Below are 120,301 nucleotides of genomic sequence, written 5' to 3'. Positions count from 1 at the left end.
CCACACCCATACAAAAATAGATGTGGATAGTAGAATCCACATTGACAGAAACAAGTGCCTGTGCATGGGAGGTTGATGAAAAAACCTTAGGTCAGTATTTGTTATTAATTCGGTATTAGTTTTAATTTTATTCTGTACTCTTACATGTCTTAGTACTTGTGTTTCATACAATTGTACCAATTATTGATACATTTTCTTAATTTTATGGGGACAACAAACTATCGCTTAGAAAGCAAAATGAATTTGGTGTAGGTATAGTCTAACTCAAGAGAGCATTTCTCTTTGTTTTTGATGTTTACTATAAATAGTTTTCTAAAAGGCAATTACATGTATAAAAGTGGTTGCCAATCAAGAGATATTTATTAAAGAGTTTGAAAAATTATTCATGATTCCTTGTACGTCATGTATATGTATATCATATATATATATATATAAACATATTAAATATTATTTTACACTTGCTTATACCCCAGGGTATGAATAACTCATGACAAGACGGTTTCATATGAAATAGAATTTAAAAATTAAATCCTCCCACCCACCCCATTTTTTCAAAAAAATTGGATAAAAATCTACTAATTAATTTTAATTGACCTTATGGTGATTTTTATAATGACTTGTAGACTGCTATATGAAAGTGCAGTCAAATGCTTCAGTGTTATAGCGGACTGCAATTTAATAAAATTGAAATTGCGAATTATTAAACTATTAAAATTTTGTATATATAGGTATCCCTCAATGATTTATACATGTAGTATGGACAGATTGAGAAGAAATGGTATTCATCCTCAATTTCTTGTCTGAAACATGATAAGCAAATGCGTTTATTTCTTTCAATGTTGGTATAACGGCCTCTTTCAATTGCTAGGGAATGGGCACTTAGTTTAAATTAATTACTGAATACTGATCGATCAGTTTTGAGTTTACATATATCAATATATGGGGCCTTTTTCTAATTCTTTTAGTATGACAAAAGAAATTTAATTTTTCCCATTTATTGATAAATCAATTCCTAATTTGATAAGCCTGGTCATAGATTCTTTGTTGGATAGTATTTATGTGATATTATAAATTTATAGTATCAAAAGTGAGATGACCAAAACCTAATTTATTTAACCAGTCTTTTACAATGTTAACCCTTTTACTTGTTTTCTCTACATTATTATATAGTTCACAGTGTGGTTTAGAAATTTTATAGCTGAAAGCGGAATTTGAAAGTACAAAAGGGGTTCTGTTTGTCTCAGCTAAACAGGCTACACTTGCTGTTTTATAAAAAAGTGGTATGATTGCCATTGAGACATCCATCCACAAAAGACCAATATGACACAAACATTAACAAATATAGGTTACAGTACGACCTTCAACAATGAGTAAAGCCCATACTGCATAGTCAGCTATAAAAGTCCCTGATAAGACATTGTAAAACAATTCAAGCGAGAAAACTATTAGCCTTATTTATGTAAAAGAAATGAAAGAAAAACAAATATGTAACACATAAACAAACGACAACCACTGAATTACAGGCTCTTGACTTGGGACAGGCACATTCATACTCCTAAGATTTCTTTAAATAAATCTAATATGTAAATGTTAAATGGATCTAAATCTTTGAACACTAATGGCTTACACCCCAAACTTCACTCCCATAAAGAGTTATTGGGAACAACTATTGATTCAGGATATGCCTGGTTTCTATGAAGTTAAACTTGTTAAAATATTAAAAGAAAGCTGTGAAAATGGCAAAATTTGATTTAACAGATAGGGACTTTTTATTGGTGGTATGACACCTATAATGTGAATAAATTCTACAAATGTTCTACAGAAAGATAAAAGATCAATCTTCTTAAAACATTGGTTCGAACCCCCCCCCCCCCCCCCTGTAATATTTTGGAAAATAAAAATGGGCCATTATTTGGTATGTAAAGTAGAGGAATCTATGGTATCTCGGCCTATAACATAATCAGCCACCCAAAATCTTTAAGATCCAAATATAATTTTATCTAAATTACACAGCTTTTTTACATTCTTTGCTCATTATGTTAATAAATGTGTACATCAATGTTTTTTTCCAATAATAGGGCTATTAAAGATAAATTGTTCGAAAACCTTGAAAAAAGTGGACATTTGAGGATGAAATGAAACTCATCCTAAAAGCATTTGTAATAAAGAATAACATATTATATTATTTTTTTTAAATTTTGAATTACAATATATATATATATATGTCATGTATGTTTAATTAATGTATAATTAGTCATGTTACTTAACTTACATCATTAAGTTGAGTACAAACCTTTTTTAACCATGTTACATACATATTCCCTATGATATATATATTCAAGGGGCAGCTTGGTGTCTAAATATTTGACTTAATAGAATTTTCCTTTCAAACTTCTGTAAATTTGCTTACACTTTTTAATCTAAAATGTTGGGGTCACAGACAATTAAAATAATTCCAATAAAATAATACAATGAAATTATTTTTTATATTAAACACAGGTTGAATGGTGAAACTATGTTGTCTTATTTTAAATAACCTTTACAAATGATACAATTGGTTTAAATTCAAAATCGGAATTGCTTTCATCAATTATAAACAAGTTTATGAAATACAAAATGAAACTAGGATTCAATGGCCTTATTTTTCTAAAGAAATAAAAATTTATATCCCCCTTGATTTTGTAATGGATTTTTTTTAATTAAGAAAGAAACTCATTAATTTTTTGTTCAAGTTTTGTCAATAATTTAAATGTTTTCCATGTTGTTTGGATGGTTCATTCCCTCTATTCCCACTTTTTATAAATCTGGTAAGAAAAGGTAAAATTTCATGTGGGAATAGGAGGAAAACTTGTGCAAACAAAGGATTAAACTGTACAAACAAAGGATTAAACTGTACAAACATTTTTTAATCAAGTGTTAATTGATCAGTGTGTTTTTTATTAGAAGAAGTTATTTTTCTGTATGAATTCTGTTTTTTTTTTAAATAAAATAAATATGAAAGAAATTAAAACAAATATAATTAAATTATTTTATTACTTTTACAACACAAATTCAACAAATTCAAGCATGCATAATATAACACAGATTATACAACAGCACTAAATCAAATCACACATTGTAGCACAAACATTAGACAGTCTATTAAAGTGTATCAATCTATTCCACGTGAAGAAGGTGGGAGACTGCATCACCAAACTCTACTGTTGTGACTTCCTGGTTGCGATGTCTAACCTTAAGTTCGTCTAATCTATTGTTGATTTCAACATACTTCTTTTTGGGGGCCACTCTCTTCCCACCGGCTGCATACTGGTCAGGGCATTGAAGGCTTCCTCATGTTTCAGAAGTTTAATTAGGTGAAAGATATTTGGATGTGAACATGTGACATGTTCTTCAGCTTGCTGTGCCTTCCCTCTAGATGATTTGTTGTTCTTGGTCCTTGTGTTAAGTAGTGGTTCCAAAGGTGACTAGTTCTTCATCGTAGATGATTGGAATTGGTGTCAGCTCATTTGTGCAACGAACTTTCATTCTCTGGAGGACATCGTCTACTTTCAGCTGCATGGGGTCAGACCCATGGTTGTGATTTGCTGAGATTTTGGTTGGTATGGTGTTCAAAGTATTGATGGTGGCAAGACAGTTTGAAGTTGAACACTTCCAGTAAGTTCTTATGCCCCTTTTGTTCTTTGCCTTGAATCTTAAACCAACTGTGTACAAGGTTTTGGTTCCCGAGTCTGTTTGTAACAAACTTTACTTGTAGTTGTGCATTAGCCATTGTAACTGAATAATGACTTGACTGGATAAGGACCACAATTTATATCAATTTTTAATGCTTTGAAGTAAAGTTTACAGTTTTCACCCATTATTTTATACCTTAAAGTTTGATTAATGGTCCAAGTAATCATATTTTTAGAGTATGTTTTATTCCACATCTGAATATTATACTTGGTTATAATATTATTTATATCACGATTTATTAGTACAGTAGACAATTTTTTAAGGTAACATATTCAAAAAATTTAAAATAAATCTAACTCCAATCTATCTATCATAATTTTTCTTTATTTTTAAGTATTTCTTTGATGAAAAAAGAAACATATTACAAATAAACAAGGTATTATACCTGAACAGTGTACCAAATATGTTATGCTTTGAAAAAAATACAGGTGAAATTCTAATTAACCTTGATTGTTATAAAAACAAATTATTTATCAAAACATCTATTGTTATTTGCAAGTGGGAATAGAAGGAATAGTATTTTTAAAAAGTGGGAATAGGAGGAAGACACCGTTTGGATGTTCTCCTTAATTAGTGAAGGTATAGCAGGATTTGAAGCATAAATCTGTAAATTTATTATTTTTTGTAAAGTTCTAATTTACCTTACTTGCAATCTTTACTCTTTTAGATAATTGTCATTTAATTTTTAATGTTTGAAAATAAATAAGGAATCTTAAATCTGAATAATTTAGCAAAAAACTTTTTTACCAGTCAGAGGTTTAACCTGTAAATATTTACACACACGAGATAATTTTTATTGCATGTTATTTGTAAATTAATCATCAAAGAAAATTACATACCTGTAAGAACTGATACGCTGATGTCTTTGGTTTAAAATAGTCCTCTTTCTGGAAGTTAGCTTGAAGACTGTCAGTCTGTGTACCTATGGAAACTTTGTCTTGATGGCATGAACAAGCTTTACCGGTCAAAAGAAACTTAGAACAACATTTACAGTTCAATGTACACCTTACAGTTGGTTGGTTTGGCACATGGTTAGGTAGTTGATTCTGAGGATTCTGTTGAAATGTAGTGTGGTATGACTGTTGATGGTTATAGTTGTTCATATACGGATAAGATGTTGGAAGGTTATTGCTAGCGTTGTAATCCATACTTGCACAGAGAATGATTATATATAAATCAAAGAATTAACATGCTACTATAAATAGCAAAGAGAATTTTAGTTGTTTTAATATTTCATTAATTTTAATTGGTTAATTTCATACAGCCATCAATTGATTGGACAGTGAAATACAAGATTTGTGTCAAAAGTAGAGAAGGTTAGTAAGAACCTGTATGAATGGCTTCTTCTGACACTTATCTCCTATCTTACAATACACAATTTAGTATGGTATGGTTTCAAAAAAATGACATCAGATGGGCATGTATAATGACAATAAACTTTTAATTACCTGTGTGTGAAAACACAAAAATAAAATGCAATATTTGTTTTGATAACAAAATAAAATTATCATTCCTGTTTTTTAACATGGCATTCAAATTAATTAATATGCATTAACTTTTATTGATCCTTTAATAAGGATCTTCACCCCCAATAAAAATCAAGGAAATCCTTATTTAACCATAGCCAAAATTAATTTTCACAACACTGTACACATACCTGTAACTTTGAATTTAGATAACCTTGAATTTCTCTAGTTATCATTTTGATAAAGTCTTCCTCAATGTGTCTATTTTAGTGAGAATTTTAATAAAAGTCTTATCCAGTGTGTATGGAGTATATTTATATCTTTATACAACTATGTTATATATATATATAAGTAAGCATAGAAACCTCATAGTTGGCTTGCTTAAGACTTACTGAAAATATTGACAATTCTGTGTTTAGGGGGTCTAAAATTCAGTTTGGAAGCTTCAAATTACTTCTTACCATAAAGATTCAACACCCATTTTAACATGTAATTTCAGTAAATGGACAGAAAGGACAGGATAAAAAGTCTCAAATTTGAAAGGACAAAAAGTAACAAATAAATTTTTGACACTTAGTAGTTTAAATATAATTAGGAATATTTTCATTTTATTATACATTTACATTTTTAAGTAAAGGAAAATGCTCAAAAACCTTAATAAATGAAAATGAATAAAATTTTAATTATGCAAAGGATATATTTTTGGCAAATAAAGCCATTTAAGTAACAAGTCACTTTGAAATATTGTTTTCACAACAATTATTTGATCATTATTGATATTTAATAAATAAATGTAATTACGAAATTGCTTTTTACATGTCTATTATTAGAAATACAAAAAATATTTTTTCAAATTAATTATTTTTTGTTTCAAGAAAAATAATCTCAAAACTGAATTGTGACTTTTTGTCCTGTGACTTTCTGTCCTACATTCATATCTTCATCATGTTCATCCCTCTTCTTAATATAGCATGCATTATATCAAGAAATGAATTGGGGAAGGTGTATAAAAAAGGGTTATATATACTGTTTACATTAGGAACTATATTCGCAGACAACGAAAACCAAAGGACGATAGTTCTGTGTCCTTGGACCTAATACGACAGAAACAAATCTGAATAAAACTTTGATTGACCTAAGCTTAGGAAATTATGAGATAGTTGGCCAAGTTTCATGGCCTTTGGACATGTATTATAGAAACTTGGGTCATTTTAGTATTGACATTTGGATGCTAAGTTTTTAGGTTTAAATCAAATTGGTCTTTAGAAATAAAAATTAAAAAAAAAAATCTATTTAAATGCTCTTGAATATTATAGGGTTATTGCATGAATATTGGGGAATATTGTCCCGAGTAGAATCTTATATTGCACGAGCTTGCGAGTGCAATATATGTTCTATGAGGGACAATATTCCCCAATATTCATGCAATAACCCTTTTATTGTATAGCAATATAATATTTAAAAGTAAAAATTTGTTTAAACTTAATTTTGACGTTGATGACGTCATGAATTTTTGAAGATTTATTGCACTAGTGCAATACTGGAATTTATTGCACGCTAACTTTTGGTTACTTTCTGTGGGAAATATTATATTGCTATACAATAATATATTATATTGCATTAAAGCATTGGAACATTATTTTTTTTATGAGATTTATTATAACTATTTCAAAGTTAAATTTATATGAGCCTATGCCTGAAAAAAAGATTTTCAAATTAAAAGGGAATCCTCACATAAACATGATTTATTTCAACCAATTGAAGTTTTTGATGTTTTTAAACCATAACTTATTCTTTTTTATTAATTAAAGGTACTTTGAGAGAAAATTACAAAAAGCATAACACATGAGGATAATATAAATATGGTCTTAAGTCATGTAATAATGAGAATTATATAAAGGTGATTTAAACGGTATCCCATATATTTCAATATATAAATGCGCACAGAAGCTATAAGAATTGAAAATTAGTAACTTTTTGGTCATTTATATGCTGACGTGTCATGATACAAGAAGTCTAATTGCAAAAGGACTCTGGTATTCAACTTTTTTGTAGACAGTATATATATATATTCTGATGACCAGTTTTTTTTCACTTTTCAAAGGAAAATATGCATGTAGTTTTAGTCTCAATTATTAATTGGCATATATTTGGACCATTTACTATCTTTAACATGCTTGAGAAGAAAGTAATGGTTTCATATGAATGAATAAGGTGTACTAATCATTGTAAAGTGTATTTTTTACAGATTTAGGTGGTGTTAAGACGTACCGTATTTAACCTATTCATTTTTAAGTCTATTAATTAACATGATTAAAGTCCTTGGATATCTTATTGAAAGAAATGAAAAATGTCATACAACGAAATCAATGAAAACTGATGGCCTAATTTATTTACATAAAACTGGAGGAAAAACAAATTTAGCAAGTGTAAACTTTGCAGGCTGAAGGTATGAGTAAATATATTTTCCAGTAAATAAAGGAAAATACTGATTGAAATTGAGTGGATTATTTTGAGTGGATATTACTTTAAAACCTTTCTCTATAACTGTTTAATTAAATTTTTTTTAAATTGAAATAATGAAAGAGTTTGATTAAGTCATTTTAAGTGTTCTTATTTCTATTTTCATTGTAAACAGTGATAATCACAATGATTTATTTTTACAAAAAAATACAAATGTTTTGCCTGTCACAAGGAAACTCATCAGGTTGGTTTTGCACTGAATATAGCATTGCATTTTGCACTGGTTTTGATATTTTCCTTTATTGTACAGATGTTCAAAATGGGTTCAGTTAAGGTCAAGGTGGTTGCACTTTGTGTATGTAAGAACTGATTAGGTAAAGGTTAATTTATATTACATTATATATTTTTATTTAAATCATAATAAATTAAGGTTCTTCATTCATTCAATTTCCAGCATGAATATAATTTTTGTTTCTCAGTTAATAAACATGTTTTTTTATTGTTCAGGTGGGTCTCCAATTATCACTTTTATTACTTTCAACGGTTCATTCCCTCTATTCCCACTTTTTATAAATCTGGTAAGAAAAGGTAAAATTTCATGTGGGAATAGAAGGAAAACTTGTGCAAACAAAGGATTATACTGTACAAACATGTTTTAATCAACTGTTAATTGACCAGTGTTTTTTTTTTTATTAGAACAGGTAATAAGTTATTTTTGCAGATTCAAAGATTCAGATTCAATAGTTTATTAAAGTCTCACCACATACAACATGATTAAAACAAGATACAATTATAAAATTAATTATACAGCAAATATAGTTAAAACAATTAAATATATGTATGTGCCATTCTTAAAAGAATTATGAGAGACTATTAAAATACATATACTACTTATTCATTTTATAAAATACTACAAATATAGTATTTAATGATATAAAATACTGTTTCTCCTTGTTAAAATGTTATTGCAGGTTTTGGCAACAATATTACAAATATTGTTATTTTTAAACATATATATAAATTTTTCTTCATCAGACAAGTTTAAAAACATATCATTATGACACAATATATCAATAAAAAGAGCATGTCTTAGATCTAAGTACATGTTTTTCATCCTCTAAAATTCTTTCATCACTGACCATTTAAAAACTTTATAATTAATTCTATTATTGTCCATTTTTGTACATTTGGACCAGTGTCTAAAAATATTTGTCCACTGTTTAACACATGGTGGATTCCAGCATAAATAAGATTATACTTGGTTATAATATCATTTATATCATGATTTATTAGTAAAGCAGACAATTTTTTAAAGTTACAAATTCAAAAATTTAAAAATAAATCTGGGGCCTGTTTCACGAAGCTATCCTAAGACATGTCATAAGATATATCTTAGGACATATCTTATGATCCTCTTATGACTATCCTAGGACATATCTCAGACCTCGTCTCGAAGCTGTCTTAGGATGGTCTTACCATAAACTACTGTATTTACAGTTAACGTATTAATTGATATAATTAGATAATTTGCAAAATTTATATAAAAAAATGTAATATGTATAAAAATTAACTATTATAAATAATTCACCAATATATATGAACAAAATTCGGGAGGGGGGGAGATTAATTATGACATTTTTTTTGTACAAGTGTGTTGAATTCATTTTCCACTGTATCGGTTCAAAAGGTAAAAGGATAAAATCGTGCATTCTTGATATCTATACATTGAATTTTCATTGTTGACAAATCATGACAATCCGTCAATCTATAAAGATTAATTGATAAGCAGGAAAAGGAGGATAGATAATTATATAATATCAAGATAAGTTGCAAAATTAATATAAAAAATGAGTGTAGTTTATAAAAAAAAACTTATGATTATCCTAAGACCATCATAAGACACCTCTTGTGTAGTCCTAGCTTTTTGACCAACTTTAAGAGATGTCCTAATTTAGGACCACGTTGTGAAACCCACTTAGGACTAAGATATGTCATAAGACCATCCTAAGACATGTCTTAGTCCAAAGACAGCTTCGTGAAACTGGGCCCTGACTCCAATCTATTTATCATAATTTTTCTTTATCTGAAGTACATGCAAATTCAAAAGTTTAAAAATAAATCTAACTCCAATCTATTTATCATAATTTTTCTCTATTTTTAAGTATTTCTTTGATGAAAAAAGAAACATATTACAAATAAACCAGGTATTATACCTAAACAGTGTACCAAATATGTTATGCTTTAAAAAAAAAATACAGGTAAATCTTAGGTGAAATTCTAATTAACCCTGATTGTTATAAAAACAAATTATTTATCAAAACATCTATTGTTATTTGCAAGTGGGAATAGAAGGAATAGTATTTTTAAAAAGTGGGAATAGGAGGAAGACACCCTTTCAACCCATGCCCTGTCATCGTTTATTGGGGGGCTGTTGTTTATTAAGAAATTAACTTTTTACACAATGCCAGGTGTTAGGACTTTAAGGACTTCATTTACCTGTAGTTTATTTACCTGAAATAATATTGCATATAATTTTATAATCTTTATTCAAAAATGTTTTAAAAATTAAATTGTTAATTCTTATTAATCTAAAATATAGACTTATTTGGACTTAAATATTAGGTAAAAGTGTTGAAAATTAATCAAAACCAGATTTTTCAGTTCAAACTGATGTCAGAATGCCCTTTTTAAAATATCTATATATATATAGATAATATTTTCAAATCAACATGGATTTTTATTATCCTGTTCAATAATATACTGTTCTTTCAAATTGTAAAAACTATTTGTTATATCAAGTGGTATTTTGCTGTCAAATTTCATGTTATAATTAATAGATTATTCTCTTTAACTTCTTTTAATCATTGACATTTGTGGAGCCTAATCAACTTTTGTTGAAAAAGAGAGACATAACAACCCTACATTCCATTGTTGACAGCTGTATCCATAAAAATTCACTCTGTGGTTAAAAGATTTGAAATTTAAATTAATTTATCAAACTACTCTGGATTTGTACCAAACATGGTCAGAAGGTTGTTTATGATCTTAAGATTATTATCCATAAGTAAATTTCTCCAGTCATGCTTCAATGATTCCCTAAATAATCAACCAATTTATTTCCCACAAAAAGGGGGGGGGGCGGCCCCCCAAGGCCCCCTCTCGATCAGCCTTTGCATACAGGTCTCATGTGGACAGTTGTCTTATTGGCAAAAATACCATGTCTCCTTTTTTATACATAGTCACCTTTAATTATTTTACTTAATTATTCAATTCAACCAGAGACATATAATAATTGTATTATATGTCTCTGATTCAACTTAAATTTTTATTCAACATTACAACTTATATACAGCTAAGAATTAATTTATACAGCTGTAGGGGTTAAATGGGCCATTGCATTTACAAAATCCAATTTTGCAATTTCCCCCCAAAAATAGATTATGACAATGCTGATTAAAAAACTTAACTAATGAACACATTACAAAGCCTTTTTAAGTTATTGTCAGAAGTGTTAAAAATCCCCTTTTTTTTTATGAATAAAGCCCCATAAATCCAAAACTTAAAATCTGAAATTACAAAAAAAGTGAAAGGGAGCTTTCAATTATAGATATAAACAATTCACCAAAGTTTCATGGACATTGGTGAAAGCCTTTTTGAGTTATTGTCCGAAGTGTTGAAAATCACCCCTTTTTTATGAATAAAGCCCCATAAATCCAAAACTTAAAATCTGAAATTAAAAAAAAAACGAACGGGAGCTTACGCCAATAGATATAAACAATTCACTTAAGTTTTATGGATATAGGTGAAGGTGTTTTTGAGTTATTGCCCGAAGTGTGGACGACAGACGGACGGACGGATGGACATACAGACCGACGGACAACGGTATACCATAATACATCCCGTCCCAGGCGTATAATAAAAACAGTCTAAAAATGACAAAAATTGTGAGAGTAAACAATTTGATTAACGATCATAAGTTAACACAGAAATGTAAAGTATAAAATCCCTAGATACCGTAAGGGACGACATCAAGAGTTCAATGAAGGATAAAAAACTTAATTCACATAGTTTTTTCACTGACCTTCTATCCCCCTCTTAACTTATTTTGGGGAAAAATTGATTAACCCATATGGTTATCATGGTTATATATGTAAAAATCAACGTCGGATAACCAAATCTTGTAGCAGTTCAACCCCCCACCCCCAAACTATTTGAAATAAGTTTTTTATCTTACATTGATCTTTTGATGTCGTCCCTAAGAATCCATTGTTTTATCAGTCATGAATTAGAACAGTAGTCAGCAAAATTATTTATTCTTGATAGTGTTATTGATTTGGGAAAAAATCTCAAAAAATCAATTTTAGTAACAATTTCAATTTATATTTCAGTGAGGTTGTGCCGTCACCAGCAGGCATATTTTACTCTATCATGTCATCAGACAGCAAGAGACATTGTTGCATGTGCAACACCTGCAATGGGAAATTTGTGAACATAAAGACCTTTCGTTTACACTGCAAGAATGCACATGATGAACATATAAACAATTTGGCAGATGTGCAGAACTTCTCTGATGTAGACCACCTTTACAATTTGCAGAAAAGCCAGGAGAAAGATGTTTATCAGACACCACTTTTTGATGGATCTTCAAGAACAATATTTGACGCAATAGCAGAACATATGCTAATTTTTTCAACGAACAATGGCATGTCAAAAGCAGCTCTTACAGAGTGTTTACAGCATGAGAAACATATCCTTCCACAGCCTAACCTTCTTCCAGCAACCTATAAAGAAGCACTTAATATCATCAAGCCACTTCTGATGCCAATTATACAGTACAAATGCTGCATTAATGACTGTAAATGCTTCCCAATAAATGATGATGTCCGCAATTGCTCAGTGTGTAACGAACTGCTACATTACAAAGACAGTAATAGGTGTAGGAAAACTTACAACTACATGCCTGTTGTTCCTAGGATCAACCGCTGGTACGGTACAAAAAATCTTGCAAAACTTATACATGCAGATAAGGTGAAAATAAATGGCCAACTTAGTGACTATACTGATGGTAAAATATTCATAGATCAGATGAAACATGGTATTTTTAAAGATTCTGATGTATCTAGCTGTGTACCACTAGCTTTGTTCACAGATGGAGTTAATCCAAATAAAAACACTGCAGCCTTAAAATCGATGTGGCCTATCATTCTTACTTGGATAACTCTTCCACAGGATATCCGCTATGTCTTAGGTCCAATGATGTTATTGGGAATCGTACCAGGTCATGGACGTAAAGAACCAAAATCTCTTGACCCCTACATATCGATTCTAGTTGATGAACTACTTGTGAACATGGAATCAAAGATGTATGACTCCCATAAAGAGGCACCTGTAACTGTGAAGATAGCTTTGCTGCAGTACTTATGCGACATCCCTGCTTTTTCCAAGCTGCTGCATTTATCAGGCCAAGCTGCATTGAGATCCTGTGTGTTTTGTAAAGAAGATGGTGTCCGAAGCAACACACTGAACAAGACTTTACATGTATGTAATAGGCAATTTTTACCAGCAGATTCACCACTACGACTTGATAGTAAATCATTTGCCATAAAGAGTGCAATAAACAGTACCAGACCTGAGTCTTTCACTAATGAGGAAGAAATGGCAGCAAGACGGGAGTTTGACCAAAAACCAAACAAAAATCAAAAGACAAATTTTCAAAAGCAAACTGGTGTAAAGGGTATCCATCCACTTACTTCACTACCATATTTTGATAGACTTAAACAGATGCAGACTGATGGCATGCACACTATCTCTGATGTCATCAGCAACATCCTAGACTTGATAAGTGGCAAGACAGACACCATTAAAGTTCGTAACTGTGAGAAACAATACCAACGATTTGAAGAGACATGGCCAAATATGAAGAGAAAGGCACCAGATGCACCTTGTGCCAAACCATCAAAGCAGCGCAAGAAAACTCAACTGCCAAAACCCAAATCTACTCCCACTAGTCTTGAAGAGGCACCTACAATACCAGAGGCACCTACAATACCAGAGGCACCATGGTCACTTTCCAAATTAAAAATTAAGGTTGCAGACAAAAGAGCTGGTTCAATAGAATACCCAAAAGGTTTTGACTACACTCCAGCTGATCACTTCACCCGACAATGGACTCTGAGAACCATGCATGGAAAGCAACAAGTAAGTAATTTCTTAAATTGTTATGTTTTAGAGGCATGTAACCTGTGGGATATTTTCAGGGTTTTTAAATTTTTGAAGCAAATTCATAAATACTTTATACTCTTTCGTCCCTCTTTTATAATAATATTTTTAAAATATTTGTAATAATTTTTTTTTCAAAATCACCATCACCAAAATCATTAAAATTCAAATCAAATATTGGTCCAAGATTACATAATTTTATGCCAGAATCACAGGTGAAGAGTTATCAATCTGAAAATTATTTTGAGTTTATCCAAATATTGCCATTGAAGCTAGACAAATCCTGGTGTTTTTCAATATATTCATTGATATTTGAAAAGTCGGTTTTTTTTAATCTCTCAAACATGTTAAATTTTTTTTTGTTGAAATTTCTTGATCATATTAGAATTGTGTAACGTACCTTTGTAGTAAATTTACCCTTTTTGTTGTTAAAATCTGAGAATCTGGCTTCTTAGAAATTTAAAGTCAAAGTGAGCTAGGATATATATATGTATTTTGAGATAAGATCCTTTACATATATATATCTAATTGTTTATAAATGGACCTGTATTGAGTCCATGATAATCTCTGCAACCTCATGTTTATTAGTTTAAGATAAAAAAAAAAAAAAAAAAAAAAAAAAACACCAGTGTTAATTATTTTCAAATCAATATATTGATTCAAAGCTCCATAGTTATTTGATTAACAAAATTTTTTTTTTTTATTATCTATTATATAAGTAGATACTGTCAATTAATTTGGTTAAAGATATGTAATAAGTTTCTGAAAAGTAAAAAAAAAGATTTGACATAAGTTTAACTAAGAGAACCATTCACACTTACATATCATCAGAACTTTGATCAGGAACAATTTAAAAAACTATAACAATGAGCCATAATAATTACATGGGGCAAGTTAGAAAGGTTTTTACAAATAAATCAAATGAATCATGGTAAGGATGGGTTTGTAGAGTAGAACATTAATAAATAGAATTTGAATATCAATGCATTCTGAATTTTTAAATTCTGTTTTAGTTTGTGACCTACAATGTAGCTGCCTGGTGTTTGAGAGGACTACTTGGACATCAACAGGAACAAACCCTTTTCCAACTGTTTACTGTTCTTAGTCGACTGGTTAAACCAACCTTCATGAAAGATGAAATACCATCATTGATAGCAGACACTCATCTTGCTGTGGCATTGCTTGAAAGGGATTTTCCACTCACTTTACAGGTAAAATAGGGTTACAGATCTGTACTTTAAAATATATAAAAAAAGATGTGGTATGATTGCCAATGAGACAACTCTCCACAAGAGACCAAATGACACAGAAATTTACAACTAAGGCCTTCAGCAATAAGCAAAACCCATACCGCATAGTCAGCTATAAAAGGACACTACAGTGTAAATGACAAATTCAGTTGAGAAAACTAATGGTCTAATTTATGTACAAAATATGAATAGAATAAATTTGTAACACATCAACAAACAACAACCATTAAATTACAGGCTGCTGACTTGAGAAGGTACATACATACAGAATGTGGCAGGGTGAAACAGTGGGACAGTAGTGTTACAGTACAACATATTAAATAACTATAAAAATCTGTTTGAAATGGCTTAACTCATCAGATGGATACCATATGGGTACAAATTGAAATATACATCTAACAAATAAACACAGATTAGATGTGGCTGGGTACATATACATTTACATATATAATAATAATGACTTGGCAACCAACGAGGACAGCCAATTTTATTGAAAATAGAACATGGTGGGAAAAATGAAAAGTATCTTTGTGATGAAGATGGCCTTTGGTGGGCGGATTTAACAGAGTTGTTTAGCTTTAGATATTATATTATTTTTGCTTATAATATGATTTATACCAAACATCTGAAACCTGTTACCGCAGAAAGTGTTTTTATTTATAAATTTGTGACATAAAATAACTTCTTATAGCTGACTATGTGGTATATGGGCTTTGCTCATTGTGGAAGGCTGTACATTTACCTATAATTGTTAATGTCTGTGTCATTTTCGTCTTTTGTAGATAGTTGTCTCATTGGCAATCATACCACATAAATCCTTTTTTTTATATATATTTTATGGGTTTGTTTATTAAACAAAATGATTTATCATGTTTATATGAAAATTATGTTCACAAAATGTATTGAAGTGGCCAGATAAGAATGGTGACCTTTGCTGATTAGGGCCTTATTGTAGGACTTCTAGTGTATGAGTCATATGATGTAATAAATGCAGGATCCCCCTTTTAATTAATTCAATTTAGTATAATTAACTCGTTCGCAGTTCCTGTTCTCTCTATAATTGCAGTAAAAATCAACATGTGTGTTTTGTAATATGCATTGACCTCTTTGGCATATGAAAACTTTACTTCTGGTGATACTAATTAGTTTCCAAATAACTTGAAAGATTGGAATAAATGTCAGCCTAACAGGTTCTAACTTTATTTTAAGAATCACTTTACACTTACAACAAATAATAATTATAATGTGTAGAAATTGTTTCTTGATTTGCAGAACTTGACCACCCACTTACTTCATCACATTCCTGAAGGCTATAATGATTTTGGGCCATTGTACGACAGATGGTTGTATCCATTAGAAAGAGCCAATAGTTGGATTACAAGACAGATCGTGCAACATGGTCATGAGGAGTCAACAGTTATGCAAACATATCGTGTAAGTTTTAAATTTATTTTTGTCAACAAGTGCTAAAAAACAATTTGATCATTAAAAAATTGCGGTATAAGGATAAAAAAAAAAAAAATTATCGGCACAATATTTTGTCTTATAATAGGAATATAAATTTTCTGTTTTCTTATCATCTAAAATCATTGAAAATTGTCTTTGATAAAACTTTATATTCACTGCAGCAAGAATCACAAGAGGTTCCGCGTCCATGTTACTAAATATTTGATCAAGATAGTTGAATTATAAAGGAGTAGGTCCGGTAAGGACTCATTTTGGCCTCAAATTTCAGTTTCATCTGACAAAAGATTTTGACCACTTTTTAAACATTTAAGGTGGTATTGGGAGTCTAAAATAGAAATGATAGAATTTGTTCATACTTTGCCAAAACGTAGTATCTATTGATATATGTTGAAAAATATAATAAAAATGATAGGTCACCGCGCATTTTCTCAAGCTACAGGATGTGACAAAATGACACATTTTGTATGGATTATACAGGAAAAAACACCATTTTGTGATTAAAAAGTAAACAAAATGATAGAATTGTTAAAAAAGGAAAAGATAGCTTTCAGACAATGCTCGGAGAATATCAAAGGAAAAGATAGGGTCACTGTACGTTTTTTTCAGCTAAGATACAAAATAGGAAAATTCCATGTAGAATCCTTTAGAAAATGCATTGTTTCAGAGCTATACCTCCCCTTAAAATGCCAATTTAAAAAAAAAACAAAAAAACAAACAATATTAATCAACATTTTCAAAAATGTTAATATTTATAAGTTATATTCTTATAAATTGGTTTTTTAATGAAAATTCATATTAAATATCTGCATTCCTGCATCAAATTTTGCTAATTTGTTAGAAAATCTGGACCTTTGGTTCTCTGTTTTTAACAATCCAAGATGGAGGAAGACACCCATACTACCTTAAGTGTCTATTTCACTTGATTCAATTAGTAAATGTGAAATATTTTTACTGATTTAGTAATTAAAATTGATCCGATTCAAGCTCAAATATGCAAAATTTCTCAAATATGCCAAAAAAGGTCACTTTTCAGATTGTTTTTGTCGAAATTGAAAGTGGCCGCATCCGTGTTCATCCACAACCTCTATATATGTTATGTATTATCATAAAATACAACTTACATTTCAATATTAGGGATGAACATGAATGCGGCCACTTTCGCTTTAAAAGGGAAACCGTCAAAAATTTAACTAAAATGATAGAATTTTGAAGTTTTCAGTAATTTAGCATGACTTAATGGTGCCACAACATGATATATGTCAATTGTATTGTCAAAAACAGCCAATTTTTATGTAGCAGAAGCATTCAACTGTCCAATAAATAACTTAAATAGATATAGGAAGATGTGGTGTGAGTGCCAATGAGACACCTCTCCATACAAATAACAATTTAAAAAGTAAACCATTATAGGTTAAAGTACGGCCTTCAACACGGAGCCTTAGCTCACACCGAACAACAAGCTATAAAGGGCCCCAAAATTACTAGTGTAAAACCATTCAAACGGGAAAACCAACGGTCTAATCTATATAAACAAAACGAGAAACGAGAAACACGTATATATTACATAAACAAACGACAACTACTGTACATCAGATTCCTGACTTAGGACAGGTGCAAACATTTGCAGCGGGATTAAACGTTTTAATGGATCCAAACCTTCTCCCTTTTTCTGAAACAATAGCATAACATCACAACAAAGAAAAACATACGATAAAATATCAATTGGCAGACTTAACTCAATCAAAAAACAGTTTACATTTTAACAATTTTGTAAAACTGTTATATTTTGGGGCCAAAAAGGGGTCTTACTGGACCTACTCCTTTTTAAGCCCAAGCCTAGGTGGGACCTTTAAAATTCATACTTTTAACTATTGAGATTTGATAAATTTGATAATCCACAAGTAACTATGTAGAAATCTGTTTCTTTATATGAAAAAAATAATTTTCATTAACACCTGTTTGTATATTTTGATTCATTCATGTAGGTCAATCCTGTTTGGTATGCAGTTGCCTTAGCATTGACACATTCTCATTTCCATTTTCCACTGCCCCCTCAGTCAAGGTTTATTGACTTTGAAAATTTGACTAAGTTAACATGTATTTGATTGGGATTAGGTCAGTTCAATGGGAACCATTAGTTGTAGGCCAATGTAAATTGGTATTCAATTGCATAAGCATTTGTACATCTAATTTCCATTGAGAATATTTGTCCATGCCCCCTCAGTCATTGTCTAACAACTTGTAAACTCTTGCTAAGTTTAAATTTATAAGTTTCTGATTAGATCAGTGTAGAGGAACTACTTATGTGAAGTCAATGATAATTAGTAAGCAATCATTTCAATGGAGATTATATTTGCCCCTCCCCACCCTTTTTCCCACCTCTTCATGGTTCATGGACTTAGTTAACAAGTTTATGTTTGTTGAAAGGGACAACAGTTTATAAAAAGTCAATGGTATTTGGTATGCAGTTGTATTCGCATTGGCACATCTCATTTACATGGAGATTCTTAAGCGATGTACCTCAGTCATAGTTCGTCGACTTTGAATATTTGCTATTTTAGTTTCGACATTTGCATAATGGTAATCAAAATTAAAACAAGAGGCTGTCACAACGACAGCAAACCGGATTTATTAACATTTATTTGTGTCCTGGCAATATCACAAGAACCATTACTGATGAATGTGAAAGTTAAAATCGTCAATATCAAATTTGACCTCCATTTTGTCATCAGTATCAACATATTAAAATTTGAAAAGCTTAGATTGAATGGTTAATGAGTAAATGCAACAACGTGAATGGAAACGCCATTTTACGATCTTTCAAGAACCATAACTCCTGAACGGTAAAAGTCAAAATCGTCATTATTGAACTTGACCTCTATTTTGTCATCAGTAACATTATATAAAAATTTCAAAAGCTTTGGTTGAATGGTTCCTGAGAAAATGCACGGACACGACTCGAAACACCATTTTTCAATCTTTCAAGAACCATAACTCCTGAACGGTAACAATCAAAATCGCCATTATTGAACTTGACCTTCATTTAGTTGTCAGTAACAACATATTAAAATTTTAAAAGCTTTGGTTGAACGGTTCATGAGTTAATGCACGGACACGACTGGAAACTCCATTTTTCAATCTTTCAAGAACCATAACTCCTGAACGGTAAAAGTCAAAATCGCCATTATTGAACTTGACCTTCATTTAGTTGTCAGTAACAACATATTAAAATTTTAAAAGCTTTGGTTGAACGGTTCATGAGTTAATGCACGAACACGACTGGAAACTCCATTTTTCAATCTTTCAAGAACCATAACTCCTGAACGGTAAAAGTCAAAATCGCCATTATTGAACTTGACCTTCATTTAGTTGTCAGTAACAACATATTAAAATTTTAAAAGCTTCGGTTGAACGGTTCATGAGTTAATGCACGGACAACATTTGATTCCCGCCCGCCCGCCCGCCCGACCGACCGACCGCCCGCCCGACCGCCCGCCCGACCGCCCGCCCGCCGTACATCCCCAAATCAATAACCGACATTTTTGTCACAAAAATCCGGTTAAAAAGGCGAGACATATCTCATTGATAATAGTTTATTTAAAGATGTCCTGCATTTTATTATTAATTTTCTTTTTCTTTCAGATTTATGATTGGAGTGTGTTTAATTTATTAAGCGGTACAGTTAAACAAGAAACAACTGATAGGCAGACATCACTTCGACGAATTGTCAAGAAGATATGCAATTCAGAAGAAGACTTGCTAAAAACCAACAAACATTCAAGTAAGACAATGCTTCCAACTGATCACATCAAAATAATCAAGGAAAAGTATTGCAAAATATTCAGCAATTCTGACATTGAAATGTGCGACATTGATCCAGTTGTAGAATCAATACAAACAACAACAAGATACGACAAAACCAAAAGAAAGGACATTTTCTTTGCCACAGAGTCCCATCAAATTTCAGCAAGATCATGTGATTTTATAATTCATACAAGAGATCCTTCAAAGGTTTTTGGCAAAATAAAAAAATTGTACAGACATTCATTTAGGAACAATGTGTACACCTGGGTACTGCTGGATCGTTTTCCATTAGCAGAACAATGTGGACTATTTTGGTTTTCTGAAAACAAGACTTTAATGACAAATCTTTGCCTGTTGAGTGACATAAGCGATCCACTTGTTTCTGCTGTCGAAGAGGACAATCGTTGGTTTTTGAATGTATGATTAAATTAGTGATAACATCTATCGTACATAAGGATCACCACACATAAGAATTTTAGGATGTGCCTGTGCCTAATATGCAGGATACCTTTGTGTTTTTAAAACTTCCTAAATAAAATAAATAAATTTTTCATGGACTGTATAAAGTGTGCACTTGCTTTCACAGTCATGACAGTGTAGGATATCTGTAGTTTAAAATTTTCCTAAATTAATGAATAATTTTGATGGGAACAACTTTAAATTGATATAAGCCTCTTGATGTATACATTAACAGTTTAAAATTTATTCAGATACAACACTTTATTTTTTAAGGGGAAATTGCATGAATCTCTATGTATGAAATAAGACCATTTGTTTTTCTGAGAGCTGTTTAATAATAATAACAAATATCTTTGTTATGCCTTATTGATATTGATTATTAATAAAAGAATAGCGTGTATTTCTATTTAAATGCATGACTTAGCAGAAGTTGAAGTGAATTAATTTATTTAATAAAATTCCATTTTGAAATTAATAGAATTTGAAGAATTTGTGGAAACTATTCATATCCTGGATTTGCTTTGTGCTGTATTTTAACTGTTTTAAATTTTAACACAAATTTTGTTTAGTTTAAAGAGTAAATGTGTGTATATCTGTTTTATTATCTGTTTTATTATATATATAGTTTTAAGTTTTGTGTTATATATATTATATCACTATTTATAATATTGAGTTTGTGCTGGAAATAAATTATTTGATCTATGTATATACATCTCTTATTTTACACATCTAGAAATTAAATTGAAAAAAAAGACGTCTTTGTTGAATTACATCAATAACTCGTCATCTTATTATCACCAAGTTCGTCTTGAACATTCATTTAAAATGATATCAGCATCTGCAATATTTGGCAGTTTATATGTCATTTCAAAAAGAAAAAAAATCTAACACACACATGTGGAGCAGGATCTGCTTTAACAGTTCACCTGAGATCACCCCCTGTTTTTGGTGGGGTTAATGTTGCTTATAAAAAAGAAGATGTGGTATGATTGCCAATGAGACAACTATCCATAAAAGGCCAAAATGACACAGACATTAACAACTATAGGTCACTGTACGGCCTTCAACAATGAGCAGAGCCCATACCGCATAATTAGTTATAACAGGCCCCTATAAGACAATGTAAAACTATTCAAACGAGAAAACTATTGGCCTTACTTATGTTACACAAACACAAACAACAACCACTGATTATGCAGGCTAGCACTTAGTCTTTAGTTTTCATGTTATGTTTTCTGTATCATTCTTTGTCTGTTTGTCATTTTATTTTTAGCCATGGTGTTGTCAGTTTATTTTTAATCTATGTGTTTGACTATTTCTCTGGTATCTTTCGTCCCTCTTTTAAACAAGGATTTATAACTTCTACAACAATTATAATCAACAGAAGGAATAAAAATATATAATTTAATCACTGCATGATTTCATGGGTCAGGAATTTTATAACGGTCGATTACTGACATGTGTTATCAAACAAAATCTTTTTTTATCTGGATATATCAAATTACTCAAAACCTAACATAGTGTTTTCATCCAAAAATTAAGATATGGTATTTTTTTTTAAACCTGTTGTATGATGATTAGTTTTTATACCCACAACTATTTTGCATCACTTTGTATTGCAGTATTTTTTAAGATATCTTTGGTGGTGTTTGGATACACCCATTTATCTTTTGTCAAAGTTCATTTAGGTAACAAATTCAAATTATCATTCAAATAATTTTGAAATTAAGTCTTAATCACTTACATTTCAATATTCCAAGACATGAATGTAATTACATGTAGATTTATTTTGTTAAATTATTGTTGCAATGATAGCCAGGGGAAGTAACTCTTATTCAAATCTGTTACTACACAAAGTAGATTTCTTCTAATATTTTTTTTGGTTGGAAAATTTGGTCGAGACAAGTCGAGAATAGGTTAAGACCAGTCGAGACTTGGTCGATACCAGTCGAGACTTGGTCGATACCAGTCGAGACTCAATTTAAAGGTCGAGACTGATTAAGCATTAGTCGAGACTGGTCGAGCATTGGTCGAGACAGGTCGAGCATTGGTCGAGACAGGTCGAGCATTGGTCGAGACTGGTCGAGCACTGTCGAGACAAGTCGAGACTGGTTGAGAAAAGGTCGAGACCAATTCAGATTTTTCAAGTAAAGTCGAGACTGAAGTCGAGTACAAATCAGTACAGTTAAGTACTGTCGAGACCAGGTCGAGCCAGGTCGAGTAAAATGTGTGCTCGATTTTACTGGTCGAGCACAAAAACTGGTCAATTCAGACTCTGAGGAGTTTGTAGTGTTCCCTTATATGAATTTTTACCGTATATGGTAGCTCACTCTATTTGTCTCATACATGCTCACTATTACAAGTCACCGAGTCGGATTTAGGGGGGGGTGGCCTTTTTCAGAAAAAAAATATTGGTTGGTTCTATAGGGAATCACTGAAGCGTGACGGAATCGCCCCCCCCCCCCCCCCGCCCTTAGGTAGTCAGTGGGCCCCCTCTTGATCCGCCACTGAGTCAAGTACTATTATAGTAGTACACCGGTGTCTTCATAATTCATGTACAACACATGGGTATATGTATTACTTGAGTGTGAAACATGCAACAATATTCCACCAAAGCAGGCCAGGAAACAATCCATCAACAAGGAAGTAAGTTAATCCTTGAACTTCAAAGGGGGTTTGGTTTTCTTGTTTGAGCGCGAACATTTATTGTCCGCCTCCATCAATCAATTTTTTCTTTCTTTCAAAACTTAACACTATAAGGTTTTAGAAGATTAGAATTCATAATATTTAGACGATATTTTTTTAATGAATCTTACCCCTCACTCTTTTTCACAATTTGAAGTTAAATTTTCGTTCCCTTATGTAAATAACTAGCACAAAGACTTTCATTATATATTATATTTTTTTTTTATTCATTTGAAGACTTCCATCGCACTGTTAAAACCAATATTCAGTGGCCGATCCAAAATTTTACATTAGGAGGGGGTGGGCGCTGACTGAGCTTAGGAGAGCTCGCTCCAGTCCTGCTTCAGTGAATCCCGTATGTTTAAGCTAACAAATTTTACCGACTAAAGCCCCAGCTCGAATCTGCCTATATGCTTGAGAACGTTGTTCTTGTACATACTTACCTCCATGTCATTGTCTCAAGTCTACAGTCTCGAGATCTGCACCGAACACTTACAATCGGCCAAGCCGTTGATAAGACGGTGCTTAAAAGAGCAGGGGCTTGGGTTAAAATTGTACTTACTAGACAGTATTTGATAATCTGTTACAGTTTTGTGCAAGAGGTAATTCTTTGTTTTTTTTTAATAATAACACAGAATTATATGATGTTATGGAAAATATCGAGTTTGCTTGATATTGACAAATCAAAAACTCAAGTCACATGGTAATGTTTGGGATGCTTAAACCTTTGACATATTCTGTAAGTTGAAAAATGAATATACTAAAGACCTTTTTGGGATGTTAACATTTACGGTTGACTGGCATATTTTATGTAGAATGTACAACCTGATTCATTTAAAAAAAATGATGATTCTAAAAAATAACGAAAATTAAGCATATATATGCTCTTTTAACTGTTCTTGAACAGGGCTCCAATTTTAAAAAAAGAGTTCAGATGATCAAGTTCTTTGAAGAAGGAAAAAGGGAAACCAATGGCACTGCTATATCATCTCAGAAATTATATAAATTATTACCATCAGTATTACAAGGCTATGAAGGATGCATTTAAATCTCTTCTGTTATGGATACGTTTGACAAATTCTGTATATAAAAAAAAACAAGTTCCTTTTTGTGGCATAACTTTATTCATATAGATTATTTCTCCTACATATCTTTATATATTGCTTTCTTTAGTTCAAATTGGAATCTCAGATAAGCATCTGGTACTTTAAAACCTCTCCTCTCTGTTCCATGTCTCTAGTCGACATGTGTACTTCAGAATAATTCCTGGCTGTCAGATGTATAGCAGAACTTTCACATAACTTCTTGATAAAACTGCTGTCTTACTCCCTTTTCGACACTGCAAACAAAAAAATCGAACAGGCAATTAAAGAGGGGTTTGTAACCACATGTTCCCCGTACAAACAGATCGGACTTGAGAGCTCTTTCCCGAATCTGGCACTGGATTTATACATCAGATGCGTCACAAAATATAAACATGTTATTAAATATACTAGAATATGAAATAAAGAAAAATATAAATAGAATATGTTGAATTATCATTTATGTCTACGAAACCACAAGATCCTACTTAATTTGCCATGTTTTCAAATCATATCAAATGTTTTCATTGGTCTACACTTGTTAGAAAAATGCACTTCACTTATTAGAAAAATGTACTGAAGTTATTGTTAGCTAAATTATCAATGTTAGGTTATTGCATATTCTTCAGAGCTGTATCTTGAACTAATGATGAATTGAAAAAGAGGGGATGGGTATACGTACTAAAAATTTGTCTGTATTTTCAACATGTCTAACAAACATGTGAGAAACATTGGTTTTAGAATACGAAATATATCTCATTCTGTAAACAGATATTAGTTTTCTCGTTTAAATTGTTTTACATTGTCTTATCGTGGCCTTTTATAGCTGACTATGCGGTATGGGCTTTGCTCATTGTTGAAGGCCGTACGGTGACCTAGAGTTGTTAATGTCTGTGTCATTTTTGTATCTTGTTGATAGTTGTCTCATTGGCATACCACATCTTCTTTTTTATATTGTAGGATTGTTAAGGTATTTTGGTGTTTTTACCCCCCCCCCCCCCTCCCTTTTTTTTTGTAATATACACCACAAAAACATTTAATTAGGATAAAGAACTAATAATCAATAGTCCAATAATGTCAGGCTTCAGAGTTTCATATCATTTACATTCAACATGTTTATCGGATTTATTTTTACTATCAATGTTGAACCATTAATTTTTATCGGATTTTTTTTAACTACCAATGTTGAACCGTTCAACATCGAATGTAAACAAAAATTAGATAAAAAATGTTGAATGCAAATGATATGAACCTCCGGTCTTATATTAAAGGACAATATATAAGACTTCTGAGGTTCATATCATTTACATTCAACGGTTTTATCAATGTTAGGTTATTGCATATTCTTCAGAGCTGTATCTTGAACTAATGATGAATTGAAAAAGAGGGGATGGGTATACGTACTAAAAATTTGTCTGTATTTTCAACATGTCTAACAAACATGTGAGAAACATTGGTTTTAGAATACGAAATATTTCTCATTCTGTAAACAGATATTAGTTTTCTCGTTTAAATTGTTTTACATTGTCTTATCGTGGCCTTTTATAGCTGACTATGCGGTATGGGCTTTGCTCGGCATTGTTGAAGGCCGTACGGTGACCTAGAGTTGTTAATGTCTGTGTCATTTTTGTATCTTGTTGACAGTCGTCTCATTGGCATACCACATCTTCTTTTTTATATTGTAGGATTGTTAAGGTATTTTGGTGTTTTTACCCCCCCCCCCCTTTTTTTGTAATATACACCACAAAAACATTTAATTAGGATAAAGAACTAATAATCAATAGTCCAATAATGTCAGGTTCCAGAGTTTCATATCATTTACATTCAACATGTTTATCGGATTTATTTTTACTATCAATGTTGAACCATTAATTTTTATCGGATTTTTTTTAACTACCAATGTTGAACCGTTTAACATTGAATGTAAACAAAAAAATCCGATAAAACCTGTTGAATGCAAATGATATGAACCTCCGGTCTTATATTAAAGGACAATATATAAGACTTCTGAGGTTCATATCATTTACATTCAACGGTTTTATCGGATTTTTTTTTTTACTAAGAACCGTTTAACATCATTAGTAAAAAAAATCCGATATAAATGTTGAATATAAGTGATATGAACCTCCGAAGTCTTATGTAATAGCACTACGGTTAAAAGAATAATTGAAATTCAGTTAATTGAGTGTGGGAGGCTATTTTAATCCACTTTATGAGTGTGTATTATATAATGTTACAATGTAACAAACCTATCAAACACACCGTGAAAAATAACATTGTCTCCCCTGGAAATGCTTAACAACAAGACACAAAAACCTGCTACCTTTTTTGGCTCTATATCACATAATTATGAAAACACATTACATAGATAGGGAATACTGTGCTTGTGTACACGTTTGAATGAGTAGGTGGCACACTCAGAACGATCGTCTCTAGATTATTTTTTTTAATTTGTCCCGGCCTTTCCGGGTTCACGTAGCAACACGTTTCTTTTCTTCCCAGCTATTCCTGATTATGAATTAATCCAAAACATGCATTTATCCCAATGCAACAACTATTAAACAACTCACCTATACCAATGGTGATCGTCTAATTCCTAGCTGATTCCTTTAATCGTACCTTTCTTGACGACACCCATCGTTGTAGCGTCTACCATTGGAGGTAGCGAAATTACATGATTTGACAGGAGAGCGAAATAAAGAAGGGGAGCAATTTTATCGAACCGCATTCCGGACTGTATGGTAATTATAACAAGATCTTTTAACTTTTCGGTGGAAAGACCTTTTGTTTTTATTCTGATTAGTTCTTTTCTCTGTTGATCTGATTTTTTTCTTTGAAACAGACTTGGCAATAATTAGCGAGGACATATCGAAACTATGTAGACTTTCTTGTAACAAATATACAACTACTATTTGCACTTATGCATTATACTTTATTTCTGAAAATATCAAGAGTTTGTTTTGATTGACACAAGACTGACATGTTCCTCAATTCACGACTTTGATTTTGTTATGCTCCGTCGACGATAGAGATTGCCATTATATTTAAAAGTCTCAGTTACGTCCGTTCATCCGTCCGTCTCTGTTTGTGGTAAATGATTTGGTTATAGTTTATGATGAATTTTTAGTGTCATCAACTTAAATGAATAATGTGGTTTCTCTAAACATATCATTGTAAAAGTGTAGAGTAAGTCAAATCCACTGAAAACTGAATACACGTACACAAGTTTTTTTATCATTAAAGATGACTATGTTTGTTCATGATTAAGTACGGTTTTTACCCAAAATGTACTGTTCGTTATTGAAATGTGACGGTGTGTTCAGTCTAAGAAATTCACCACGAAGTTGTGATCAAATAGAACTGAGTACATATATAAATCAAAAGATGCAATATGAGTGTCAACGAGACAGCTCTCCATCCAAATCATAATTTATTAAAAAGTTTATAGTACGGTCGTCATTACGGAGCGTTAGCTCACACCTAACAGCAAACTATAAAAAGGCCCAAAAGGACTGTAACAAAACGATAAACATATATGAACCACACCAATAAACAACTACCACTGAATAACAAGTCCCGAGACCCCCATATCAGCCCGAGACGGAGTCGAGGTGCTGATATGGGTCGAGGGATGATACCCAGGCTGATATGGAAAGTGCCATGTATTAATCGCTTTATCATATACTTCCGACAATAGTTTTATGTAAGGCAAATAAATAAATGCAATAACTAAAACAGTCAAAAACTTTATAAAGAAGTTGAATTAATAATCAAATATACTATAATTGTCCAACAACAGCATCAGTACCTCCATATATATATGTATAGGTACATTTTCTAATGAGGCATTTTGAAACATTGAAAATTTGGAAGAGTTTTATGATCATTATTACTCCATGTTTGTTGTACTATAAAATTATTCTTAATGTTCATCATAAGGAATTGAAAAATATGGCCGTGAATTACTATGAGTACAGACAAACTGGTAAAAGTTTTAAGGCATGGCAGGAACTAGATTTAAGACAGACAGCTATAGATACCATAAACATACTATGTATACACAAGCCAGAGTCTGAGCTTGATTTGCTATATGATATAAAAACTAAACATTTTAATATGAAATAATAATACATAATTAATACGAAATTACATCAACTAATATCATGTCAATTGAATAAATGACAAAGAATAGCAAAGGTGGGTAGAAAAATCTGCCCCATAAATAAACATATATACATATCTACTTCAAAAGATAACATTAAGGGCGGTATGTGGGTGGTAATTTTGAACAAATTGTTTGATAAGAATCACAAGTTAACACATCAAATGCTGATGATAAAAGGAAGTGACCACAATACACTTACACGTGAACTCGTACTGACCCGCAAGATCATTGACCAATAAGAAAGATGATATCCAATCATGCATTGGTCATAAGTGAAATTTCTCTGCACGTGAAAACATGTTATCTAATTTCAACAATTTATCGTTTAATTAAGTAGGACACTCTGACCCTTTGACCAGACTAGAGACATCATACATTTATAGTATTAATAGCTCACTCTTTTATTTAAGTCGGTTAGTAATAACCAATTAAAACAGAAGTATCTTCTCTGCTGTCTTAAATTATTTTATTCCGCTTAATTTTCAATTAGCAAATACAATTGGTTATATATATAAAAGTTATATGAAGTCTACGTTTCAGAAAATTAAAAACTTACCTGGATTTTGATGTTCATTTTTTTCCAGTCTGCAGAAGATAGCAAAATAAACAAACACCCGAGTTTCATTTGATACGGTCCACTCAGTTACAGTTTAAACCTGTTAAATAACCTATTGTTTACAGGTGTCTATTGTCCATCTATTGTCCATTTAAATCAATACTACTCACAACTTTGATTATATGAGGGGAGCTTCTCAATCGTTTTCACTACTTAGTTAATTTTTGCACCTTCTGCAGGAACGAAAAAAAAAAATGGATAGCAAAATCTAGAAAAGTTTATAATTTTCTGAAACATAAAATGTATTTAAAATTTATTATCTAGTTCCTGCCATCCCTTAAAACTGTTGCAGGTGTATTGGTTAGTCTGTACTCAGAGTAAAATTTGGGGTGTAAATACGGCCATTTTAGCCAAAAGGTTATGATGAACCTTAAGGCATGGCAGGAACTATAGATATATATAAAAGTTATATGAAGTCTACGTTTCAGAAAATTAAAAACTTACCTGGATTTTGATGTCCAGTTTTTTCCAGTCTGCAGAAGATAGCAAAATAAACAAACACCCGAGTTTCATGTGATACGGTTCACTCAGTTACACAGTTTAAATCACCTATTTTCTGCAGATGTCTATTGTCCATCTATTGTCCTTAATAGTTATCCCATAAGGACGCGGTGTGTCAGTGTAAGATCACCCCGATGGCCGGAGGCCAGAGGGTGATCTAACACTGACACACCAAGTCCGACTGGGATAACTATTTTACATCCCAGCTGTTTTAGATTAGACGAAAAACCATTTACAATTTATAAAAAATCTAGTTTAGAACGCCACACAACCATAACAATATACTTTATATATTACTATATGATGTATACCCATTTTGAACCCCAAACACGATGAGTAGATATCAAACAATGTCAACTCGCCCCACTTGCCAATCGGCCCACACTATATCGCCACTTTTTGAAAATATCGTCCCACTCTTGTTTACCGACTTGCCTCACTTTGAAAGAGTGTAAAATCAAATTGAACAATCAGTCTGAAAACTCACTAATTAACGAAAATGGTTAAAACACCACAGAATAAAGGTTTGACAACTCGCCCCACTTTTAAAAAATTCTTGCTTCCTTTAAGTACGTCAAATTACTATTATTTCGTATCAAGTCGTCCTGGTGTAGTGGCATGTGTCGTGGCTTGATATGCTAAAGGTCTTGAGTTCGAATCCCAGCATATACACTGGATTTTTTCTACGTGAATTTTAATAGATAGTTGTATAATTAATTATAAGTTTTATAGTGGATTTTACATTCCCGCCAAAAATGTTACAGAACAAAGGAAAGCATGCATAACAAAGAAACTCAAACTAGGGTGATCTGGTAGGGGTGATCCGGCTCAGATCACCCCTGTTAGAACAAAGGAGCTGGGATGTAAATTTAAATCAATACTACTCACAACATGTATTATACCAGGAGATTCTCAAAACAATTTCCCAACTTAGTTTATTTTGGCACCTTCTGTAGGAACGAAAAAAACTGGAAAGCAAAATCTAGTAAAGTTTATATTTTCTAAAACATAAAATGCATTTAAAATATATATATCTAGTTCCTGCCATCCCTTAAAACTTTTGCAGGTGAATAGGTTTGTCTGTACTCAGAGAAAAATTTGTGCTGTAAACACGGCCATATTTTTCAATTCCTAATGATGAACCTTAATTGTCAATGGCATTTGTTAGCAAGTACTAAACTATCCCCACAGAAGTTCCCGTAAATTTTGACGTCGTCATAAAAAATATCTGACGTCACAATGAAAAAGTAAACAATCAATACCAGAAACACCGCAAATAACTTGCACGAGAAGCACTGTTATGGGTTTTTGCACGAGACGCCCGTGATATGGATTATCAGCTCGGGCTGATATGGGTTATTAGCCTGGGTGGAATTTATGGCTTGTGTACTTCCGCTCATTACACATATGCAAAAGCTATCATATCAATGCTAAGTATATGATAAATAGAGATTAATACATGGCCTTTTCCATATCAGCCTGGGTATCATCCCGAGACCCCCATATCAGCCCGAGACGGAGTCGAGGTGCTGATATGGGTCTAGGGATGATACCCAGGCTGATATGGAAAAGGCCATGTATTAATCTCTATTTATCATATACTTCCGACAAAGTTTTATGTAAGGCAAATAAACTAATGCAATAACTAAAACAGTCAAACACTTTATAAAGAAAGTTAAAATTATGAATCAAATATACTATAGTTGTCCAACAGCATCATTAACTCCTTATATATTTATGGTAACATATCCTATAGAGGCATTTTGAAACATTGAAAATTTGGAAGAGTTTTACGATCATTACTACTTCTTGTTTGTTGTACTATAAAATGATTCATAATTGTCAATGGCATTTGTTAGCAAGTATTAAACTATCCCCACAAAAGTTCCCGTAAATTTTGACGTCGTCATAAAAAACATCTGACGTCACAATGGAAAAGTAAACAACCGATACCGGAAACACCGGAAGTAACTTACACGAGAGGCACTGATATGGGTTTTTTGCACGAGAGGCACTTGATATGGGTTATCAGCCCGGGTGGGAAGATATGGCTTGTGCACTTCCGCCCATTACACATATGCAAAAGCTATCATATTAATACTAAGTATATGATAAATCTAAATACCAAAAGTGTAAATACGTTTATCTTTCAGTGCTTTTAACAAGTTCATTAACTTCTATTAAAGAGCTTATCATAAACTGTTTTATCATATACTTAGCATTGATATGATAGCTTTTGCATATGTGTAATAAGCGGAAGTACACAAGCCATAATTTCCCACCCGGGCTGATAACCCATATCATGTGCATCTCGTGCACAAAACCCATAATAGTGCCTCTCGTGCAAGTTACTTCCGGTGTTTCCGGTATCGGTTGTTTACTTTTCCATTGTGACGTCAGATGTTTTTTATGACGACGTCAAAATTTACGGGAACTTTTATGGGGATAGTATAGTACTTGCTAACAAATGCCACTCGTTTAATCCATGCGTCGTTCGGTCACGCGTTGTCTTATTTTTTTATATTCAAATACGGCGATTAGTTATACTATAAGTAATAAGGGACCGTGTAATATTTATCAGACAGGTAGGACCGGTGCAAATTCTGGTTACAACAAGAAAAAGTGAATGTCCTATATTGATCTGGTCTGAAAAAACTCAATGTCCTATGACATACATGCAAAAATAAAGTATATGTCCTATTACACTAAAAACTGTTCAGAGTCTGAAAAGACCATATTTTGACTAGTGGAGCACAGATTTGACATGGCTTAACGTTATCTCAACTGCACTCCAGTTTAGTCTCAAATTGACTTGAAAATAAGATATATATAAGAAGATGTGGTATAAGTGTCAAAGAGACAACCCTCCATCAAAGTCACAATTTGTAAAAGTAAACAATTTAGTACTTATAAATAATCTTTGTATAATCTTAATATGGTCTAAACAGTCTCGGTCTCGGACAGTCTAAACTTGTCTTGACCTTTTTATATAGTCTCGACTGGTCTAAATCAGTCCATTTATCTCAATTATATATTGAACTTACAAAATTCCAGGTTATTTGGTAGTTTGATTCATTGCTGTCAAATTTAAGGATTAATTAAGCTAGAATTTTCATTTTGGACTAACCCGAAATTTCAGATAGTCACCTTTAAAAATGTATATAAATGTTCCATATCAATTTGGATTTTCATTTAACTATACAGCTATATCAATTATATATTGATCTTACAGAATGCCAGTTTTTGTGGTATTTTGGTATATTGCTCTCAAATTTAAGGATTTAATTAATAGGGAAAAAAAAAAAATTGAATTTTCAGTTTGGACTAAATTCAGATAATCACCTTTAAAAATTTGTGTATACATTTTTCAAATCAACTTGGCTTTTCATAAAATTCTACAGCTATCTCAATAATATAAGTAAGTAAGGGACGACATCAAAAGATCGATGTAGGATAAAAAAAAACTTAAATCAAATAGTTTGGGGGTGGGGGTTAACCTTCTGCAAGTTTTGTATATCTTAAATCGATTTTTTACATATATCCCTATTGGTAAATCAATTTCCAAATAGAGTTAAGAGGGGGGGGGGGGGGGGGGGGGGTCAGTGAAAAAACTATGTGAATTAAGTTTTTTATCCTACATTGAACTTTTGATGTCGTCCCTAAGTAAGTAAGTAAATTGTTTATTGTAGTGATATGTGTAAATCAGCATAAATATATAAATTTCTACAAAATATAATTAGAATGAAATTCAAAACAGTGTGGCTGTGGCCATTGCTTAACACATTATATTCATCCATTGACTGGGACAATTTACGTGAACGTTTGTCTGTAACGACCACTGTTCACGACGTACCTACGATAGACATTTAAACTGTGGGGTCACCAAAGGTTTCTTAACGCCTTTAATTATTATGAATAATTCGAAAAATTTATCAGAAATAACCTTTATGTTTTGATTTATATAATTGATATAAATCAAAACATCGTGTTATTTCTGAATAATTTAATTTTGAATATAACGCGTCTTCTGATTGGCTGACGTTATTTCGTTATCAGGGCTGCGTTCAATATCGTAGCAGCTACGTAGTGCTACGTAGATTTTCACTGATTGAACGTGTAGCAATATACTAGTTGTTACATAAATATTGCTAGCAGCTACGTAGCCGCTACGTAGCTGCTCGGCTACGTAGCTACTACGATATTGAACTCAACCCACAGGCCATAGACATAATTTAGTCATGCGACCGTGACGTTATTTCGTTATGTGACCGTGACGTCATCAACGTTTTTTCATTGTTTTCTACGGTTTAAAATGCATGGAATTTAGAATTAAATTATAAGAAATGACTAATATTTTTTCTGTTTATTCGAAATAACATAAAAAATGTGGTGCACACTGTTAAATAACCCGCTTCATAGACAGAAACAATGTTACAGTCATTCCTTAATTAGTTTTTCGAATTACTTTATTAAGGTGATGAGAACCTTTGGTGACCCCATAGTTTAAGTGTCTTTAAAAAGTACATAGTGAGCAGTCAGGTCGTTACATACAAACGTTCACCTAAATTGTCCCAGTCAATGAATGAATTTAATGTGTAAATCAATGGCCACAGCCACACTGTTTTGAATTTCATTCTACATATATAATACACCCGGCCCAATGGACCAATACGTCACCACAACAAATGGAAGTTTTTAACGACCTTCACTTGTTATACAGCCCTTGCACGGTCGGTAATAAGTCACCTTTTACTTTTAGTTCAATATAAATGTTCTAATATCACGTGTCAATTGCCAATTTAAATTTATATACAGATAATTATAGATTAAGAATTAACGATTGTAAAAGTTCATATATTATTCATCTAAAGTTTGTGAAAAAGTTTAAGAATGTTAACTAGAGTAAACTGTTTGTTTTCTACGGAAAAGTGACGCTGCTAAGTATTTAGCTATTTTTCTTGGATGGTTCACCATTAGAAATGTTAATTTTCCCTGCTCATCTAGTTGCGTATAGTCAGGCACCATTAATATCTCGCTAAAAACAGTTTGTCTGATATCATTATAAAATGTGCAGTTTATAAGAAAATGTAGCTCACTTTCAACATTTTGAGAATTACAAAATTGACATAGTCTGTTTTCTACTGGTTCCCCAATATATCTACCAGTCTCAATACAGATCGGTAGTATCCCGCATCTAAACTGGGCTAGCACAGATCGCTCGTGTTTCGTAAGATTTAGTTTTACATAGTGCTCTAGTTCGAAGTTTGTTTTAAAGTTTAAGTAAGATCGTAGCTTTGGTTTATTTATCAAAGACTCTCTCCATGTATCACTGTAATAAGTTCGTACAATTTGTTCAAAAGATTTTAAATCCACCATTGTTCTACTTTCGTAATAATGTAACATATTAAGTTCAGTGAAAATATCTTTAGTGTCACTACACCAATTGTTTGTGCAACGATCATAATCCATATTGAACACCACTTTCGTTAATCGGTCGTCTTCAAACGATAATAGCCTATTCCAGTATCGAATAATGTTTACCCAATGCCGAAACTGACTTGGCATCCATCCTGTATCCCCATACAGTGCTAGACTTGGTGCAAATCTGTGAAGGCCTAAGTAATATCGAATTGCTCTGTTCTGTACGTTGTCTATTGATTGGAACTTCCTATTTCCCCACATTCCAGATGCGTAGTCGAGGATTGGAGTAACACATGAATAAAAAAGTTTTTCATAAGACTGAAAACCAAAATCCTTTAAACTATGGATTTTCGAGATAATTTTACCTAAGGCTTTTCCTGCACCTTTTAACCAAAGTCTCTGTATGTAAATTAAAGTTACCTTTACAGTTAAAAGCTACACCTAAGTATTTGTAATCGTCCACTGTTTTTAACGCATTATTGCCGATTGAAAAGTTAAATTCACTCTGCTTTTTACGTCCTTTACGAAAGTGCACGCACTTAGATTTGTCCGTGTTGATCAGAACCCTCCAACGTTTACACCAGCTACGAATCACATTTAACATTTGTTGAAGTTCATCCTCACTTTTTGCGAACATAACAATATCATCAGCGTAAAGTAGAAGTGAAATCTGTCTTCCATTAATATCAAATCCTAAATTCAAATCATTAACTTCTTTAACCAGATCGTTGATGAAGATAGGGAAAAGTGTCGGAGAAACGTTATCCCCTTGTTTTACGCCGGATTTACAGTCAAACCAATTCGTCAGCTTATTGTTGATATGCACACAGGAGCTTGTATGCTGATAAATGCTTTTAATTGAATTGTAAATTTTGCCGTCTATATTATTTAAGCGCAACTTATACAACATCATGTCTCTATCAACGAAATCAAAGCACGTTTTTAAGTCAATGAATGTCGCAAAGACGTTGGGATTGTTTCTCACAATACTGTTTAAGGTAAAAATATGATCTTCACAAGACCTATTTTTCCTGAACCCATTCTGTTCATCTGCAAGAATATTTTCAGTCTCGAGAAAACTTGATAATCTCTTGTTAACAAATCCGCTATAGAGTTTGCTTACACATAATAATAGACTGACTCCTCTGTAATTCATCGGAATACGTGCATCTGACGACGGATCCTTCAATATAAGACAAATTATGGATTTTCTCCAGGCGGACGGAATTAGACTCGAGTCAAAAATCAGTTGAAAAAGATTGTTTAATATTTCAATAACTACAGGAAATTTTAAAACATCGTATGGTATTTCGTCATATCCACTTGCAGATCGTAGTTTCGCTTGCATTACTATAGAATTTATTTCATTTCTTGATATGTTCACATTTAAAAGATTATTCGGCATATACGAGGGGTCCTCCATATTTTCCTCTAATAGTTGTTTGTGTACTTTAGCTTGAATATAGTGTTCTGAATCAAATTCGTCACTCGACAAACCATTGTATAAATTTTCAAAATCACAACGCCATCTTTCCAAAACTTCTTGTTCAGATCTAGTTATAGTACCATTATCATCAACGACTTCCTGTGGTATACATTTGTTACTAGTACTTCTATGTCCTAATTTACGTATTTTTTCCCAATAGTCAGTTGGATTTTTGCTCGTCATTGTCTATTATTTCTACCGCTACTGTTCTTCTATAGGTACGTTTTGCCTGTCGTGTGGCACCGTTAAAGTCCACAATTCCTCTAAAGTCCACAACACACCACCTATTTGAGACTTTGATCTTTTAGAACAATGAACAGAATTAAACCTACTTGAGAACCACGATGAGACTCAGACCGTTTCTCAGCACTTGCTATGTTACATATTTATAGACAAACAAGATTGCATCTCTTTAGGGAAGGAAGCTGGACTTTTTGTTGTAAATATTCTGAGTTGTTAGTTATTGTAAATATATCATGAAATATCAAGAAACTCTTGTCTATTTTCTTAGACCTCGGCGTTTTTTCGGAAGGTATTATAGTTTTCCTCTCATTATCCTACTACAATTTCAAATATAGCTAGACTTGATGTTTTTTTTTTTTTATTGATTGTATGTTTATAATATATTACATATCGTGTTATTTTGATTTTTGTTTTTGCATGGCTCGAGGGCTGATAATACATGCGATATGAAAAATGATATGTTATGATCTTTTTATCATATGCTTCAACAATGGAGAAAAATAACAGATTCATATATTGATCCTTTTACGTGGTTCCCAAAGAGTAGTTCAAAGAGTGAAAAGTTCACGGACGGCGGACCCCAAAGAAGTAGGTTCAGTAAGACCCCTTTTTGGCCCCAAAATAGAGCAATTTTACAAAAATGTTAAAATGTAAACTTTTAGTTATTTATTGGAAAGTAGAATGCTTCTGCTACATGAATATGGGCTGTTTTTGACAATATAATGCACATATTTTGGGTACTAGCATCATTAAGACATGCTAAATTACTGAAATCTTCACAATTCTAGCATTTTAGTTAAATTTATATGACATATATAATCAACACAAATGAATAATCAACATTACTAATTATTTTTTTAAGTAAATTTCTTCTCCTGAAGATACAATACCTCGCTATAGATAACATGAAATTGACAAAACTGACATTTACGCCTTTGATAGATCCAAATGAACCAAACATAAATACCTCGGGAGAGATCCGTTTGCGCCAAAAATGCGTCTTTTTGCGCCACAACTTTTTTTCTCCAATGCTACGTTTGCGCCACCTGTTTTAAAATTACATGGTATCATTTGCGCCAAAAATAAAACATACGATTGCGCCAATTAGAAGAAAAATGACTTCCCTACACCTTTATTCGGACCTGGAACCGGCAGTTTACACGGCAATTGTTTCCTTTTCTGAAACATACTTTCTTCTTACTGCTGCTGCATGGGTACTTCATAATCTAATGTATGTAGTAGCTTGTAACTTCACTTTATTGTCCAAAAAGACAAACACATAAGGATGAAATACATAAAACAGTTCATTATAATTCCCCTTGGAATGCTAGCTTCTGCTCCATTACTAGTACGCCTTGCGGTAGATAGAATTTCAGCCCATACGGATGGTGAGAACAAAGCACTGTGTCATCAACGTATGTGGCTAAAACATAATCAACTAAAGCTTATATTTTCTTCTCTTTTGGCATATCTTGTATTAAATATTCAGCAAAGCAATAAGTTTTCTTCTCTCTCTGTACATGGACTGTCTACTGCATTTCAAGTCATTTTTCTCCAGATGCTCATCTTAATGGTGAAATATCTCCGATCATATAATACTTTTTAAGCCAAACATATTATAAGAATAAATATAAATCATTGATATGGTCCGAGTACACAGTTATCGTCCCTTAATTTTCGTTGAATATAGTCCCTACGAATATAGTCCCTACTGTGGACAGTGTTTTACTTGTCAATTTTTTTTATACCCCTTCCAAATTTATTTATTTATGTTTTATGCCTCAAGAAGCAAGAAGGGGGATAAAATTACACTGTAAAAAAATTTGATTCATGAATAATAAAAAGTAAAGTAGTGATTTGGTCCAGTTGAAAAAGGTCAAAAATTAGCATTTCGGAAGCTGTCAAAAGATTTCAAGCCTCCCTTCACATAAAATTGTCCATATTTTCAGTTAGAGCTGATGAAGTTTTCTATAATTTTGATATAATTTGTCCCAAAAGTAGTAGAACACATTGTAACAATATTATGGAGAAAGCGCAGGTGGGATTTTTTTTATTTCCATTTATTGTCTAAAGGAAATGCACTACGAAATAACTGTGTACTCGGACAATATTAATGAAAGATATGTGTACAGGTAAATTGGCGCTAATGATACCTCTTCATACATTAAATTATCAATTTTGTCTTATATATCTTTATTCTCATAAACCAAAGTACAATGGTACAGAGACATATACAAATAAATTAACATAGTATAAATTTTAAATACAAATGTAAAATAGAGACATAAAGTGATTACCCAGGAGATTCTAGGCATTTAATAATAATTCTTATAAACTTGCACAGATTGTTTAGTTCAGACGGGTTGCTACTATTCATTAGACCTTGAAATTTTAAAATATTTGGTCTGTTTATAAAATGATGCTTTAGTAGCAGTTGTCTACTATCGTCTATTGCCGAGCATTCTAAAATATAATGGAACTCGTCGCCAATGTCACCGGAATTGCACAATGTACAAATACGATTTTCTCTCTGAATGTTTTGCCATCTACCAATTTCGATAGGAATTTTTGTGTTCAACGTTCTAAATCTACAAAAAGAAGCAATATTTTTGTCATCTAAAATATCAAAGTAGGTTTCGAAATTTATACTTTTTTTGAATAATTTATAATTTAGAGCTTTTGGAGAATTCTGTACAGTAGCATACCATGTCTGTCTGAACTGGTCAGTTAATCTTAATTTAACAGTATCATACAACCAGTTTTTACTTATAAAATATTTAGTGTTCCATATATTTGATAGCCCACAATTATCAAGCACAGATTTTACATTCTTACACCAAGCTATATTTCCATTATAACTACCAGTAACAAGATTGTATAGAATAACAGGAAGTTTCTTATTTTCCCCAGTTACAAGCTTTTCCCAATAATTAATAGTACGTAATTTAATAAAAATATCCAGTGGGAATCGGCCAAGTTCCCCATATATCATATAATCAGGCGTTGATTTTTTAAGATTAAGCAGTAATTTACAAAATTTTAGATGAACACGTTCTATAACAGAGGTGTTGCCCATTCCCCAGACTTCACACCCGTATAATAATATAGGCTTAACTAATTTGTCAAATAATTCTAGTTGACATTTAATATTCAGATTATGTAATCTCCCCTTTTTAAGAATATCGTACATAGCCCTTGTTGCTTTATCAGCCTGTGCCTTTTTTGCTTTTGTGAAACTTCCTGTTCTAGAAAACAATACACCAAGATATGTAAATTCTTCAACAATATCTAACTCAATATCAGCATATTTAAAACTAACATTTTGTAGTGGTCTACCTTTAGAAAAAATTACTATTTTGCTTTTAGGGACATTGACTTTTAATTTCCATGTATCACAATATTCTTTTAAAGCGTCTAATTGTTTTTGTAGATCTGCTTGTGTTTCTGACATAAGTACAGCGTCGTCTGCGTACAATACAACAAACAGTTCTAAATACATACTTAGTTCGTTCTCTATTTGATCTGATAAAGCTTTCAAACCATTTACATTTTTGTTCTGAAAAAAGCTTTCTAAATCATTTAAATAAATAGAAAAAAGTATGGGAGATAAATTTTCTCCCTGTCTTACACCTACATTACATGGAAAGTAGTCTGAATATTCCCCATCACTAAAAATTCGTGATTTCACATTTTTATACATATTAAATATAGTGTTATACATCTTCCCATTCACTGTATGTAAAATGAGTTTTGACCAAAGACCAGATCTCCAAACTGTATCGAAAGCTTTAGCAAAATCAATAAAAGCACAAAAAAGTTTTTTCTTTTTTTGTCTCAATAATTCAAATAAAATATGCAGAGTAAATATACTGTCTATAGTGGAAAAGCCCTTTCTGAAACCAAACTGGTTTTCATTTAACAACAAATATTTTTCCAAAAAGTTACTCAGTCTTAAATTCAAAATTGACGTAAAAAGTTTACCCATACAGCTTAATATAGTTATTGGTCTGTAGTTTTGTGGATCTGACTGGTCACCTTTGTTTTTATAAAAAGGTATAACATTACCAACAAGCCAAAGTTCAGGCACTTTTCCAGTATCAAATACAATATTGAACAGTTTTACATAGATTGGCATGAAAATCTGAGTGGTGCTCTTAATATATTCATTAATGACGAAGTCATCACCACAAGTTTTGCCATTCTTAAGATTTTTGATGCATTTAAAAATTTCATTTTCCGTAATAGGACTGTTTAATAGTGAATTAAGTTCGTTATTCTCATCTATAATAATTTCTTCACCAGCGTCAGGATCTGACGAATTTAAATTTTTGAAAAATTCAAAAAGTATATCAACAGGAATATTATTCCTTTTTTTTTCTTTATACGAGTTCAATATCTTCCAAAATTCTTTAGAATTACTATTTTTTAAAACATTCATCTTTTTTCTCATGGCTTTTTTATGCTTGTTAATAGAAATGTTCATTTGCCTCTTATATTCTCGTTCTGTATTCTTCATCTCCTCTCTTTTTAAACATGTTTTATTGTATTTATATCTTCTTTTTGATATTCGAAAGCACCGCCTTTTTTCCCCAACATATTTGGTCAAACCAAGGTTTAATAACTTTTTTTCGACATTTCTTTTCATGTCGTTTATAAGTAAAAGATCCAAACACCTTTATCAATTTTGTCAGAATCAACGTTATCAAATGACTGACAACTTTTGTTGCATAAATAGATGAAATTCTACTAATCCAGAACATAATAAAAATAAATTCATGAGTGATATTTTCTACTTCCTTTTCACATACATCACATACATAGTAATTTATAAGTTTCATAGTCATAAGTTTAGAATTAGTGAAAATACAATAATGTGCTCTTTTGAAATCTAGATCCATTAATATAGATGGTTTCCAATAAAAAAAAATGACGTTTTTCCATACTTTACAAAGAACATTCTCTTCAATCTCAAAACTTCCGTCCACTTTTTATAGCAAATATGATGCTGACATAGTTTACTAGTAAGTAATAAAAACAATTCTTATACCGAACACATAGAAAACTCTGACAATTTGTCTTTTAAAATGACATTAATAAGTATAGAGCGAAAAATATTTTAGTTTCTAAAGGCCCTCTGGCTGATATTGGTATCTCAGGATGATACGGCATATGATACGGATTTTGCCATGTATTATTCTCTATGTATAATATTTCTTCTGATAAGTTCATATATAAAAATGTTGAAACACAATATTGAAATGTTGACTTCCATAGCGCATTATAATTCTTGTCTAAAAACCTGGCCAAAATTTTTAATCTAAATGCATACATCTTTGATTCAATATCGGGTAACTGTAAACCTCCATTACACTTTTGATCAATGATGGTGTTATATTTTACCAAGTGTGCACCATTATTCCACACAAAACTAACACATGCAGTTTTAATATCTCGTAAAACATAATCTGGCATCGATGTTACAAACAAAGAATACCATACTCTAGACATAAGTAATGAAGAAATAACATTCACTCTACCCTGTATTGTCAATTGCCTCTGCATCCACTTATGTATTAAGGACTTAATTTTTCTAACTTTGCCACTCCAATTTAAATGGTCACAAGAAGTTTTGTCTTTGCCAACATACACTCCTAACAATAAAATATAGTTTTCGCAAACTTGCAAATTAGTTTCGTTTTTTTCATTATCAGTTATTTTACCTTATTTTAGCTGGCTTCATACATTTCAAAAACTAGTCCTATTTGGATACCAGATATATTCACATTTTCCCTAATATTACAATGTAAAGTTTCAGCTGCTAAAACATAAAGAAGGGCACTAATTGGACACCCTTATCCCATCACCAAACCCAAATTGCTTTAATGGTTTAAAAATATACTGATGACTTTCTCTGTCAAAAGCTTCTCTTGGTCAATATCAACAATATAGCCTTCAAGTTCATCATTTTCAACTAAAGTTATTATATCTCTTACATTAGCAATATTATTACTAATATCTCTACCAATAATACAGCAAGTCTGGTTTTCTGATATAATAGTTGGTAATACCTTTTTAAATCTTTTTGCCATTATTCTGGCCAATATTTTATAGTCAACTTGTAACAAAGATATTGGTCTATATTTTTTCAAAGTTCTTCTATCACCTTTTTTCTTGTAAATTAAGCTTAAAACACCTGCTCTCATTGACCTTGACAAAATATTTTCATCATAAATACTATAATGACATAATATATTTCTTAAACAATCATAAAATTTACAATAAAATTCTGTCGTAAGCCCATATGTACCAGGACTTTTGTTTTTTGACATAGCCATCAAAGCTTCAGTAATTTCATCATATAATATTTCTGCATCACACATGTCTTTATCATTTTGATTTGTTTTTACATTAATGGAACTAATGAATTCTTTCATTTTCACATTATATATTTAACACAAGAATATAAATTTTTATAAAAAGAATATTCAATATCTATAGTATACCATCAGTATCACTAATGACATCACTTTTGTCAAAAGTTCTTTTACAGCATTATTTTCTTGCTTGAATTTTTCTAAAAAAAAATAGTATTCTTATCACTTTCAGATGCCCATATCGCTTTCCTAGCTCGATCGGTTATTAACCTAACTGTGTTGTATACGAAATAAATAAATATAAATCATTGTTTCAGTAGATGGTAACATAGAAAGTTTTCAAGTGCAAAATATATTCATATTGAGGAAATGAATCATTAGTTTCAAATCACAAAAAGAGTTTGAATGTATCAAGACCTTATTATATAATTCATTTGTAAAATATAATGAAATATTTGAAAATAAATTCACCATATTTCAAGGGACACCAGTTTGCCTGATTTATTAAACGTACAATATATTATCTTTAAGAGATTGATATGTCTTGGTGACTGACAACGACGTAAAAGCTACTCGTACGTGATATTCTATAGCTGATCCCGGAAAAATTTCGTTACCCGTGCCGTTTCATTTTTCGTTTTATATTAGTATCTTATCAAAATTGTTAACAATCGTATTATTTTTCCTAAATTTTAGACATGAGCGCCAACGTAGACCACCATGATAATTTAGTAAATGAAAGATAAATAGGAGAAAACTGAGTTGATGGTTGAAAATTTCAAGATGGTCTACGTTGGCGCTGATGTAAATTTCGTCTCCAAATATGACTAAATTGTAGTGTTGTCTAGTCTTTATTTTTAAAGGGGTAAGTGTGCACAGATTTAAGCACAAAACACCTAAAACTAGAGGTTCTACGTTAACGAGCAGACACTGTACAGGCGGGATGGGTTCCAACATCAAAGATTCAAAATTCTGGTCTTTTGATAAAGTTCTTGATGAGAAACTTTATAAATGTATCAAAAATAATGATAAAGTAAAGATCGGACTACTAACACAAAGGTTTCTGGATCGATTCCCGTTGTTTAAACTAAAATATTGTAATTAAGCTACTTGTAAGAAAAAAATGAGGCGAAAGAAATCCATTTTTCAATTGATCATTCGGTAGATTAGTGTCAACAGTTTCTGAAAAGGTATCACTCAAAGGCATTGAAATTCTAGTTTGATCTAAATTTTTGGGAGATAGTGACATTTTCACCCCCTCCCCCCCCCCCTTTTCAATATTTTATGGTTAAATAAATGCAGAATGTGGCCATGGATACACAAAAAGGAATTATATTTCACCATTTCAACTTTTCTTGTCTTGTCTCTTGCTTCCATAGCGTTTGGGTTGATTAACGCACATATAAAAAAGCTTCGTAAAGGCTTTGATTTATTACACCGGCCGTGCGAGGGCTGTAAAGCCGGTCAAGATCCTGAAACACTTCCATCATCATTTTAATTGCAAAACTGTTAAAAGATTTTTTTTTTTTTTTTTTAGAACTTTATTAACACTCTAGACAGTTTACACTGTAACAAGAGGCAGACAAATGATACAAATAATGATTTACAATGGTGAACAAAATAGAAAGAAATACACATACATAGTTCATTATACCTAATTCTCTGTACACAAGTATATGTAACGGTTTATTTCTTACTCTGTGATATTTTATCCTGGGTATTTTTCGGGTCCGACCATATGTCCATATTCAAAAGCATTGATCGGCAAGAAACGGGGCGTTTCAACCCCCGAAACAACCCGTGATCTCTCACTGCGACGTTGTTCATTTCAACACAAAGTTTATACGCAATTCTATTCAATGATTGTTAGGGATAAAAAAAAAAATATGCAAAAGTCTAGCAGGCGAGAAGAAATTCTTAACAAAAATCACAATCTAATTAACCCGGTAGGGCAACAGTTGCGGATACAAAATTGTAATCGTGCAAAACAAAAACGATACCAACAGTACCATTTCAAATCAAACATTATTTTTCGTATTCGGACGCTCCATTACTCCTTAAAGCGGATCTGTGCCTTATATTCACTATACAACTATTATATAATTACGGAATAACGCGAGATTGCAGTGTATCTTAACGTATTATAATAAAACATACATCTAGTTTAATTATTTGAAAATACATTCGGTAATATTTGATAAACAAAAACACTTTTAAATTCACAATAATGATATCACCTGTATCGAAAGTGAATACCTCTCATCTCGAGTTATAATTTATTTTGAATATTTCACTTTCGCGAGAGTGAAAATGTCGATTCACGTTAATACGAATGATTTAATCTTTTTCTCTGATTATTTGAAATATCGTTAGGCTTCTCTTTTTTTTTTTAGTTTTACTGATTTGCACACAGAAAGTTTTATTTGTGGCATCTTTTTAAATCACAGAACAAGAAATCTAAATTCCTAGTTAATTTAGACCACTGGCAATGAAAAGATGATATCAAGCAAATATTATGTTGAATATAGGGAAAATCAACACTGCTGGAAGAGTATTTATAAATCTGACAAGAATCAAAGAAAAATATATAATTCTTAATTTAATATTTTATGTGTACGTAGGAGTAGGATATAATAATAACAATATTATAGTTCTCTATTTCAGTACTGCTCGAGCGGTATAACTTTGTATCGTGGTTTCTTTTTAAAGACTTTACAACATAAACAGATATTAAGACTTCTTTCAGGATGAGTCAATTCCGATTGGCGTTTTTCTTATCCATCATTAGAATATGCCAATGTGTTCTTATGACGAATATGACTGATATGAGGAATTTTCTGAAAAGCTACAATACACACGCGGCAAACGCTAACAACGAAGCTGTTACAATTGCTTGGAATTACTACACAAATATCACGAAAGAAAACCAGGCAAAAATGGTAAGATGGTGTAACGCTATGTTCATTGTAAAATGTGAAGAAAATGGAGTATGGATTTGGTTTATTGTCGAAGATCGTCGAATTTTCATATTCAGTTTTTTTCTTCAAATTTACACCGTCAACACTTCCGCTGGAATGAGTAAATTGCAGGTTCGTGAAATGAAAGATCAGTATAATTAAGTTGCATAATACTTGGAAACACGTTTTACACCGCGGCGTTTGAACCATTAATGTTGATTAAATGATTGCAACACCACGTTTTAAGCTAGGTTCACACTGCCGATCAGACCAACTTGATCAATCCCGATCAAGACAAATTAAGCGATCGGGAGACTGGTCTGAATTAATCGACAATACTGTTCGGGGTAGTCTTCCTTGGTCGTCATTTATCTGACTTTCTACCCGAGAGTTTTTGACATGTCAAAAACATTCGAGTAAGAATCGAAAAGCTAGTCACTCGAGAATTTGTCGAGTAGTGGTCGAATTGATCAGGAAAGGATCGTGTATGCATATTTGATACATAAACTATTTTTTTAGAAATCAACCAAAACATTCAGTAACTGGAAATACCTTTAATATTGTCTTTAGAACCAGCAGGTAAAAAATGAGCAACCAATTTCCTGTGTATTATGCTATTTCAAGGAGAAAAAACAGGTCCATCTGCATGACCTTGACCTTTGGTCTTGAACGTAAAAAATGTCCGATCATTACAAGGAGGAACAATATACCAAATGTGGTTAAAATCTTTTGAAGCATATTGGTTTTAGAGTGTTCACAAGGGTGATATTGCCTTGTATTACAACTGCCATTGTGATCTTGACCTTTGAACTTTAAAGTCAATAGCGCTTAATATATTCTTAACGAGTAACACCATACCAAGTTTTGAGCATTTTGGTTCTAGAGTGTCCATAACAATTTTATATACAAGCAACTTACATGTAGTAGGCGAGGGGATAATAAACTAAGTTTTATAAGAATTAGACAAAAAGATCGATTTCCCGCCATGCATGGCAGACTTGTACAGAAATCCCTGATTTTGGTGGCATTATATGCAGAGACTCAGAGTCAAGTTTTACCCTTCAAGCCCACGGTCTTCCGTCTTATGATTATACCAGAAATGAAATGTACAATATAATATATATTCAATATTGATCAAACAATTTAAAACGCGTAATGCCTTCGGCATATAATTCAAATGCATCGTAAGCTGTACACGACGTCTTTTAGACATCGTATGTCCATCGCGCCATCATCGTAATCCATCGTGTAGCCTTCGTAATCCATCGTGTAACCTTCGTGATCCATCGCGAAGGCTTCGGCTGAGATATGAAGCTTAAATACCCGTCTTCGGTTAACCTTCGTATGTCCATCTTTTGCTATCGTATATAATTTCGGCACCATCGTATAGACTTCGTTATTCATCGTACTTGCTTCGGTCACTTTTTGGTATTTTAACGAGATCGGGACCAACTTCGTACGAACTTACAATTTTCCCATTCGGGTGACCATCGTATATAAAAATCGGGACAGTGTGACGCGGGCATTACCGATCAGTACTCTATCATTTCGATCTTTGCTCGACTTATTCCCGATCATTTCCCGATCAACGCCAACTTGTTCGATATGTGGTCCAAATTAACTCGACCAATGCCCGATCGCTTCATAATCACTGCGAATTCTATATTTTTTTCATCCCAGACCAACTCGACCAAAAACCGATCTCTACGCGACCACATCCGACCACTCTTCGATTTCTAATCGGCCATACACTATTCTCGAAATATGTGTGCAGCTCTGATTAATTCCCGTAACTTTGCTTCTGCAAAACTATATTGTTTCTATTTATTTTTTAACTATTATACACAAATTCCTCCATGTACAGTACGCGTCTGTACTTTTGCAAGGAGGTGGAAAATTTTAAAATAGAGACAAAAGATACTAAAGGAACAATCAAACTCAAAGGTCGAAAACAAACCGGCACAGCCACATAGCGAAAAACGAAAGCCGACGAGAAAACAAACAGCAGTCTACATAACACAACATAGAAAACTAAAAACTTAGCAACACGAAATCCAATAAAACATGGAATAATATCAGGTGTTCCAGAAGAAGAGTAGATCCTGCATTTTGGACCCAGAGAATTTTTCAAATATGTTATTAATTGTGCATTAAAACTCACTATTAGACAGCTGATGACTAATTCAGCTTTCAAAGTTAGGGTTTTAAGAACATCCATATTATATTTTACCTGTTTAATAGGCTATTTTTGTTTGACTATCCATATTTTCCGTATGTCCAGAAATTTTTGTAGTATAAAAATAAGAAAATGTAGTATAATTGCAAATGAGACAACTCTCCACAGGAGACCAAATGACACATAAATTAACAGCTTTATGTCACCTTACTGTCGAATGTTTACAAACACTTTTTGCATACGCTTTTTGACGCAATTTTGTAAAAAAAATAACAAAAATGAGACGAAAGACAAATAATTTTTATTTGAATTCGTGAAAGATAACTATATATGTAAACAGTTTCAGAAAAGGTATCCTCCAGGAGATTGAATTTCTATTCCTGGCCAAATTTTGGGAAAACATGTGACATCTTTACCCCCTTTTTGCAATATTATTAGTAAAACAAGCAGGTTTTCCTAATAATAGGAAACTTCGTCTCATATTTTAAAATCCTTCATTAAAGTATTTACATGGACTGAAATAAAGTAGTTGGATTCTTTGGGCAAGGTGGTTGAAACTCAGAGAGACATGTTAATAGCGGGGAAGGAGCTTTAAGAGAGCGTAGAAGACTAACAAGAAGGCGTAGACAGCAACGGTCACCGTGATATCTAGGTGAGGCAGTGGGTTACAAATAATAATAATTTGTCTTTCGTCTCATTTTTGTGTAAAATTGCGTCAAAAAGTGCGCGTGTAAAAAAGTGTTTGTAAACATTTGATCGCTGACTTCGGTAATAACATTAACGGTACCAATTTTCCTGCACTAGATGCGCATTTCGACAATGCATGTCTCTTCAGTGATCCTCGTGGCCAAAATATTTGAAATCCAAATCTTATTTAAAAGATGAAGAGCTATAATCCAAAAGGTCCAAAAAGTATAGCCAAATCCGTGAAAGGAATGAGAGCTTTGCATGAGGGAGATACATTCCTTATTTTATAATAATTTAACAGCAAATTTTAATAACACAAAAAGAATCCGTATTTTCATGCCAGTACCGAAGTACTGGCTACTGGGCTGGTGATACCCTCGGGGACTAACAGTCCACTAGCAGAGGCATCGACCCAGTGGTAGTAATAACATTTTCCAATCTCCGGCGCAGAGTTCATATCCGTTCCATACATGCTCCGCAATACTGCACTTAAGGTGGCACGGTAGTATTTGCATTCCAGAATTTAGGTTGCTCTTTTGTGTACCCTACTTAGGTAAATGTATCTAAACAGTGTAGTTGGACAAAAAATACAGTATCAACTGAAATACTTTCCCAAACTGAGGGATGAATCAGGTGTAGAAAAATATAAAATAATTTTACATACAGATGAAAATGAATTTTTGAGAATTTTTTTTAATTTTGTATTCACTGCACGATAAAAGACATAAAAGCACTAGTGGCCTTAGGTTTTTAAAAATAGAAAAAAAAGTAAACGGTCATGATACACATTCAAATTCATTTCTGAATAGTAAAATGAAAGTACTTCAGTTAACTGTGAATGTAGAATTTTTCGCAGTGTTAGAAATGGGTGAAAATTCTAAAAAGGCTATCATTATCCCCTATGGGCCAGGAAATACTGTGCCACCTTAATATTGAGTGTATTGAACGGAACGGATATGTGATCTCTGCGCCGGAGATTGCCAATTTTCCTGCACCAGATGCGCATTTCGACAATACATGTCTATGTAACCTATATGTGTTAATTCTGTGTCATTCTGTGTCCTGTGAAGAGTTGTGGGGTTCGTGTTGTTTATTCTTTAGTTTTCTATGTTGTGTCGTGTGTACTATTGTTTTTCTGTTTGTCTTTTTTATTTTTAGCCATGGCGTTGTCAGTTTGTTTTAGATTTATGAGTTTGACTGTCCCTTTGGTATCTTTCGTCCCTCGTTTGTCGCATTGACAATTATACCACATCTTCTAATTTTTATACTATAAACATTTGTGGACATACGGAAAATACGAACAGTCATAAAGCCCATAAAACAGGTAAAAAATAATCTTGATGTTCTTATAAACCCACTTTGAAAGCTAAATAGGTCATCAGATGTCTAATTATGAATTTTATTGCACAATTACTTTGAATTCATATTTGAAAAATCCTCCGGGGACAACATGCAGGATCTCCTTTCCTTCCGGATCACTTGAGATCATCCCAGGTTTTGTTGGGTTTCGTGTTGCATAGTTTTTAGTTTTCTATGTTGTATTATATGGACTGCTGTTTGTCATCATGTCGGTTTTCATTTTTTTGCCATGGCTGTGCTTTCGAACTTTGAGTTTCCCTGTTCCTTAGGTATCTCTTTTAAAATTTTACCCCTTTTTGCAAAAGTAGACAAGTTCTGTACTTGGAGGAATGTTTGTACAGTTAAAAATGAATAGCGACAACATATTTTTGCGAAAGCAAAGTTATGAGAGTTAATAAGATCTACACTCACTCCTAGAAAATCGTTGACAGTCATGTGTACTCGTGAATGGCCAAGTAGTGATCGAAGAGTGGCTGAATGTGGTCGCTTAGAGATCGGATATTAATCGAGTTGGTCTGGGATAAGCAAAATATAAAAGTCGAAATTATCTGGAAGCGATCGGGCATTGGTCGAGTTAATCTGGACCAAACAGAATAAACAGGTTGGTGTTGATCGGGAAATGATCGGATATTAGTCGAGGAAACTTTAGGTCGAGATAATCGAGTAATAATCGGTAAATTATTTGTATTCCGACCAAACTCGATCTCTACACGATCCTTTCCCGATCAATTCGACCCCTACTCGACGAATTCTCAATCTCTTCTCGAGTGACTGGCTTCTCGATCATTTCTCGAAAGTCAGATCGATGAAGACCAAGGTAGACCACCCCAAACATTCTTTTCGATTGAGTCAGACCAGTCTCCCGATCGCTTAACTTGTCTTGATCGAGATTGATCGAGTTGATCTGATTGGCAGTGGTTTAGTATTGCGATTGGATCGTGAATGAAATTTAATCGAGAAGACACATAAATAAATAATCTAATTTAATCAATTTTATAGTGACAAATATTTGAAAAATAAAACGGTCTTTTGGAATGGTTCAAGGCTTAAAAGTGCACCGTTTTTACAAAAGTGCAAAAGGCTAGCAATCTTCGAAATTTCATAGAAATAAAAATGTAAATAAACTTGACTTTTTATCAAATATTTAATGCATTTCCTACTTTTCTTCTAAATACTATTTAAATCTATATTAGTAAGGTGTTTTGTGTAGATTCAGAAGCAAGTACCATGATAGTTGGAACTTTCATTGTATTTGGTTCGTCTTGTAAAGAGGTAGATAAAAGTTTATGTTTGCTACAGATGTCTATTTTAGAAAATAGAGTTACAGATGCAGTGCATGATTTTTTTATTAGTTGTAAGTGGCTTTGAACTAGCTGTCAGTTACTGCGGGTACTCTCAGATCAGTACTTAATGTCTTTTTGTTGTTGGGATATACAACTTACAAGTAACCGGCCACATCCACTCTTTGGTTTTGTAAGATGTATTTTGTATTTATTTGGCCTTTTTAACTTTTTTGGATTCGAGCGTTACTGATGAGTCTTTTGTAGACGAAACGCGCGTCTGGCGTATATAAAAAATTTAGTCCTGGTATCTATGATGAGTTTATTTCTATTTGTATCCATCTGATGAGTTAAGCTTTTTTCAACTGATTTTAATAGTTCGTTCTTATGTTGTACTGTTACACCACTGTCCCGGGTTAGGGGAGGGTTGAGATCCCGCTCACATGTTTAACCCCGCCGCATTCTGTATGTAAGTGCTTTTCCGAAGTCAGGAGCCTGTAATTCAGCTAGTGGTTGTCGTTTGTTGATGTGTTACATATTTGTTTTTCGTTTGTTTGTTTTATGTACATAAATTAGGCCCTTACTTTTCTCGTAGGAATTGTTTAACATTTGTCATTTCGGGGCCTTTTATAGCTGACTATGCGGTATGGGCTTTGCTCATTGGTGAAGGCCTATAGTTGTTAATTTCTGTGTCATTTCACTTGTAAAGTGCAATCATATCACATCTTCTGTTTTATATCAGTTGAAATGTTGGTGATTTGGTGATTTCCTTTTGCAGAAACTCAATGTTAAATTTACGTAAACAATGACATTATCAGTAGCCTTATCAGCCAGGACAAAAACAAATTCCTTGGCGAGTTCTTTTTGCTTATAAATATGTTTGATACGAGAAATAGGGCTATCATGGTTGCAGTTAGGGGTAACATGTTGTTTAAAATCTATAATACTAAAATTACGAGGTCCAATTTGTCAGCCGTCATCGGGTAAAAACGACAAATCAAAGAAATCAACTCTATATATAACTAATATAGGACAATGGTTAGATTAAAAATTACACCACTCCAGACCCTTTTGTTTTCCACATAATTAATATTGCCAATAATTAACAAGTTCCGGGTCTAATGCGATACCGATACCAATAGTAATACTATATTCACCTGATAGCTATTACCTTAACTGTACGTTCCGCATTTGACAGGCGCACCACCAAACGGTGTATTTAGGATTTTGTTATATACACAGGTCATAATCAAAGGGCTGACACGACTAAATTCAATCATTGCAAATTGTTCCCTATTGTAGCTTTATTCAGCTATCAGCAAGACTTTCTAAGATAACTAATAAAGGACAATGCTGTTGATTAAAAAATACCCCATTCCTGGATAGCCTGGACCTTTTGTATTCCAAATAATTAATATTTCCAATAATTGATAAGTTCCAGGTCGACGGGTTCAAACAGAAAGATTTGAAAGTAGAGAAAACTGTGTATCTTATAATCGACATGACTTTATCAGATGACAATACCAATTACTAAAATAAGGCTTAGGCATAGTTATATACTTTAATTCAGTCACGGACCCGCGATATCACGGGTGTGTACTTGTGTTTTAAAAAAAATATACGAATATCAACTATGTTCATTAAAATGTTTAAAAAAATTGGACGAATATCAAGTATGTTAATTAAAATGTTTTATACGAATATCAACTATGTTCATTAAAATGTCTTTTCAGCTTTTTCTTAGAACGAAATTCATAACAGTGTGGTCGACAGTAAAACGTTTATTAGTAATTGCACTGAAAAGTTTACCTTTAACTTGTTTGTCGTGGGCGATGATTTCATGCTCACTCAGTCTATCGGAGGCCTTCAAGTGGGGATTTAAATAATCATTTGTTACACATTTTGATACATAAAATGAAACTTTCTTTTCACATATCATTTAAGGAATTTATTTTAAATAATTGTTATACCATCACTTACAACAGTTTCACTTTTAAGAATATTAATGTCCAGAGCTGATATCAATAAATAATAATAAAAAAAAAAGTTTATTCATGGTAAAAAAAAACACAAAAAAACTTTTAAGTTAATAGGGACCCGCTTTATTTCAGAAAATATCTTATTGATTAAGAGAACAAAAACTTCTACGTTGTGATCATTTAAGAGTGGCCTTCTATTTATTCAATGCTAACCATGTGGGCTTTGTTTTTTTTTTATATACCATAAATCGATTCGTTCATTCAGATATTTGTCAGCTTGCCTTGGCTCTTCAAGTCCAACACACAACTTCTCACAAAATTGGTATTTTTCTTACAAAAATTACATCCATGTGATGTATTCTTTTCATGGAGAATGAATGTTGCACCTTATTTTATTTGTTATCGGTTTTTTTTTTTGTGTGTATCATTGACGTAAAAGACAACCTGAATCTTCTTTATTCAAATTTAAAACATACGAGATGGCAATTATGACACAAAATAACTAAATTAAACTTACAGCAGAAGAAAGATAATGAACATCGCTTTTATAGTCTTCTAAATATCGAAGACGCGTGGTCTTTTTAAAAATGATGTAAATTTATAAAGGAAACAACAAACAAAATAGTTCGAATATTTATATTGGAAAAAGTAACGGTGTGTAAATCATAACGATTATTTTATTTCAATGAAAATCAAACTGTTGAATCTTTTCCGCTGCGAGCAAATTTTTAATTTTGGTCGCATTTTGAAAATCAATAAATCTTGTATTCTTGTTGGAAGCTGCACTGTGTAGTTTATACCCGTTTTTTCAATGCCACACAAATCCAACACAGACAAAAAAAAATGGTAGGTTCAAGAAATAATTGATGCAAACTATACTTTATTGTAGTTTTAACATGGGTAGGCATTATATTCGTGATTATTTTTGCCCGAGCGATATCGAAAAACTATTATAAAAAGTGTCCTAGTTCAGTGAAAATGTACGTCATACTTATTTCATAAACAAACATTAATTAACATACAACACTACCAAAGACCAGAGACTCCTTACTTGTATGATTTTGTAAAAAATGCATCTTTTTAAAACAGTCGAAAACAAAATTGTCTGTCCAATGGAAAAGTCGAAGCCCAAAAAAGATGAACAGTGCATTATAGAAACATAGAAGCTGGTTGCAAAAGTTGACGACAAGATCTATTTTATAACTTGAGTATGGCCTAATACTATTAACCTGAAATAAATATATTTATAGCAATTCCCTTGATACGAAAGATCTACATGTTGCCTTGGGCTTTTTTTTTTTCTTTTTTTTTTTTGCTCTTTGGTTGGGTTTTTGTCTCAATGACAATTCAATTTTCATTCTTATCATAGATATAACTGCATGTTAAAATAAGAATATGAAGTGTGATAGGCAATCAGACACATTCTCTCCAGGGACCAACAGGCGTTATCAAGCTATAGGTCCCCGTATGGCCTTCGACCATTAGCAAAATACACACTTTATAGAATGAAAGCTCCAAGAGGTCTTGGGATAAAAAAAACAAACATAAAAGATGAGCGAGAAAAAAAATAGGGATACCGCATGGAAATTGGAAAATGGTCCGCAACATTAATTTAGTCAACGCACTTAGTTGAAATTAAAGACCTGGCGAATTTTAGCCTTTTGCAATGGATGTGATGTATGTTTTAAAAAATCATGGTTTGTTTGGACATTTTTATAAATCAAGTCTTGTTTTTAAATTATTTGCAAGTAAGGGAGCTACCATTTGATTTTTATGGGGGGGGGCTAGGATGAAATTTGAAAAAAATAGGCAGGACAGGAGTTTTGAGTAAAAAAAAAGGCAGGATGAGCAACTTGGTAAAAAAAAAAGTCAGGATGACAATTTGTGTAAAAAAAGTCAGGATAACGAGTAAAAAAAAAGGCAGGATCGAATAGAGTAAAAAATAAAAAGGCAGGACAGAGATTACAACTAAAAAAAAAAGCAGGACAAAATTTTTCATCCTAGCCCCCCCATAAAAATCAAATGGTAGCTCCCTAAGTTTTAAGTCATGAACAAATAATCACTCACAGAAAGACGTCAAATCCATCAACAAAAGAAAAAAATTAATAGACGACCGACAACGCACAGAATATCATGTATGTGTTCCGGACCATATGAGTATTTGGACCATACGCATATATCATGACCATAAGGGTATACTAATATGGTCCAACCATACACGTATGGTCCAAAAACTCATAAGGTTCAGGACATATTTTATTTGCGATCACAAATGCACGAAGACGTCCATTTCTATGTAAATTGGGTCGATTTTTTTATATAGATAAGATGAATGCGTTTCTGTTGCCAAGTGTTTTTCACAAGTATAGTAGCAGTATAGCAGAACGGTTTAAGTTTCCTATATACACCAAATGATACATTTTGCCAATACAATAACGTAAATGCATGCAAATTTCACAAGGTTTAATCCAAATAGCTTTCTTACTATCCAATAACTTTCAAGTACAAAAAAGACAGGGCAGAAGTATATTTTGTCTTTATGTTTCGTATTTGCACAACTTTTGAAAGTGGATTATGCATTCGTTCTAAAATAAAATTAGACCAGATAAAAGTTAAAAGATTACATAACTCGACAATCGCAATTGTTAAATCCGAAAAAGATAATCAATCAATACATGCATTCAGTAAGTCATTCTTTTTTCTGAAAGAACATGGCTTTGCGATATCTTATTATGAAAATTGATTGTCGAAACATAACAAAAACACAAGTAAAGGACGTTTAATTAATTATCAATATAAATCAAAACACAAATTCCTGATTAGTATTTCGAATTATTTTATATAGGCGTTGAGAACCTTTGGTGACCCCACGGTTTAAATGTTTATATTAAGGACGTCGTGAGCAATGGGCGTTATAGACGAACGTTCACCTAATCTGTCCCAGTCAATGGGATATTAAAGTGCGCCAATCAATGTCCATAGCCACACTGTTATGAATTCGATACTATTTTATCTATTCCGAACAGTAAGTACGGAGTGAGTCGTAGATGATATCTTCGTTTAGTAGTATATCGAATTGTATTGATTAACTGAACACTCTTTTTATTGATCATGGATAGTAGATATCCACACATCAATAGGCGATTTGAGCTTATATATCTAATTCGATAACCGTGTTTCTGCGTGCTGTTTTTGTTTTTATTTATCGGCGACCAGTTGGTTAAATTTATGTTGTTTACTAAAAATATTTTCATTTTATCAGTTTTATTATTATCATCGTCTTATTTATTCATTTTCAGACAGAGTCTGATTTGGATATGGCTAATTTTACTAAAGTATGGGCAGCAAAAGCCAACCAATTCGACTGGAAAAGAAGTGACCTGAATGCAACAGAGAAAAGACAGTTCGAAAAGATTACACAGCTTGGGTTTTCTTCTGTCAATGATACAGCTAAGATAGAATTAGTATGTGGTTAAACAGGGCGGAAATATCGAGCGCTCATTCGTGGTGATAACAATTGAATGTAACAACTTACTAGCTTGCTAACTTAACTCTACTAAACCATACAATAACCTTTGTAAAAGTAATCACCACGAACACTATTTTTTTTATTACCGCTACTCCTTCGCAGTTGTAAAAGAAACGGACCATTTTTGTCGAAATTGTTCAAAATATCCTCAGGATTTTCCAAATTATTTGATGGAAGCAATCCGGAGATTCCATATAGTGAGAGTTATTTTCCTTACTGTATTTGATATAATTGATATGCAGTTGAAACTTGTTAATGATAAATACAGAGGATCTGAGTCCACAACAATAAATATGACCATGTTCTATATAAGGATAATTTCGTCAAATACCTACTCTTAAGAAACCATAATGGATATCGAAAAAGAAATGTGTTTGTCGCCACATGTCATTACTTAAATATTTTGGTCGAATGGTACAGAACATTTTTTGGGTGGAATGGGGAGGGTTAATATCTCTGAAATATACTGATCATAAATATAAACTTTGCAGCTAGCATGATCGACGTGTTAACTTACCAACCAACTAACTAAATGAAAATCATTTAATAATTTTTTTTATAACCGGCTGTTTATGTAGGTCTATGTATATCACGGCTGGTAATCTACACACGCAGAACATTTGGTTCTGCAATAAAAACCGTGAGAGGATTTTCCGGTTGTGCTTGAGTGGAGTAATTGTCACCGCTTCAAAAGGTATGTACATTTCTAAATCTAAATTTTCTTATTCAACTGATCAAAATATTGAAAATCGGAGAATGTCATGCTGTGGTGAATACTTTAACGAAGAGATACATGTATCATTTACTGTTGTACGTAGAGTTGAACTCCTACAAAATCAGTTGTCCCACAAGAAATTGCCTAAAAAAGTGACATTTCAATTTTGAAATGGTTCTATTTACAGACCTACAAGTTCAAATTTAGTTTTTTTTTTCGGGCAATGGGTATGAATGTTGTTTTTGGCGGCGTGTGCGCTGTCCGCCGTTGATAGACATCTTAATAATTCCAAAAACTAAATTTTTTCATGAAGTCATGCGTGAGGAAATCGGTTCTTATTGAGGACATCGTGAATGCGTGAGGGGAGGTACAAATCTTATCTTTATATTCAAGCTATCAGTCGTTGAAACTTACCTAAATTTGGCTACATTGTTCATAAAAAAACACATATGTGAGTGTGCTTAAAAAGTTTACGAGATTGGATTTTGAAATAATTGTAGGAACCTAGGTTTAATAATATGTTTCACGAAGAATAAAGACAAAAAATGTTGTCAATGATTTTGTTTTCTTGCTACAAGTAAAAACTAGACCGATTATTTACCCACATCTGCAAATTTGGAGACAGATTTGCAATTCAATAGTTAGACTTTATTCACATAAAGAATATTTGGTGATTTATTGTAAAAATCAAAATCTTTAAACAAATATCAAATTTTGTGTTTTTAGAATCATCCTTTTTTTTAAATAAACTATTTTAGGAGAGATAACTCCTTTCGTAAATGTGTATAACGTGAATCTTAATTAAGCTTTTTTCAACTGATTTTTATAGTTCGTTCTTATGTTGTACTGTAACGTTATGGGTCATCGTAAATTCGCATTTTACTATTTTTATGTATTATATATAACTTGTTCGTCCGGTCACTTTTTCGCGGGGATCGGTTTTCTCGTGCTTGAGACTCAATGTCCAGACTTATTTAAACAAATAATAAGTTTTCATCGGCGATATCATTTTCTTAGATATATGTGGTGATCTCTGTGACGTATATTTGACGACAGGACTACTCCCAGAGGGTTTAGTTCGCTTCGAGGGCGGGGATAACTTGTATCTCCATGGCTTTTTGTAGAGAGTCAATTTCAGTCCTCTTTTCCTTTTTCCTTTGAACAATGGCATTTTCTGAAATTGAACAAACAGTTAATAGTTTGATTTCATTGAATCAGTGATCAGTTTACATCTATTAAAGTATAAGGATAAATCTGTGCTTTTAATCAGCATTGGTCACATTTATTGAGTCAACAAAAGTCACAAAGCCAAAGATTAAAAAAAAATGTTTGTACTTCCCCTCACGCATTCACGATGTCCTCAATCAGAACCGATCCCCTCACGCATGACTTCACGGAAAAATGTTGTTTTTGAAATTATTAAGACGTCCATCAACACAGGACAGCACACACGCCGCCAAAAACAACATCCATACCCATTGCCCGAAAAAAAACTAAATTTGAACTTGTAGGTCTGTAAATAGAACCATTTCAAATTGAAATGTCACTTTTTAGGCAATTTCTCGTGGGGCAACTGATTTTGTAGGAGTTCAACTCTACGTACAACAGTAAATGATACATGTATCTCTTCGTTAAAGTATTCACCACAGCATGACATTCTCCGATTTTCAATATTTTGATCAGTTGAATAAGAAAATTTAGATTTAGAAATGTACATACCCTTTGAAGCGGTGACAATTACTCCACTCAAGCACAACCGGAAAATCCTCTCACGGTTTTTATTGCAGAACCAAATGTTCTGCGTGTGTAGATTACCAGCCGTGTATATGCTCTATCATAGATTCGTGATTATAAAAAAAGAAGATGTGGTATGATTGCCAATGAGACAACTGTCCACAAGAGACCAAAATGACACAGACATTAACAACTATAGGTCAGCGTACGACCTTCAACAATAAGCAAAGCCCATACCGCATAGTCAGCTATAAAAGGCCCCCATATGACAATATAAAACAATTCAAACGAGAAAACTAACGGCCTTATTTGAATAAAAAAATGAACGAAAAACAAATATGTAACACATAAACAAACGACAACCACCTGACTTCGGACAGGCACATACATAAATAATGTGGCGAGGTTAAACATGTTAGCGGGATCCCAACCCTCCTCTAACCTGGGACAGTGGTATAACAGTACAACATAAGTGATTAGCTGTATTTAGACGCGAAGCCTGTTCTTGAATGAAGTTAGTTGATAAAAGTATCAATATATGGACTTTTTTTTATATTTGTCCTTGGTATTGATAATGGCATCGGACAGTTGTTATGCCCTCGGTGTTGCTTCAGGGTCATGACAACCATCCTTGGGCATTACTTATACCTCGGGCAAGTTACAGGGCCAATATGAAAAAGTCCATACATTTTAAAATACTATAGTTAAAACCTATTGAAAAAAGTAACGCATTTAATTATTGAAGTTGTGCAAGTAAAATAAGATCAAACTTAAAAAGCATTTCACAAACTGAGTTGCGCAACGTGAATATTTCCACGCCCTGCGTTTTTAATTAAATCACAACTCCTAAGCTTAGGTATACTGAAGTATAACGCTGACTAACAAAGTAAATATTTCGACGGATTCTATATAAATCAGACATTAGGACCAAGATAACCAGTGAATTCTATATCCTGTGATCTGAACAAAAAAGCCAAGACACCAATATATATAGTGCAATTTTACTCCGGAGAGATTTAAAAAAAAAAATGAAGATAATTTCTTTTTTTTTCTTTTCGGGGTTTTCAGACTATTTCATTTTCTTAATATTCCCTATAGAAATCGAACCTGGAGGCAGAATTAACGGGCATTTACAGTACAGGAAAAGTTTGCCTTACAGAGTTTGGAAAAGGCTGTTTGGAACTAGAACCAGGTAATTATGTTTTTACTTCAGCAGCATTATGTTGTAGGACAAAATGTCTGGCCTAACCAGTATTACCCGCATTATCCAGTGGCAGGAAATTTTCTATCCTTCATTTCGGTCGATTAACTTATGGTCCAGCGGCTAAGTCCAATATTTTGGCACAACTGATCACTTTATGGTAAAAGCATGAAACTTTGCACATTGATATAATGATACTAAATATTTAGGGATATGGAGCCATCTGAAAAATTCCAAATGGCCGCCATTTGTCAAGAGGCTATCTCCTATATATTGGTTTGATTGAACCCTTTATAGTAAAAGCATAAAACTTTGCACAGTGGCAGTCATTATGCTAAAAAAAAACATTTTTAGTTATGGAGCAATCTAAAAAATGTCCAAAATTGCCGTCAAACACAAAATGGCCGCCAAAAGCAAGAGACTTATTCAATATATTGGTATAACTAATCACTCTATAGTAAAAGCATACACCTTTGAAAAGTGGTAGTTTTTATTCTTATAAAAATGTTTAGAAATGAACCCATCTTTAAAAAATCCAAAATGGCTGCCACTTTCAAAAAAAGTAGTTTGAGTAAGAATATGAACGATCCTGAATGTTGGGTCCAAACTGAATCAGCATGACCAAACATTTTTTTCCAAAGAAAGCATTTACTTGGGTACAGAAACTTCTAAAGATTTTCATAAATGTCCACATATAGTAAAAATGTTCATTATAACCATAACTAACACTGTAGCAAGTGTTATGCCTTTACTTTAAATTTACCAATGTATCGGAATTAGACTCTTGACTACTTGGCGGCTATTTTAAAATGCCGACCATAAAGGATTGAAATGGCTTCAGATTCAAAAGTGTTCATTAACATCATTACTAACAATGTGCAAAGTTTCATGTATTACGCCTAACTGGTCGATATATTGGACTTATGAACTTATTAACAATAGTGCAGGTTAGAATAATTCGTGTATCATAAACAGGAAATTTACAGAAACAAAACAAACTCATCAATAATAATTTTTGTCAGCAGACATGTGCTGAATACTTTAATAGGGACAAAATGTTAACCAGCAGTGATTTCAATCTAGTGGTTGTAAAAACACACCAAAGATAGCAGGCTTAATTTGATAACGGTGATGTAAGTTTCGTTCAAATACAGTTCTGATAGCCAAATAAAAAAAAAAAAAATAGCCGGATTTCCAAAAAAGTTATGTCAAATACGTAACGAATAAGGTAAATAAACTCATCATAGAAACCAGGATTAAAATTTCATATTTACGCCAGACGCGCGTTTCGTCTACAAAAGACACATCAGTGACGCTCGAATCTCAAAATATTGAAAAGGCCAAATAAAGTATGAAGTTGAAGGGCATTGAGGTCCAAAAAATCCTAAAAGTTTTGCCAAATACAGCTAAGGTTATCTATTCCTGAGGTAGAAAAGCCTTTGTATTTCAAAAATTCTAAATTTTGATAACGGGTAATTTATTATTATGAACATATCAATGATAACTCATGTCAACATAGAAGTGCTGACTACTGGGCTGGTGATACCCTCGGGGAAATAAATCTCCACCAGCAGTGACATCGGCCCAGTGGTTGTAAATAAACTCATCATAGATACCAGGATTAAAATTTCATATTTACGCCAGACGCGCGTTTCGTCTACAAAAGACACATCAGTGACGCTCGAATCTCAAAATGTTGAAAAGGCCAAATAAAGTATGAAGTTGAAGAGCATTGAGGTCCAAAAAATCCTAAACGTTTTGCCAACTACAGCTTAGGTTATCTATTCCTGAGGTAGAAAAGCCTTTGTATTTCAAAAATTCTAAATTTTGATAACGGGTAATTTATTATTATGAACATATCAATGATAACTCATGTCAACATAGAAGTGCTGACTACTGGGCTGGTGATACCCTCAGGTAAAAATTAACCAAAAAAGTAATCGATTCTTCCAACAGCTGTATTAAGATACAGCAAACCAGATATACCAGTGGAAAGAAAACTATCAATTGATTTGTGTTCATTCTGGGGAACTAGAATGGTCCAAACATCAGTAGATAATTTAAGTGTTAAGGCAGCACTAAGGACATCCATTTCATGGTCCACTTATCATGCTTTATGGTTTTCAGATGGGAATAAACTACCTGCAAAATCTGCTTTCTATCTCTGTTTCACTAGCAAGCTAAATCTATTGCCATGAGACGACATTCATTGGAATTTTTTCGAATCGCAGTAAGAAAGCTAAATTGAGATAAAACTCCCCTTGCGGATTTTGACCAACCATTTTTCAAAGGAGCATCACTAATACAATGGAACTGGCCCCGGATGTAAAAGTTGGCTTGGAGATACTATTTGTGGATGGACTAGTGTTTTAGTATTTGCCCACGTTACATCATCCGGTACAGTAGATTCGTTCTTGAGGGTTTCTCAACTTACAAAATCATGTAGAGCACACTAAGTTATAGCATGCAGACTTTACTGTTTATTGTCAACCACTTACTGCCGGTTCATATATTCTTTGAGTGATAGTAAGGTGATCTAAGAATAAAGGTGGTGTTTCGAAAGATCTAAAGAATCTCTATATTTTAAATTATGGTATGTTAACCTGTGATTTAAATTGACAGTATTGGCATTTATAAGGTCTATAAATCTGAGACTACCTTCTTTGTATATCTAGAAGCTCTCGCGAGAATTATCCCTTGGTTATTTGCTTTGAAGCTCACCAACTATTCACGATGGTGCCAATTCATTAACGTGATATGCTTTATTTATCGACATCGAAACAAGAAATTCGTATATATATAGATCATTCCTTGACTGAAATTATGTTGTTAAGTGAGTGAGTGAGCGAGCGAGAGAGTAGAGTGAGCGAGAGAATAGAGTGAGGGAGAGTGAGTGAGTAATTTTATTTATCGACATCGAAACAAGAAATTCATAGAGCATTCCTTGACTGAAATTCTGTTGTTAACTAGACAGAAAAGAAATTTTCTGATATGGCTATTGACCAAGACCACGAGGAAAATAAAGCGTGTGTTAAAACAGATGGTCGTGTAGCCTGAGCACTTGGTAGATGAATATTTGCTAGGGCTTTAATAAATATGTTGGAAAATAATTATGAAAATATTACTATTTTTGTGGAAACTAATAAAACTTTGAAATCCGTTTTCAGAGACTTAACTGATATTTCAGTTTTTTGATTATGACTTGCTCAAGGAATATTGAAATAGAAAGACTTACCATTGTTCAATGCCTTCACTGACTGTGACACAGTGTCAGGTATTTTTTTTAAGGCGAAGTGTATGTAATTAAACTACACAATGGATTTTTTTTAAATTTCACATATGAATAAAATTAAAATTGAGAATGGACATATGAATTCTGTTTGTAAAATTACATCAGAAAGTAAAATAAAAAAGGGGGTAACCGTTTTCGTTTTTGAGATACGAGCCGTTGAAATTAACAGCATGACAATCCAAAAATAAAAAGGATATATAGGGAAAATCATCAAAATTAGCAGATATTTTTACATTATCAAGATTTTCTATTTTGTTGGTCAAAATTTTTTTTTTTAGATTGATATACGATTCAAAAATTAAAGACGAATCCATCGGTGCAAAGAAAGTCCTTAGCAACCGTGCTAGTTTTTACGCTACTCCTTGTTGAAGTTTTTTTTTTTTTGGCCGGCACATTAAAATTATACGGCGACGTCATTGTCTACAGTAACGTCGCCGAGACATCTACGTCGTAACTCTATTATACCGTACAATGTCGTAGCAATGTAGTGCGTGTGTATTATTAATCTTCCTATGTTTTACAAATGATCTAGCGTAATAAATTGATAAGGAAATAAACTAACTAATTTTAAAGAATATTTCTGTCGCAAAAGGAAATGCAATGCAAATTTGTAAATAAATTTACCGCAAATAAAAGAAATTTACCGTAGACTTTAATTTCATCTTTTCTATAATAGAGTGATTTCCGAACCTTTTTTTAATGCTTGCATAGATTGTTTAATTCATTCATAAGATATCAAATATCGAGTTTGAATTTGTTCCGGTTAACACAGTGTTGTCAGAATGAATTGATCGGGTATACACCTCGTTTTCAATCTTACTTCTGCGTGTTTGTATTTAAAAAAGTAGACCTATTTTTTCTGCATATTTTCATGTTCGTCATTCTGCATGTTGTTAATCTGAGGATTTGCACACAGTCTACATTATAAACTTATTTTATAAGCCTTGTTTACACACATGCTCATGACGCATCTCTGCCAAAACATATTTTATTTTACAAAATTTCCTGTCTCGATCACTTTCCCTTTTTTTTTTAACTAAATGAAAGAATGATGTATTTTTTGCTGAATGAAGCTTCAGTAACATAAGAAAATATTTGTTAGTTCCATGCATTATTTGTCCAATGGGACAACTACCCGCCACTGGTTAAATGAAGTAGATGTAAGCAATAACTATGCGGTATGGGCTTTGCTCATTGTTGAAGGCCGTACGGTGACCTATAGTTGTTAATGTCTGTGTCAATTTGGTCTTTTGTGGATATTTGTCTCATTGGCAATCATACCACATCTTCTTTTTTATATATAAACAACCATACTGTTTTCAACAATTAAAGAGACAAAAGCATAATGTGTAGGCCACAACATACTCCGACATGAAAAATGCGAAAAATTTCAAACGAGAAAATCAACGGCCTTATTCATAAAAAAAAATAGTTACGAAAAACAAATACCATGTTGTGAAGTGACAGACTTGAACCAAAGTGAATAACAACCAGTAAACCATTAGTCCAATAATACAAGACTTTGGAGTTTAAAATAATTTACATTCAGCGATTTTTATCGGATATTTTTTTTTGTTTGGGGGGGGACTAGTACACCACAGGCTTTCCAATTCTTGTATTATCATGAACTATAGGTATAAGCAGAGCTGACCGAGTGCGAGATCTTCCTGGATAATCATTAAGGTCGTTTACATCCCTTGCAGTAGACTTCGGTTAAATTAAAAAAAATCTTTAAAATGCTATCGAAATGTAAAAGTCTTAACTCATTTCACCTCTCATTCCACTAAACACTAAATTGCAGTTACAAGTGTCACAAAACTTTCTTGGCCTCTTTTCTTTAACCGTAATAATATATTCTACTCATTCATAATCTTGAATTGAGACTTGAGAATAAAATGTTACTTCAAAATTACATTCTCTAATTTGAAATGATGCACACAGGCACAATAAAAAAAAAAAACAAATTTTGCTATCTCTTCGAAATTTGAATTTGATAAAGAAGAAATGACGTGTTATATTTTTATCTTACATGTATTTGTACTTTCAATTTCGGAATAGAAGACACGTGTTTATTTTCTGCACATGTAGAAAAAGTTCAAAACTGGGAGTTGAATGACATAGTTTTTGTCGAGCCTGCAACTTTTGTTGCAGAAAGCTCGACATAGGGATAGTGATCCGGCGGCGGCGTTAGCTCACTTCTTAAAAGCTTGATATTTTAGAAGGTGGAAGACCTGGATGCTTCATACTTTGTATATATATGCTTCATGTTACGAAGTTTCCGTCAGTCACATGTCCAATGTCCTTGACCTCATTTTCATGGTTCAGTGACCACTTGAAAAAAAAAAGTTAATTTTTTTTGTAATGTGGAATTCTCTCTGATTATAAGTAATAGGATAACTATATTTGATATGTGCGTACCTTGCAAGGTCCTCGTGTCTGTCAGACAGTTTTCACTTGACCTCGACCTCATTTTATGGATCAGTGAACAAGGTTAAGTTTTGGTGGTCAAGTCCATATCTCAGATACTATAAGCAATAGGGCTAGTATATTCGGTGTATGGAAGGACTGTAAGGTGTACATGTCCAACTGGCAGGTGTCATCTGACCTTGACCTCATTTTCATGGTTCAGTGGTTATAGTTAAATTTTTGTGTTTTGGTCTGTTTTTCTCATACTATATGCAATAGGTCTACTATATTTGTTGTATGGAATGATTGTAAAGTGTACATGTCTAGCGGGCAGATGTCATGTGACCTTGACCTCATTTTCATGGTTCAGTGGTCAAAGTTAAGTTTTTGAGTTTTGGTCTTTTTATCTAATACTATATGCCATAGGTCAACTATATTTGGTGTATGGAAATATTTTGGATCTTTATGTCAGTCGCGCAGGTTTTATTTGACCGTGACCTCATTTTCACGGTTCATTGCACAGTGTTAAGTTTTCGTGTTTTGGTCTATTTTTCTTAAACTATAAGTAATGGGTCAACTATATATGTTGTATTGAAGCATTGTTAGCTGTACATGTCTGCCTGACATGGTTCATCTGACCTTGACCTCATTTTCAAGTTTCATTGGTCTCTGTTAAGTTATCTTGATTAATGTTAAGTTTATGTGACAGTTGTAATAAAGCTTAGCTTTATACTTAGGACTATCAACATAATATCAATGATTAGTATAGAAGGCGAGACATTTCAGCATGTGCACTCTTGTTACTTATTCTAAGATAAATGTTTAGAGTGATCACTTTTTAGTTTACTGAGTATTTTTTTGGGGCCTAATTTGTTTATTTTTCGTCTTTGTTCTTCCGACTTGTAAGTGTTGCACTAGTGGTCAAATTATATTCTCTTGGTATCGTCTTTTTTTTTTAAAAGGGATATAAATCATGTCCTAAAATTTTCATTTGCACAAAATACGAACATGTCAACGTTTTAATCTAATAATTAATTTCACATGTCATTCATTAATTATTCGTACCCTAAAACTTTATGTTGAGTACTATGTGTTTTCGTTCAAAACTACGGCTTTTAAAACGATATTGTTGGTTCATTTTAATTAATTTGATATCAATAGAAGCAGAATTGTCACATGTTTATTTGTTTATAATTCTGTTGTGAGGCGTTTTTACAATCTGTTGATATCATTTTAATATAAGTTTTACACGAAATGCCTTCCATGTCCCACGCGTCTAAAACAAAAACAGTCAACTGGTATTAAAGTCAGGCTGCACGAAACAATAGAATGCTTTTGATTTCCGCACGAAGTAGTTTCTATTTCGTTTGTCCTTTCTTGGAGTAAGGGAGATAACTTGCGTAACTAACGTCGAACGTTATTAATCCCGTATTCCGCTAGGGGCGTGCAATTACGTACACTTCGCCTTAAGAAGAATAAGAAATCAGCTTTGGACACATGGTCCATATATTAAGAATCATAAGAAGTATTTTTGGAAATACTGAAAGTAATACAAGTTAAAGAAGGGTATGTTGTGCTTCTGTGTGGTCGGTCTAGTTCATTTAATGAAGTGAGTGAATATAGAAAAAAACATTCACACAGAAGACAAGAACAATTGACAATATATAACCGACACGAGATGCACTACTATTACACAGGAAACGTGCAGCTTTCCAAGTTAGTCGTGTTTGGGGGTATTTGTTAGTCGCAAATCCTGGTATGCCATCACCAGATTCATCTGGTTAGCAAAAACTTTATGATATATGAGGGACATTCAGGCCAGTGCTTGCAAAAGCTGCAGTGTAATGTTAACAACGAATCCACTGTAGCAGTACGAAAGCATTACGTAACCGCTCACCGGACTGTTAGAGGAAAACTGTGCTTTATTTGATTTCATATATTTGAATCTTATTTTCTTATCAATTATTTGAATGTGATCTTTAAAGTTGTTCTGCCAAATAATTATTTTTGATGCACCATTTTTATTTTCGCTCCCATCAAAATATCATACTTGTCTTGTATCTTAGTAAGGTTTAATCGATACATTTTCGGAAGTCATGTAAATATTAACCACAACTGCAAATTTAGAGCTTGTCAGAGACTCCATTGTGTATGGTATCATATATTATTGATATTAAATATATATAAATACCTTCAAACTTTGATTTTTTTTACGGCGCCATTTTGAATTAAGATGCCATTTTGAATAATTGTGTATTTCATGAAGTTGAAAAATATTTATTGACATGAAGAATTAACCAACAACAATACCTAATGTAATTCGCTGTTGAAAATACATCTTTATGTGTGTTACTTGAACAGCGGTATACTACTGATGCCTTTATGTACACAATCTCAGCTTGATTTTCACGAATTTAATCCTAATGTTTTAGGTCTTACTGATATGATGGCAAACAGTCGCAATCCAAATGAACTTTTAGCTGCATGGAAAGGATGGCGTGACCAAACGGGGAAAAAAATGAGGACCAAATACACGGAATTTGTCAATGTCATGAATGAAATGATAAAATTTAGTGGTTAGTAGAATAAATATTCATTCATACTCGATTCACATGAAGTAATAAAGCTTAAAAGCTGTGTCGAATAGCTTTAGATATAAAAAAGCTGCGTTTCTAAAGACAAACTATTGTCAATTATCGCTTTGTCCTGTCAATCAATGATCCTACAATGCAGCTATGCGTGCATTTAATGTATTTGAGTTTATTTTCGATTAAGAAATCAGATAGGTCTGCTTTACGGTTGTTTTTATTAATTTTTTTTCCAAAATTAGCTTCTCTTCTTGGATTTTAAGGGGCCACATGACATTCTTTATTCTTCAGTAATTATTTCTATCGGTTTTTAACAGATAAAAAGAAACCAGAAAACCGGTCGTTAACAGACTTTTTTACATGTTGATGACCGAAGGGGCGTGGTTTCTCTATTTAGAGGAATGTCCCTTTAATAAAAACAGTCATATTCGGGAATAGGTAACGTTCGGTACTTAGAATACAGACGTAAATATTTAACCACAATCTCAGACGTGGTAAAACTGTCATTAGTTAGTTTAGACACAGAAACATCGTATCGATCAACCAACTCTTGATGGTGTCCATATAATTTATGGAGAGCCATTTTTTTTTATCTGTCCTCCTCGTAACTCTGTTGGAGCGGTTTCTGCGTAAGAAGCACCCTCCTATAATTGAAGTCCGTATGATGTGATCATGCCGGAGCATAAGTAATAAATTGAAACATGTAAACACCATACGACGTAGCAGAGAGAAAATTACTGCTGAGAAATTGGAAATTGATAATTTGGAAGTTGAATACATACCGTTTGTCATAAGTGTGTAGTCGTCCATCTGTGCCAATATTGAGGAAAAGATCAAGGTATAAAGCAGTCCTTCTTGTATCATTAGTATCCTTTATTTTAAATTCATTGGGATAGGATATATGAAATGCAGGTACTGACTGAAATATAGGTTATTGTTATTATCAATATGTCTGAAATTAAAATACAAAAATTTTGCAAGTGCTTTTTCTTTTTGTCTTTTTAGAAGGTTCTGAATGAATTCTGCTTCATACGAGTACAAAAAATAGTCGACAAGAAGATCTGCATAAATAGTACCCATTGGAATACGAACTGTCTTAAAATACCTATCACCTGTATTTTAATATTATCATCTTCACTGTAGTTTCTTATAGAAGCAGGGTGGTTCTGCATAAAATAAGAAAATAAGTAAACAGGCATATGAAACAGTTGTATAAATGGTAGATGGCCTGAAATTGTGTCACCATGTGTACTTAAAAATATTTATATACGAAGAGGAGCGATAGAAGTAGAAATATATTTTTTTGGCTACTTAGAAGACAACTTAAAGTGTCGTTACAATTATTTATCTTTTTACTTGCAGGCTTTAATGACACTGGCGAATACTGGCGGTCTTGGTATGAAGCTTCAACATTTGAATCAGATGTTAAAAAACTTTATGATGAGTTACTACCTCTATATGAACAATTGCATGCCTATGTTAGACACAAGCTAAAAAATAAATATGGAACGGCATTGTTTCCCGACACGGGACATATTCCGGCCCATCTATTAGGCAATATGTGGTCCCAAAGCTGGAGCAATATTTACGACTTACTTACGCCATATCCAAATGCTATAAGTGTTGATATAACTCAGAAAATGAAGGATAAGGTAAGAAAAAGTTTCTGCAAGGAGAATCAGGTTTTGGGATTTTTAGGTTTTTTTTATTATTATTTATGTCACCGGAATGAAACATCCAAATCTCATTAACCAAAATTAAACATGTCAGTTACTGTTCATACTAAATCAAAATATTTCAAGAGTTTTTTTGCCCCCATTTTTTTTTGTACAGCAGAAACCAACAACATACATGCTGTAACCCTTATACACTTAACAAACCAAGATCGTTGAAACAGTTAAATAAAAAATAAAAAAAACTTTAGAACGTAACATATAGTCCATTAAAGAGGGGCGAAAGATACCAGAGTGACATTCAAACTCCTAAATCGAAAACAAACTGAAACAGACAAACAGACAAATAATAGTACACAAGACACAACATAGAAAACAAAAGACTAAGCGACACGAACCCCAACAAAAACTAGGGGTTATCTCAGGTGCTCCGGAAGGGTAAGCAGATCCTGTTCCACATGTGGCATCTATCGTGTTGCTCATATTATTACAAACTCGGTAACTGAACAGACAACTGATGGTAACAAACTCTTTCTTTGAAACATACAACTTCAAGCTCTTCTTTCTTAGTTTGGACGAGTAAAAAGATTTTCTATCAACTACACGTGAAAGTATCGATACCAAAAAAGCCTAAACAAAACAGCAATCAGCTAAAACCGTAGTAACACATTTGTTTCAGAGATTAGTGTGACGGCCATTTTCACTGCACTTGTAAAATTGAGAATGTGTCAAAGAGACAACAACCCGACCAATTAAAAAACAACAGCAGAGGGTCACCAACAGGTCTTCAATGTAGCGAGAAATTCCCGCACCCGGAGGCGTCCTTCAGCTGGCCCCTAAACAAATATATACTAGTCCAGTGACCATGAACGCCATACTAATTTCCAAATTGTACACAAGAAACTAAAATTAAAATAATACAAGACTAACAAAGGCCAGAGGCTCCTGACTTGGGACAGGCGCAAAAATGCGGCGGGGTTAAACATGTTTGTGAGATCTCAACCCTCCCCCATACCTCTAACCAATGTAGAAAAGTAAACGCATAACAATACGCACATTAAAATTCAGTCCGAGTCTGATGTCAGAAGATGTAACCAAAGAAAATAAACAAAATGACAATAATACATAAATAACTACTAGCAGTTAACTGACATGCCAGCTCCAGACTTCAATTAAACTGACTGAAAGATTATGATTTCATCATATGAACATCAGGCACAATCCTTCCCGTTAGGGGTTTAGTATCATATCATCATAACATATATGAGAAGAACATAACCCGTGTCATGCCAAGAACTGTTTTTAGAATAAATGTGTTTAGTTCCGATGCAAAGACCTTATCAGTGACTCAATATGAACGCCAAAATATGTAATCTTTAATGACTTGACAACAGTATCGTAATTATATCCCTTCTTAATAAGTCTATTCAAAGGTTTTGTAAGTTTCTGAGGTGAATACTGACACCTTTGTGCTTTATAAAGAATATTTCCATAAAAAAATGGATGTGAAATACCTGAACGTATTAGAAGTCTGCATGTTGAGCTATATTTACGAATGATGTCTTTATACTGATGATAAAATTTAGTAAATGTTTTGACTAGTTTGTGATATCGAAAACCCTGGTGTAATAATTTTTCAGTAATACATAAATTTCTCTCGTTAAAATCAAAATCATTGTTACATACACGAGCGAATCGTACAAGTTGAGATATATAAACACCGTAAGATGGTGACAAGGGAACGTCACCATCTAAAAACGGATAATTAACGATAGGAAATGAAAAATCATCCCTTTTATCATAAATTTTAGTATTCAGCTTTCCATTAGTGATATAGATATCCAGATCGAGAAAAGGGCAGTGGTCATTGTTAGTATTAGCTTTATTTAAAGTAAGTTCAACAGGATAAATTTCATTAATATACATACTGAAGTCGTCATTATTGAGAGCCAAAATATCATCCAAATATCTAAAAGTATTATTAAATTTGTTTATCAGATGTTGTTTTGATGGGTCTTTGCTTATTTTTGTCATAAATTGTAACTCATAACAATACAAAAACAGGTCCGCAAAAAGTGGTGCACAGTTATTCCCTATTGCAATTCCGATAATCTGACGATATACGGAATCCCCAAAGCGAACAAATATGTTATCTAGTAAAAATTCAAGGGCATATATAGTATCAAAGCATGTCCAATTAACATAGTTTTTTTGTTTATTGCTACTAAAAAATGACCTAAAAGAGTTTGAACATATATATTCACATTCTGAATTTTTGAATGCCCATTTTTGAATGTACACACTTTCGTTTAGGGACCAGCTGAAGACCATTTGGTAGCCTAATTACAGTTTTCTGCACTCTGGTCGGGTGTTGTTGTTTTTTTTTGTGTGTTTTTTTTTTTTTTTTTTTTACATATTCCACATTTCCATACCAATCTTATTGATTTGCGTAATTATGCACTTAGGTAAAAATACATTAAAAATTTGACTAAATATATCTTTTATCAGAAATTGTCCGATTACAGGGTTATAATGTTACCCATATGTATCGAGTGGCTGAGGAGTTTTTCACCTCTATCGGATTAGACAAGATGCCTACAAGTTTCTGGAATAAATCTATGTTAGAAAAGCCTGCCAATCGAGATGTTGTATGTCATGCTTCAGCCTGGGATTTTTATGATGGGGAAGATGTAAGGTAAACATCATTTACTATCTTTTATAATGTATCAAGTTATTAAAATAGATAATGATTGGTGTACATACATCTAGTGTGTTAAAGAACGATTTCAAACAAATTCTTATTTGGAATAGTTGCAACGAATAAAACTTTTCTTGAATACTAAAAGTAAAAAACAGCTCACCTAACTGACACACCTTGTTATTTGTAAACAATTATCTTTAGTAGAGTCGTGATTTCATTACTTCAGATAACACAATGTTAGCATTTAAAATGGTACTTGTTTTAGCAATATAATATTATTATGTATTCGAAATAAATGCTGTTGAATTGGTTTAACATTAGTCATTTATATACCGGTATGCTGTAGTCTTAATATGAAATTACTTAAAAAAACAATAACGTCTTTTTTATTTTACCTGTCGGAAAACTCTAGCTTCTCAACTCGAGGCAGCTTCACGCAATGTGGCCTGTGCCTTCATTGAAGACATGTACCGCATACTATGCATACTAATGCTATTTTCAAATATTTAAGAATTAAGAAAGGATCTAGTGACTCTGCTGACCAGTTTTAATTGTCGGTCATATTATTTACTATTTTGTTTATAAGTTATAGCCTGTAATATTAAGAGGCGGACATCTTTGACAAATGCAATGCGTTGGTGCAAAATGTTTCATTAACACCATGCATTCATTTATAATAATATGCATATTTCATGAATCTCTAGTATAACATGTATCATTCATGTTCAAAAACATGTACATACTAATGAATAACCAAACCAACAGCATTTCCAACAAATATGTATATGTAGCAACCATCAAACATTGATAAAGGATTATGGCATTCATAGCAAACATAAGTGTGTCTATAATACTCAAGAATCAACGTTACAAACACTTACATAGTAGTCTTTCTAAGAATCCTGCAAAGCGTGGCATACTGATAAACTAAGATTTTGATTTGCATTACTTTTTTTACATTTTTTCACCTATATATACATTCAAAGTAAAACTTTCCTCACGGCAAAACAAGTGTGAGTTTTTTTTAATAATTTGTATAAAACATCCCTGTCAAATGAGATTTCAACAACAAGTTAGATGATTCACAATAAAGTGCATTTATTATAGGCGCATAACAGAGGGTGTGGATGGGGCTAGTTATTTATGAATAATGAACAAACATATAAAGAATAAAGAAAAATATGAGAAAAAATAAAGAAAAGACAAAAATAGGAGAAAAAATAAAGAATAGAGAAAAATGGGCAAAAATATAAAGAATAGAGAATCATGGACAAGAAGTACAGATAATTGAGAAAAATGGTATCAAAGACAAAAGAATACAGAAATGAAGGATCTCCTATCCAGACCTTCATAACTCATTATTAATGATAATTATCATTGACAAATATTGTGAAACTAATATCTCACAGTATGACATTATATTACTTTTTGGGAAAAAAAAATTGACAATTTGCGCAGCGTAATCCATTGTCATTTACTTAATTTATCTGAAAGATATCAAAATAGTATGCATATGTCAACAACTATCAATAGTTAACTTGAGAGAATAAAATTCAAAGAAACCGAAAACTCTTACTTCACATTCAAGTTTTACATATGTTGAAACAAATACACGCAGAAATAACATTTCTATACTATAAAATTGAGAATGTGTTTAAAAATCACGTATATTCATTTTTTTGTACACTTTAAAATGTTTATGCATGAACACAGATAACCAAAATTGCAAACTGTCACCATATGGTTATCCAAATTTCCTTAGCAACTACATTAAAAAAAATGGTGTCACCATATTTATAAAAAAATTATCCTTTTAGTTAAAATTTTACGTAGTGGGTTAACAGGAACATCAAGATTGTATAAGTTATGCATTATGGGCTGTTTTCAGTATGAATGTCCATATTTTCATATCCATGGCATACATTGGTTTGGAAATCATTTTTTTTTTTACTTTTTGTTGCACAAACTTTGAGATTAAATTTTACGAAAAACAAATAGGCGAAAGATATAAATAGTTTCAGAAAAGGTTTCACTCAAGATAATTGAATTTCTACTTTGAACCAAATTTTGGGGAACATGTGACATTTAAATCTCGCTTTTGTAAAATTTTATGGTAAATAAACACAAAATATTGCCATGCATATAGGAAAACGAAAATTACTTAACCATTTTATTTTTGTAAATCAAATGTGTGGAAAATTAAATACAATTTGACATGTATAAAACAGTTGGCTTAATGAATTAGAAAGCCAGGAGTAGAATAAAACATTTCGTGGTTCAATTTTAGTTGTATCATGTAACTTTTGAGTAATACCTAAGTCTCGCCTCATCCTCTTTTTTGAGACGTGATCGCAAAAAGTAGATGACGGGAATAGTGATACTCCTTTCCAAAATGTTTAAACGTTGTATGTATTGTTGTATAGATCGCTGTACTATTAATACTGCCATAGGCGACAATACTAACATTTTCTAAATTTACCACTTTTTATAATAAAAACCTGGATAAAAAAGTTATGTTTGGTGTTAGTACTTTATAATTTGGTTTTGAAAATTGAAGCCAAATAGTATCATGACCAACTTCCCACGGAGATTGTTTATGTTTTCCACGCCCACCGTCATTTTACACCAAATTTATGAAATTTTAGAAGTCTTTTCGAATAATTCTCTAGAAAATATTTCAATAGGTTTCAGAATTTTATTGTAAATATACACACTGCAGTTATTCATAGATATATATAGAAAAATAGATTGTACCTCACATCCAATCACAACGCTCCTAAGTTGACTATATATGCTCTTCAACTTTGTACTTGTTTGGCTTTATAACTATTTTGATCTGAGCGTCACTGATGAGTCTTATGTATATGAATCGCGCGTCTGGCGTATTAAATTATAAATCTGGTACCTTTGATAACTATTGACTTCCTTCATCTACCTTGGGTACACAACAGGCCAACTAATGATAGGAGAATGTAAAAGTACCGTTTTCCCTAAATGACATGTTTTATTATGAAAAGTTTATTACCGGGAGAAAGAGATAAACTGAAAGTTCATTTGTTAAAAGTAATTAATTGACTATATCACATTGCAAGTATTACTCTGATATCTCTAAGTGATGAAATCTAATTTAGAAAACGAATATAAATAAACTAAACTGGAAATCTAGTGGAAAAGATCAAACGAGAATTACATCATCTTATTATAGAGTCGAGAAACTCAATTATAAACTCAATTATAAAACAATGCCGGTGACGGCATTCATCGAAAGTGATTTCTAATAATAATTGTTCATTTTAAAGAAATTATTTGTTAAACTTGGTTATCAGAAATATAAATAATGTTTTATGGTCAGTATTAATCGAGATAATTGCATAAGAAGCTTGTGAAATTGTGAACATAAAATCTAAAAAATGACAATCTTTGCTGCATATTGATAAAAAAAATGAAAAAAATCTTGTACTGTAACATACAAATTTTAAGATCTTTCGTTTCACCAATGTCTTTCGCATGTTTGTTTCCAAAAATATACTTATTGTTCACATTGTAAGTGTTCCAGTAACCATTATGCTCTTGTCACATGGACATTAAATATAGAAAAAGGGTCTTTTCTTTTTTGTGCAGGTTAAAAAATTGAAGATAAATATTTTTATAAAGAAAACATCTTTTTACTATTTTTTATACCTTTTTAAGACATGTATTTGCGGCCTTCTCGATCTTTTCACATTCAATGTTTACATCGGGATAAGGTCCGCTTGAATTTGCATAGTAACCACTTTTCAAAAGTGCCAATCTTTGCTAGATATCTGTCGATTTCTTTGGAATTGTTTTCCATGACTTTCTCTGATCTAGCTGCACATATATACGGTTGTGTTTGGGTCATTATTTTGGAATTTCAATCTGTATTTTGTAAGAAATGAAAGATTAAATCTTGGAAGTAGGTTCCTTTTGAACAGGACTGTCAGATATTTTTATTTAAATTGTATTGTGTTCATTAACCACTCTACTTTCAATTGTGCATGATTTAGTTAATATGTTAAATTTTTGTATGTCTGTTTTAAAATAATTCAGTAATAATAATTCCTAATGGATGTAACCGATTATGATGTTGTTTCAATTTTCAATGTCATAATTTATATAGAATATAGAAGGAAAATCATAAAATCCATATACTATAATTAAAACGTGCTAATTTTTCAAAACTAAAGCCAAAAATAATGGTATTATTGTGTTTATCAACTAAATACACTATTTCGTTGATATATCAGCACTTTTTGGCTCACCTGGCACAATGGACCAAGTGAGCTTTTCTCATCATTTGGCGTCCGTCGTCCGTTAACTTTTACATTTCTGAAAGTCTCATCTATACTTGACAGTTAACAATCATATGAAGTTTCAGTAAGGAAGGAGCATTTTGAAAATTTTGACATTTTTGCTGGTTTCCATGGTCACAGAGACCATTCCAAAAATTATAATGACAGATGCCACATTGGTTCATGGGAGAGCAAATTTTATCAAGGTTTTAATGGAATTGACCCACCATTTTTAGGGAGGCAATGGTACTTTAAGGTTTTCGGAGCATTTTGACCTTTTTGCATTGTTTTCATATTAAACGCAATCAATTTGGAAATTCCACAGCTTAGTTTTCACATGCCAGTCAATATTTTTATGAAGTTTCATTTAGTTTTGAGCAGTTTAAGTTTTTTGACGTTTTTTCTCTAGTTTTCATGGCATCATAGTAGTTCCGATCAATGTCAAAATCATCAGAAACCTAACTATAGTGGACATCTACCTTGAATAAAAATTTACCTAGGAGAAAAAGCAATATGTCACCCGACATTGTTGATCGGGTGACATAATAATGAAAAAGGGTCTTCAGTTACTATTGTAGCACTACAATGGGATGACCTGCTTTTAATATAACTATTGTGCCAAATCAAACCAAACTTGGCCATACTCATTATAAGTGTATCTATTACTGTTTATTTTATGCTATTAACATTATTTTACATGTTTCCAAAACCAAAGTAGATACAGGTGAGTGACATAGGCTCCTGAGAGCTTCTAGTTAAATTGTTTTATGGTGTTTAATGTGCCAATATTTTTCCATTTTGCATGATTCTAAGAAAGACAACTACTTAAAGTGAACATAAGGTCCTATGAAAATAATACTGTATTTCAGTCTTCATTACAAAAAAAAAACCCATTTCAATTCAATGATCAAATAATATTTTTGTGTGAAGAGTTTAAGCTTGATTCATGGTAAATCATTGCTGATTTACAAAACAAAGATGTGAATAGATATGAACAAATACTCTTCTGTAAATTTAATTTTGATATTTTGTGATATATAAGTAATATTGCAGAATAAAACAGTGTACAAGTGTTACAGCTGATCAGTTCTTGACTGTACACCACGAAATGGGTCACCTGATATATTTCTTAGCATATGCAATTCAACCGGTCATCTTTCGCAGAGGGGGAAATCCAGGTAATTTATTCTTATACATAACGCAAAAAAAAAAGAATTTAAAATTTTAAAATGCACTTTTTAAAATTTCAGACAACTGTTTAGCTTTATAAGATTACATGGGAACTAAAAGTCATATGGAAAGATATGTTTAATTTTGACAGAATCATTACGGTTTTGTTTAAATAGATTCTTTTTTAATTCTCTTTCTTTTGTTTTGTTTTATTTCCAAATTGAAAGAGTGTGTGTAATAGCTTTGACAACGCTTTTTTAAAGGGCCTAGTTTCTTTTCTATTTGCAATATCAACTTGTGTATCGTTGGTGTTTTCGAGTAGAACACATAGTATCATCTGCATTAATTACTTATTAGCTCTACCTTTCCTTGCAAGCCTTCTATTCTAGAATATAAGTTAGAACAGTCTTGAAATTTACCTGTATAACAGTTATATGTACAATTTCAAATTCAAATACTATGCTAAGAAAACTGCAAAATTCTTAAACTTGCCCTTTTAGCGCATTAGAGTTTTTTCGTACTATTTATGATGCCATAATTTTCAACCACTAACTAGACGGATTGCGATTATTTTTTTTACAATGAAGACATAATGTTTCAATCAGTTAAGTTGAAGTTTGGATCAGACATGTCAGTAACGGCTAGTTGTCCTTTATTATCTTATGTTTATCATTGTCATTTTGCATACACATGGCATGATTGTATTAAGTATAATAGTATATTTGTTGACGTATTTGTGCAATATGCAAGATTGCATTTGTGTGTGTGTATGATCTTTGCACGTACATAAGAACTTGTAAGTCGTCAGTAAGTGCAGAATGTATAAATGCACACCCAGACATGAGTGATAATGGGAATAATGATTTCATGATACATAGATATTTAAGACTGGAAAAGAATGTAATTACAACGGAACCCCTCGTTATACCTATATATCATATCAGGAAACCATTTCAAATCACTGTTTGTTGTGTCTGTGTATATTTACATCCGTTCGTTTTTCGTTTTGAAATAACAAAAAATTTAAATTAAAAAAAAAAGAAAAACGATAGTACTAGTGTTGTAATTTTTTGTATATGATTTCTCATAAATCTAAATGCAAAACAAAAGTGTTTTCGTTTTTCGCTTATCGATTTCTCAAACACCGAAACGAAAAACGAAAGTGTTTTCATTTTTCGTTTTTGATTTCACTAAACAAGAAAAGCATCTTTATCTACATTCGGATTCAATTGATGTATTTTGATTTATTCAATTCTTGTTTAATTTACGTTGTACAATGTTTTCCTTTCCTATTTCATAGCCATTGATACCCCGATGAATAATTTACTTCTTAATGTTGACAGAATAGACCGTCTGACTTATGATTTGAACTAAGAATGAAAGACTTTCAAATTTCCTTTTTTTTTTTTTTATCTATAATAAAAAATCTATTTATTATATTCAAATATCAAATGAATCACAAATTTAAATAACACAATGAAATATTATATAAAGATGGTAAAAATAAAACGATTAATTACAGCTTCACATTAACAAGTGAGGTTACTACTAATCTAGCCTTACAATATGCGGTTATCAGATCAATATATACTAGTTCAGAAGACCTCATCTTGAATGTTGCTTCTATTCCTTCCATATGAAATTAACCATCATGCGGTCATGTCTTTATGTCCTATACACTTGTTGTAGGTACCATGCATGGTCGCATTTGTTATCTTTTGTTATGCTTATTCTGTTTGGGATATTCTGAGAAAAAAACGAAAATTAAGTCGTCCGTATATTATTTCCGTCATCGGACGGACTTTTAAGTCATAGACAAAACTTCTGTTTACAGGTGGCACGGTTGTATTTCCTGGCCCATAAGGGATAATGATAGCCTTTTTAGAATTTTCACCTCTTTTTAACACTGCCAAAACTTCTACATTCACAGTTTACTGAAGTACTTTCATTTTATTATACAGAAATGAATTTGAATGTGTATCATGACCGTTTCTTTTTTGTCATTTTTAAAAACCTTAGGCTACTAGTGCTTTTAGGTGTTTTAACATGCAATAAATCCAATTTTTTTAAAAAATCTCAAAAATTCATTGTCATCTGTATGGTAAATTGTTTCCTATTTTTCTACACCTGATTCATCCCTCAGTTTGGGAAAGTATGTTCAGTTGATACTGTATGCTTTGTCTTATCACACTCTTCATAAACATTGACTTAGGTAGGGTACACAAAAGAGCAACCTAAATTCTGCTAAATATTTGGAATGCAAATACTATCGTGCTACCTACATGGTATAATGAGAAGATCTCAATTTGTGTGTCACTTCTCTTCCTTCCATAAGAAATAAATCATCATGTCTCTGTGTCCTATAGGTACCATGCATCGTTGCATTTGTTATCCTATCTTATCCTTATTCCGTTTGTGATATTTTGGAGAAAGAAAAAAACTAAGTCGTCCCGGATATTGTTTCCGTCCACGGACGGATATTTTAGTCATAGACTAGATTTCCGTTTACATGGTTTAGAACTGGTTAAAATAACACATTATTCATAGTAAATAATATGGATAAATAAATAAATAAATAAATAGGCTTTAATGAGAGTCTACATAGTGTAGAAACAATGACATAACATAAGCTTAAATGAGCTTTTAACCGACACGTGTACTTAGGGATGGGACAATTATTTTCGCGTTTTTCTGTATACTTGTCTATGAACATATTATATATACTATACATAAAGTGTATCTGCTATTTTCTCAGTAACAAGTTTTTTCTATCCACGGTGGTCACTGATATATAATGACTGTTTCTTTCGTTTTTGATTATTGTGTGGCCTTGAACAATTAGAGTGACAAAGTGCATATTTTCCTATAGGGGTAAATTCAGTAAAAAATCTCCCATTGACTTTAATGCTAATCAATTTCTTGAATTAAATTTATACCTGTTTTACTTTTAGAAATTGAAATCTTTCATATATCATTCATGAAAGTACAAATGTATAGCCCTATCTTTTGCAACAATAAAAACATAGGGTCATGCGGAATTTCTGGGCATTCATATGGCCTAGTTTACAAACACTGTAGATTCACACTTAATTCATTTACTGATCCCCATTATTTTTCAATCCTTCTTTTATTTTTTTATTTTTTACTCTAGTGTTGATCCATCTATAAAAAATATGTATTGCAAACATTATCTACCAATCAGAAGAGCACAGGACTTCAGTTTTATACCGATGCTCTCCCCCAAATGGGTGGTCCCTGATGACATATGTTTATTTACTGAATTTACCCCCATAAGGGACTTTTGAACTTGTATTTCCTACTTTTCTGTATTAATCATATGAGGTATCTAATTTCAGTTCAACATTCATAAATGCTGATTTTTTTTTAAAATAGAGCAAAATTTATACTTCAGCCCATATTGCGGCCAATGTACATTTGTTATACGAAGTTGGACATTGGCTGTTTAAAAGTATTGTGTCAAATATTTTGATTAATAAATGTGAATTGTTTTCTGTTTTGACCAGTATTGCAAGTTCATCTAGGAGCTAATGTCTTGGTGTACTCTTAGTTAAAATTTGACATATATAGAAGTGTTTGATTAAATACCCTGAAAAGACCATCAAAAGACCATTCAATGAATTTTTAAGCAGTTTCATACAAAAAAAAAAAAACCAAATAAATTCACAAAATAAGGTCATTGATAATCACTCTTCGAAAATTCCTGATACAAATTAAAACACTAGTACTCTCGTTTTTCGTTTTTTTTTTTAAATTTTAAATTTTTGTTATTTCAAAACGAAAAACGAATGGATGTAAAGATACACAGACAGAACAAACAAGTGATTTGACAACTTGAATTACAACTTAACATGAGAAACACAGCTAAAATAAATACACTATGTCAAAGGGAGGTAATTCAGATTTTCCACATGATTTTTACACATCATAAGAGAAAATATGTGCAAAATGTGATGTAAAATGGGGAGAATATTTATACCTCTCATTAATAATTTAACTCTCAAGTGTAATTCCATTGTTTCTTTCAATCTGGATACAAAACTGATTTTTACAATGTACCCCATGCTTCCTCGCACAGTATACTTCGTGCATCCTGGATAACCGTAGCTAAACAGAAATTTGTATAAAAACAGCTTCAACTGGTTTCAAAACGATTCCATTGCATAAATATTTACAGGAAATGAGTTTTGTGATTATTGTGTGGCTTTGAACAAGTACAGAGACAAAGTGCATATTTTCCTGTAGGGGTAAATTCTGTAAAAAATCTCCCATTGACTTTAATGCTAATCTATGTATGGAATTAAATTTATACCTGATTTACCATTCATAACATTCATGAAAGTACAAATGTAGCCCTATCTTTTGCACTAATAAAACATAGGGCCATGCGGCATTTTTGGGCATTCACATGGCCTTGTTTACAAACAATGTAGATTCGCACTGAATTCCTATTCTGACCCCCATTACTTTTCAACCCTGTATTAAAAAAATTAGTGCATTCAGCCTTTATTTTTTTATTTTTTTCAACTCTAGTTTTGATCCATCTGCCAAAAAATATTTATTACAAACATTATCTACCAATCAGAAGAGCATATGACTTCAGTGTTATACAGAAATCTCTCCCCTAAATGGGCGGCCCCTGATGACGTATATTTATTTACTGAATTTACCCCTCAGGGGTAAATTCAGTAAAAAAAATCCCATTGGCTTTAATGCTAATCTATGTCTTGAATTAAATTTATACCTGATTTACCTTTAGAAATTGGAATCTTTCATATATCATTCATGAAAATACTAATGTAGCCCTTTCTTTTGCAACAATGAAAACATAAGGTCATGCGGCATTTTTTGGCATTCACATGGCCTTGTTTACTAATATTGTAGATTCGCACTTAATTCCTTTACTGATCCCCATCACTTTTCAATCCTGTAGTAAAAAAAATTAGTAATTTCATCATCAGTCTTTTTTTTTTTACTCCATCTTTCAATTTTTTTTTATTACAAACATTATATACCTATCAGAAGAGCACAGAACTTCAGTTTTATACAGAAAGCTCTCCCTTAAATGGGCGGTCCCTGCTGACGCATATTTATTAATTGAATTTACCCTCTTGAAATATTCTTCCACATGCATTAACACCCTTTTTCGTACGTGTGCTTAGATATTAAACATTTTTTACCAATATAAAATGACTGAATAAAAAGTCAACTATCAATCTTACAGGGCGATGGATCACGTAATATCATTCTGTACACTACAAAATATAATATATAAAGACTTGCTGGTGAGAGCTGATTTATCCTCTCAAGCAGGCTCTTCATCTATGGGCTCTTGCAAGGGTTGCGGAAACAAACGATATCTGACTTGCAAACAAATACTGGATACCCAGACTTTTAACAGTCACTCCACTGGCACAGAATACAACATGTTTTGCAATGTTAATTGCAAGACTTCAAATGTTGTGTATCTCTTACAGTGTAAATGTGGTAAACAGTATGTTGGCGAGTCAGAACAGCCGTTTCACAAACGAATGAACGGCCATCGTAGCGACTACCAATGCAATCCAGACCTCCCTCTCAGTCGACATTTGAGATCCCCTGGCCACACTAAGGCAGATCTCAATCGATTGACCATTAAAATCATTGACCACAACTCTGCTTGGTCTAAGGAGGATAGACTTGCTCGGGAAAGATTTTGGATCAGAAAATTAATAACTTTGGCACCAAATGGGATAAATGAACAGGTGTAGTTCGACTCCGTGTAGTGCTTCACATTTAGGTTATATTACTTAGTATTACAGTCTCTGTTTCTTTTTCTTAACCTTTTTCATTTATTAAATAAATTTGTTGAAGATACCAATTTAAATTGCTTAATTTTTTGAGGGATGTATAAGTACCAAGCCACGTACTTCTAGTTATACTTAGTCAAAAACTATTATTACATTTTAACGGCCGTTTGTTTGCGATGTTTAAATATTCAGACTCTGTTGTAGCTACTTTAGTTTACTCTGTCAATTTAAAATATTTTAAAATTTAGATCCTTCGGTGCTGTCTATTTGGTAATTTTACAGACGTTATCATGCTTATACATGTTATACCATCATAATTGTCGTTCCCGTTAAAGTTTTAGAATTGTGCTGGTTCAAATCGCACATTATTATTTGTATTTAAAGCATATATGTGAGCTCTCTGTTGTAATAAGCCATATAACCTATGTCATGTTAAACAAATTTTTAGAATGATGCAAGCGTCTTAACTGATGTTCGGTTTGTCTTTTTTTATTGTATAAATTTCAAGATTTAGTAAAAGTTTAATTTAAGAAGACTTAAAGATGATTCATTTAACATCAGAATCCGAAATATTTCTAAATAATTACATTTATAGTTACCTTTTTATTGTATTTGGAGTTGTTGTGTACACTTTTTAGGCGTTTATATATATATATACAACTCGTCTAAAGATCAACCCAACAATGTTAGATCTGTAAATTTGCTTTCGCAAATTTTTGGTTCTTCCCTCGCCGGGATTCGAACCCATGCTACTGTGATATCGTGACACCAAATCGCCTGCACTGCAGCCGTCCCGCTAGACCACAGGACCACCTGGGCTCTCAATAAAAGAGCTTTCCCTGGCCGTGTGGTACCTTTCCTCGTCAGTTTTAATCTAGCGGCGTACTACAGTACATGATATATAAGGCATGAAGATGTAATTGTTACAGATTAGCTAATATAATTATTATATATTATTTATATATATCTAACGACAAAACATTTTCATATGATTAATTTATGTTTTTAAAAAATATTTGTAGGAGTATCCATTGAAAAAAATGATTTATAAATGTTTTTTGGCACTCGATAATGTCCGCGTATTTATCATGTTTATAGATAGGTTTAAATCCCAACACAAAAGTTACGTAATGGAAATCTAGGCGACAGCAATACACCGGAATGCCCTCACGGTCATCAGATGAAAAAACGAACAAAATTATATTAGCATTTTTTTTAATTTTTATAGCCTGAACACAGATAATAACCAGATGTAGTATGATTACCAAGTAGACAACTATCCAACATGAACGCGCAATTCAGATTTCTATAAGGCATTCAAAAGACCATACCTTCAAGTACAAATTACATGTAAAAGGTTCCTGTGATAACAAAACTCGAATCAATACTTAAATCAAAACCAAGCTACGCGTTGAATACTTTGATGTAATACATACTATGATTGAAAATCGATAATGGCATACTACAATGAAAAATATACATAGTACGGGCATATTTAAAATGTGGAGTGGTAAACAAATTAGTGAGTTTAACTGGGATTATTATACTAACTAATCTTTGAAGTGCATCTGTTATTCAATTTGTGAATTTAATAGAATAAAACAATGCAGCGACGTTTCACAGAGACAGTTTCGCACCATGAAATTGGTCACGTACAATATTATATGCAGTATGCTAGCCAACCAACTATTTTTAGACGGGGCGCCAATCCAGGTATAAGACGAACTCCCTCAGAATGTAGTCTTGTACTAAACATGGCTTGAATATTACTATTGAATTGATCCTTGGTTAAACTATCGATCCATTGAACTGATATATACAATGAGATGTTAACTAAATGAAACCCACTTTATCACTTTACTATCTATAATACTAAAATTACGAGGTTCAATTTGTCAGCCGTCATCGGGTAAAAACGACACATCAAAGAATTCAACTCTATATATAACTAATATAGGACAATGGTGTAGATTAAAAATTACACCACTCCAGGCCCTTTTGTTTTCCACATAATTAATATTGCCAATAATTAACAAGTTCCGGGTCTAATCCGACACCGATACCAATAGTATATTCACCTGTTAGTTATTACCTTATCTGTACCTTCCGCATTTGACAGGAGCACCACCAAACGGTGTATTTAGGATTTTGCTATATACACGGGTCACAATCAAAGGGCTGACACTACTAAATTCAATCATTGTCAAATTGTTCCCTATTGTAGCTTTATTCAGCAACCAGCAAGACTTTCTAAGATAACTAATATAGGACAATGCTGTTGATTAAAAAATACCCCATTCCTGGATAGCCTGGACCTTTTGTTTTCCAAATAATTAATATTTCCAATAATTGATAAGTTCTAGGTCGACGGGTTCAAACAGAAAGATTTGAAAGCAGAGAAAACTGTGTATCTTATAATCGACATGACTTTATCAGATGACAATACCAATTACTAAAATAAGGCTTAGGCATAGTTATATACGTTAATTCAGTCACGGACCCGCGATATCACGGGTGTGTACTTGTTTATATTAAAGCTGACACAAAACAAATCATTTACCAGATTTTTTTTACATATATTCAACATAGGGAGTTCGAATTCAAAACTACAGTTTCTGGGACTTATTTGCACTTTTGATGAGTGCAAATCCGATCACTAGTTTTACTAAAAGTATAGGTCAATAAAATTTTGACACACTTGGTTTTCAAAATCCTTTAACATTACATCAATTCCTATGTGATACAGCTATAATCTCTAAAAGGTAAAATTTAGTCCTATAAAAATGATAATATACTATGGAATTAAAATTAATCCTACACAATTATATAAATCTTTACGGATTTTTTTCTCCAGAAGTAAACATTGGTTTCCTACAGGAGAAAATAAAACCCATTGGATTACAATTGAAAAAACATTTTATTTTAGACCATCATCAACCCTCTAGATTTCAGAATCACAAAACATTTAACAGATTGAAGTTGAACGTTTATAAATAAGGAGCATCCTTTACGCATACTACAAATTTAAGCATTTATATATAGTATTTAGCCCCGTACCATATAAATTTTTAAAAGACATCAGTATTAAATAGATGTCAGATATGGTCAGGAGCTTCTTATTTCTTATGTATCATCTTTCAATTATAGAGTACGCCAACCTTTTACATGTAAAGGTTGGCTATGTCTAAAACGGATAAGTTAATTCAACATTATACATTACATGCAAAATAACTTAAATTTGATTACGGCTTAGCTTTGTTTCTTCTCAAAAACAGTATAAAATATCTACAAAACTTTTTGACTTAATTGTTATTTAAAACATTTCGTAACTCATAAATAGATAACGTATTCACTGACTGAAAGCCTCTCGCTCTAAATTTCATAGTATAAACCTTCCATACACTTTCCAATTTAGCACATGTTAACAACTTGAGTACACAACTTGAGTACTCCTGTAATTAATCTATAGATATGTTAGGCTGACTAGGTGTATCTCATTTACGTAGTTTTATAAATCTACTTCCTAGTATCATTGTAAAATATGTGATTTGTCTGAAGGCCATTGACCCCAGGATGAAAAGATTGTAGCTGCTGGTGTACGTATGTTTATAGATATAGAGCGGTGTTTTACTATACATGTACTTCTTTAAATGGTAATATGGCAAAATAAATTGACCAAAAACAGGCAATAATTAAAAAAATGTTAAAAATCAGAATGTGAATATATATGTTCAAACTCTTTTAGGTCATTTTTTAGTAGCAATAAACAAAAAAAAAATACGTCAATTGGACATGCTTTGATACTATATATGCCCTTGAATGTTTACTTCATAACATTTTTGTTCGCTTTGGGGATTCCGTATATCGTCAGATTATCGGAATTTCAATGGGGACTAACTGTGCACCACTTATTGCGGACATGTATTGCTATGAGTTACAATTTATGACAAAAATAAGCAAAGACCCATCGAAACAACATCTGATAAACAAATTTAATAATACTTTTAGATATTTGGATGATATTTTGGCTCTCAATAATGACGACTTCAGTATGTTTATTAAAGAAATTTATCCTGTTGAACTTACTTTAAATAAAGCTAATACTAACAATGACCACTGCCCTTTCCTTGATCTTGATATCTATATCACTAACGGAAAGCTGAATACTAAAATTTATGATAAAAGAGATGATTTTTCATTTCCTATCGTTAATTATCCATTTTTAGATGGTGACGTTCCCTTGTCACCGTCTTACGGTGTTTATATATCTTAACTTGTACGATTCGCTCGTGTATGTAACAATGTTTTAGATTTTAACGAGAGAAATGTATGTATTACTGAAAAATTATTACACCAGGGTTTTCGATATCACAAACTAGTCAAAACATTTACTAAATTTTATCATCGGTATAAGTGTAAAGCAAAATTATATCCGGGTGAAATTTGATCCGGAGGAAAAATGTCACAGTAGTTGTTGTTATTTTTTTATCCGGAGGAAACTATTTCCCTGGGATATTTTATCCTTTGCCGTGAAATTCTATCTGTGTAGTTAACTTATTGAATAGTTATTAGAAAAAAATTATCCTTTAAAAATACAATGAAATAATAATAGTGTATTTGAAATAAAGCGAAATTGTTAAAAAAAAATATATTATAATGGGAAATAATTTCACAAATTATCCTTGAAAAAATTTCCTGAAATATTCAAGTCAATAACATCCTTTTAAAAAGAAAATTATCATGAAACATTGGGAAGAAAATCAGAAGTAATTTTAAAGATCGTAATTGTGAAAATAATATCATGATTAAATAAGGTTAGTGAAATTTATGTAAAAGTGAGTTGTTTTCAGATCTCAGTACAAATATAAATTTAAAAGTAAGAACAGTAATAGAAGAATTTGATTATGATGATATTTTTAACTATATAAATAGTTTTGTCTGGGGACAGAGATGTAGTTGTTGATTATATGGAAATCAGATAAATCATAGCATAACAATATATTGGAACAATAGCATATTTTACAGCTGGATAGTTTTTACCTGTGAAATGTTATCTGTCTTATTAAATCAAGTTGTAAGTCATCTTTTTATATAAATAAATATATAAAAAAATAAGATTCAAATAAAAATTTCGCTATAAAATAGATTCAGAAATGTATTATATTAATGTCTTTAAAATATAAATTGCTCATAATTACCTCCCTTTGATAAATTATGCAAATTTAGTCTACCTTTGTGAAACATTTTATAATTATAGTCAGGTATATATTGATTGTGAGTAACTTACACAGTAGTTCATCACGTCTCAGTCATTACAGCTGAACGGACGTGCTGGGCCAGCTCTCCTTTACCCGCTATCTTCGATGAGGGTTTACAGTTAGATATCAACGACTTACTACTTAAGATGACAGAAACCAATCCATGCCGTACAGATAGACGTAGTAGTTGGCGTACCTGCGTTAACATGCACTCCAAAACCATTGTATTATGGGGAGTGTTATGCCGATTAACGTCCTAAGGCTGTATCCTAGGCTGTTGGGTGATACGACCTTCATTTCACTGCCTCACGGCTTTGGTCCTGATAACGCTTCCTGTCATCTTTAGAACTACGTCCGAGATCATCTAACAGTACTCCATCATCGAGGCTAGCGGGCTGCCAAGCTGACCAAACTGGCCCTGAAAGCAGCCGTTGTGAAGAAGTAAAATCCAAAATAGTAAACAAACCAAAATCAACTCACCAAAACCAAGATGGCGGCCTCCATTCGGCGTCCTTACTACTTGTTCCTGACCCACGGCAGAAATTATTCAAACGCTCACCAATCGCCTTCGGGCACCGAGCCGACCGTGCGAGGGCTGTATAGCCAGTCAAGGTCGTTAAACACCACCACATATATACACAGTAGTTAATGGGACTCTATTTCACACGGTTCTGTGAAATATAGTACGGCAAATATATATCGGTACATACTATCCGCATAACACAGATAGATTTTCACTCCTCTTGATAAAATCAACCTGTGAAATACCATGACTGGAAAAAAATTACAGGGACAAATTATCCTCAGGATAAAATATCACAGAGGAAGAAATAAACCGTTACATAAGGACATCATTCGTAAATATAGCTCAACAAGCCGACTTCTTATACGTTCAGGTATTTCACATCCAAGTTTTTATGGAAATATTCTTTATAAAGCACAAAGGTGTCAGTATTCACCTCAAAAACTAACAAAACCTTTGAATAGACTTATTAAGAAGGGATATAGTTACGATACTGTTGTCAGGTCATTAAAGATTGCATATTTTGGCGTTAATATTGATTCACTTATGGGGTCTTTGCATCGGAACTAGACACATTTATTCAAAAACCAGTTGTTGGCATGACACGGGTTATGTTCTTCTCATATATGTTAAGATGGTATGATACTAAACCCCTAACGGGAAGGATTGTGCCTGATGTCCATATGATGAAATCATAATCTTTCAGTCAGTTTAATTGAAGTCTGGAGCTGGCATGTCAGTTAACTGCTAGTAGTCTGTTGTTATTTATGTATTATTGTCATTTTGTTTATTTTCTTTGGTTACATCTTCTGACATCAGACTCGGACTTCTCTTGAACTGAATTTTAATGTGCGTATTGTTATGCGTTTACTTTTCTACATTGGCTAGAGGTATAGGGGGAGGGTTGAGATCTCACAAACATGTTTAACCCCGCCACATTTTTGCGCCTGTCCCAAGTCAGGAGCCTCTGGCCTTTGTTAGTCCTGTATTATTTTAATTTTAGTTTCGTGTGTACAATGTGGAAATTAGTATGGCGTTCATTATCACTGAACTAGTATATATTTGTTTAGGGGCCAGCTGAAGGACGCCTCCGGGTGCGGGAATTACTCGCTACATTGAAGACCTGTTGGAACGGGGACCCAATTATTTGTCCCATTGGAACGCATTGAAAATCATAGTAAATACATAGGGTCTTATTCAATAAATAATTTTGATAGCCACCTTGGGACTTCTGGTTCATGTTACGCATTCATTTTGAAGTGTCTAAGTACAATCTCAGTGCCTCATGACCGGCATTCCGTTGCAAAATTTTGTTTTTATTGACAACAGGGTCAGTCTGTCTACTTCCGGGGAAGAATAAAGGCTAGAATTTAGGCAAATTACTCTTTGTACCGACGCCAGATTACATTTAAATCAATCAAAATTTTTACAGAAATTCAAACTAGAAAGCCTACCCTTTCAAATAAATCTACATTCAGTTACAGAACTAGTGAAGTAATAACACTACACAATTTATAACAAAAGTTATATATTTTTTTAAGAACTACATTCGTGGGTACCGGACTGGTTGCCCTAACTGGGATCCTATTCCTGTTGGTGACCTTCTGCTGTTGTTTTTTTCTATGGTCGGGTTGTTGTCTCTTTGGCACATTCCCCATTTCATTCTCCATTCTCAATTTTAATAATTAAACTGCAGTGGAAGCTTTACATACTTGAAATATTTTTCAATTTCACATAAAAACTAAAACTATAATAAATTTTAAAACATATATATATATCGTATTAGGTCTCTAGCGCACTGCGTTACAAATTGATCGTATCAACTATATTAACATTTTCTTTTATTAAGACTAGTGACCTATCAAAGTGAATAAGGCTACAATACTTAGTATCAAGAACCTTCTTCGACTCGTCTGTTCAGAAACAAATGCCAGCAATAACAACCTTTTTGCTTTAAATGTGTTTTAATGAATTTATTTCAATCGTTCATCATCAATTTTTTCGTCTGTTGAAAACTTTCAAATTTTCCTCAACACTGTGTTGTTTAAAAAAAATGGACATAACACACCTCTACGAACCGTGTATTGAAATAAGCACCGCTTACTAACTTAATATGAAATATTAACCAGTCTTCACGCATTTGTTTTTAACATTCATATTCCTAGAAAAGTATAGGAGATTAGTTAACAATAGTATTCAGACAATTCCGACTGGTTAAGGAAATCAGTACAGTCGAGTAAAATATATAGCCATTTCAGACTTTCACTGGGTTGTAGTGGAATAGAATCATAGCGATCATATACTTAAAAATAAAAACAAAGCTTTAAGTACATTGTATACCCTTTGAATCATTTGAAACAAGTGATTGCAATAACCAATGATAAGAAGAACGATACATCACGTGTAATATAAAGCTTTATCCTGTAGGATTTGGTGAAATTTTGTAAAATACTATGGATAGTCTAATATCCTTCACATAATTCACTACGATTTAAATTTTACATGAGCCGCCCAAACCAGATGCAACATTCACATAATATTTTGGTAAGATAAGTTTGCAATATTTTATTGACCTACCGTTAGCAAAATAGTGAACAGAAGTTGCTTTTTTATAGTGCTATTTACCCTAGAAAGTTTTTAACAATAACTATTACCATGCTAATGGCTGGTGTAACTTTTGTGTCAAAATGATACATGAAAGCATGTTTTGAAAGTGTATTATAATAGTATTAATTAATTTTGTGATTTCTTAATTTCTGTGCAATATGTCCAAGGTCTGAAATAATGGCCCGAAGCAACAAAGAGAACCATGAGAGTTTCCGATGTCAACATAACTGCCCGGGGACATATAACAGGGTCATTATGAAAAAAAACATTGCTTAATACATTTATCAACATACTAAACATAGGAAATATTTCATGAACCAACTATAATCAAAAGACTGACTTTAACAACCAATAACGGTGCCATTATTGATTAACCAGTTATAATTACATTTTTTTTTCATCAATATTTGATACCAAATTAATAAGCCCTTGTCATATCGAAAGAACTAGAATTTGAGAACTTATTTTCATATTTGAACGCATTTGTTCATTGTAAAACTGAACGAGAACTATTTTTATGAAAAGTAAACATGAAAAATATTTCTTATATGTTTTTCTTCGACCAATGTGGATAGATTAAATAAGAGTGGTCCGTAAAAACTACCAGCCATCATTAATATTTTGGAAGTACACCACTGATTCATAGTCCAATTGCTTTCTATGTCAAATTCTGCAATTTCAAGCAGGCACAGTTCTTTTTTTAAGTTGAAATAAAGTGACAATAATTGCATGTCAAAGTAACACTTTTCCCCTCTTATAGTTGATGGGCTTCCCTCTGTTTTAGTGTGTAACCCGAATTTGTTTTCTCTCAATCAATTTATCACTTTTGAACAGCGGTATACTACTGTTGTCTTCTTTAATGGTGCTTGTACTGAAAAAAATCAACATACCTTTAGTGGCATATAGGAAAGTATTGGTTCACAGAACTTCGGATGTACCAAAAACAGGTAATTCAGATCTGACAAACAGCCAAAATGTTTTAAATATCATGATTTATTTTTATTAATTACAATTTTAAGTTAACAAGTGTTCTTCAATGATAACCTGTAATTCAGCTCTCATATGATACCAAATTACCCAAACATTCTATAAACAATGGGAGTTACACCCATTCTACCCAACTTGTTTGTGTTAAATATGTATCACTTTCTTGGCCGGGCCCGAATAAGTTGTGCCCGCCTGTATTTTTTTTCATGATAATTGTTTTTTTTTATTTATAATGGTCCCGTATTAAAAAGTAAAAAACCAAAAACAAACTGTACTCCGAGGAAAATTCAAAAAGGAAAGTTCCCAATCAAATGACAAAATGAAAAGTTAAAACTCACCAAACCAATGGATTACAACTGTCACATTCCTGAATTGGCACAGGCAATTTCCCATGTAAAAAATTGTGGACTAAACCTGGTTTCAAAGCTAGCTAAACTCTATCCTGTATAACACTCGCATCAAACTCCTCCACATTGACAACAATGTGTAAACAAAACAAACAGATACAATAGGTAATAATGTCACAAACAGGGGCACAGCAAATCAACATTGTGTTATTATCTTAACCACTATAAAAACAAATAAATATGTAACAAAAAAGCACAAAATGGCATATAGACAAAGCACACCAGCAAAACGGATAAACAAAAATACAGAAATGTTTTTATCATAGACCAATTACACAATGAAGGGATGTAAAAGTACTGCGCCACGTCAAATGGATATCAATAAAAACAGACTAGACAGTAAAAGTAGTATTCATAAAGACAAATGAAAGAATAATAAAACACGTAATTAAGATTAACAGAATCTATACTTCAAGACCGACGTGTATTATTCCAATTTATCTGTGAAGTTGATATTGAATATTTATCAACAAGGACTTGGCACCTTCCTATGAACCTTTTTTTTTAGAAAAAATGACGAACCATTCTTTGACATACCCCTGGTTTATCAACTTTCTGCTCAGACACTGGTGACGTTTTAAAAAGTCTGCGTAAGAGCTGCAAGTTCTTGAATACCAATATGCAGGTGAAGTTGGTCTATAGTGGGGGAAATTGATAATTTCAAAATTAAAATCGTCTTGATTGTCATAGATTCTGCTACTGAGATGACCGTGTAAATAACTTTATGTTTCGCAATACTTGCCATTGATAAAATGCGGTCATGGTGTAATTAGTTACCATTTTCATATGGAAATTATTATTTGCCAACATTTATTTTTACTTTAATCGGTTAAACACGTTTTTTTTTGAATACATTTTTGTTCTTAAATACCCAATTAACATTTGAAAGCTACAGTAACATTAACATGATAAAGGGACACAAAATAAATGAAAATGATTCGTTATCTGGGTTTCCCAATCCAACATCACGGTTTCCAAAACGCAACTGACTAAAATTGTCGTCAATTCATTTCTTTTGGAAACCATGTATAAGGAACATTTCCATGGGAAACTTTAAGGTTTATGGTGCAAAATACCGGAAATAATTTATGCCCAAAAATGAACCTTCTTACTTTTTTGCATTGGAAACTTTTCATGAATACCAGTTGAATATGTATCGTTTCCCAGGGAAATATTGTTGTCTGTTTCTTGTTGAAATCATTTTTTTTCGTAAAATATATATATATATTTCGGGGGGGGGGGGGGGGGGTTATTATATTTTTTTTGTGGATCCAAGATTGTTTGTGTTATCATCTGAAACTAAACTTGTAATGTTAAAATGATTTAGATTAGAATATTGAATCATGTTCAGAAATCTATGTATTTTTCATAACATTGTATATATAAAAGGAACAACTTTTTGGAATTTTGGATCATCAATGCTCTTCAACTTTGTACTTGTTTGGCTTTATAACTATTTTGATATCAGCGTCACTGATGCGTCTTATGAAGACCAAACGCGCGTCTGGTGTACTAAATTATAATCCTGGTACTTTTTTGGTTTCCTTCGCAGAATACGTTAACTTTGAGAAGTATTATATTTCTTTACAACGAAGAAGTAGTTTATTTGTGTATATTTTTTTTTAAGTGTCTATAATCTATATCTAGTTTGTTATAATATTCATTGGTTTTGTATCCCTCTGATATGGTGAATAATTCCGATAGCTTCAGTCAGGGATCGGTTCGATTACTTTCAATGTAATTGATAAAATTACAAATACTTCGTCAATTGTACGAGTACATTAAATTAATGATTACATCATTTCTCAAAGTAGCTGATTAAATTACATTACATTGGCAAGTAATAATTATAACATCTGATTACAATGAATTTAAAAAAAAACCAAACATTTAAATGATGTAAATATGTAAACATTATAACTGCAGAATGTTTTAGAAAAGATTCTATTTAAAAAAATGTTCTTCATAAGGTAATGCCTGTACTAAGTCCGTTGTTATCCATTCATTTGATGTGTTTGAGCTTTAGATTTTCCATTTTGAATTTTCAATGAAATACTGTATTAAGTAATTTAACTTGATATGATATTAAATTATCAGTAGTCAGCACTTTGGTGTTACCATGAATATCAATTTTATGTTCATTTTTATAAATTTCCTGTTACAAAAACTTTGATATTTTCGAAAAAACTAAGGATTTTCTTATCCAAGGAATAGATTACCTTAGCCGTATTTGGCACAACTTTTTGGAATTCTGGGTCCTCAATGCTGTTCAACTTTGTACTTGTTAGGCTTTATAACCATTTGAAATTTGATCTGAGCGTCACTGATGAGTCTTATGTAGACGAAACGCGAGTCTGGCATACATCATATAGTAATATATAAAGTATATTATGGTTGTGTGGCATTCTAAACTAGATTTTATGAATTGTAAATGGTTTTCCGTCTAATCTAAAACAGCTGGGATGTAAAATAGTTATCCCATTCGGACTTGGTGTGTCAGTGTTAGATCACCCTCTGGCCTCCGGCCATCGGGGTGATCTTACACTGACACACCGCGTCCTTGTGGGATAACTATTAAAGATTACTGTGCGGCGTTGGCGGCGTAAAGTATTTGAATCAAGCTATATATTTGAGGCGAAAGGAGACATGGATGTTTCATACTTTTTCTGCAGATGCATTTTTTTACAGTGTCTGTGTGTCATATGTTCATTGTTTTTAACTTTATTTTCATGGTTCAGGGACTGCATAAAAAATATTTGTCCTGTGAATAACTCGCTAGGTAAGAGTAATAAGATAAACTTTATTTAGTGTATTGGATCTTTGCAAGGTTCACATGTCTGTCAAACAGTGTTTAAGTAAATCGTGATTCGACCACATTTCATGGTTGATTGGTCAATGTTTAGTGATTGTAGTTTTGTCTATTTATCAAATACTATTTTTATTAGGTAAATTAACTATAGTTGGTGTATGAAATGACTGCATGATGATTACATTGTCTGACAGAGTTCATTGCACCTTAACCTCGAACTTTGCGGCTCATTGTTCAATGTTCTATTTTTGGAATTAACTCTGTTTGTCAGATACCATAATATTTTAAATAGGTCAAACATTGTTGGCGTTTAGTATGTTTGTAAGGTGTACATGTATGTCTGACAGGGTTCATCTGACTTTAATCTCATGTACATGGATCATTGATAATATTAAGTGTATTTGTATGTGAAACTTGTCGTCAAATCTTTATTTTACAGGCTTTCAAAACAAATTCAATCAGAATAATTATTTGAAAATTGAACAAAAGGAATGTACTCTAAATTAATCATATATCAACCGTATTGACGGTCCTTTCCTAGATTTAGATATTTCAGTATTACACCAGAAACTCTACACATACACAAAGATTAAAGGAATGATTTTTCTTTCCCTACTCTATTGTTTTGCTTTTTTGGACAGTAACGTTCCTTTAGCATCGTCTTGCGGTGGTTATGTATTTCAACTCGTCCGCTATGCTCGTGTCTGTAATGATGTTTATTTTTATTTTAATGAGCCTCATCTATGTATTACTTGTTAATTATTAAGTCTGGGATTTCGTTTATAGTAATCTTTGAATTTTGTTTTTATATGTACGAGTACAGATTTGTTATCAGTAAATTAAAACCATGCTAAATATTACACACATGCACTTTCAAGTTACTTCAGTCAGTCGATGTCTATAGTTTGGCATTGTAAAAAACATGTTTTTCTCTAACTATTAATGACATCTTTGCACTGAATCCATAGGATGTCGGATGTGATCTAATTGATATTTTAGTTTTAGAAACATATTTTTTTCATAAGTTTTCATTGGCTTTGCACTAGCTGCCAGTAACTGCGAATACTATGAGGTCTGTACTTAGTGTTTTGTTTTTGTTTTGGGGATATGTAAGTATCCGTCCACGTCCAGTATGTAGTTAAGCCTTTTTCAACAGATTTTTATAATTTGTTCTATGTTGCACCACCTTCAAAGGTTAGGGGAGATTTGCGCACTTACAAACATGTATAACCCCGCCACATTGTGTCTGTCTAAAATCTGGACACTGTAGTTCAGTGGTTGACTACAACTAGTATCCAATTAACTGTTCTATTGCACAGCGATGCTTGTGATTTTTGTGATTTTACTTTTTACGACAATGTAAGTAATGAAATGACAGTGTCAAAGTTTTTAGACACTGTTGCCGTCTTTACCAACATCAAATATATTTGTACTGCATTGTCGGAGTTGTAGACTACTGTTTCAAAATTCAAAATAATGTTGATTTCGACGACCAGCTTTGTTACCGTTGAGAAAAAATTGACTGAATAAAGCAAAAATTATGTGTGTACATTTTATTCGTACAGTATTTGGCTGATTTCATGATCAAAAATAGCGTTGTAGTTAAGATAGTGACACGAATTACGCATATTGTCAAATACCTGTATCAAATTCATCGTTTGGTATAAGTCGCGTCAAATATTTCTCTGTATTTGTTGCCTATTTGATAATATAATTAAGTTAATCTGGCATATTTTGGTATTAATATTGACTTACTCATAGGGTATATGCATCTGAAATAAACACATTTATTCTAAGACCAGTTGTTGGCATGATTCTATTTATGCTCTTCTCATATAGTATATGATGGTATGAGACTAAACCCCTAATGGTGCTTGATTTTTATATCTTCCCGTCAGTTTAATCGAGATATGGAGCTGGTATGTCAGTGACAGCTAGTAGTTCTTTGTTTATTCATGTATCATTCATGTTTGCTTAGTTTTAGTTTTTTTTAACCTTTCCTGACATCGGACTCGGACTTCTATTAAACTGAGTTTTAATATACGTTTTATTGTGTGTTTGTTTATTCTACATTAGCTAGAGGTATATGGGAAGGGTTGATATCTCACAAAACATATTTAATCTCGCCAAATTTTTTCGCCTGTCCAAAGTTGGGACACTCTGTTATTTTCACTTAACTAGTACACAAGTTTGTTTATGGGCCAGCTGAAGACTGCCTCCGGGTGCGATATTTTCTCACTGTGTTGAAGATCCATTGGTGGCTTTTCGGCAGGTGTCATCTCTTTCGTCGGGATGTTGTCTCTTTGACACATTCCCAATTTCCATTCTCAATTCTATTTATTCACAAAAACGTTATTTAAGCATTACCATTTTTTGATTTGATGGAATCATTTCAATTGAAAAGCACTTGCATTTTGAGATTAAGTATTTCAACTTATAATGTTTGTTCATATATTTGAATCCTTTAGTTCATTAAATAAAACTTCTTTTTTTCGGTTGTAATCGTATATTTTTAATTAAATTGTGACACTTAAATATATAAAATTTCCCAGGGTTCCATGAAGGTATGGCAGATATTGTGAGTTTGTCATTCCAGACCCCCGAGCACATGCACGCCATAGGCTTATTAGATTCGATCCCAAACGATAAAGGTACGTTTATTTTATTTTATTTTATCATGTGATAAAAGTTACCATCAATGAGAATCATTTGATAACAACAAAATCATTAAAACCTGTTATTAGTTGGGTTGTTGAATGCATATTTGCTCCTGTTGGCATTGTTTTGCGGGGAAATCCCCAAAATAAGCAATAATTTCATCGGAAAGAGAAAGTTGAGAAAAAAAGTTCAGGCGTGTTTGAGTGGACTATTCCGCCTTGAAAACGTATAACTGAAAAAATATTTGATACATCATCTGGCTTCATCTGGCTTCAGATTATATTATTTTTATATAATTAGGCTGAAAGTTAATACAATAAGAACTATAGGTCACCATACAATCTTCAATAGTGAACAAAACCCAATACCGCATAGTCGAGCCCCTAAATGACAAATGTAAAACAATTTAAATGAGAGTATACTACTTTTACTTTAGTCCGTTTTCTCCAACTTTTGCTCCTACCTCATAATACAACGCCAAACAATACGTGTATCTGTTTTCAGAGAGTGATATTAATTTTTTGATGCAAATGGCGCTGGAAAAAATTGCGTTCCTGCCCTTTGGATACCTCATTGATCAGTGGAGATGGAGTGTGTTTCGAAGAGAGACAACACCTAATAATTACAATGCAAATTGGTGGAATCTTAGGTATTTTTGTAAATTGACATTTACCAAATTTATTTAATTTATCGTAACGTGTAAAATTTTGATAATTTTCTTGAAACTAATACTTATTCTAATTCCTTGTTACAAAACTAAGATTATAACATGCCTCCCATTTCTCTTATTATCTGTTCATGTTTGGTTGTAAATTGTTTGGCTTTGGATGAAGATAAATCGATAACAGTGCTTTCGACGCATACAATTTATAAAATATTATTTTCAATTTTTAAAACGTTTCAGAGAATTTTAATCTTTATTAATAAACCACAAGCGGATCAAATGTTTCATGTTATTTTCATTTCGAATTAATGTAAAAACAGATGCTTCAATTTACCTAAAACAAAATTAGGCTAGCTTTACATTTAAAATTTAAAACAAATTATTAACTAATATGGATGAATATAAATCATAACGGATTATTTTGACATAAACTGTATATGTTTATATTTTTGTATGTACAAGGTGTGGCTATCAAGGTATTTCACCTCCAGTTCAGCGGACAGAACAAGATTTTGACCCTGGTGCAAAATACCATATACCTGGAAACACACCTTATATCAGGTAATCTGATAGCATTTCAACAGTATCGTCATTGTTTGTTATCATAACAGATTAAACGTGCTTGTGAATTATTTCAATTGCCCGTAAATACATTATTGAATACGCTTACCAAATGTCTTATGACTGCTTGTCGAAAAAAATGAGTTCTGTGATCTGTGTATGTCGTATACTAATACTATATAGATTAAAACATAGTTTGCAAAACAAACATTTGCTTAAGGATATACAAAAGATTAAACACTATTACCCCACTATTACCACAATGTGTCGTACATTTTCCGTTTTATATATAACATTCAAAAATATCCCGAGTGTATCATCAGCTCAGTAGTCAGTACTTCGGTACTGACATGATTTATAACAATCCTTTCTAAAACTGTCAGTTCATAGATTTTAAAGTTACAAAGAAACTAAGGTTTCAAGGCCAATTTCGGCTTAGATGAATCGGGCTATTTTATTGGGTTATATAATTTTGTCATGTAGCTATTCATGTTTCGGTTCTTATAAACCCTTGGCTTTTAAACATTCGGCTTTGAGCTTTCATGATGAAAGTAAATCCAGAAAAACGCTTCGAACGCATTTAAGTTATCTAACGAGTTATTTTCATTTTTGTACATGATTATGATGATACATTTATTGTTTAGGTATTTCGTCAGTTTTGTGGTACAATTTCAATGGCATAAAGCATTATGTGATGAAATAGGCTATAAAGGTCAACTTCATAGATGTGATATATACAAGAATAAAACAGCTGGAGCAAAATTGAGGTAAGTTATAGATATTTCATGTCTTTTTGATAGTTTTGTCGGTGGTTCGTCAACTTATACCATAACTTTTGTTGAAAGCCTCAGACTTAACCTGACGAGACAAGGTCGAGTGAGGTTGCCTGTAGGTTTCAACAAAAACAAAAAGTTGTGTGACAGATAATATTAAACTAAAATTACTAAAATAGCACTCTGGTTTTCCGAATGCCTTAACAAGAATATTATGTGGCACATCTACCATAATAATATGTTAATGCAACATCATGGTCAAGTAGATTTGGAATAGAATTGGTCATAATACATATTTATCTTTCAGTTTCTATTATGCAATTTAATTGGTACGTGTAGCTGTACTAAACAAGCAATATATATATATAGGTTCTGTAATTAAAACACTTACATTTCAATTACAAATGTAAGAAGTCCAAATTTCGAAAATATTTTAATCAAAATAAAGAAATAAATTGTGAATTTGTAACTGCAACATGTAGATATTTTTAATAGAAAATAGTGTATTTTGAAGGAGTGTCCTACTTTTCACAGCACAAAGAACATTTTTAGTGTCTTGTATATATTTTTTTGTATACCTTCATTGTTAATGCACAATGCAGTTGAAGCAACCAAGTCAAGAAAACCAAAATTTCTGCAGAGAAACACTTGAAATTCTTGAACTTTTGATTAATCGATTTACTTACTTTGTAATTATCTATGCATATTTGACATCTTTTATTTCTTTTAATGTTCGTCATAACATTACAAATAACAAGAAAAAAACCGATAGAGTTTTTCTCATTCTGGCAATTAAAATTCAGGTTGAAATAATAGTATTTGAGCTTCTTATATGCATGAATCCCATGTGCATTATTACCTTTAAATAGTTTGTATCATTCAGAGTTATGTTATGTCAACCTAGTAATGATAGCAACAAACAATGTTTATGCCCCAGAGCAAATTGACTTTCCTTCCGTCGTTCTTTCCGTCCGTCCTTCCGTCCTTTAGTTTGAAAATCTAGTTTTGAGCGAGGGCATGTCGAATACACAGACTCATTCTTCTTTAATTTTTAGCTCACCTGGCCCGAAGGGCCTTTCTCACCACTTGGCGTCCGTCGTCCGTCGTCGTCGTCCGTCGTCGTCGTCCGTCGTCGTCGTCGTTAACAATTTACATTTTGAACTTCTTCTAGAGAACCACTGAATGGAATGGAACCAAACATGGCATGAATGTTCCTTATGAGGTGCTGACCAAGTGTTGTTACTTTGTAGCCGATCCATCATCCAAGATGGCCGCCAGCGGGGGACTTAGTTTAACATAGGACCCTATGGGAAATGCATACAAATGACTTCTTTTAGAGAACCACTGAATGGAATGAAACCAAACATGGCATGAATGTTCCTTATGAGGTACTGACCAAGTGTTGTTACTTTGTTGCCGATCCATCATCCAAGATGGCTGCTAGCCGGGGACTTAGTTTAACATAGGACCCTATGGGAAATGCATACAAATGACTTCTTTTAGAGAACCACTGAATTGAATGAAACCAAACATGGCATGAATGTTCCTTATGAGTTGCTGACCAAGTGTTGTTACTTTGTTGCCAATCCATCATCCAAGATGGCCGCCAGCCGGGAACTTAGTTTAACATAGGACCCTATTGGAAATGCATACAAATGACTTCTTTTAGAGAACCACTGAATGGAATAAAACCAAACATAGCATGAATGTTCCTTATGGGGTGCTGACCAAGTGTTGTTACTTTGTAGCCGATCCATCATCCAAGATGGCCGCCAGCGGGGGACTTAGTTTAACATAGGACCCTATGGGAAATGCATACAAATGACTTCTTCTAGAGAACCACTAAATGGAATGAAACCAAACATAGCATGAATGTTCCTTATGGAGTGCTGACCAAGTGTTGTTACTTTGTAGCCGATCCATCATCCAAGATGGCCGCCAGCGGGGGACTTAGTTTAACATAGGACCCTATGGGAAATGCATACAAATGACTTCTTCTAGAGAACCACTGAATGGAATGGAACCAAACATGGCATGAATGTTCCTTATGAGGTGCTGACCAAGTGTTGTTACTTTGTAGCCGATCCATCATCCAAGATGGCCGCCAGCGGGGGACTTAGTTTAACATAGGACCCTACGGGAAATGCATACAAATGACTTCTTTTAGAGAACCACTGAATGGAATGAAACCAAACATGGCATGAATGTTCCTTATGAGGTACTGACCAAGTGTTGTTACTTTGTTGCCGATCCATCATCCAAGATGGCTGCTAGCCGGGGACTTAGTTTAACATAGGACCCTATGGGAAATGCATACAAATGACTTCTTTTAGAGAACCACTGAATTGAATGAAACCAAACATGGCATGAATGTTCCTTATGAGTTGCTGACCAAGTGTTGTTACTTTGTTGCCGATCCATCATCCAAGATGGCCGCCAGCCGGGAACTTAGTTTAACATAGGACCCTATTGGAAATGCATACAAATGACTTCTTTTAGAGAACCACTGAATGGAATAAAACCAAACATAGCATGAATGTTCCTTATGGGGTGCTGACCAAGTGTTGTTACTTTGTAGCCGATCCATCATCCAAGATGGCCGCCAGCGGGGGACTTAGTTTAACATAGGACCCTACGGGAAATGCATACAAATGACTTCTTTTAGAGAACCACTGAATGGAATGAAACCAAACATGGCATGAATGTTCCTTATGAGGTACTGACCAAGTGTTGTTACTTTGTTGCCGATCCATCATCCAAGATGGCTGCTAGCCGGGGACTTAGTTTAACATAGGACCCTATGGGAAATGCATACAAATGACTTCTTTTAGAGAACCACTGAATTGAATGAAACCAAACATGGCATGAATGTTCCTTATGAGTTGCTGACCAAGTGTTGTTACTTTGTTGCCGATCCATCATCCAAGATGGCCGCCAGCCGGGAACTTAGTTTAACATAGGACCCTATTGGAAATGCATACAAATGACTTCTTTTAGAGAACCACTGAATGGAATAAAACCAAACATAGCATGAATGTTCCTTATGGGGTGCTGACCAAGTGTTGTTACTTTGTAGCCGATCCATCATCCAAGATGGCCGCCAGCGGGGGACTTAGTTTAACATAGGACCCTATGGGAAATGCATACAAATGACTTCTTCTAGAGAACCACTAAATGGAATGAAACCAAACATAGCATGAATGTTCCTTATGGAGTGCTGACCAAGTGTTGTTACTTTGTAGCCGATCCATCATCCAAGATGGCCGCCAGCGGGGGACTTAGTTTAACATAGGACCCTATGGGAAATGCATACAAATGACTTCTTCTAGAGAACCACTAAATGGAATGAAACCAAACATAGCATGAATGTTACTTATGGAGTGCTGACCAAGTGTTGTTACTTTGTAGCCAATCCATCATCCAAGATGGCCGCCAGCGGGGGACTTAGTTTAACATAGGACCCTATGGGAAATGCATACAAATGACTTCTTTTAGAGAACCACTGAATGGAATGAAATCAAACATGGCATGAATGTTCCTAATGTGGTGCTGACCAAGTGTTGTTACTTTGTAGCCGATCCATTATCCAAGATGGACGCCAGCGGGGGACTTAGTTTAACATAGGACCCTATGGGAAATGCATACAAATGACTTCTTTTAGAGAACAACTGAATGGAATGAAACCAAACATTGCATGAATGTTCCTTATGCCGTGCTGACCATGTTTTGTTACTTTGTAGCCCATCCATCATCCAAGATGGCCGCCAGCATGGGACTTAGTTTAACATAGGACCCTATGGGAAATGCATACAAATGACTTCTTTTAGAGAACCACTGAATGGAATGAAATCAAACATGGCATGAATGTTCCTAATGTGGTGCTGACCAAGTGTTGTTACTTTGTAGCCGATCCATTATCCAAGATGGCCGCCAGCAGGGACTTAGTTTAACATAGGACCCTATTGGAAATGCATACAAATGACTTCTTTTAGAGAACCACTGAATGGAATAAAACTAAACATTGCATGAATGTTCCTTATGAGGTACTGACCAAGTGTTGTTACTTTGTAGCAGATCCATCATCCAAGATGGCCGCCAGCAGGGGACTTAGTTTAACATAGGACCCCATGGGAAATGCATACAAATGACTTCTTTTAGAGAACCACTGAATGGAATAAAACCAAACATGGCATGAATGTTCCTTATGAGGTGCTGACCAAGTGTTGTTACTTTGTAGCCGATCCGCCATCCAAGATGGCCGCCAGTGGGGGACTTTTGAATGAAATTAAACATGTTCCTTTCCTTATCAATGAGGTTGTGTTGTCACTTTTAGCCAAATTTTATATTTTTTCATATGATTTCAAAAACCCAAGTAGAATCAGGGGAGCGATACAGGCTCTTGAGAGCCTCTAGTTTTAGTGTAGAATAGCTTAATAAAGGCAACAGTAGCATACCGCTGTTCGAAATTAATAAATCGATCGAGTTAAAAATGTATCTGTTTGGCAACTGTATGAGCTGTTCTGAGTGGCTGCTTAGTAAGCAAGAATTGGGATTGCAGTAATTTCATGACGCCCAAAAACTTTTTTAGCACTAAATGGAATATATCATTTTGTGTTATGAAGATAAAAATTTGAATCACAAATAAATGTTTTGCTTATTTCAACCTATTAATGATAGTTACAAACAATGTCTATGCCCCACAGCAAATTGACTTTCCTTCCGTAGTCTTTCATAATTTCATACATAATTCCATTATTTAGAGGCCAGAATATGCGAAAATGTTGACGTCCTGTAAAATTAGAAATTTACGTCCTTGGCCATTCACTTTTTAGATACTATCTTAAAATCGTGTTTCCTGCCAAAAAAACCTATAAAAAATTTGGCCTTACTGTTTTAACTTTTTATGCATTGCGGTTGCGACTTTATTAATTGTTCTGGTAAGAAAATAAACTGTTGGCAATGCTTGACGACCGCTGCTTATTTTCATACTTGTCGGATTTTCTTCAAACACTTGTCAAAACCAAGAAGATCAAAGGTGCCACATAATTTAATTTCACATTAAGTCATATTGATGATGTTCTTTCCATAACCAATCCAAACTCTTTTGATTGGGTTCCATTAATTTATCACTCAGTACTAGAAAATAAAGAAACAAGAGACACTGCTTCCTGTCTCTTTTTAAACATAATTTCAACAGTCAGTACCATAATCTAGACAAATGAGACGGTCTTCATTATAAATTTCCTCCACCTTAGCAACAATTTACCATCTTCACCTGTAGATGGGATATATATTTCCCAAATCATTCGGTATTCAAGAGCTTGCAGCTGCTACTCAGACTTTGTATCTTTTATGTCTGTTTGTTTTACAAACACATTGCTGTCAATATAATGGAATTCTATGCGACTTTCATACAAGTGAGATATTTAGCTAGCTATAAAACCACAATGTTTAACACCCATTTTCTACATAAGAAAATGCCTGTATCAAGTCTGGAATATGAAAGTTGTTTTCCATTCGTTTGATGTGTTATGATTTATCGCCATTTGATAAAGGGCTTGCCATTTTAAAATGGCTTTCCGTTTTGAATTTTCTATGGAGTTCTGTATTTTTGTTAGTATTATATCTATTTTTATATATTTTGATATAAGCGTCACTGATGAGTCTTATGTAGACGAAACGCGCGTCTGGCGTACTAAATTATAATTCTGGTACCTTTGATAACCATTTATAGATTCCAAGTTGCAAAAAATAGCAAAAAACATGTATCAGGCCTTTGTAATGGCAGTTATTAAGGGCATAAATTCATTTTTTTGTCATAATAATTGCTGTTAGATCAGAGAAATTATACAAAAATGTACATTCACCGTCGTCACGAGCAAGGAAGACTTAGTGAACACAAATACGAAATTTAATTTAACTTCATTATTTACAGTGAGTTGCTTATAGGTGTTACTGTAAAAGTTTACCTATAGCTCAACCTGTTTTTAAAATTGACAACACAATAGGGACATTTAAATTGACCAGTTGGTATTGTTAGATTTAAATCTACCTTGATGCTACCTGTAAAGATTTTTATTCACCTAACCCAAATTTTCAGCATGCTTTTTTCCTGAACTTTTTCTAACCTAGGATTATTCTATTAAAAAATTGATAGGGAAGAAAATAGTTTTGGTTTTCATTGTTTTAAATCCCTGATATATATAATTTATCTATTTTTTACCTAAAATTCTAAATCAGTAAAAGATTAAATTAAACATGTATTACTATGTTTGAAAATTAAACTGTTTTTACACACTAAATGCTTCTTTAAAATTCTAACCCTTATATATAGTATTGTCCAGCTGCCAGTGAAACAATAAATAGCTGTTCAGGTGTTTACAGTTTAAATTTTCAGATGGATATGTTGTTCATTTATTCACATGTCCCTTCAAGATTCTCATTTTGGATTATTATTTGCAATGTTTGAAATCTTTTGGTGTCATTGTGCATACAATATTGGATTTATTTTATTTGAATTCACTTCATAGATTTTTATAGCAATTTTGCTTCTTAAAATGTGATGTGGTTTTTTCAAGATTTTAATGTCATGAAGGACATCAAGGAGGAAATAATTCATTCAAACTGTTTTGTGGGGCTTACATATGATGTTGTACATGTAAAATTCGAAAATAAGTTTGGAGTATACCTTGCTGTGTTTTTTCTTTGAAATCTATTATAATATTAGTGGGACTTTTGTGCATAAAATGCTGTGTTTGCTCAAGGAAATTCAAATTTTCATACGATGGGATTTAGTTATGTTAAAGATTAAAAAATTTCAAAACTGGAATTCAAGTAGGAGATATAGTGTGAGTTCATTCAACATGTTTCTGTGGCTTTAAATGTGATTTTAAAAACATTCATTATTAATTTGGGATCAATTACAAACTTAAGATGATTTACCATTTAAATGGGATCTTGGAAATGAAATAAAATGTTGAATTAATGCAGTGGATATAGTCTAATCTAGTGATAAAGTGAAAAATGAAAGTAAAATATTCTAAAATATTCCTAACGTGGGGAAATGTTTTAAGTGAATGTGAAATTGGAAATAGTCATTATAAAATTCTGGATCAAATATTGTTTGATTTGGAAATTTATAATAGGAAATGAAATAAAATGTTTACTGTGGATATAGAAAAATCAAGTGATATATAGTAAAAATATAAATAAAATATTACAAAATATTTGTAAAGTGAGGATAACTTTTTGGAATATAGTAATGGAAATGATAAAAAAATTTACAAGATTCTGAATTATGTATAGATTCTGCACCTGTTAAATTAGGATGTATATCATGGGAAGTTAATCAGAATTTATACTATGGATTTAGAAAAAAATCTAGTGAAGTAGTGAAAAATGAATAAAATTGGGAATTATTTAAAAACTTTGGAATTCTGGATGAGATGTCAAATATCAGTGTAAAAAAATAAATGAAATTGTTTATTCAAATATGATTTTGATGTTTCATAAAGTGAGTGAAATATTACGACTGGATTATTTAGGGTATTAAACACTGCTAGTAGTGGCTATGCAAACATTACGATGAAATGTAGTGCATTTTAGGCCATGCAATTTTAAATAAACTGCAAGAAAATAACATATATGATATAGTCATTCTTGTTTGGCTTGATAACTCCTAATATTTTGAATGACAGTAAAATAAAAATCTCTCAATAGAATAATCCTTGGTAAGAAAAAGTTCATGAAAAAAGCATGCTGAAACTTTGGGTTAGGTGAATAAATTTTTTTACAGGTAGCATCAAGGTAGATTTAAATCTAACAATACCAACTGGTCAATTTAAATGTCCCTATTGTATTGTCAATTTTAAAAACAGGTTGAGCTATAGGTAAACTTTTACAGTAACACCTATAAGCAACTCACTGTAAATCGAATTCTATTCATTAGCCGACTACAACATTTTGCTGAAGATTTTTGAAAATCTACAATTTAAAAGACAGAGCTATTTGAAATTCCTGGCAATTTTTTGTTATAGACTGAAATGCCATTGCTAAATAGATAAATAATTAGTCTAAATTTGAAAATAATAAGTTTAATATAATAAATAAATAATTGATCAAAATTTGAAAATAGTAAGCTTCAAGCAAAATTTCCAATTCTTTATAATAAGTAAAATATAACAAAAAGAACGTCAAGGTTTGCATCAAAACAAATTTGCTCTTTGCTCGGGTTGTTGTCTGTTTGACATATTCCCCATTTTCATTCTCATTTTTGTTCATTCATATTTTATAAACACAATGATTCATATTCTTGAAAAGGCCTCTTTGATTTTATATGAAAAAAAAAAAGTAAAATCACAAAAATACTGAACTTAGAGGAAGATCAATTGGGAAAGTCCATAATCACATGGCAAAATCAAACAAAACGCATCAAAAACGAATGGACAAGAACTGTCATATTCCTGACTTGGTACAGGCATTTTCAAATGTAGAAAATGGTGGATTAAACCTGGTTCTATAGCGCTAACCCTCTCACTTTAATGACAGTCTCATCAATTTCCGATATTTTTACATTGATGCGTTAAATAAACAGACACAATAAATAAAATAGTCAAAATATGGGTACATCAGTCATCATCGTTTAACAATTTTAAAAGGAACAATTTAACAGAACACAAAAACATCTACTATCTACGAACACATTTATTGATTTGAGTGTCTGACGTCAGAAAATTTTATATGTCACATAAATTTGTCGTTCAATGTGCGTACAAACAATTTTTAAATTTTCATGGGAATGTTAGCATACAGGGTTAAAAAATCAAAAGTATGTAAGAATAAATTTAAGAAATTGACCGAGATTTAAACTAGTCCAAAAGTTATATATAGAATTTATAAGAATCCAAATATAGTTAATTCCACTACGCGATTGAATGATTTTGACGTTTGTGGTTCAAAGTATATTGTAATTCATAATAGAAATATATCATAATGACATATAATAGAACAATATCATATTGACTGGATCTTTTAAAGTACAGAGTCACGTTATAAGAACAAAAGAAATACAAAAAGTCGCAAATACAAAACAAACCACAAAAAAATGAAAGCCAATACAAACACATTGACGAGATGTATAAGTACCGAGCCACGTGAAACGGATATCACATGAAACCATTCAACAGTAAAAGTAATATTAATAATAGAACAAAGACAAATGAAAGAACTATAAAACACGTTGTTAAGATGATAAACAACATCAGTACGCAGAATCTATACATCAAGACCATCGTGTATTATTTGAGAAGTTGATACGGAATATTTATCAACAAGGTCTTGGTACCTTCCGATGAACTTTTTTAGAAAAAGAACGAGACGTTCTTTGACATACCCCTGTTTCATCAACTAACTACTCAGACACTGATGACGTTTTACAAAGTCTGAGTAGGAGCTGCAAGCTCTTGAATATCGAATAAGTTGGGAAATATATATCCCGTATGCAGGTGAAGTTGGTATATTGCTACTAAGGTGGGGGAAATTTATAATTTCAAAATTAAAATCGTCTCTTTTGTCATAGATTCTGGTACTGAGATGACTGTGTAAGTCAGATTCGAGATATAAGTCTAAAAATGAGGCGGAGGAAGCCGTGTCTGTTGTTTCTTTAATCTCTAGTTCTGGGGGATATATTAATGGAACCCAATCAGAAAAGTTCGGATTGTTTATGGAAAGAACATCATCAATATATCTGAAAGTGAAATTAAATAATCTGGCTTCTTTGATTCTCTTGTTTTTTACAAGTGTCTGGAGGAACTCCGATTCATATGAAAATAAGAAGAGGTCGGCAAGAAGAGGCGCACAGTTTGTTTCCATAGGAATGCCGACAATTTGTTGGAAAAGTCTACCTCCAAACTCAACAAATATGTTGTCGATAAGAACCTCCAGCATACTGACCACTTGTTCTTCTGTGTAGCATATTTTACCTTTTTGTTTGTCACTATTTACGAAATATGCCTTATCAAATACCAAAGTAATAAATTTATAGCGTATGCTACCATTTTTATGTTGAAAGGCATTGTGGATTATTTCTTTTAGGCGATTTTTCAATTTCACATGGGGAATGGTGGTATACAGGGTTGAAAAATCAAAAGTTTTGATGGAACTAATTTCAGAAAAAGACCGAGATTTAAAATTGTCTAGAAGTTCTTTAGAATTTTTAAGAATCCACATATGGTTAATACCACTACGCGAGTAAACAGTTTCACAGTATTTCTGATGAAAATGCAAGGTTTGAAGGTGTGTGGAAAACTGATTCAAAACAGATGCAGGGTTTATAAATAGTGGTATATGTAGAGAGTATTTTTTCACGGGCAGTTGATCTGAGATATGTAAATTAGAAGCGTGGACCCCTCTGCCAGTTGAACTTGACTGCTTAGAGTTAAAATGTTCCAGGTGATTTAAAAAAAAAAACAATTATTCATTAAAAAAAAAATACTATCTCACGCAGCTATTGGATTATATATTCATTCGGGTATATAAAGTCCGTACAGTTGTTGTTATAAATTACTTATAAATATGTTTTTGAATATCCACTCAAAGAAATAATCCGCAGCGATTCACCTTATCACTGTTTAGTCCATTCCAGAAAAAAAACCCAGTTAATTAGACAACTTCCAGTTAGAGTCAAGTGCTACACAAATAAAGGTCACCGGTAATGTGCCGAGCGAAGGAAAAGTTTAGAAAGTGAATATTGTGAGATTTTGATGCTTGAAACAAAAAATAAGGCAACAGAAATACTTTGTTTTAATTGTCTCGGATTGTTTAAACATGTCTCTATGAAATTTTATATGCACAATACATTGTTTGAACAGTGCCACAAAAAGCTTGAACTGGATCATCATGAAACAGTTACATGCAACTCCAGAACTTTCGGATAGGAGTAAATAGCTTTTATGTGTATGTTTATGTCTTGTGCATATAAATAAAGAAAGAAAGAAAGAAAACAAACAAATTATTACTTGTTTAACCTGCTGTAATTTAAAATATAAGTAGAGCGCACAGGATTATGGATGCTGCAAGCCTACTTGATTTTATAATTTTCGTTTTCGCAATGATTAGCTTTTTTTTAATATAATTTTTAACCAAAATTGATTTTTTATTTCCATATAGCTTAAAACGCCCGTTCTTATTATATTATATAGGAACATGTTAGCATTAGGATCGTCCAAACAATGGCAGGATGCAATGCAAGTAATGACAGGTGGTAGAAACATGAGCGCTCTGCCGATTATTCAATATTTCACACCTCTTATTGATTGGCTGAAGGAACAGAATAAAGAAGAAAACATTGGATGGTCTGCACAATGTCCTTCCAATATTCCATCACCAGATCAAACAAACAACCAAGCTCGTCTTTCTGTTTCGACAGAAACTGTGTGTTTAATAATTGTTACTTTAACAAACTTTTTGTTGATGAGTATGTAAAGATGCGTCAAGGAGGCTCGAGTGTACAAAATTTTCAGCAAAATTTTAAGCAATTTTTTTGGTTACAAATTATGTTTAGCACACTATTAGTTGTTACTCTATGATATGCTCCACAAAAATCAACCAAAACAAATCATTTTTTTACCAAGATGACTTTCAAAATGTTTATATTATTGAAAAAGCTCCAAGTTATCTGCCTTAGATGTAAAATTGGCATTTTGGGGGCATTAAATTGAAATATTTTTTTTTAACTCATCTGTGACCTATATTTTTAATACTTTTTCAAATATGCTGTAAATAAAATAAAAAATCGTAAAATTTAAGCGATTTCTGTAATTTGGTTCTTTTTTTATTTCGATATTACCTCTATTTCTTCTATTAAATCAACAGGAAAAAATACCTGAACAAAAATGCATGCTTCTTTTGAAGGAAGGTTGTGAGCTTAAATGATCGGTGACCCCATTTTTTTATTTCATTTTTCTATAAAGTATATAGGTAAAGTTCATTTATAGAAAAAAAATAGCGAAATCCAATATTTGAAAAAAATATATTTACACCCGCGAGCCCCTTAACATCTTATCAATCACAATTCTGTTTATTGATATAATGACTCAGATATGTGAACAGTAGTTTATTACTCAATCTAACATTTATGGCAATGTAATCAGTATAATTTTCAAAAATCTTAGATAATTGTAAATATTGATACAACTAGAATTCGGCAAATTATATAGTTATATTTATCATAAAATAATTCAATGCTTAAGGAAAATTTCTATTGTAATTTAGCCAATCATTTTCTATATTTACTAGGCAATAGCTTTGTTACAAACATAACCCTTGATTGCCTTTGTTTAATGAATGTAATTAGATATTAGTACATCAATATATGTTCCTATACTGTAATAGCAATATACAAATTGATTAAATAATGACTACTTCCCATTGCTATAGTATATGTGTATCTTGCAGAGTTTAAAAAAATACCCTAAAGTTGTTATAGTGTTGAACTGTCAGAATCAGTTCTAAGGTAGAACTGTCCAAATTTGTGGTTTATTATACATTAATATAAATAAAAACCAACGAGGATGAATATACATAGAGATAATCAATAATTAAATAAACAAAATAAAAAAAAACGTTAAGAACGAAAGGTTTAGGCCTAAGATGGGTTTTTTTGGCAATAAAGTAGGACTTTGTAGATCTGTATTTGGTCATAATGCACTTCATATCTTGGCTTTGGAATATTCGGCTTTGAGTTTTCATTATAAAGGTTAATCAAGAAAAATCGAGAAAAGTGTTTCAAAAAGGTAGATGGGTCTAATTACAGCACAAACAACATTTTCAAAAAGACCAAAAGAATATATATAATAAGTATATTTTAACGAAACGCATTTCACTAGCAGGTCGAACAACTGATGTTCTTAAACCCTGCTGACTGCCAATGACGATAATTGCCAAATAAACGGATCACAAGATGTAACAAAATGGATCTATATTATGAATTTAACACCAAATTAGAAAACAACTAGATATCATTGAGATGAGAGCCATCTCTGTGGGCCCCGCTGGGAATAATGTTCATTAAAAAATTGTATCTTTACCATAGGACATGGGTTTGTCAACTGAAATTAAAGTTTTTGACCTTGACCTTTGACCTAGGAAGTTGTACATGAATTATGACACACCCTTTGGTATTGGTTTATATACATGTCAAGTATAAACTTTGAAATGACAACGGTTCTCAAGATATAGAGCGGACACAATCTTTACCATAGGACATGGGGTTGTCAACTGAAACCAAAGTTTTTGACCTTGACCTTTGACCTAGGAAGTTGCACATGAATTATGACACACCCTTTGGTATTGGTTTATATACATGTCAAGTATAAACTTTGAAATGACAACGGTTCTCAAGATATAGAGCGGACACAATCTTTACCATAGGACATGGGTTGTCAACTGAACCAAAGTTTTTGACCTTGACCTTTGACCTAGGAAGTTGCACATAAATTATGACACACCCTTTGGTATTGGTTTATAAACATGTCAAGTATAAACTTTGAAATGATAACGGTTCTGAAGATATAGAGCGGACACAATCTTTACCATAGGACATGGGTTGTCAACTGAAACCAAAGTTTTTGACCTTGAACTTTGCCCTAGGCAGTCGTTCATAAATTATGACACACCCTCTGGTGTTGTTCATATACATGACAAGTATAAACTTTGAAATCATAACGGTTCTCAAGATATAGAGCGGACACGATCTTCACCACAGGACATAGGGTTGTCAACTGAAACCAAAGTTTTTTGACCTTGACCTAGATATGGAGCGGACACAAAGTTAGTGTTTTAGACGGACGGACGGACGGACGGACAGACTGGTCACTATAGGGCGACTCGCCTTTGGCGGGGCCCTAATAACTTACGCAAAAGATGGCATAGAGGCAAACAAAAGGTGCAAAAATTAGTACAACATATCCGGATTCGACAACTAATGTCTCATCAGTGATGTTAGTATAGAAACAGTATTTGGAAGGCCATACAATTTACCTCGATTTAGATAGGAACTTTAAGGAGTCGAACTGGATTAATGGATCAAATGAACCGAAGGAAAATATAAGATAAGCCTAACAAAACATATAAACATGTCTTAATTGAAAACAACGTTCAAACCTAGATTGCGTTAGATAAAAACCGCAATTTTATACGTGCGCATGCAAAACAAATGTCTAGATGTCTATATATATTTATATATAATTCATCAAATACAAGCCCAGCCATGTGAGATGCAAATTTTGTTCTGCCCCTTGCCGGGGTTCCGGAACTGATGTTACTGAGATATCGTGGCACAAATCGCCTTGCACTGTGCCGACGTGCTAGACCACTCGACAACCTAGAATCTACAATTATAAAGATTTCGGTGGCCTGGTGCTACCTTTCCTCGTCCGTTTTAATCAAGCGTCGTAACACAGTACAGGATATATTAGGCATGAAAATGGATCAGCAGTAATTATCTATCGTAATGGATCTGACAAATCAATGTAGGATGCAGTCACAGAAATTATTATATTATAAGAAAGTCTGAACTTAGATGGACTTATCATATATTTAGACGAATTATATATACAGGATGTGTTTCAGCTTTGTACCACCCCGTGAGCCCATAAATAAAATCAGACGTACTTATATATATATCCCTCGTCGGGATTCGAAGCCATGCTTCTGAGATATCGTGACACCAAATCGCCTGCACTGTACCGGTGCGGTAGACCACACGACCATCTGGGCTTCATAAAAATGAAGCTTTCGGTGGCCGGGTAATACCTTTCCACGTCAGTTTTAATCTAGCGTCGTACTACAGTACATGATATATAAGGCATGAAGATGTTATTCTTACAGATCAGCTAAATTATCGATAGTAAAGGATCCTACAAATTAATGTAAGATACACAACATATATATATTCGAAATATATATATAGGGTACTTTTTCTAAAAATGAGGGTACTTTTTTTATGGCCTTTCAAATACCGTTTCGATTCCTAACATCACTGAAGAGACATTTATTGTCGAAATCCGGATCTGGTGTACTAAAAAAATATTGACACCGTATGTTTGTGGCATAACATCGTGGCCACAAGTTAAATTTCTTTTCTGTTTAGTATTAAATTTATACTTAAGACGCATTTGTTACATCTTGTGATCAATTTTATTTGGCAATCGCCAATGGCAGTCAGCAGGGTTAAAGAACATCAGTTGTTCAACCTGTTAGTCAAATGCGTTTTGTTTAAATATACTTTTTCCCTTTTTTGGTCTTTTGGAAAATGTTGTTTGTGCTGTTTTTATACCCTTCTACAACGAAATTTGTTTACATGCACACGTATAAAAATTGCGGTTTTTATCCAACGCAATCATAGGTTTGAGCGTAGTTTTCAATTAGACTCGTTTATACGTTCATATATATAGATATATGAATATAACTATTTTCTGTGACTGTTGTTGTTGGGTTGATGTTTAGACGAGTTATATATATATAGATATATATATATATATATATACAACTCGTCTAAACATCAACCCAACAATGTTAGATCTGTAAATTTGCTTTCGCAAATTTTTGGTTCTTCCCTCGACGGGATTCTAACCCATGCTACTGTGATATCGTGACACCAAATCGCCTGCACTGCAGCCGTCCCGCTAGACCACACGACCACCTGGGCTCTCAAAAAAAGAGCTTTCGCTGGCCGTTTGTTACCTTTCCTCGTCAGTTTTAATCTAGCGGCGTACTACAGTACATGATATATAAGGCATGAAGATGTTATTGTTACAGATCAGCTAAATTATCTATAGTAAAGGATCCTACAAATTAATGTAATATACAGTCACAGAAAATAATTATATTTATAAGTACGTCTGATATATACATACAACTCGTCTTAACATCAACCCAACAATGTTTGATTTGTAAATTTGCTTTCGTATATATACAACTTGTCTAAACATCAACCCAACAATGTTAGATCTGTAAATTTGCTTTCGCAAATTTTTTGTTCTTCCCTCGCCGGAATTCGAACCCATGCTACTGAGATATCGTGACACCAAATCGCCTGCACTGTAGCCGTCCCGCTAGACCACACGACCACCTGGGTTTCAATATATATATATTCACGAGATAAAAAAAACCTTCATATTCTGTCGATATCAATATCAATATGCAGACACTACAAACTGCTCAGTCTGAAAAGACCATATTTAATGCTCGACCAGTAAAATGGAGCACAGTTTTTACTCAACTAGTCTCGACATTATCTCGAGCGGGAACGGGAAAAAACCAACGGTCCTAATATATATTTAAAAAAAAACGAGAAACGAGAAACACTTCTGACCACATAAACAATCGACAACTACTGAAAATCAGATTCCTAACTTAGACAAGTGTAAACAATTGCAGCAGGATTAGACGTTTTAATGGTACCAAACCTTCTCCCTTATCTGAAACAATAGTGTGACATAACAACATAGAAAGACACTATAAAATATCAATTGCAATGGCTTAACTGAAATCAAAAAACGTAGTCACACAAAATAACACACAATGAACGAATAAATTTAATCTATGTTACAAAAAAATACAAATTTAATAAAAATAAGGGATGAATAATTAAAGTAAAAGTATTATACCGCCGGGAATGATAAACCCTTTCAGAAAAACATCAACTTTTGAAAAAAAATACGTCATATTAACACAGGTAAATGAAAATATTTTGTTAAGTATACTTTCTTTTTCTGTATAGCCTTCCATTTACAATACCAAGAAATTTCTTGTATATAAAAAAAACTATTCTAAAAGTTGGTAAATGTAAGGTGATTATCAACAATAAAACTACAAAATTGGTGCTCGATTAAACTTCGTATTCTTCGTGAACCGGAAGTGTGATGTATATACAGTATTAAAGGAGAAAGGAAATAATTTTGATATTCCTAGTACGAAGAAGTGAAATTTGTAGTCAAACAATCAAAGCTGGTTTATAGACCAGAAAAATGTTAACATTAAATTAAAAAAAAAGCATTACAAATAGTATCAACAGGTCAAATCAGTGCGGATCCAGAACTTTTCCTAAAGGGCGCCCGCTGACTGACCTAAAAAGGGGGGGGGGGGGCAGTGGCGGATCCAGGGGGGGGGGGTTCCGGGGGTGCGCACCCCCCTTTATTTTGCCGATCAATGCATTTGTATCGGGACATATGTTTTGCACCCCCCCCCCCTTTGCCCTGGGTGCCCTGGGTTAGCACCCCCCCCCCCCTTTCGAAAATTCCTGCATCCGCCCCTGGGGGGGGCTCCAGTCAGGCTTCAATGATTCCCTATATAATCAACCAAATTTTTCCCACGAAAGGGGGGCCCGGGCCCCCCCTGGATCCGCCTATGCAAATTAACAAGAAAGTACGACTAGAGAGTACTCGCAGTTACGGACAGCTAGTTAAAAGCCAAAACAATTAATAATAATAAAAAAAGCATGCATCAGAGACTAACCTTCACTAAAACACATCCCAGAGATTTAGTATTTTAACGTCATGGACAGTCAAAGAAGACATGACTTTTGCAATGCCAAAAGTAAATTGCAGGCAGTAGGATAGTGGAATATTACAAGTTCACAACGGTTTCTCTCATATATAAGATATTGGATTCAACAAATCATAAGAGGTTGAAAAGGGGTGAAAGGAATCAAGTGAACTTATTACAAACTATTACCTGGTTCTCAGATATTGACCATCTGCTTCTTCAAATAACTAGTTGACCACATAACATTCTAATAGACTCGTATTTGTGTTAAACGATCGCTAAATCTCATGTTCAGTTTGAAGCTTGTTAAGATATTTCATGCGCATTTCAGTTCGAAAATAAAATACCAAAAGCTCATGTTATATACCAAGCACAGCCCATCTAAAGGTTCAAATAAGTACAAGTTCCAAAGTTGCGTAATCTGTTTTTTTTTTTTTTTTTTTTCTTTGTTGTTTTTTTTTTTTTTGTTGTTTTTTTTTTTGTGGCCATTTCACCATCTATTTTACAAATCTC

The 120,301-nt window shown here is 32.7% G+C and overlaps 3 protein-coding genes and 1 long non-coding RNA gene across 4 annotated transcripts; 2 read left to right on the top strand and 2 right to left on the bottom strand.

The window, feature by feature from the left end:
* Nucleotides 1-4,570: 4,570 nt before the first annotated feature.
* Nucleotides 4,571-5,689, bottom strand: LOC139507392 (bromodomain-containing protein DDB_G0270170-like; the record flags this gene model as incomplete). Its single annotated transcript, XM_071295728.1, is given in 1 exon segment — nt 4,571-5,689. A coding segment is annotated over 1 exon segment (310 nt), but the record flags the coding sequence as incomplete, so codon positions are not given.
* Nucleotides 5,690-12,032: 6,343 nt separating this feature from the next.
* On the top strand, nt 12,033-21,566 carry LOC139507389 (uncharacterized). The gene is made up of 4 exons (XM_071295727.1): nt 12,033-13,859; nt 14,894-15,091; nt 16,403-16,564; nt 20,240-21,566. Exons 1-4 carry the CDS (start codon nt 12,090-12,092, stop codon nt 20,822-20,824), a joined length of 2,715 nt encoding a protein of 904 aa, XP_071151828.1. The 5' UTR covers nt 12,033-12,089; the 3' UTR covers nt 20,825-21,566.
* A 3,084-nt stretch (nt 21,567-24,650) lies between these two features.
* LOC139507390 (uncharacterized) lies at nt 24,651-27,980 on the bottom strand. The gene is made up of 2 exons (XR_011660670.1): nt 27,198-27,980; nt 24,651-24,884 (listed from the first exon to the last, which is right to left on the bottom strand). It is a non-coding gene; the product is annotated as an uncharacterized lncRNA (long non-coding RNA).
* An 18,138-nt stretch (nt 27,981-46,118) lies between these two features.
* On the top strand, nt 46,119-114,670 carry LOC139507388 (angiotensin-converting enzyme-like). The gene is made up of 12 exons (XM_071295726.1): nt 46,119-46,372; nt 57,171-57,335; nt 60,948-61,041; nt 69,181-69,324; nt 70,699-70,988; nt 73,535-73,704; nt 79,074-79,198; nt 100,141-100,239; nt 100,751-100,895; nt 101,373-101,471; nt 102,116-102,238; nt 113,443-114,670. The coding sequence occupies exons 1-12, from the start codon at nt 46,181-46,183 to the stop codon at nt 113,723-113,725; spliced, it is 1,929 nt and encodes a 642-aa protein (XP_071151827.1). The 5' UTR covers nt 46,119-46,180; the 3' UTR covers nt 113,726-114,670.
* The last annotated feature ends 5,631 nt before the right edge of the window (nt 114,671-120,301 follow it).

The sequence above is a fragment of the Mytilus edulis genome, unplaced genomic scaffold (assembly GCF_963676685.1).
Source record: "Mytilus edulis unplaced genomic scaffold, xbMytEdul2.2 SCAFFOLD_108, whole genome shotgun sequence".
NCBI classification, from domain to species: Eukaryota; Metazoa; Mollusca; class Bivalvia; order Mytilida; family Mytilidae; genus Mytilus; species Mytilus edulis.
This window is presented reverse-complemented; position numbering and strand designations above follow the sequence as displayed.

What these genes read in the sequence shown, in the direction of transcription:
- LOC139507389 (XM_071295727.1), top strand. Translation starts at nt 12,090, where the DNA reads ATGTCATCAGACAGCAAGAGACATTGTTGCATGTGCAACACCTGCAAT. An exon ending in CCATGCATGGAAAGCAACAA is followed by an intron (nt 13,860 to 14,893) that starts GTAAGTAATTTC and finishes ATTCTGTTTTAG; the next exon opens with TTTGTGACCTACAATGTAGC. An exon ending in ATTTTCCACTCACTTTACAG is followed by an intron (nt 15,092 to 16,402) that starts GTAAAATAGGGT and finishes CTTGATTTGCAG; the next exon opens with AACTTGACCACCCACTTACT.
- LOC139507388 (XM_071295726.1), top strand. Translation starts at nt 46,181, where the DNA reads ATGAGTCAATTCCGATTGGCGTTTTTCTTATCCATCATTAGAATATGC. An exon ending in CTCAGAAAATGAAGGATAAG is followed by an intron (nt 70,989 to 73,534) that starts GTAAGAAAAAGT and finishes GTCCGATTACAG; the next exon opens with GGTTATAATGTTACCCATAT. An exon ending in GCAAATTGGTGGAATCTTAG is followed by an intron (nt 100,896 to 101,372) that starts GTATTTTTGTAA and finishes TGTATGTACAAG; the next exon opens with GTGTGGCTATCAAGGTATTT.